The sequence below is a fragment of the Labrus bergylta genome, chromosome 1 (genome assembly GCF_963930695.1).
Source record: "Labrus bergylta chromosome 1, fLabBer1.1, whole genome shotgun sequence".
NCBI lineage: Eukaryota > Metazoa > Chordata > Actinopteri > Labriformes > Labridae > Labrus > Labrus bergylta.
In genome coordinates, this window is record NC_089195.1 from 5,467,240 (window position 1) to 5,611,418 (window position 144,179).

At 38.8% G+C, this 144,179-nt stretch overlaps 4 protein-coding genes and 2 long non-coding RNA genes across 14 annotated transcripts; 4 read left to right on the forward strand and 2 right to left on the reverse strand.

Moving 5' to 3' along the window:
* The first annotated feature begins 33,937 nt into the window (after positions 1 to 33,937).
* On the forward strand, positions 33,938 to 40,725 carry LOC110004456 (CD209 antigen-like protein E). Of its 2 annotated transcripts, XM_065948814.1 has the most exons (6): positions 33,938 to 34,046; positions 36,592 to 36,726; positions 36,825 to 36,950; positions 38,078 to 38,217; positions 38,296 to 38,405; positions 38,731 to 40,725. In XM_065948814.1, the coding sequence occupies exons 1-6, from the start codon at positions 33,971 to 33,973 to the stop codon at positions 38,960 to 38,962; spliced, it is 819 nt and encodes a 272-aa protein (XP_065804886.1). In that variant the 5' UTR covers positions 33,938 to 33,970; the 3' UTR covers positions 38,963 to 40,725. The 2 variants fall into 2 exon arrangements, with proteins under 2 accessions (XP_065804886.1, XP_065804926.1); XM_065948854.1 differs by lacking the exon at positions 36,825 to 36,950.
* A 2,088-nt stretch (positions 40,726 to 42,813) lies between these two features.
* Positions 42,814 to 85,885, reverse strand: LOC136177166 (SLAM family member 5-like). 3 transcript variants are annotated; one of them, XM_065948571.1, is made up of 6 exons: positions 85,513 to 85,885; positions 82,263 to 82,562; positions 81,219 to 81,515; positions 47,395 to 47,499; positions 46,210 to 46,271; positions 42,814 to 43,413 (listed from the first exon to the last, which is right to left on the reverse strand). In XM_065948571.1, the coding sequence occupies exons 1-6, from the start codon at positions 85,547 to 85,549 to the stop codon at positions 43,270 to 43,272; spliced, it is 945 nt and encodes a 314-aa protein (XP_065804643.1). In that variant the 5' UTR covers positions 85,550 to 85,885; the 3' UTR covers positions 42,814 to 43,269. The 3 variants fall into 3 exon arrangements, with proteins under 3 accessions (XP_065804643.1, XP_065804698.1, XP_065804619.1); XM_065948626.1 differs by lacking the exons at positions 81,219 to 81,515; positions 82,263 to 82,562; positions 85,513 to 85,885 and adding exons at positions 47,576 to 47,872; positions 50,907 to 51,206; positions 54,026 to 54,272; XM_065948547.1 differs by lacking the exons at positions 81,219 to 81,515; positions 82,263 to 82,562; positions 85,513 to 85,885 and adding exons at positions 47,576 to 47,872; positions 50,907 to 51,206; positions 54,039 to 54,266.
* Positions 59,011 to 60,040, forward strand: LOC136177669 (uncharacterized). Its single transcript, XR_010665425.1, has 3 exons — positions 59,011 to 59,392; positions 59,647 to 59,779; positions 59,904 to 60,040. It is a non-coding gene; the product is annotated as an uncharacterized lncRNA (long non-coding RNA).
* Positions 77,039 to 116,015, reverse strand: LOC136177184 (signaling lymphocytic activation molecule-like). Of its 3 annotated transcripts, XR_010664828.1 has the most exons (7): positions 115,802 to 116,015; positions 113,107 to 113,406; positions 109,730 to 110,026; positions 109,549 to 109,653; positions 108,523 to 108,584; positions 106,768 to 106,980; positions 104,336 to 106,197 (listed from the first exon to the last, which is right to left on the reverse strand). XR_010664828.1 is itself a non-coding variant. In XM_065948705.1 (6 exons), the coding sequence occupies exons 1-6, from the start codon at positions 115,836 to 115,838 to the stop codon at positions 77,594 to 77,596; spliced, it is 945 nt and encodes a 314-aa protein (XP_065804777.1). In that variant the 5' UTR covers positions 115,839 to 116,015; the 3' UTR covers positions 77,039 to 77,593. The 3 variants fall into 3 exon arrangements, 2 of the variants coding, with proteins under 2 accessions (XP_065804777.1, XP_065804809.1); XM_065948705.1 differs by lacking the exons at positions 104,336 to 106,197; positions 106,768 to 106,980; positions 108,523 to 108,584 and adding exons at positions 77,039 to 77,737; positions 78,847 to 78,908; XM_065948737.1 differs by lacking the exon at positions 104,336 to 106,197 and having other exon boundaries at positions 106,381 to 106,980.
* On the forward strand, positions 98,704 to 104,186 carry LOC136177217 (uncharacterized). 3 transcript variants are annotated; one of them, XR_010664859.1, is made up of 7 exons: positions 98,708 to 98,877; positions 99,077 to 99,376; positions 99,701 to 99,958; positions 100,055 to 100,187; positions 100,312 to 100,351; positions 103,449 to 103,572; positions 103,675 to 104,186. XR_010664859.1 is itself a non-coding variant. In XM_065948978.1 (5 exons), exons 1-4 carry the CDS (start codon positions 98,841 to 98,843, stop codon positions 100,174 to 100,176), a joined length of 717 nt encoding a protein of 238 aa, XP_065805050.1. In that variant the 5' UTR covers positions 98,708 to 98,840; the 3' UTR covers positions 100,177 to 100,187; positions 100,312 to 100,797. The 3 variants fall into 3 exon arrangements, 2 of the variants coding, with proteins under 2 accessions (XP_065805112.1, XP_065805050.1); XM_065948978.1 differs by lacking the exons at positions 103,449 to 103,572; positions 103,675 to 104,186 and having other exon boundaries at positions 100,312 to 100,797; XM_065949040.1 differs by lacking the exons at positions 100,312 to 100,351; positions 103,449 to 103,572; positions 103,675 to 104,186 and having other exon boundaries at positions 98,704 to 98,877; positions 99,701 to 99,800; positions 100,055 to 100,177.
* A 4,530-nt stretch (positions 116,016 to 120,545) lies between the features above and the next one.
* On the forward strand, positions 120,546 to 125,437 carry LOC110002751 (uncharacterized). Of its 2 annotated transcripts, XR_010664794.1 has the most exons (7): positions 120,546 to 120,859; positions 121,128 to 121,427; positions 121,798 to 122,055; positions 122,152 to 122,284; positions 122,409 to 122,448; positions 124,982 to 125,105; positions 125,208 to 125,437. It is a non-coding gene; the product is annotated as an uncharacterized lncRNA (long non-coding RNA). The 2 variants fall into 2 exon arrangements; XR_010664789.1 differs by lacking the exons at positions 124,982 to 125,105; positions 125,208 to 125,437 and having other exon boundaries at positions 120,555 to 120,859; positions 122,409 to 123,992.
* Positions 125,438 to 144,179: the final 18,742 nt, after the last annotated feature.

The window sequence follows — 144,179 nt, forward strand, 5'->3', positions numbered from 1 at the left end:
GACGTAGTTCTACTCGAAGTGAGGCCTCGTTTGTCATCGATGACGCGCTTCTCTGAAAATGACACGAGCCTCGATACATAGAAAAGCCCCTCGTACTCGACACATGCTTCAAAGCCTCGGTGTCAAACGTAACATCACTAACTACTAATAAAGGTACTATAATTATAAACCATGTTTGTCTGTCATTGTTATTTTTATGTTAACCTGCATTAAGAAAAGATGCAAATGCCACCTAAATATAGCACTACTCAAAACAAACCCGAGATAGTATTGTGTATGCTATATTAGGAGTTCATGGTTAACATTCAGGTGATTAAACAAACATAAAACAAATACATAAATAACATTAACTGGAATATTAGTGTGACCTAAGTGACAAATGGCCTGGTCGAGTCCACATTGTCACAGTCAGCGTAGCAGGGGAATGAGTTTCCGTGTGTCGGGTGATGATGTGTCCGAGGGAAAGCAGGTAGAGGGTGAAGCAGGTAGGGCCGAGGACTGATCCTTGGGGGACCCCACAGGTGACGGGGTGTGTGCGGGACTTGGTGTCTGCAATTTCAATGTATTGAGTCCTTGCAGATAGGTAGGACTGAAACCAGTTTAGTGTCTGAGAGTGCTGTGGAGTCGGTTCAGGAGGATGTTGTGGTCGATGAGATGCTGCAGTCAGATCGAGGAGGATGAGCAGGGATGGAGAACCGCCCTCAGCTACCATCAGCAGGTCAGTTGTGACCCTAACCAGGACTGTTTCGATGCTGTGGGAAGAGCGGAAGCCAGACGGGAATTTGTTGTAGACGTTACTAAGTTGTAAGTGGTCATGGAGCTGGGCAGCAACTGCTTTTTCCAGAACCTGTAAGGGGAACGGGAGTTTGGAAATCCCTTCAGACAGTAGGGAGGGATTAATGACTGTTGTGTTTGGTGGACTTATGGCGTGGATGTTTGATTTTACCAGGGCTGAGGGGAAGGGGTCCAGGGCACAGGTGGTGGGTTTCATTCTGCGGATGATGCTCTTGACTTCTTGCTGTAAAATACTGGCAATGCAGCAGAGGGGCTGGGAGATCATCGGCTGTGGGTTGACAGTAATACAAAGTGGAAGTAAAACTGAATAAACTTAAACTCTGCATGTATTCAAAGAGTTGGCAGTAATCACTTTATCTTTCACTGAAATAAAACAAAAAGTTTAAATAGCAGTGTACTATATATTTTCATAAAATGATCTATTTTTCTTATTCTCTGCACAGACAAATAGACATGTTTTCACCCGTGTTTAAAACAGGATTACAGAATTAACCTTGTGGTATGATTCAGTCATCCATGAAGTTGCTAATGATCAACAAAATGTCAGTATATGTAGTGGAAACTTTGAAAGTTATCTGGCTAACTGTGTGACTTCTTGGTGGAGTACATAAAGAATATTCAATTCAATATTTTCATTTTTTAAATCAGTTCAGCCCTGATGTTCTTCCAAGCAGATTGTGGGAAGTAAAACCACTCTAACTGTATCTAACACCACAGGAAGAGAAACTCTTCGGAACCAACAAAAATCATTTTGCAGTGTTGTTTTTGCTTCTTTTTCTAAAGAAAAAGTATTTGAGTTCTCCGATGCTGCCACTCAGTGGGGTGACTGCTGTGAGGTCAAGTGCGTACCCTCTGTACCCTTTTTATCATCTTTTTGACTCCATTAAGGACCGTATTTTATACATTTGATTAATATTATGCAGAACAGTTTAAACTAGCAAGAGACCCAAAATCATTTCCAAAAAACTTTACTAAGGAAATATTTCAATTAAGAAGAAGTGTAAAGTTTTAAACACAAAGGATTCCACTCGTCATAAAGAAGACTTTGTAAACTGTGGAGTCGCCTCTTGTTTGCCATTAGTGTTAGGACTTCAGCATTGTCTTCACTTTTGAAAGCAAGAAGTTTTGTCCACTTGTTATTCTATAAAATTGTCCTTAACACTGCATATTGTCTCCTGTGGCCACGTTTGGCCATTTCTCTCCATATCCTTTCACAAACAAAAGATAATTGCTAGTGTTTTGAAAAGTGTCACACCAAATACTAACACAACACTGTCCCTCCACTAACTCCATCACAGCTGTCCATGTTTTCATTGAGTGAGAGTGACTCCTTCCCTCAGCAATCCTGTCAGCACTGAACTGTAACAAGCACCACTCAAGAGTGACATCAGTTGCATGCACTCTGATTCAAGATTCAAGATTCAAAAAAACTTTATTGTCTATCACATTGTGACAGAAAATTACCTTTTGTTGAGGCTCAACATGAAAACATACAAACATTCACACTAACACTCACATTAGGTCATAAATAGCTAAAAGTACCCTAAATAGGTAAAAACACATATGCACAGCATTTAAAAAACATTTCTTATTTAGCCTTGTTTAAAAAGCGTATTGCAGTGGGAATAAAAGAGTTTCTGTAAGTTTTCTTTTTTGCCAGTGGTACTCTAAAACGACTGCCTGAGGGGAGCAGCTGAAACGAGTGGTGAAGGGGGTGTGAAGGGTCCTGAGTGATGCAGACTGCTTTCCTTTCCTGACCTGGCTGTGTTGACTGAGGTTGCATTTCAAAAGATCCGAGCTCAGACATGAAGGTGGCCCAAATCTGATTTGAAGTTGAATGTGCCTTGTGCTGTTCAAACTGTGACTGAAAAAATCAGATCCAACTCATATATGTGACAAAATGTATCATTGGGTCATTTTAAACTGCAGCGTGAATGCAGCATAAATAGTGGCCAGGTGAAGTCCTCGATGGCAGAAGAACTTTTATTCTGGACAATGTTCAGCTGTACAGTCTCTCCCACTCTCTCCTTTCTCTCTCACCATTATCTGTGCCCTCTCTTCCTGCTGCTGTGGGTATGTTTGAATCACTAGCCAGAAAACAGCATGCATTACCATTATGAGTTATTCAGGAGGTCAGGATGTCTTAGTTAGTTGTTGAAATAATACACTTTAAAAGTCTCAGTGTCTGATCAGATATGAATGATTTAGTCAGAGATTTCTTAGCGGTCAGATGAAACACACTGCTTGGTAAACAAACATTTCAAATCATTCCAATACAATGAAGGTAAAACACCGTCCACTGTGTGTAAGAGACTTTTTATATGAGCTGTCAAACTAAATAAGTGTGTTGCAAACATTTTGGTATGTGTGTGAGGTTTGTGCTTTGAATGCAGCTCTGAGTTCTACTTTATTTGTCCTCTCTCTGGAGCTGACATAAGCTAAGCCTCTCCCTTCCTCATACCTTCCTCTTTTGGTAAACAAAACCAGCTGTGCTATTTCCTATTAAGTAAGCCACTGCTCAGCTGCAGATTGCAATGTTGGTAAGTACAAACTCCATTATATTACTTTTGCTGTCTTTTTTAAAAACTGTGTTTTTGTGGTTTTGTGTTTGTTTTTTGTGTTGTATCAAAGCAGGTACAGATATTGGTTCTTTTGAGTGAACTGCTAATCTGCAGGATTGGCTGCAGCTTTCTGTGGGAAAAGTTCAGTGTTTAGTGAGTCATCTCCTGTGGAGTGACACATTGTGGGTTATTTTTTATTAGTTTTTGTTGTGATTGTAACAATCTTGGGTTGTGTTCACGAGTGGCTACAAGTTGTAGTTTGTTATTGTCTTATTTCTTTTCTTATAACAATCTGCACGGACTCTGTGTTTCCTTGTATGCAAACACTGGACTTTGACCACATTTGTGTTTGTTGTTAAACAAGTCTGACCTGCACACATGATAAGTGAAATATGACACGAAAGGCAGAAGCAGAACGTTGATCAAGATCAGGGCGAGCAGCGACATTCCTGATGGGTTCCAAATAAAGTCGCAGCAGCTTGTTGGGTTTGTTTACATCAGCACTCCAAGAACATCGTTGTTGTTACCCAGCATTCAAATCAGGGTTTCCATGGTAACAAATACACTTTTAATCCAATATTTTTAAAGTAAGTGGTCCCAAGTTACTTCATGGAAACCTTTCTATCTCTCTTTCTCTTTTTTAGTTCCCTAAAATATAAAAAAAACACTGAATTTATGTGAACCAAGAAAGTCTAGAGTCACAGAACTCTAAAAAGTGATTATTGTTATTGTTTATTATCCAAACTTGTACTTGTACCAATACAACTAATAATAAGAAGAAGAATGAGGTGCTGATTCCATTTAACATTAGATAATCACATTTTGGCCATTGTAAAAGGTTTCAAATGTGAAACTCTCATTGCCAATTACATTGTAGCTTCCCATTGAAACAGAAAATACATTAGCAGACTAGAAAAATATTTACTGGATTACAGCAGATATCTTATTTTTAATATACCAGTCCATGTAAAGTAGATCATTGGAGATACAACAAATTAAGTAAATACATGACGGGCTTATGTATTATTCAAGTCTACTGCTTTAGATGTAGAGAAGATAAAAGAGTGCATGTAATAGCTAACAGTCCTAAAGAACACTTACAGAGTACCTCAGTAATGAGTCCTGAAGTCTGGCAGAAAGTGACCAGTCAACATTACTTAATGCCCCCAACTCAGAGCAGGCAGGAACCAGGCCTGTGTGTGTGTGTGTGTGTGTGTGTGTGTGTGTGTGTGTGTGTGTGTGTGTGTGTGTGTGTGTGTTTGTACAGTAGTGTGCTTAATGATGAAAACTTGTGTTCAGAGATTTGCAGAACTGTGATTGAGAATGATATTTGATTGAGACCAATGGAGTTGTGCTTAAAGTTTAGATTTAGAGTCACGTTGTTGATACATGAACTTCAACTATCATAATTGTGAGCAAAATTCAACCGTGTGTTTTTGAAATGGGGAAAGCAAAACTTAGCATTTACTTTTGCTTTTATTTCCTGTTTTCATGTACTTCTACATTTAATCCTGTTTATAGTTTCAAATCTATTTCTTAGTCTTTTACAATGTTTTTATTTTTACGTCACTCCTGTGATTAATCCTCCAACAAAAACCTAAATTTAGCACAATGGAATAAGAAAACAGAACAACATGGTGAGAATACAATCCTGAAAGACAAGTGAGACAATCTTTAAAATGTTTTTCAAATGATGTTCTATTCTGCAGAGCTGAGCAATGCTATACATCACCACTAGATGGAGACACTGCTCTACTTTTCAAATAGTATTGAAGCTGCAGAAATGTTTACAGCCTTGTTAAAAAACGGATTAAATCAGCTGTCTCTCTCTCTCCTCTCTCTCAATTCAATTCAATTCAATTCAATTCAATTCAATTCAATTCAATTCAATAAGGCTTCATTAGCATGGAAAACACATGTTTACATTGCTAAAGATAAATTCAAAATAAAATACAAAATTAAGTACAATTAAAGAATAACAGGATCAAATATTAAACTAACAGAGCTGTGCAGGTTTAATTTTTTTTAGATACAAGATAAAAAATTTATTTAGCGTTTAAAATATTTACAGATTACTTCAGATAACTTACAGAAATATATAATAAAAATATTAAGACTTAAAGACACTGTATGTTTTAAAGACTAGAGGTGTATGTACAGTTATATACAGATCAAGATTAGTGCACATGATGGTGCACTGATGTTTTGTACACGGGGGTTTGGAGCTGTTGGACGCTCTCTTCCGGTCGCAGCAGCTCACATAACGTGCTGCAGTGTTTTCACGCTGATGTACCTCACCCAGCACCTCCACAAGTTTGTGGTTGTTGTCCATTGAGGTCAATTGTTTCTGTGTGTTTGTGATGAGAGGGGAGTGAGTCTCTCTGATGTTCTGGTACAGTGGACAGGTGGTTAAAAGGTGCAGACTCTGTCCTCTTTGGGGAGCCAGGTCTGTCTGTGGCGTCCTCTCTCCATGGTGAGGCTGTGTTCACTGAGTCTGTACATGGTCAAACATGTTTCTCTCTCTCTCTCCATTATCTGTGCCCTCTCATCCTGCTGCTGGGAGTACGTTTCCATCAAAAAACAGCATGCATTATCATTTGTAAAAGAACATTTCAAATCATTCCAATACAGTGAAAGTAAAACACCTTCCTTTGTGTGTGAGAGATTTTTTATATGAACTAAATAAGTTTGTTGCAAACATTTGGTGTGGTGTGTGGAGGAGGTTTGTGTTTTGAATGAAGCTCTGAGTTCTGCTTTATGCAGACTATTGTACAACTACACGTTCTCCTCCCTCTGGAAACTGCTTTCACCAGCCAAAAGCTTCCCCCTCCTACTTCCTCTTCTGGTAAACACATTTGTTTGGTTATTTCTATAGCTGCTTATTGTAATGCTGGTACAAACTACATTATATTACCTTTGCTGTCTTTTTTAAAACTTTGTTTTTGAGATTGTGTGTTTATTTGTTTATGCAAAGCTGGTAGGCCTACAGATATTGGTTCTTTTCAGTGATCTTTCTGTAGACTCCGTACCAGCGGGAGAAGTTCAGTGTTTAGTGAGTCATGTCCTGTCAAGTGACACATTGCAGGTTATTTTAGATTTTTGTTTGTTTTTGATATCCCTGATATCAAAGCTCAGTTTCCTGTACTAGTAAGGTCTTAGACTGCACTAGTTTATTAAGTTACTAACTTTTTATAAGTTCATGTTGCTTTTAAAAAGGAATCAGATAGTTAATCAAATGAAGTAATGCACTTTAAAACAACTGGATCTTGATACATCATTTTGTATTATATCCTTGTCTAATACAATTTAATCAGTAAACTAAGCGTGCATTCAAGATGAAATGAGCCCTAAAAATAAGATTTCATTATGTTCAGTGAAGGTTACAAATTGTACTACATGCAAATACCCACAAGATGGAGATATTCACCACCAGTCAAAAGTTTGGACACACAACAGTAACAGTATTGTCAATAATACAGTATATTACTGTAAGCTGTATCTATAGGACACACCTACTAATATACTGTTAGGGTTTTCTTTATTTTTTACTGTTTTCCACATTTTACGATAATAGTAAAATATGAAACATTTGATTTTTCGGAAAGAAATGCATACATACATACATCAACTGTTTCTACTCATATGTCAAACATTTAGGCATTAGCCTTTAGATCAAAATGTCTTTAAGATAATAACATGCATTTCAATCAGGTGTGTCCAAACATTTGACTGGTACTGTATACAAATGTCTGCTAGTAGCACTAGTTGTACTAGTACTACTATATTTAGACTCTTACTAGTACTACTAGTTGACATTTTGGATTGTACTAGTACTACTAATACTATTAGTACTATGAGTAGCACTAGTAGTGAAGTGGACAATTTGTACACTGTGTCCACTGTGTCCACAACAAAGTTCAATAATCAACATAACCAGGCTGCTTTTCTTTGGTGTGGATGACTTTGGCTCGGGTGTATTTGTAGCAGATAATCTAAATAGATGATGACACTTTGTCACACATAACATACACAGTTCACTGTTAATGAAATGTCCTCCTGTGGCTGGGTGGTGGCTGTGTTTTAGTGTTTTTAGCCCACATCTTCCCATTGCCCTCTATGATATGCTTTTGGAAGTGGAGCCATGCCCTCCATGCGTCTCTTAATATGGTGCATGACAAGGTTTGCCCAGCTCCTAGATGAAAAGCTGCCGTGCATTGGTCACACCTATGCATGTGAGCAGGGTGTGGTGCAGACAACGTTGGTGGCAACATCCAGCACATTGTACCAGAGCACCATGGGCCATGTTCCCCACTTATTTGTACCAGAGCACCATGGGCCATGTTCCCCACTTATACAAGTAGGTGCAAACAATCTGATCCACTGTGTCCACTTGTTTTGTTGTAGTACTGGATTACTTCCTGTTTCTTCTTCACACTGTTGTCATCCTGCTTTGTCATCATGCATGGTGTTCAGGAGGACAACAGCCTTTTCCTTCTTCAGCACATTGCTCACCATGGTCATGTTGCCATTTAATCAAAACATTGACCTACTGTATGTATCTCCCTCGTTTAGGATGGCAGGGGTTATGAATGGCTTGTTCTGGTGAAGGGTTCCCACAATAGATACTGTCGGCGTCGCATCAGAGTTGGGGGCGGGGCATCCTTTGGGGGAAAAGAAACCTTTCCCCCAGCCACCAATAATACAAATGCATGGATTTAAAACTCTGATGCTAGTGCGTACAAGCTGTGTGTGGGGGGGGGAGACATTAACTCTTTGCTATTGAAACGAGAAGTGAGCTGGATACACACACTAAACACTTTAGCCCCCGAGGACTTAAAGGAGAACTTTGACATCCGACCTTCTTTATAAAAACATCTAGTATGTTATAATCATTGGGATCTGATGATCCTGATTTGTATTGTATTTTTCCATTTCTCTGTTTTGTTTTTCTCTGTGTATATGAATACAGTATGGTGTTTCAATTTCCCCTCTTCCTTAATACATTTTGATATTTGAAGCGCTCTCAATGTTAGTATTATATGACAGTTATTCAGCATGAATCCTTTTTGAAATATTAACTATTAACATGCTTTTTTTCTGTTTGTGCACATACTATTATGTGTACAAATAATTATAATATGACCTTCATGTAAATAGCTGTATATGTTTTCTTTACGCAATTATGACAATGAAAACATTTTTTTATTATTGCCTGATTGGAAAACAATGAATTTCAGCTGTGTTGGGTCACACATGTGTCTATGTGTATTTAAGATGGCGACTCGCAAATTACACCTTCAAGCCTGATGAAGAGCATGTTTGCTCAAAACGACACCTCTAGGAATATCTAAGGACAGCTCATTCCTCTTTCAAAAGCTCAGTCAATGTTTGAAATTGCCAATTTGAGGATGTTGTGGGAGTAATGTTGAATGAAAACTGCTTCCACAGTCTCGTCAGATGGAGAACAACCTTATGATTCAATACTACTGAGTCATCAGTGACTTTCATAATGGCTTTAAAATAACCTTGATTGTAAATGTTGTGTTGGGCTGCTTGTTACAGCTTCTCTGTGGTGTGCTCTCACAGATAATATCATTAGCTGCGAGAGCATTTCATCACACCCTGCAGTATGAAAGCCAGAACTTTTTTAATATCACCATCTAAACTGGCAGGACCAGTAACACGTCTCTCTGTGGTTTCACTGTGATTCATCTCATTCATACTTTGGCTGTAGGGAACTAAACTAAAGATTTGGTGCTAAAGTTTTTACAACCACATCAGACTAGACCGTTTAGGTGACATGCAGATTTTAAATGTGAAATGCTGGAGTAATTGAAATCTACATCAACTTAAATCTCATGACCATAAACCCCTCTGATATTGACCCAGGCCTCTTTAAGAGGCTTGGACTTTAAGTCAAATAGAACAAACAGGAAGAAGACAAAGGCACAGTGTGTTCAAAATTCATACACCTGGCTCTCTAACCACCTTAAACTGAGGCCACATTTTTTATTTCATTCTTACATTACAATTCATTCATTCTTACTTTAGAAAAGGGAGGCCACTCTAACACACTCACACAGTGCAAAGAGAGAGGGTAGAAAATATTAGTCAGGGCAGGAGGAGCAGACAGATTAGAGGAGTGTGAGCAGAAACAAATACAACAGAGAGTCATTAACTACAGCTGCTGTTAAAATGGTCACAGTTCATTCTTCATAACCACAAATAGAAACACAACTAGTCTGCTCACTTTCTCCAACCTTCGCATTATGAATCTTATAGCAGCCACACTTTTTTGTTGTTGTTTTATTTGAACAACATAATGTAATGACAGATCATATTCAATTCAATATCATGATGCATCACAATGCACCCTCAATTTTATGCTTTTCTGCACATAGTCACTTTTTTATCAATGAAGACAAGCAGTCAGATAAATGTAAACTCCCATTTTTTTAGTAAGGAGGTGCTTTAGAAAATCAATGTCAAAATAAATACCTTCACATTGAAAAAAAGTTAATCGATTACAACCAACATCAGTGCAAGGGTTGGAAATGAATTTATTAATCTACCATCCACTCATTTCTGTGTACCAGCCACTTCCTTTAAACATAATGTAATGACAGATAATATTGTGACTGAGGCTTAGCATCAGCTAACAGGCTGTTTGTATAAAGGGAAATGTTTCATAACAATGAGTACGGTCTTCAACCTGCTCTTTTGTTATATTAAATAACACAGAGTAAGGTCTTTTACCTGCTTTTTGTCAAGTGTCTCGAGATATAATTTGTTATGAATTGGTGCTATACAAATAATGATCGATTGATTGATTCAACTATAAGGAAATACTAACATGCTCTTTGTCTCACTGATAAACAGAAACATGTTACTGTAAGAGTTTCCATTCTCCTTTGTCCTTAAAGGCTGCTTTAGCTGCAACTAAACCTTGACTAAGAGGTAAGATAAACAATGCAGAATATCAGCTTACTGTATATGAGGAACAAATAAGAACACCCTTTCATTCCTCACTCCATAGCACTGCTGAACAAAAATAGAGCAGATGCAGGCATCACCCCACCCCACTCATCTCCAGTCCTTATCTGACCCTGGCTGCACCTGGACTGTGAGCACTTTTATATTCTCATAGACAATCTCCTCACAGTACTTAAATATTTATGTCACTCCTGCCTGTGATTCTACACTGTGATTTTTAATGTAGCTTGTTTTCACATTCTGTCTTTTCTGTCTTAAATGTGAAGTGATGTGTTTGTGGTGCGAGGATCTCTGAACTCGAAATGCAAAACACATTTTCGTTCAAACGGAAAATAAAGTGTTATCTAATCTTATCTTATTTTCAATTTGTAAAAGTTGAGTTGTTTGAGTTGCTTCATGAGTTAGTTAAAGTTGCTTTGCCTGTGGCTTAGCTTCGTGTCATCATGTCTCTTGAATGGGAAGCCTTGCCTTTTTCAAAAGTTCACAAGGTGGAATAGCAGTAATAATGTGCTCTGAGTCTCCCTCGGACTGAGAGAAGAAGAGAAGGGCAGACAGGCAGGAAGCAGCAACCACAACTTACAGAAAGAACACAGGAAACTAAATCCCAAAGTCAACTCAATTGTTATTCAACCTTAGATAAAGTATATATGAAATGGCTGATTATCTCCACTCTGTTAGAGACCGGAAGCAGAGACTGATTGTGACCAAATATAGGCTCAGTGACCACAAACAGGGCGACTCAAACAAACATGGCTGCCCCATGAAGAACAACTCTGTGCTCACTGCTCATGAGGGGAAGACAGAGATGCGAGAGAGAGAGAGAGAGAGAGAGAGAGAGAGAGAGAGAGAGAGAGAGAGAGAGAGAGAGAGAGAGAGAGAGAGTGAACTGGTGATATATACATAACAAATGAGGCACAAAAAAACAAACAGACAAGGTCAGGACAACAACTCCAAAATACAGTAAAAAATAAAATAAAACAAATAAAACAAATAAAGACAGCAAAATACTAAGACATCAATAGACACACATCATACTACGATCAGAAAACTACAAAACTATATGAAATACCAAAGAAAGGATACAAGAAGTGAAAGAAGCGATAGAGAGAAAGAAAGAAGGGGAGGGAGGGAAGGTGCTTAGTAAAGGTTGATTTTTAACAATGTTGTGGTGTGAAAGTTTGTGTAATGATTATATTTTAGGGGTAATTGACTGCAGCTGGGGTTTCAGTCTGAATCACCGGTTGAGCTCATGTTCTGAAATCAACACCTGAAAGTAACATAACCTTCATGTTAAAAAGACAGACATTGTGTTCGTCCAATCAGCGACAATCCTTGTCCACCGCAGATACCTACCTTTTCCTTTAGTAGTTAATGTTGTGTTTTCTTATTTCTTGTTGTGTTTCAATGTTTGTTTTTAAGTCTAACAAGTTCAAGTTCATGTTAAAGATGCTTTATTGGCATGAATGGTAAGGACTGTATTGCCAAATCAAAAATTATTTAAACAATCAACAGTAATATAACATCTAAAACATTTAACAATTACATTATATCTTAATATCCATTTTTGATAAATACATACATACATATCAACTTCTGCTTAACAAAACCTTATTAGGACCTTGTGTGTCTCTGTTGCTGTTACCTGGCCCAGGAAGCTCTTCAGCTTCATACAGCGCGCAGATGAGGAGAAAGTGGACCTCTGTTTCTACTTGTTCTCATTTACATTTTTTACAGATTCTTTCTTCCCTATGTTTCCAATTTTTATGACGACCTGTTTCAATGTCTAATTTATGATTGCTGAGTATGCGTCTTTTTGGGGGGTTTCTAAAACTCAAAAGATATTTCACTAATGAATGCTCTCTTTACCTGAACCTGGTTTTGTTTTCCTTGTCAGTAATTTTAATGTGTGTCTTGGAGAGATGGTGGAGCTCTTTCTTTTTGAGTTGATAGCTTTCTTTGATATCTTTCAGGGGGTCAGTCTCTGGGCAGAGGCTGTTGCTCAGAAAGGCATGTGGTACGCTCTTTTGAACATGTGGACAGACAGAAGGAATTCCCCCCAGCTCTGCTCTGCATCTCAGTTTTGGGTAGTTTCTGTTGACCTTGAGGATGTGCTTACAGAACAGCAGATGACTTTTTTTTCAATTGAGGTTGTGTCCGGAGATGTCTGCCACTTATTCATTACAGAGCCCAACACTTCACATAATGATTGGTTGAATAATGTTATCAAATAACTTTAGCCAAATCTTAATTGAGAGATTGAGTTTATTCATAGATTTCCTTATGCTGCAGTAGGCTCTGTGTGCCTTATCTAATAATGCCTCAGTAGTTGTATCCTATTGTATATTGAAATGTGGTTCCTCTTGTAGTGAATCAGTATTTTGATTTCTGAGATCTGGCCTTTTTCTGGAATATCATGACGTTTTTTGTAGGTTGATGTCAAGTGTCCAGCTTTAACAGAAAGTTTCTAGCAGTGAGAGATTCTGCTGTAAGCCTTGTTCTGTTGGAAACAAAAGAACCAGATCATCTGCATACATGACAGATTTGTTTTCTTTGCCTTGAAGATCTAATCCATGGCTTGAGGATTGCTCTAAAGTTGTTGCCAGTTTATTAATAAAGATATTGAAGAGAGTAGTGGACAAGTTGAATCCCTGACGTACCCCTCTTCCTTGTTTACAGAATTCTGTTCTTTGGTTTCCTATTTGTATACAGCATTCAGAGTTTTTGGATGTGATTAAGTCATATCATTTGCCTCCAATTCCACACTCAGACAATCACAGTGAAATAACAGTCCGACAATATAACTCTAACAGAGTGTCTGACTACTTCTTCACTGTCTGCATTTGAAAAGATTCATATAATATTGTGTCATTGAGGGTTTAAACTAAAACTTTAAAGTACTGGGCAGGTATACGGACAGATGGAGAGACATGGAGGAGGACGTGGAGGACAGGTTGAGGAGCTCATCTGTTTTTTTCACAGCTATTGTTCTGCTGTTGAGTAATGTCTGTTGTTTAAATAAGGAACAACATTCATGAAGTAAGCACTCAAGTCCTCAACAGCAGATGGAGAGGGAATTCACACTCAAGAAAAACATGACTCATGCCTCACATTGGTGACGTGTTTTTCATGAACGGTGTTGTATCATTAAAGCAGTCGGGGTTAAGAAGTACGGTGGCCCTGAAGGTCAACTGTCTAAATATTTCACCTGCTGCAAATATATTTCACCTGCTATTTAGACAGTTGACCTTTATGGCCACCGCAAAGAAGTCAGCAGTTACTTTTTACTCTTGTCTATAGACAAGAGTAAAAACTATGAATATATTTAATTAAAATCTGGCATGTTGTAAGATGTCAAACCGCTGATTTAGTGCAAAGCAGGGGTGTCCAAAGTGCGGCCGGAGGGCCATTGGCGGCCCTTGAGGGGATTTTTTGCAGCCCGTGACTTTGAAAAAAGAATCAGAAGATTTTGGCCCGAGGCCTTGATTAAGATTGGCACATCATCTTATTTTTCTTTTTCATGTGAACAAGGGCTGAACAATATTCCTAAAATAGAAAATGTTCATGACAATGTGTGTAAAAAACAAAACCTGTGGCCCGCGAGCGATTCTAACACGACAATTTTGGCCCGCAAGAAAAAAAGTTTGGACACCACTGGTGTAAAGGGTTCTCATTATCAGGTGTAAAATGTGTTCATATCAAGGTATTACATGACTCTAAGGGCGCGGTCACACTGGCCATCTGTACCGTGCTGTACCCAAGCACGATTGCCCGCGCGGCCGCCCGCACATCGGAGAACAACACAGAGAACATGTCAACTACTTTGTGTCTTATATTGTGTCATGTTAGTCACATACAGACATGAAACTCTGGATTTCTCCATAATGAAGGCTGTCAGCGTTGTTTACCCGCGTGCTTGTGCTCGTGCATGAAGTGTACCGTGCTGAAGCACACCTCTCTGAAGTGTGCCAAAGCCAAAGAAGTGTACCGTGCCTGAGCACGATATGGAGCGGTCACACTGGTCAAACGAACTGGACTTTAGGGTTGAAGCGTGCTTTGGCACGGTACAGATGGCCAGTGTGACCATGCTCTTAATGATTCTGTTACGTGCAATAAAACGACTGTGGTGTGTGTGTGGTTTGTTTCTTTGGTGAGAGATATGCAAGAGGTCGTACCCGACATGATGTGTGGGAGTCATTTCCACTGTAAACTCATTTCTATGTGTTGTTTTATGCAGCTTCAGTCTCAGGCTCAGACTATTGAACCTATAGCTTTCCAGTTATTTTTGTCCCTTTGATAAACATTTGATTTGTACTTTGATCCAACTTATCTGTCGTTGGTAAGGCTAAAACTGAAGAAATGACAAATGCTGGATAGTAATTTCTTCCCTTTTCTTCTGCTAGTGGGCAATTGTGTGAGTCTGGAGATGTTAATTAATGAATACCCCCATCCATGTCACACACAGTTTAAAAGTATTCACTGCCAATTTAAATGTGAAAACAGGCAAGATAAGTGAATGCACTTGGACTGTGGCACCCCTCTTTTGATGATGTTCACTGGAAGCTATCTGTATTTGAAGCTATATCCTCTATCAGTTATGAGCTTTAGTGGCCGCTGTGGCTCAATTGAGTCAGTCATTTTTCACTCTGGAAGGTTGGGGGTTCGATCCCCAGCTCCTGCAGCTACATGTCTGATGTGTCCCTGGGCAAGACACTTAACCCCAAGTTACTCCTGCTGCTCTGTCAGCGGTGTATGAATGTGTATGAATGGTGTTAGTTACTTCTGATAGTCTCTTTACATAGCAGCCTCTGCCATCAGTGTGTGAATGAGAAGGTGTGATTGCTGTGTAAAAACGCTTTAAGTGGTCAGAAGACTCCAGAAGATCCCGACAAAGGCCGAGCTAAAATCAGAATTCAAAGGGAAAAAAATCACCGGAAGAGTGGAGAGTGAGAGCAGGGCATGACGAAAACAGAAGGAGGAACAGTTTGATACACACTCCTCTGTGTCTGCTTCACTGCGCCTCTTTTAAAAGGCCATTGTCGGAATCTTAACACAGAGAGCAGAGGAGAATTGTAAACGCTCGACCATGTAGAGACAGAAATGACATGCCGTCGGGTAAATAAGATTAATAACATGAGCAGGGCTCGACATTATAAGTGTCTCGCTGTCCCGGATGAATGAATGACAGAGTCCAGCTGACTGCACGTTCAGCTGACGGCTTCACTGCTCTCTCTCCCGCTCGCTGCTCTCCAGTTGTTCACTCGCACACAGATGTTAGCGCAGGTTTTCTCTACTAATAAACACGTTTGGTAAAACTGTTTTAAAACCATCAGATCCCGACAAAGGCCGAGCTAAAATCAGAATTCAAAGGAAAGAAAATCACCGGAAGAGTGGAGAGTGAGAGCAGGGCATGACGAAAACAGAAGGAGGAACAGTTTGATCCACAGTGACAGACAGCTGGAGGAGCTGGAACACGTTAAAGTTAAAGACTAGATCCTGGTAAAGATAAAAGTTATTCACAAAGCATCTTAGCCCTTAAGAGAGCTCCTAAAGTAAAGATCTAAGGATGAAGAGTTTCTCACAGAGAAGAAAGAAGGAGAGATTCCAGCTCTATCACAGCCTCACATTAATATCAGATTAACTAGACTCTTACAGTTACCAGGATGGTGAACAAACATGAAGAATACACAATATTTTTTTTATAATTAGAGCTCAATTAATGAAATAAAAGTTGTAATTTAATCTTGCATCAGTATTCTTCAAGATTAAATTGGTGGCTGTTATTTTTCCGAATCGAAAGTAATGTTCCTGGACCAGTGATCTTTGAAAACTAGTGGCCCGGAGGCTTTACATATGCCGTCACTCTTTCTAGGGACAAGACGCTCTACATTTCTTGGAGTAAGTGAGGGAGGCCTATCATTTATCCACTGCTTCATACATCTCCTGGCCAGGAGTAGGAGTTTGTTGCATATAGCATTAAATTGGATCTACTCAGGGACAGTGTTTTGGAGGGTAAGCTCAGTATGAAGAGACACAAAAGATTGTTCCGAAGAAATGTTAAATGTTTGTTGAAGTTGCTGAAAGGACAGCAGTGTGTTGTCCTCAACGAGCCTAATCCCTTTTGTGTGCCAAATATGAAAAACACTCTTTAAGTGTAACAGCAAAATCTACATTCTGAGTCAGCGGGATTAATGCAAATGATGGAATGTCTTTCTCCAAATATTGTTTCATATCTTGCCAGACTCTTATAGGATTAGCCTTAATTTATATATAATATCTTCGTTTGTCCGTTTACTTAGTAAAGAGAAGCGAGTAGGATACCATTCATCCATGCTTGTTTCTGAGTTTAAGTGAGACCGCAGCCAATCCCAAATTATGCGGGTATGGCAGGCCCAATTATAAGACCTCAAATTGGGAAAGGCTCCTTGTTCTCCAGGTAGTTGTAAAGTGTGAACGATTTAAGTGTCTGTCTGTTTCATCTTTGTCCTCCGCGTAATGACACACTCGCTCAATCTCGCTCGTCCGTCCGCTATGAGCTCTGTCTCCCTGTAAGGTTGTTCCGTTTTGTAGTTATTAAAAGAATAATCATCTAAAATTCCAAACTATAGGAAAACATCTAGTTATGCTGCTCTGTCCTGGATGATCAAACATCATTGGTTTGGGGGGGGGGGGGGGGGGGGGGGGGGTAAAGCGGTAATCACAAAGTGAAAGTCCTTCTTTTTCTGTGGACTAAAAATACATTTTGAACTGAACTTTCGTAGATCAAATTGCATATTTCGTTTGTTTGGGACTTTTAGTTCATTGTGAATTGATAAAGGGGTAAATTAAAGGGATATTTTTGTTAGGGTAGCAGTGTATTCAGCACAGAGCCTTTATCAGCGCTTTGTTTGTCTGAAGTTTGATTTCTGTTTGAGTGTGCTCCTTTTTTTCTGTTTTGAATTAGACCTATCCTAGAACCCACAATGCAACATAAACATTTACAAAAATGTGGACTACAAAACGATTATCGATTACATTTTTTATAATTATTATAATTATAATATAATCTATAATTATTATTTAATACTTTTGACTATCTAAAAACAGCAGGATGAGATGTGTTGTTAGAAACACTACCTACACTTGTACAGAACAAGCAAATATTGTTTTATTGAGCTTTATATATTGAAGACATTTTCTCATCCCCATCTCTCTTTCTCTTTGTTTAGTTGTGGTCACGCTACCATTTGCAGAGGGGGAAACTAAAGATGTGACAGTGAAGAGTGGTGACACATTGAAGCTGCTGACTGATCCCTCTCTTAAACTGCAAGGTGACTCCCTCATCCTGTGGTATATCCAGTTAATTGGACAGAAAAAGAATAAGACCATCGCCAACTATGAAAGTGGGACATTGAAGCTTCCTCACCCAGAGTGGTCCAAAGAAAAACTCCAGCTGGATGAGACATTGGGGTCTATTACTATTGGGCCGCTCAGCTTCAATGACAGCAATATTTTCCACGGAGATATCATTGACATAAACAGCACGGTGCACAGGTTCCACTATAACGTCACTGTCGTGGGTGAGTTTCTTTTTAAAGATGTTAAATAATGGCAAAGGTTTTTTTAAATAAATGAAACCTGTTAAAATGATCTTTGATGTTAGCTCCTGATTATGATTATTTAAGTTCTCAGTTTAGCACACAGCTGATGGTACTGATAGAACTAGTGTAACACGCTGAAAATGCTTTTTCATATTTATTTTTCTTCATTTTGTGATATCAGTGTGTCTGGTTAAAGATTAAGACTCTGGCCCTTTAAGAGAGGCGCAGGGAAGAAGACACAGAGATGTGTGTAGTGTGAAAACAAAGCTTGTGTAAAGCTGTGGACATTTTTCTTTTAATAAAAGTTTCAAATAAGTGAAGATGGACGAGTTCTGACGGGTTCATCTCAAGGGTGCAACACTAGCATTAGCACAACTAGTAAGCATCAACAAAACAAATCATGTAGAAAAGCAGAGGGTTCTTGGGAGAATTTGCAAAAGCACAAGTTTAAGCAGTGCATTCTTCTAAAGTTAGTGGAAGAATTAGTTGAAGATTGATAACAGCTCTCTGACTCTATAGCTTCATCATGTTGTTGTAGTATTGATTGAATCTATCTTTTTATCAAAATCTGTAAGAAGATTTTTCTGTGCAGTTAATTGCAATCCAAAGGATACTGGAAAAAAAGACATTAAGCAGATTTATTAACGTCAAATTCATGCTTTGTCTTCTACAAGACCAGACAAGAGAGACAAAGAACTGTTACATGCTTGTTTTATTTCATGAGGTTTGGATTGAGTCTTTTTGTTCTAATCTCATAATATCAGGGGAAGCTCACACAGTATTAAACTTCTCACTCTGATTTTAAGATTTTAAAAAGTGATAAAACTTGCAAACATGAGTCACCCAAAGGTTGAATTGTTTTGGTGAAAAGTATTTGTATTTTTTAGGACTTTGTTTGCAATAGACATGGACTGTTTAATTATCATATAGCGAGGTGCATGTGTGAACAGGCAACAGAGATTTCAGTGCAGCTTTCTCTGAATTTATTGAGACATTTTCAGGAGCACAAAAGGCTGAACTGTTTTTACTACCGCTCACACTAACCATCTCCCTTTGTCTTTTTTAAAGATGATCCAAACCCAGTGACTGAAAAACTCCCAGAAAGCAGGAGTGATCCCAACAACCAGAGGAGCCACATAGTTGTTGCTGTACCAACTGGCTTTGCACTGCTGATAGTTGTCGTCCTGATGGTCAAGATGAAGAAACAGAAAATAAAGAAAGGTCATTATTAACAGAGTTAGAACTACAGTTTGATCAGCTACTCCTCTGGGCCAGACTGTTAAAAAGATTCAATCTAGATAACAATTATCCAGATTAGGACATATTTTTTTGTAATCCAGCTAATCCAGCTCACTTTTATCCTGGTATTGCACTTTGACTAAACTTCATAAATATTAACCAGAGAGCTTCACCTGGTGAACTCATTTCTTGTTATCTCTTCTTCACAGGAACCACTCACGATGAGATGCTCTGACAGAAGTCCTTGACATTCCGCTTCAAGATATTCAACCTTAAGGAGAAAGAGACGAGAGAAGATCCAGGATGAATTTGACCAAAAAGATAAATCTGTCATCAAACTATTGCAGAGGAAACACACTGTAGCTGCATTTCACACATGTTGTTTTGTGCCTGAAAGGAAATCATCAGGTTTAATCAGGATATCCTCTATAAGGATCCTGCTGTCTGCTCTCTCAGAAAGAAAAAGGGAAACCGAGTAAATCAGCAGCATATAAAGGATCGGTGTCACAGCTGGAAAGTAGTCCAGCACAATATGGCCTCGGCAAGCTCCAACCAAAGGGACTCAAAGATTCCAGAGTTGAATTTGTTTGTAAAATGGTGTGTGTGGTCACCTTTGTATCATTGACCCTGAAGTTGCTGTTGTGTCTCTTCTCCTGTCTGACTATAATAATGATAATACTACTAAATAGAATAAGCCTTTATTTGGGGGCGCCAGTGGCCTAGTGGTTAGTGTGTGCGCCCCATGTTTAGCGGTTGTAGTCTTTGAAGCAGGTGGCCAGGGTTCAATGAAGTCCTTTTGCTCCTTTCCTGCGTGTCATTCCTTCACTCTCTCCCTGATTTCTGACTATCCACTGTTCTCTCAAATAGAAGTAAGGTGTAGGTATTTTTGTGTGAGTCACAGGCAGCACAAGATGATGAGCTTTCATCTCCGCTCTACTTCCTATCTAGAGCCGTGGCTAGACGGCTGAAGCAGGTGCAGTAAAGAGAAAGACTTTGGACCCTGAAGTGAAGTCTATATAAGGCAGTGGTTCCCAAACTTTTTTTGCCAGGCCCCCCCTTGAACATAAAAATGGCTTTGGGGCCCCCACAGATGTTACTGAATACATTTTGTGTGTGTGTGTGTGTGTGTGTGTGTGTGTGTGTATACAAAAAATGTCTTGACTCTCTGCAAGTAAACAGCTCCTTCTGAAAAACTTAATGAAAATCTTCTTTCAAGCTCTATTCTCCCAGTCCTGAAAGAATTTCAGTGACTTGTGTGTGCTTGTTTTGTACTACAGATCTTCTCCAGCCTGGGCTGCAGCTGTGAGACAGCCACTCTCAGTTCATTTTCAATGTCTAGCTTTGATCTGTATTTTGTCTTGATTGATGCAACTGCTGAAAAACCTATCTCACATAGGTAGGATGTGGCAAATGGGAGAAGTGTGGCCAGAGCTCTCCTGCCAAGCAGTGGGTACTCCTTTCCTACTCCAATCCAAAATGCAGACAATGTCTTGGTCTTGAACTGCAGCCGCAGTGTTGAGTCTGAGGTGACATCGATGAACTGTTCCTCCTCTGCAGTGCTGAAGTCATCAGCTGGGGTTGCACTGAAAGGGTCTCAGATCCAGTCATATTTTGCAGAATCTTGCAGCGGGAAATACCTTTGGAAGTGTGTTTGAAGGGCAGAGATGTGGCTTTTTACACATGGGATCACTGTGTTCTGCAGCTTGTTCCCCTCAATAATTGATTTCAGGCTTTCAAATGAGTCTATATTCCCATCTGTAACTCGCTGCTCCCACAGCTCCAGTTTTCTTGTGAAAGATGTAATTTTATCTGCCACCTGTGGGAGGTGTGTCTTGGTGCCCTGCATCTGCAGATTTAGTTCATTGAGTTTTTGAAATATGTCACTGAGATATGCAAGTTTCATGAGAAAGTTGTTGTTTTTAAACTTGTGGGCAAGTTCATTCCCCTCTTCCTCCAAGAAGATTCTGATCTCATCCTGCAGTTCAAACACCCTGGACAAAACCTTTCCACGTGACAGCCACCGGGACTCACTGTGGAACAATAAAGCAGTGTGACCAGAGCCCATCTCCTCGCACAGTGCAGAAAAAATTCGGGCTTTGACAGGCCTAGTCTTTATGAAGTTTACCGTGGTAATAATATCTGTCATCACATCGTTAAGCTCAGGACTCAGCTGTTTAGAAGCGAGCGCTTCTCTGTGGATCATGCAGTGCGTCCACTGCACGTCGGGGGAGACGCGCTTGATGAGCGCCTGCAGCCCTCCCCGTTTCCCTGCCATTGCCTGGGCCCCATCCGTGCAGATGCCCACACAGTCGTTCAGATCGGCCTCTTTCAAGTAAGTGTCGATGATATTAAACAGCTCAGCTGCAGTGGCTCTATTCATCACACGTTTACAGAAAAGCAAATCCTCCCTCAGATCATCAGCGTCGATGAATCTGACATAAGTTATTAATAAGCAGTCCTTGTTGCTGTCGGTCGCTTCATCCACCTGCAGGGCAAAACGGTTGTCCCGTATCTTGTCATTAAGCTGCTCCTCGATGTCTTTTGACATGTCATAAATACGTCTTGCAATAGTATTGTTTGACAGAGGGATAGTTTTTAATTTACTGGCTGTTGCTTCGTCAATCGTAGTAGAGACCATATCAACAGCGGCGGGCAGTATTAATTCCTCCGCGATGGTGTGTGGCTTTTTACACTTAGCAACTCGATATGTTACTTCATATGACGCCAGTTGAGCATTTGACGGCAAAACGGCTGCTTTGGTAAAGGTGCTCTGCTGTGCATGACAGCTGAGAAGTTTCTTTGTGAAGAACTCAACAGGCTTGTGTGTGTGTGCGGGACGGGTTGTTTCTAGATGGCGTTTTAACTTGTTTGGCTTCATGCTGTCAGATGCTCATACTTTGAAGCACAACACACACTGTGGTCTCTCTTCGTTACCCACCGTTGTACAGGTGAAGCCGAGGGCGAGATATGACTCGTCATACTTTCTTGTCTTTGATTTTGATGTGCTATCTGATGAAGACTCATTGTCAGCTTTACGTTTTGCTGGAGGTCCTCTCTCAATATTCGCCATGCTTTGCTAATTGCGCTAACTGTAGTTTGGAAATTGGAACTTTTCTTCTTCGTCTTTTCCCCCCAAACTTTTCGCGCCCCCCCCTGTCATTGCGCCGCCGCACCACTTGCATGGCCCACTTTGGGAACCACTGCACTAGGCTATGTCTCCCCTCCCCTCCCACATCCCTCCTCCCCTCTCTTCCCTCTTAGAGAGACAGCACAGCTCCTGTTTCCTCAGTCTGACGCCGGCTGTACGCGAGGGTAGACGATGCTCCTCAGCAGGATTTTTGGTGATTGGATCTCGGTGCTTATATGTAAGTAGCTTCTTTAACACTGGTATCAAGGGGATACAATGCTTCTTTTCTATTCAGCAGATTATTTAAAAAAGGGTGAAATGATTTTGTTCTCAGCGGCAGCGCGTATCCTCTGCCGAAATATCTCGAGTTTAACTTGTGTCAACCTCCCGATTTATGAGTGTTAAAAGTTGTAACCTGATTGTGAGGATCTGTTTTACGATAGGCTACTTACTGGGTGTCTCTCAAAACCCGGATTTTACCGAGCGGAAACATGTCTCCATAACCTGCACAGTGGATGATGACATATTTAGACATGTGCGTCCCGCTTGTGATTGTGATGTGGTTGTGGAGATAACACTACGAGGAGACTACAATAGCGGAAACTTGAGTCGGTTGGATAACCTCTTTGAAACCACAAGTGGATACTGGGTTCGTGATTGAGTGCTATACAGTTCATCATTGGGCACAGGAGGCATTGAGGGATCACTGTGACGTAGTAGGCGCATATGCTCGTTTCTCTCCTTTAGCATTTGAGGGACGCACTTGAATGTCTGCAGTGTGCCGTTTTCTGCTCATAGCCTCTGCCTGATTTAATCCCATATTATAATATCAGACTGTTATTATAGATATCATAATGCATTTTTTAGGTTACACAGAGGATTCATTGTTGTCATGGTGACTACAAAGTTTAAGCATTGTCGGGAAAATGCTTCAATCCTTAAAAAATAGGATACTGCCATGTTACCACGAACTCTCTGAAAACAGAAATATCTGTACTTATGGTCTAAAATGTAACTGTTAAACGTTTAAGACCAAGTGTGGGGGAAGTGGAGGAAAACACGTTATAGGCTAATTGTAAAGTTAGGCTGCATTCATTTACTGTTGTGAAAACAACAGGTTTGTAAAACCCTGGTGTAGGGTCTTTCTTTAAGGCAGTCTGCTTCAAAATTATTATTTATTATGACATTGCAAAATGTAGGCTACTCAATAAATAGTCCCATCTATAAAACACTCAGGATTTGGTAGCCTACTTTTGACAGGGCCCCAATAACTTGTTTTTGTCTTCCTAAATTGTGCTGTTTTGATGTCTCAGGGCAACTATAGGTATCCCCTATCATAAAACAAGGAGTAAGGTGTTTTACCTGCTCTTTGTTAAGGGTCTTGAGATAACATTTAATTTGACGCTATACAAGAATAAAGATTGACTGATTACAGATGATCTGATGTTGTAATGGTGGATTTTAGCAGAAAAAATGTAACGCGTTATAAAGAAATGATGTCAAACTTTTAAACCGAAGGATGTGACAGGTAGCCTTTATGAGTAACACATTTTTAAAAGGAAAGACACCAAAGTGAGATCCATTTCTTGTGTTACTTACCCCAACATCTCTCTCTCTCTCTCTCTCTCTCTCAGTCTTTGTCTTAGCCTCTGTTGGGGTCACTCTACCTGTCAAAGCGAGTGAGAAAAAGAACGTGAAAGCTGGAGAAAAAATCACTCTGCTTACCGGAGTCACTGATCTACGTGGTGACTATTCTGTTTGGTTGTATTTGATGAATGGCACCCAAAAAAACATACTCATCAAATGTGATGGAGAAGAAGTGGAGTGTGCGCTCTCTAAGATGTCTGAAGGAAAACTGGACAGAGAAAATGGCTCTTTGACATTTGGGCCGCTAAACGTGGCGGACAGCGGCGTTTACGGGATACAAACCATTGATGGAGACAACATCAATCATGAAAAAGACTATGAAGTCACTGTGTCTGGTGAGTGTTTTAACATGCCAAAATGTGTGTTCAGGTTTGTGTATGTGTGTGTGTGTGTGTGTGTTCTTCATGGGGGGAGGATGAATTCTTTATTATGTGTGACATAGGCCTACACTAAAAATATTAAAATATGAAGAGAAGAACAAATTGTTGTTGAGAGTTCACAACAATGTCATTTAAATTCACAAGCAAAAGACTCAAAAAAGACTTCAAAAAGACAACTGGAGAAGATCTTAAACACTTTGACACATGAACTACTGACAATTTTCAGACATTTTATGGTAACTCCTGATTTACCGATTCTATTTATCCTGAATCGTCTTTCAAGCATCAAACTCAAAACTGGAGGTTATCTGTAGGTTAAGTGGGCAGCATATCAAAGACGAGTATTCAATAATGGTGAGTGTTTCTGTGTTACTATCACATGTATAAGAAGTTTATGCAATACAATAACAACAGTAGAATACATCAAAAGGACAACTGAGTATAAAGCAGAGAAACTCAACATGAACATCATCAACACCTCTCGGTCTCACTCACCATGATTCTAACAGAATATTACCGGTTGCTTTCACACATCAGCTCATCCGGACTTCACAGGGCCTGATCCACAAAAGGACTTCTCAGCTTTTGCATCCTGCAAATGAGACAAAAAGGCACCGGAAAAAATCACAACGCAAAGGGTCAAATGCACTCCGAACTGTGCTACAGAGCAAAAAGCGTCCTGCTTTGGTACTGTCTGCGCTTATATAAATAAACCATTGTGGATTAATTTCGGCCAAGCTGGACCCTTTTTTTTTTTTTTTTAAGAAAAATTTTTTGATTTTTTTTTTAAAGAAAAAAAAAAGGCCCAATTTAAAAACACCTCCACTGACATCCACAAATATTCTTTTTAAGGAGGATTTTTTAAGGAGTGAAGACCATGTGACAGGTTGTCTGAAATGTTTGTGTGTCTTCACTGTTTTCTGGTTTTGGGAACTCACACCTAACCAGCTGAATTTCAGGTTCTCGCTGGTCTTCTCAGCCTCACAGCTGCTAAAAAATCTTGTTGTCTGTTTTTGTTTTTGTTTTACAGAGTCTAAGACATCCACTGGATCCCAAAACTCTGCTCACTACCAGAGGGCTCACCTGGCATCTATCTTAACTGCTGCTGCCTGCGTTGTGTTGCTCTTGTGAGCAGCTCAGTACGGAAAATCTCAGGGTCAGTACTTTAATGTATATAGGTAGTATATCATCAACACACATAATGTTACTGCAACAGAATCACCTAAATCCCAGGATCTGCTCGAGGAAGTGCCAAACATGAAGGAAGCTGTTGTAGTTTATTATCTGTGTTGAATCCACTTTGTTTTCCATATTGATTTTTTTTCACCACAGACAGATGTATCAAATGTTTTTCATACAGTCACTCACTTGTGCACAATAATGACAAGAGGACGAGATAGTTAATGAAATAATCAGACATGTGAATCAAAGTCAACAGACACATTCAAAAGGACATCTACATACATGATGATGTACCGACATGGTAAATAAAGAAATTAAAAATACCTAAATGAAAATAAAAAAGAGATCAAGTAATAGTATTTATAATAATAGTCAAATCCACTTTTAATACTTCTCCTCTGCCAGTGGGTTGTTCTAGTTAGTTTGAGCTCTTCAAAGTTCAAAATGGGAAATCGTGCTACAAACAAAATGTAAGAAAGTAATCAGCTCGGCAGAAAAAAAAAGCTTCGGGAGCAGTTGTGACCAAGCTAACAGTTAGTATACTTTGTGGTTTATAACTGTTGAATTAAACCTCTGATTAAATCCATGAAGCCCTTTATTTAAATCTGGTGCATGTGCACGCTGTCCAATAAAAAGTGAACCTGAAAAATAAAGACAACAGTAGAGAGAAGCCAGACAGAGGTAACAAGTTGACTTTATGTTGACTGCTGCATCCAACCTGTATTAATCAGACTTTAACAAACCCTAAACACAGTCAGCCTGGGTTTTATTTACATCTTAAACTACTGCTCCTTTGTTACCACAAGACATTAATCATGTTTTTATTTGTGTATGACAGGAAATGTGAGCCCGCCTTCCTGCCTATGCAACCACCCAGTGTGTGATCCTCAGCCATCGGAACATTATCTCCCCTTCCTTGTCCATGCTTTTATCTTCAGTCGTCTTGATTACTGCAACAGTGTCTTTACAGGTCTAAAACATCAGTCAGACAACTGCAGCTGATCCAGAACGCTGCTGCTAGAGTCCTCACCAAGACCAAGAAAAAGGATCACATCAGTCCAGTTCTGAGGTCTGGCTCCCAGTCTGTCAGAGAATAGACTTTAAAATCCTGTTGCTGGTTTATAAAGCGCTTAATGGTTTAGGGCCAAAATACATTAGTGACCTCCTGATTAATTACGAACCATCCAGACCGCTCAGGTCGTCTGGGACAGGTCTGCTCCCAAACTCCCAGAAAACTGCAGGTCTGCTGAAATCGAGGTTGAAGACTTACCTGTTCACAGCTGCCTTTCATTAAACAATTTTAATTAGATTTTAAATTTGAACTCTGCACTCTAACTTTTAACTCTTTTTATATTTTTACTTTATTTATTTCAATTAATTTCATTTGAATTATTTTTATTTGAACATATGTTCAGATTTAATAATTCCAGTGATGTTCTATTTTAATGTTTCTTTTCTTTCTTCTGTCATGATGCTTTTGATGTCTTGATGACTTTGAATTGCCTTGTTGTTGAAATGTGCTATATAAATAAACTTGCCTTGCCTTCCCATCAAAGAGCTAATTGAAAAAACTATTCGCTATGCACAACATGCACTCCATGACATTCCACTTTTAGAGATTGATTGTGTTTTGTGGACCTAATGAGGCCTTAAAGTCATTTCACTGTATTTCTCCTTGCTGTCATTTTCCAGTTGTGTTCTCATCTCCTTCCTGTTCCAAATTATGTTTTTTTGATTTAAAAATATGGACCAAAGTTTTGACTGTATGAATAATTGAAGAGATTTTAGGATGGTACTGCTGGCCCAGACAAACAAAGAAAGATTAACTTATTAAGAATGAGTTTGTGAAGAGTAAAAGGTTGTTTATTTGCTGTGGGTTGACGATATTTGGTACATCATGGTGCTACAAATGAATCAATAAATTATTCTTTTGGGGAAAGTGATATGTTGTTTTATTACTTTTATATGTTATATGTTTCTGTTCACAAAGGAATTGACTCTATAGGCATAAAGCTGACACCTTCTTCTTCTACTGCAGCTGAATCTGTGAATGATTCTGACTTTTTACAGAATGAAGGATTCAATAACAGAGATGTTTATGAGTTGTCAATTACATCACAGACGTATCTAAATACATTTGAAACAAATGCTGTCAGAAGAGATGATAGATGCCACATGATCACAGAGATAAACATGTGAGTTTAATGCTCATGTGGAGGCCTACCCACTGACATGCAAACAGCTGGACCTCTGCCACTGAAGGTACAGGGAGTGGGCCGTCCACAAAATAGATTTATTCATATTGACACATCACTTTCAACATTATTAAATGTCAATCTTCTATGTGACTGCATGGGGCAATAAAAACACAGGTACAGGGATAAACAGTGGAGTAATGAGGAAAAGTCACTGCAGTGAGTTTTGGCTCTGGCTACAGGGAAACCCCACGCAGCCAAGAAGAGAGGCAGACAGAAAACTGGGTTGTAGAGGCAGAACTCGTAGTAGGGATGGCAGGGGGAGTGGAAAAGTAAAACTGTGACATTCCCTAAACTACCTTCAATTAGAAATAGGCAATTAGGCAACTCTGGGGCAAAAAATGGATTCCCCACCACGTGTGTAACTGTGCTTGTCATGGTTCGGTGTGTAAAACAAGGGAGTAGGACCCAAGTGCAGAAGAACTAAAAATATTTATTTTAAACAAAAAGTCAAAAAACAAGACTTACTGCTCAACAACAAAAAACAAAAACAAAGGGAGCCACAAGGAATCACAGGAGCACGAGCAAAACTTACATCTGACAAGGACCAACACATGACAAACAACACTGATAACTTACAAAGAATGTAAAAAATATGTACAGACTAGAACATAGAGGGACTCGAGGATACAAAATAACACAGGAAACACTAATGACTAATCTAGAAAACACACAAGGGAAACACCAGGGAAGACTGAGAACTAAAAGATAAATAAATCTAAACAAAACTAAAACAGACCAAATCATGACAGTGCTGTCCAGTGTGTGTGCCTTTCCTGTCTCTGCATTCCCAACCGCTCTATATCACAGTAGGCAAAAGGAGGAGGGAGACCCGACAGAGAGCCGTTCTTTAACTGGACTCTCTCCAATCAGACTCCATGACAGGAAAACACACTCACAGCTGAATGAGTCACCCTTGATGTTGTTATTTTAGAGCTAGGGAGAGGGGCAAAATAAATGAATACATGAAAGAGTCAGATTAGATTACATAGCCCTGTAAAAACTCTTCAGAGACACATGCGAGATAAACATGTGAAGAAACATGAAACTACTGTTTGCACCATTTCTTCAACTAACCGTCACACAAATATAATGAATGAATAAAGCTCAGCTGTATACCAGGGAGCAGAGTTACAACTTGTTCTTTTCTTTTTAAAAGGTGCATGCTTAGACCAAATTGATAACATTCTAATAATAAATATAAGCCAGTTCAGTATCTGGGATTGTGAGGGTCTCAGCTATTTGACCGTCTTGAAGGTAAAGCCTGATCATTAAAAGTTTTCAACTTTCCTCTCACCACAATGCGTTGATTAGTTTTGAACCTTTCTAATGCACACAATGGGGCGCTGATCACTAACATCAAGTTCCAAGACACCAGAAACAGGGTATTTTTCAGGTCTGTTTGTTCTTATCAAATCAATTAAGCTCAATCTTCAAATTTGGAAGAGTAGGGTGAGAAATGAGTTGAATAAAATGAAGGTGTCAGTGCTTCTGGGAGACGGGCATTGCTGTCAGACAGAACAGGGCCTTGTTGTTCTTGTATGTAGTCCCTGTCCCTGTTTGTGGTGTTGTATGAGGATACTCAAATCTCTGAGAGAAAACTATGTTCTATCACCTGCTGCCACTGACACAGAGAGGAGACACAATGGTTGGCTCATGCCAAGCGATCGTCTTGTCACTAAAGACTACAAAACCCAGGCAGTTCAAACACAGTGGGACAGGAAGTGGTTTGCAAACCTCAGATGAAGTAGGGAAGCTGAGGCTGAATGTTATCGAAGGGCAAAAAGAAAATCATTTCCTGTCTCTCTTCAGCTGTCATACCAAAGCAAAAAATTGTGATTGAGAGAACTCAATAAACTCCATTGTGCCAGACTCATCTCCGAATAATTCTTTGAGTGTATCCAATAAACTCCAATAATTGTCCTGAGATGTGTTGTGTTACGTGTTGAGGGAAGCTCAAACTCTTCTTCTGGCCTGCATCTTGACTTCTCTGACCTGATTTAACCTCTTTAATTTGGATTATTTCAAACAAAAGCAGGTTTTAACAAATGAATGAAATTGAAATATTCCTACTTGTTTGCTTATACTTCTATAATGACATGCATATAAACCTGTATGCAGATACACAACATACAATTAACCCCATGCAGCCTTCCTGTTTAATAATGAGGACATGCAAGATTCCCTTTATCAGGTCAAAAGATGCATCCTTTAATCTGAATAAAGATATCTCTTTTTAATCTACCTATTTAATACTCTGTTTTTTTTCCAACATGTTTGTGGATTTTTGATGAACTTCAAGTTGCCAACTTCCCACCTCGCAGGGTTTACACATGTAAACCAGCCTTATGGCAAATTTTGCCACTTTTATGGGTACGTGAATCTCCCAGAGAGAAAACTGGATTATCCTGAATGTTGTCATATTGTTACAGGGGCGTGCAGAAAATCCTCAAATTCACAAAAGGGCCTTTGTTAAAATTCTACATACAACAGGAATGTCAAATATTGTGACAGCGTTAGGAAGATGCATTGCACTTACAAAACTGTAGCTCCCGAAAATATAACTCCTTCTTATTTAGGCTGCTTAAATACAATTAAAAAACTACATTTCAAGCCAGACCGAACTAACTAACTAGCACTGTTTAAGTATCTTTGCCAAGAAATATTTTTGCAAAAATGCAAAAAGAAGTTATGTTTCATTTAAGGGGAAAAAAAATGTTGTTCATCATGAGCAAGTTCAGAAAAAACAATATCAGTCTTACAATTGTCATTGGCGGGTTCTGGTCCCTAATAATACAGTAAAGTCTGTTCAGTAATAGTTATTGTTTTTATTAAGGAAGGTTGGTGCTCAAGTTTTCAATGCTGAAAGTCTGTCACATTAAAACCACAAATGTGTTACAACAGACCCCAAAGAGTCCAGCTTGTTTAATTCAAGAAGTAATAAATGGTCAGATGGTAATGCTGCTTCATGCTTTGTGAATTTCTCTCGAGGTTTTGATAAAGAAGACGAGAAAAAGAGCAGAGGTGGTGGCATCAGCCTGGTTAAGATCCTCCTCGGTGCTGGAGCGCTCCTGCTGGCCGTCAGATGTGTCAGCTGGCTGAGGAGCTACTCTCAGGTGACCGTCCACAACAGGATATCTTTGACACCTCCTAGTTATCGACATGAATATTTAATGTTGGATTATGTGTACTAGAATTTTGAGGGGCAACCTTTTGGACTTTTGTGTAATGAATAATCAAATACATGTGATTTGTAATGCTTAGGTGTGCAGAAACACACTGTTTGGATGTGCACTGTCAATATGTCATATTTCTGATGGGACTTTTTATATTTTCCATACTGGAAAAACAATCATTTTTTGTATTGAATGTGTATGACTGAATGTTTTGTAATTACTGGGTGCAAATCTTACGCTTTCTTTCAGATTTTGAAATAATGACGTTAGCATAGAATGACTGTACTACAGGAACAAATGTAACTTCTTTAACAATTATAACATCATATCATAAATAAATGGCAAGTTTATTGTGAAGGATGACTGTGAATTGACAGATTTAAAAAATAAATAAATAATTATGAATTACGTGATGTAACATTGATGAATTGCAATGAAAGGTAAAGGACTGTAACAGTGTAACATGTAACAGTGATAAACTAACAAACAATTAAGTGTAAGGCTGGTGCTGTATTGCAATCCAATGGAACTGTGGTAGTGGGGCTTGGCTTATGCTCAACTGCAGGGGAGTGGCTCATCAATGAATGTCGCACCTGTCTGGCCATGGGGCCGCCCTTTCGGCACTCCCACCTCCTCTCTCTCTGGCATTGACCTGCAGAACATGGCCGAGGCGTGCAGATGGCAGATTGGGCTATTTGCCTAGCCTGCAAGCGTCTTCCCGGGATGGATTCTGGGATCAAAAAGGTAGTTCTGGATCAGCTTGGCTTCTCCCCTGAGGTCTACTGTTGTTGGTTCCTTAGCACCAAACTGGGACCAGGTGGCGTCTTTTCACCCACGTCCAGCAGCTGAAGGACGTGGCGTCGAGGTGGCTGCAGCTGGGGGAGTCTGCTAATGAGGGGCAACTGTTGGAGAAGGTGGTCATGGATTTGATTTGAGCCAAACCAGTACCTGTGGACATGCAGGCAGCTGCCACTTTATCTGAGGATCACCTCGCCGTCTGCGTCTGAGAGCATGGTTGCTGGTATCCACCTATCCAATGCCGGCACCCGCAGGAGACAACGTCAGGACAGGAATGTTGAAGTTGTGGGCAGCCTGGGCACTTCCAGAGTGAGTGTCCACCAATGGAAGTTGACCAAGTGGTCCCCATTTCAGGAAAGACATAAGCGCTCCAGTAAGGGCCCAAGGGGTGGTACACCGGGGCCGGGCCATGGTGTATTCACCTCGGTGGTTTGCTGTGCGGGGTGGTACCCTAAGCCCCCACCTCCCTCCATCTTTCACAGTCCCAGCTGCTGATGTGTTCCCCCCTTCCCAGGATGCACAAACCTCATACAGCACCATAACAAGAGACACCCAGGTGTGACAGTTTTTTTCACAACCTTGCAGGCTGCCTGAACACAAAAGAAAGGTGGGATCTTCTGGATTGGCTGGGCACTGCTTGTTTTTTTCACTACACTGGATTTAACGAAGGGCTACTGGAAGATACAGCGGTACTGTAGTTCAGCTGAAAGCTGTTCAAGAGGGAGTCTAGTTATACAGTGGAGACTGGATGGTCACAGTGGATGTTGACTCTTTAGACATCCTGAAGGTAGTTAATCATAATCTGTCTGATAGAATCTGACTCCCCAAACTGGCTTTATAGGGAAACTGCCTAATTTGTATTAAATCAGTGGTTCTCAACTGGTCGAGCCTCAGGACCCACCAACTACTCCTTCATGAAAAATTGCGACCTAAAATGTCTTTTTTCTTTTGTCTGATTTTTCAATCAATCAAGATTTATTTCAAGAAAAATGATGCAGTTTGGACCTCAGAAGGTACAAAGAGTGATAGAACTAAGAAACTGAATGAAACAAACTTGTTAAAAAAAAGTGCTTCATAGACTTGTTCACAGCATTTCTCTTCCAAACACACACATTCGCGACCCACTGAAAACAGCTCCGCGACCCACCTTTGGGTCTCAACCCACCTGTTGAGAACTACTGTATTAAATAATACTGTCTTTCTTGTTCTAGGCAGATTATAAAGAAAATGTAGACTGCAGAGGGCTTGAATGAGACTGGATCTCATGAACTCTGGTCAACAAAATATTTTCTTTACAAAGATGTTGATATCCTAGAAGTTATAATATCCTGATCAGTGATTCATGTTTTTCGTAGATTGTGTCATCATGAAGGTTATTATACTAATTTTCAAATGTAACTGCAAACTAAAAAATCAACCAAAATCATAATTATGAAAATATGTAATTTCTTTCAGTCCACCAATGCATTTAGGAAACGGGCCACGGAGAACAACAGAAGAGGCCTCTTAGCTTCTGGAGGTTTTGTAACCAGCAGGGGGCAGCATTGAGTAAAAAACAACTTCTATCATTCCAAAAATCATTATGAAAAAAAACTTGAATAAAACAACTCAGAAAAAAATATATAATGCACAACACATTTATAAATAAATAGAAAAAGGAAAAATTTGACAATAAATTGAATTTTTATAACGGTACGGCTTTATTACTCTTACTGTATGTCCATATGTTATCTATTATTTTATTATTATATTTTATCATTATCTTTCATCAGAATGTATCCATCTGTAATCTATAAATATTATTTAATCACATAATTAACGTAATCTTCAACATATAAACGTTGTTTCAATATTTAAACAATAAAAGCAAGATGACACAAATCCAGTTTTAAAAGACAGCGTACAGACGGCTGAATATTTCATTAAAGAAGGTTTGAATGCTCGACAAATCAACTTTTAAAGTATAAGCGCATATAAAGAAGCAAATCACTTTTTGATTTGAAAAGGTGTGTTGAAATATCTGGTATGAAATTTGGTATACACTGAGAAAAATTAGATTTGTGAAGATTTTATCTACATTCTTACAAATATTAACACTGATTGTAATATAAGGAACAGAAACATCTGTGTTTCCCTCTTTTCGCCTCACCATCTATTTGTATGACTGCAGGTAGGCGAACATTAAGACAGATAGATAGTCAGATAGACTGAAGGACACCAGAGGTGACGGAGCATCTGTGATGGAGTCAGAAGAACAGATTTATATCAACATAGAGGAGCTGAAGGGAGACAAACGCTACAGACCAGAGGAAACTGGTAAGACAGTCAAATCAAAATATAATGTTATTTAGCGGGCTCCTATAGAGCTTGTGGCTTGAAGATTTGAAGCTATTTAAAGAAAAGAGAAAATCAATAAAAAGAACACTAGAGTCATTCAACTCAGTATATACATTCCTAAAAGGATATTTAACAAATCTGGAAACGTGAGTAGATGATACAGGTTTAGATGCAGCTAAAACACTCGACTGAATTTCTTTCAGAAGGTTGCCCAAAGTTTCTCTTAATTTTTTGTGAAAGCACACAATCTTTTCTACGGAAGCCATAAAAGGCACATTTGTTTACTAATTTTCAAAAGAAGTTTTGTGAGAAAAATCTTTTTATGTGCTCCATTTCTTTTTTCATGCACGATCTGGTCATCTATTTTACTTTTTTCTCAGTGTTCAAAGAAATCTGGATTAGATCAACAGGATCCAGATACAGACTTTAAACATCACCAAATACAAATAATCTTTTCTCTAAATGGGATAACTATATACTGTGTCCACAGAGGGCACCAAAGTCCACACAAAAAGAAAGGTGAACAGTTTAGTTGTTTTTACTCAAATATTTTATGTTTTTTATTAATATTTAGTGAAATATATCATATGGACAAAGTGTTTAACTGTTTGACCTTTGTTGAAATTCAAATGATTTACTTCAGTATTGGGCCCAGGGTTTCTTTTCTCACTTTCCTCTCAAGGCTTCCATAGTTTCCTGACAGAAAGCTGAATCAAGCAGTCACTTCATTTAGATATTTGACAACATTAATTGATAATTCATACATTTTAAAAAATTGAAGCAGAGAAACCAAGTTTCCCTCGACTTTTATCAAAGTTGTCTTTCACAGAAGAATATATTATAGTCTCATATGAAAGTGAAGTGAATTCAATCAGGTAAATTGGTTTACGTTTTTTCAAAAGGTTGCTCTCAGTGTGGTTTTAAATCATTTCTTTCTCATTTTACTAAAACTGTGAGGTGGGTCACTAACGCCAGCCACAACGAAAACACATAAAATTATTCAAGAAATAGTTTTTACTTCAAACTTCTTGGCTTAGATCTAAGAGTTTCATTAATTTAATATTTAAAGATAATGAGGTTTGGTTCTTCAATGATGAAATATAAAAGAAGTTGAATAATACATCAGTAAACCTTACGAGGTCACAATAAATCAAATGTTACTGAAAGAAGGTTTGTGTTCTTAAACTGAGCATCAGGAAATAGTCAACACCGCAATAAAATAGATTTTCTTATTTTCAGTTAAATATGAAAAGAACATTCCCATGCTTATGATGTCAATTTTTGCAACTTTCCTTTAGAAATAATAACCCGCATTACGTATTTTATCAAGGCAGAAAACAATCATCAGATTTGAGATGCCACACTAGCTTTCTATTTCTCTAAACGGGCCCCTTCCAAACATGTCCAGACAGGTCTGCGGTTCCTTCTGTGAAAAAAGAAGTGGTCAGAAATATCACGTTTTGGTAAAACCACAGTCTTTGTGTAGCCTCACGCATTGCCACAAATGATCCCTCAACATTTTGCTTTCATATTTTATTGTTCTTGTTTAAGAAGATGTTCTGTGCATTTCTCATATTTTTCAACATGCAAGATTTAATTTCAACTTCTCTAAATATAGATGCCACCAGGAATACACTGATCCTAGGTGATCCCAGCGAAATGTATTCAATTTTCAGGAGGAAAATGTAATACAAATTTTAAATCATTACAAAAAAAAACATTAGAAAGATGTATGATAAAGGTCTGTTCTTGAATCCCTAAGTCACAAAGTATATGAGGACGTAAAAATTAACCTTGAGGATATCTTATAAAATTGAATCAAAAAGCTGTCCTTTCAAACAGTATTCAATTAAAAGCAGCTGTGGGGATCTTTCATTTACTGCTGTCGTTAGGTTGATCCGAAGTTAGGTTGAGACTGCAAATCCAATATGGATGCGGCCGTCTCATTTTCTGCCTATGTAACAGACGGGTCAGGGTTCGTCCAGTAATATTTACAGTCTATGATTAAAACTAAACTTATCTGAAAATTGAACACTAGGAAATGAATCACCATGATAAGAAATGAATATGACAGAAACCTTGTGTATTGGATTTTATAGTTTGAAACATGTCCCATCTGTTAACATGGAGGAGGCAGTGAATATGACCTATACTCTATAGCTCTAAATGTTCTTGCTACACTTTTTGGGGAGCTGTCATATTATTAATCTTTTTCAAAAGTCTATTCTAATATTGAGAAAAACGTGTCCTTATTTTTCGTACACTAACTTTAAGTAGCTCACTTTAGACTTTATACCACATAAAAAAACATTGATTTATTCATCTGTAACTTCCTTATCCAACCTGAAACACATCTGAAACTAAAAAAAAAATGAAATGATCAACCCTTTCATTAAGATGTCCTTTTACGCACAAGCATTGAAATTCCATGACAGTAGTCATTTTAATTATTTTCTTTCTATTATGTCTATTATGCAAGACCTATGAACAGGAAGATGCCTAACTCATGTCTGTGCACCTGCAGGAACCAAGCCCGTGAGAACTGATGCTGTGGCTGGAAAACAAACTGAAACTTGGCCACTTTTTAAAGTTTCTACGGTTTGTCTGGGCCTGCTGTGTTTCCTCCTTCTGACCACGGCCATCGTAATCAGCATTCTCTGTGAGTTTTTTAAAAGACAAAAGCTGAAGTGGAGAGAAGAAAGAGGAAGAAGAAGGACAGATTGTCATTGTGTTCTGCTCTTTTTCCTCTCCACTTAGATAAAAAAGACTTTAATCAGCTGTCCAGAGACCTGGCCAATCACACAGCAGAGAATCACCGGCTCCTGGTCCAGTACCAGAACCTGACTGATGAAAGAGACAAGTTACAAACCAGTTTGACTGTTGGTGAGGATTAACCTGTGTATCAAATACAGAGAAAAATGTTTATTGGGTCCTTTTTTTTTTAGCGCCAAACAAACAACAAAATTTAACTTCATCTCTCACTTTTTCACAATTTTCAACCAAGCATGAATTTTTACATGCTGAGCTTAGCATGTTTCACAAATTCAAACTTAAATGAAACTGAGAACAAGTAAAGCCAGTCCTCTCAGTAAAGCACAGAATTAATTTAAACATTTTGTACGTTATTAGTATTTGAAAAGAGAACAGCAAACATTAATGTCAGAAAAGGTAAAAATGCATCCTATTGAGTTCATTGTAGTAGCATGGGGTTGTATGTAAGGTTGGTTGGTCTGTCCACCCACCATATTGACTGAAACATATTAATAAGTCAAATATTTATTGCCATAATCACTGATTGACTGTTCCACGGTGCACAGAGGATGATTTCTAATGATTTAATCAATCCCATGACATTTCCTCAAACATGAGGTTCTGATAACTGAATAAACGATGTGTTTATGACTAAGGTTAAGAGACCCATTAACTGCTCACATGGCATAATCATTAAGTGGAGCCATTATTTATTTCTCCCCTAATCACTGGTTATGACTACAATAAAGTTCTAATAGTTAAAATGAATGGCATTCCCATCTGCTTCGGCTTTCCTTTTAGCTCTTTAATCAGCTATATTTTTGGATGCTCTAACGACTAAACAGTGAACAAAATAACCATTTCACACTTGTAAATTTGTCTTGTCCCAGTGAACATGCTAGCAAGCTTCCACAAGCTCACCGCTAAAATAAGCCTGTCAAGGCCACTAGCATGGATGTGTACTCATTCTAACCACATTCTAACATGCTAACAGTACTGAACAAAGATGACCATCATGACCCGCTTATCATCTTCAGTGTGAGCTTGCCAGCATGTTGAAATAAGCATTTAGATTAAAGCATTTGGACAATGAAAGTTGTAAGTTGGTTCTTTAACTTGACAAAGAGTAATTTAGATAGCTTTTCTACAGCTTTATTCATTGACTTTATTTATAATTGACTGATTCTTAAAAAACGTATTTACAGCTGCATGTTTTCATTCCCTCACATATTCATAAGGTGATTTGTGTCTTTCCTCAGGTAAGTGCCCTGATGGATGGAGGAGATTTGGTTGCAGTTGTTACTTCTTTTCAACATCAGTTAGCACATGGTCTCGCAGTAAACAGATGTGTCAACTCCACGGAGCAGACCTGGTGATCATAAACAGCCAGAGCGAGATGGTGAGGATCTCTTTCCAGAATTGTGTATTGTTGTATTGGACTTTTGAAGTGTTCATTATTTTTTTTCCCCACTTTAAGATGTTTCTGAATAAGGTTAGAGCTCATTCAAAGTTTTGGATCGGTATGGATGGTACGTCATCCAGCTATAGTAACTGGAAGTGGGCTGATGGATCATCACTTAAAACTACGTAAGTGTTTCTATAGATTCAAAACTTTAAAAGTCTTATGATAATTCATGCAAATTCAGAACATAACACACCATCATATTCAAATGATAAAAGACATGCACAATGGTGTACACATAAAGATCTCCACTCATATTTAGCATTATTGATATCAGCGCTGTCTCTTGGTTTTTATCCTGGTGAAGTAAAACATTGCAGAAACAAGTAAACCATGATTTAATACATAAGAAGCAATATGATCAGATTCTTATATGATTCGAATCATGATGATAAAATTACTAACATTTTCTCTCTTCCTTCTCTTTGAATTTATACAACTTTGTTGTAGGTACTGGCAAGATGGACATCCTCAAATAAGCCACATGAGATATTCGCCTTCCAATCAAATTTGTGCAGCTTTTAACAGCTTTGCAGTTGGTTCGTTTGTGAGGAATATTAAGTCATGGACTAGTGAGTCCTGTAACCAATTCCTACGGTCAGTTTGTAAGAAGGAGGCTGACATGTCCCTAACGTCCTGGCAAACTCAAAAGACATTACAAAGAAAAGTTTCATTCTCATAAATTAATTCTGATCGAGTGCTGCTCATGATTAAGTGATGTTTCCCAATTAAAACTAAGACCATTCATTGTAAACGTGAAATATTAAACATGAATTAAATACACTTTAGGTGACAGGCTTATTCTTTAAATAATTGGTAAATAATATTAAACGTAGATGAATAATTTTTTATACAGCATCAACAGCAGTAGTCCTGTCAGGGGACTTTAATGGAATAAGACAAAATAAACAGTATAGAATAAATATATACAAATAATAACGGAAAATACAGTATGTACAATGGCTTACATTTATGTAGCAGAATTAAGTCTATATAGAAAATACATTTAGGCTGGATGCATATAGCTATACTTGACTTTTTCTTTTCCAAATGACTTTTTAAAGGTTAAAAAATCTTATTCCAGACGTGTTTAAACGGTTTCAGAACTAATCAGAAAACACATCACATGACTCTTCAACCTGGGGATGTGCATGCTGGAGTAAAGTAAATGGACTTGAGCTTGTAGAGCGCTATTCTAGTCTTCTTCAGGTCAAACCTATACACATTCACAGACAGCTGTCTGGATCGAACCCCGCACCTTCTGGATAAGAGAAGACCAACTCTACCACTGAGCCACAGCTGCCCAAAGATCTACCATTTACTGTATATAAAGTAAAGCCAAAACCATGTCTAAAAAACATTTATTTGATGTGTATTTTGATTGAAAAGTTTGACCCATGTTCCATCAGTTAACATGGAGGAGGCGGAGCTTATGACCTAAACCACAGCCAGTCAGCAAGAGGAGCTCTCAATATTTTTGCTTCCCTTTTAGGGAGCTGTCTTTTTATCCATTATATATTTTAAAACAGTCTCTCAACAGTATGGACAAACAAAACGTTGCTTCATGAAGGGCTGATAACTCCAGTGAACATGAAAACTGCCAAATTAAGCTTTTGAGCACCTACAGGCTGTAGCTTTGTGAAAGGGCTCATCGTTTGACAAACTAATGAAATTAATTATTTATCACTTCACTTCTACCGAAACCATAACAGACTATCTTGAAACAAACACAGTAAGCCTCTAAAGCACACAAAATCTGACTCATACATTGATGTAATTGTCATCAATTATAATAATAATATAATTATAATGTACAGTAGTTCACTTGATTAAGGGCATTTATTCTTTTCTCTTTATTATTCTATGTTCTGTTTCATTAAAATATTTTTTTGGCCTCCTCATCCTCACCGTGCTTGCGTTCTGATTCAGCCACCAGGGAGTGCAAAAGTCAAAAATGTAATGAGCCAGAGCCTTTACACTTTGTGCAATATCGTGTTTTTTTTCAGTCAAATTCAAGAGGAGACTCAGCTTTCTATGCAAAAGTAAAAGTGATTGTATTGATTGTTCTGAATCTTTAATAGAATATTGGAAATATATATGTATGGTACTTCTTTTTTCACCTTTGGTTTACTGTTGTTTTTTTGTTATGGATGTGAAACTGCGCATGCTTTGGGTTGCAAGAAACATGTTGGGAAAAATATTCAGATAATATGAAATAAAATATTCTGAATGAAAAAATCATCAACAAAAAAGGTCAAAACAAAATTGAGCTTGGATGAATGAAGATGGAGTATCAGTTAAACATACTCACATACGAACAGTGCTGCCTTTGTCTACTGTCTTCCTCTTCCTCTTTCCGTTAAAGGAAACCATTTTTTTTTTACAGCACCTTATCTTCAGCACCTGTCATGCTAACCTTATTAATAAATAACTGACATATAGTGAGCAGATGGCACCAACAGTATTTCTTTGTCTTGTCACACCTCACATGCAAAGTTATCTTACAATACAATACAAACTACAAAACTCTCTGGATGATAAAGGGTTTCAGTACAATTCTTATATTTCGAAACACTGGTCCTTCTTTTTCATTTTACACATCAATAGGTGTAAATGATTTAAAGGTACCATCCAGTAGATTTGTTAAGCTAGCAGCTGCAAAAATGACTGCAACAAAATCCTGGGGGGCAAATGTGCCTGTCAAGAATAAAGTCCACTCAAAGTGATTGTTTTTTGTCACAAACAGGCTCAGATTGTTATTCTTGTGTCCTTAATGAGACAGACCATTGATTGAAGGCATTTTTTTTTTTTTTTACAGCAGATACAGCATTAGGTCCATTGTTTTCTTCACCCCACACTAAACTCCACTGAGACTAATCATTTCATTATTCGTTTATTTAACACTGCTTCATATGTAAAATACAAAGTTGCCATGCATACAGGTGTCTAGCTGTGGTTAATTTGCAAACCCTGTCCCTGGCTAAGATTTTAGGATTAAAACAGAATCAAATACAGAAATATGATGATGTGATCCTAGACAAATGTTGACATTCTAAAGTCATTACAAATAAGTGACTAAAGTTGACCAAACAGTCAAAGAGGAAACAGTCAATGCTCACACACTTGCTTTAGTTTCAGCCAGTGTTTTACTTCTAAACAAAATGCAGCTCTGCTTTTTGGTGCTCTACAGTTTCCACCCTTTGGAGCCAGTGTTCTTATTACTTTGCAGAACACAGAAATGTTGGTCTACCGCATCCTTTACCTGTTACTTTCATTTTCTCTGAAACTTGAAATGGTGCTTTGTCAACGTCGTTGTTTTCCTGTACGTCATCCATTCAAGAAACTAGAGCTGGCCCCTCAGCAGGGCAGAAGAGGTTATAGGTGGGTACTGTTTAGTCTATTGTTGTGCTTGGGCTCTACACAGGACAGATGCTACTCTCTCTGTGCCACCAATAGAGCTCCACAGGAATGAGTCCTAAATCCGTAACGTAAGTTAGCATTTGAGCGCCAAGGGGTCTATCGTCTAAAACTCAACGGGGATTTTGAACGGGTTTGTGGTTAACGCCTGAAATAAGGTCTGTGGTTAACACAAGCTGAAGAGATGTTGGTGTTTTGTTAGACCACATAAACTATGTTAGGTAATACCCCCACTTGTGAAGTTGGATTTTTTTACGGTTCTTTAAAAAGGCGGTTGCTAACAAGTGGCTAAATGTGACTACAGTGGTTGTCGGGGACATTAAACGTCATCACGCCAGACACAAAACGCCTACACTTCAGAAATGTGCGTTTGCCACAGAGCCATGGCGATGCCACTTCCGGGTTGGCCTACAAAAATACGTCATTTGGTTTGTTCTCTATAAGGCTTCATGGTTTCGATAACAAAGCACTTATGGATTCTCTTAAACTGAGAGATCGTTGTTAGAACGGGAGCTGATAAATGTACACCTGTTAGTTCAGCTGAAACTAGTTACCACAAAAAATATTCACACATAATAATCCTTTAGGCTCTGTAACTGGCAAACTCAATTTGAGTGTCAGTGTCATGCAAAGTTCAACAGGCTGTGTAGTCCTCTAGGGGGTAGTGTCCACACAGAGTCCCTCAAAGTTTAGTTTCAACACCATGAAGCAGATCATTCACAGTGTTGTCTGGAGGCCTGTACTTTGAGGAGAGTTCAACATAGCCATGTTATGTTTTGGTTATCTCGCTTCACTATAACCCTAACGAAGGAGAGCACGCTAAACGTTCCCACAAAGCTTGTTTTCAACACGATCAGACAACCCAGAGTTTCTATGAGCACATCTCAAACAGCTTACGACCAATCACAAACACGGAAACACTGTCATATTTTTACAAACTCAGAGCAAACTTTGATACTAGAATATATTCATTTAAACACATAGTCCAGAAAAGTCAACACAGCTGCATTTCCCAAATGCAGGAAGAAGGAGTGATATTCTGTCCTCAATGTGTTGTGTGTGTTTGCACCAATCGACAGATAGCTAACAGACTTTTGGAGAAATCAAGGGCTGGAGTCAAGTCAAATGCTCTTTACTGTTGTCATCATTCTCTTTCGTTTTTAAAAGTAGATGCTATTAAAACAACATTTCATGTTCCACACAAACAAAGGCAGCTACAACGTTTTGGTGTACAAAAATCACATTCCAAAGAATAGGCCAATATTCGAGCATAACTTGTAAAAGAGTTACAAAAATATAAGCGGCTCACTGCAGCATAACAAACTGTACTGGTATAAATGCAACAAAGTTCTTCTAATCAGAAAGAAGAGTGTTAATCATTTCTGGCTTATTGATGTACTAATGGTGTTTGATCCTTACTGTGCACCAACAAGAATGTTTCTTCATAAGCCTTGTGGCACTAAAGACACTTTTCAGAAAATTGAGCACATATTGTGTAATGACCTTGAATACAAGTAGCTGCTTGATATTGAAACACTGATAGCGTCTTCTGTTTCTGGATCACTAAGCTGCTCATGCATGTGGGAAGTTTGTTGTTTGGTCATAAACATGATCATCTGTTTCAGGAGGAGACAGGGGATGCTGCACCAGCTTGTAGTACACCGATGTTAAGCTGAGGTGTTCATCGGGTTCTGATGAGTCTGGTAAATGTCTTCCCTGGAGGCACAAAAACAAAAGAAGTGAGCAAGGGCATGAAGAATTATAAGAAGATACTTTCTGCTGAAGCTCAGATGTCTGACCCGTCTTCAGCTGTTCCAGTTCCAGAGGCTAATTATAGACTTCATTTAAGAAGTCAACATTGCAAAAGTCTGATTATTATTTGCTTCAGTTCCTATTGGTATTGAACTATTCTAATTCAATCATAAATAATCTTCATTAAATTTGAGGGGGATGGAGACATTTCTTTTTACTACATTACCCCCCTATAGACTGGTGTGTAACAGTGACTTTTGAAGACTTTAGGTTAAGGAGAATTCTTGTAGAGTCTACACTACAAACTTCAAAATCAGGAAAAACTCTGTGAAGATACTGTATATTACCACCATTCTTTAAGATGTAACTGTACAAGAGTACATGGATTTCATGAAAAAGAAAACACCAATACTACCAATATTAATAATGCAATTAATGATGTATGTGTGTTCTGTCTTTTTGATGGTCAGACTATCTAAGCGATGCCATTACAATTCCTGGCAGCTCTCTTCTCGTCTTTTCCTGCCACGTACTTAACTCTTTATCTCACAACCTGCATTACCGTTTATATAATCACTGGCCCATTTCCTCTCATTCCCCGCCGGTTGTCTGGTTTGCACCCGCCCTATGTTTCCATCATTAGAGCTGAGAGCAGTCTGCTTAACTTCGCCTTCTGAACCACTCAGCCCAACAATCAAACTTTGTGTCCTTACGTGACTCTTTTGAAATGTTTTGCCTGTTTAATATTATGGTATTGGTCATTTCCTGTGTCATTAAGGAAATTGAGACGTTAGCGTTATTTTTAAACTGTCTGTCTTGACTTCTTGGTTCAGGCCTGTAAATCTATGAGCTACTCAGCCCAAAAATAATTTTCTTAATTTTCTGCTGCAAATTCAGAAAAGGAGCCACTTCCACAATACATTCAGGGGCGAATGACAAACAGCAAACATGCCACAAGTTGAGACAATGCAGAGTCTAAACACACAAAGAAGGAAACATTGGAACTCTGGCATACACAGGACCATTTCACTTCACACAGTGCCTCATGTGACCTCTTGTGTTACGACATTATGAAGTATTGCTGGTGCAAAAAATATCTGAATTGCCACACATCTGAGTCATAGTTGCATTAGAATAGCCTAACTAATCATGTCTGGCAGATATGTAGACATAGTTTGCATGCAGCCAGCTTCCACTGAAGAGGATAAAGATAAACACATTAAAGACAACACAACAAACTATTTGAGAAATTTCAGTCTGGTTTCCGCTCTGCCCACAGTAGAGAAACAGCTCTGGTCAGGGTCACAAATGACGTGCTGATGGCAGCTGACGCTGGTTCTCCATCTCTCCTCGTTCTCCTCATTCTGACAGCAGCATTTGACAGCATCGATCACGCCATCCTCCTCAACCGCCTTCACTCTGTCATCAGTCTTTCTGACTCAGCCCTAGACTGGTTCTGTTCATACCTCACTGGAAGAACCGAACATGTCTCCCTTGGAGACAAAAAATTCCGGACTCACCTTGTCACCTGCGGTGTCCCTCAAGGATCAGTCCTCGGCCCCACCCGGTTCAATATCTACGTGCTACCCCTTGGCAGCAGCCATCAGCCAACATGGAATTTCATTCCATTGTTATGCTGATGACACTCAAATATACCTAAAAACAAATCAAACCCCCTCTGCACCCCTGCCACCACCTGCCTGGAGGAGATAGAGTCGTGGATGAAGAACAACTTTCTCAAATTAAACAGCTCCAAAACAGAAGCGATTCTACTTGGCACCCCACACCAGATCAGGTCATCCCCCATAACCACCATCACCTTTTCTGGCCAAGTCATCCACCTCTCTCCAACCGTCACAAATCTCGGCTTCAAAATGGACCATAAACTGAACTTTGAAGCCCACATTAAACATCTGTGCAAAAACTCATTCTACCACCTCAGAAACATTGCCAAACTCCGTCCTACACTCTCCCTGTCAGATGCTGAGAAACTCGTCCACGCCTTTGTCTCCTCCAGGCTGGACTACTGCAACGCACTCCTCATCGGGATCCCTAGCAAGAGCCTCCAGAAGCTCCAACATGTCCAGAACAGCGCTGCTAGGGTCCTGCTGAGGGTGCGTAAATATGAACACATCACACCCATCCTTCAGACACTACACTGGCTCCCTATTTCATTCAGGATTCAATACAAAGTCACCCTTCTCACCTACCAGTGCACCCATGGAAATGCCCCCCTCTATCTCAAAGAACTCCTCACCCCACAATCCTCCACACGAAGCCTCTGCTCTGGAAACACCAACGTCCTCCATCCCCCCAGGACTAAACTCCACACCATGGGTTACCGGGCCTTCTGCTCCTCTGCTCCTCTGCTCCCAGTCTGTGGAACGCTCTCCCCAAGCAGCTGAGGGCTCCACAGGTTTAAAAGGTCCCTAAAAACCCACCTTTTTAACAAAGCCTTCTGCTTGTGCTTTTAGTTTCATTAGTTGCTTAGCTGATTAAATTTGTTTCTATTTCTTTCTTTTTTTTTCCTGTAACAATTTGAGATTTTTTTTGCAAAAATATAAAGTGTGTTACAAATTAAATGTATTATTATTATTATTATTATTAAAGACATGTTTGACATCACATGCAAAGTGAGTTATGCAGAAATGATATATTTACTTTGTGGGAGGTTGATTCAAACAGACATGTCAATGCTAACGTTGCTTTGCATCTTACCGTTTAACCGCCTTACCACCCAGAGTGTGTGTTTGTACTAACCTGGCTGCATCTGTCTGCGTTTATATAGACATATGAGTACACCACGTCAGAGTCTCTATTCACTGAACATACAGAGAAACAAACAGTTAGAGATGTGAGGTGACATTTGAATTTATTACAACAAAAACCGCTGAAGATTTGTAACAAATAACGGGAAAAATGTCATTAGAACAAAGAATAAAAGGACAGTTTGCTGATGTTTAAACACAAATCATGTCTTAATACAGACATCTTATCAACATCATCATTTGATCTTTTAGGAGTCAAGAAGAAACACATTCTTTTAGAGTTTTTAAAGAGCTTTACAGAAAAACACTTTGATAAATGAGCAGTCTAATGCTGTGTTCATCTCTTTGGTAGCACTGAACAGATCCCGACTTTTACAACTATTGCATGCATATTGTTGAGGAAAACTTCCTTGTTGAAATCTGTCATTTCTTCGATTACCCTTTTGAGCTCTGGGAGGAGAAACCATAGACTGTAAAAAGAAACATGCACCCAACTGCTGGCTGGAATCAATAAGACAGTTGAGCTCAATCAGAGCTCTTATAAACAGCAGGAGAGCTTTAAGCCCATTCTGCTTCAACCAGACATGTTCTCCTTTGCCTGTCAAGTTTGTCTAAAGTGAGTTATTCTTTTAGGTTTATCAGTTTGATGAATTCATTTATTTGAGCTAATTTTTAACCTAATTTTGTGTTTTCATTTATGTCCCCCCCCCCCGTGTTAAAAGATTACATCAACTGTGTTGAGTTTGATAATTTCACTTGTTAATTGGGAAGTTATTTTTGTTAGAATTTCTAGAGACATAGAACTGACTAGTTATGTACCTTGTTGTCTTTGTATAAACAAAAAAATCATCACCTTTGCTTTTGTGTAGAACCTGCTGTCACTACCTTTAATGTTGTTGACTCACAGACCTTAATTAGTGTCTCTAAGCTTCAGACCTCGTGATTTATTCTAAAGCTGCATGATGTTCTTTTTTAAAGGCTTCCACTTTGTTAGACGTTATTGTGGCCCTGCAGCCAATCAGAATCAAATATACACTCAGATAATGGTATGAGACCTCTAAAATAAAGTATACGTTTTGACAAGGTTACCAAAATATTTCGAAAAATCTGTAAAAATAGATGCATAAATTTAATTCCTACATGTTTTTAGGCAAAGATAATGAAAACGTATACCTGCCTTGTGTTTGTATGGTTGACTTCTTGTGTTTGAGGACAAACCATCTGATCAACAGGGCAACAAGTACAACAATCACGGCCAACACGATAGGAATTATGATCATATCTGTCAACACAAAACATTCATGATAAAAAAGTAGAACAGGTGACAGCTATTATGTGGGAGTTAAAATAAGTCTTACAGCGTCCAGTGTTGGGGTCACTCTTGCTGCCTGAGTTAAGTCCCACACAGATGTTCCTAACATCGACATGAAGAGTCTTATTTTCAGCAGGGTTGGCTGCCACACATCTATAAGATGAGTTGACATCATGTCTGTGTACAGTGAGAGGCAGTGAGAGAGCAGAGCTGCTCTGGTTGATTATTTCCTCGTCTTTGTACCACAGCAGAGTCGTCTCTTCAGTCTTTTTCACCAAACACAGAAAGGAGCAGCTCTCTGCGCTCACGTTCACAGCTTCCACTGCAGGAGCTGCTACAGACTCTGGAGAAGAAAGCAATGGAGAGTTAAATAAGAAAATATAATTAACATTTAGACTGATCACTCTACACTTCAATATACGATCATAGTTATATGAGTCAACAGAATAACATATTCTGGGGGATTTAATGCTATAACTTCATTAACTGTAGCCTACAATACAAGATGCTAAGAATCTACATCATTTGAAATGTAAGTCTTTGGTTTTGGCTTTTTAATTAAATGTATTATATTTCTGGTGGATTTTCCTGATTGTGTTCACTTGCCAATGTTCTCACTAAGTTAACAATCATTTTGCTCAAACTCTTCAGGATTTAAGGAGGTTCCTGATCGGAAGATTGTTTACATTTTTTGCCTTGAGCTCACCCGATGGGGGTGGGGGAGTGTTTACACCACCAAGACAGGAGTATCAATTGGCAGGAGGAGCTTCACTTAACAACCACTAATGGGGCTTTCACACTTGAAGAAACCCCCTTGTAGCCTAAATGTTTCCATATCAAGTCAGGTTGAACTGATGTGAGAACGCAGCAGGTAATTCTCAGCAAACTTGACCGCTGTGCTCAGCTTGACGCAGATACGCTTTCTCGCTGTGCAAAACCAAGACAATGAACGGTTCTGAGAGCGCTCACCACACCCTATTTGAGAGGCACTTGAGAGCCGGACACTAAGAAGTTCCCCTTTACTTATAATGCAACATCTTTTATGATTGTTAACTTGCCTCCCAGGTGCAACTGTTTCCTGATTAGTAATACTGAAACTCCCACGCTTCATTTAACCAAACAAATGTAGCTGCTACAACAGGTTTGGGTGATTTTCATGAACCTCTAAAACTGAAGATTGACATAATGTAAAGTGAACAACTCAAGTTTATGTTGAGTAATGTGTCCAAGAGATAACAAAACAAGAGTTCTATTGTGAGGCTGTTTAGATCTTTTACACTATGACGCTGTCCATCACTGTCCTCCTTATCCTCAACCTCTCGGACTTCTCCTAACACACCTCTACACACCTGTTTTGACTTCTTATCACTTCTTTGGTTGACTGACCGTCTCTGCTCACCTGTATTCACTTCTAAAATCAGCCTCAATGCAATTATAGTGGAACATTGACTATTTTCTCCCCTGTTATTTATGTTGCTTTATTGTTTTTTATTCTCCCTTTTGAGTTTTTAAAACTTAAATGTGGACCTGCCTGCTTTCTTACCTCACCTGTTATCAGTATTCCTGCCTGTACATTTTCTTATGTAGAGAAAATCCTTTCATGCAATGTTCTGCTTTTTACCATCTGCATTCGGGTCCTTTTGCTGTTAAAAGAACCTTCCAAGTCAGACACGAGTCTGTAGGAGGACATGAATGTTGATAATTCATGTGCTGAATGAACAATCCAAAAATTAGAAAATAAATATTTAAGTCATTTCCAATCAATATTTATCAATAATTGACGTTGTACTTGGCAAGAATTTGCAGTAGTGGTTTACCGTAAAAAAATAAAGTTTAGATGCCTAAATATATGATAATTAAAATATCTGGCTTAATGTTTAGTGGAGACCAGTCTGAAGACAATTTTTAACCATTTTGATGTCCAGCTGGCAACAAATGTGGGAGTAGATAAGCATAAGTAGTTTTAGCATAGCTAGCATTCTTTTGACTGAAGCTGTTCTTCTCCCCCGTGCAGAAAAAATGTTAATACCACCATGTATCTAGTGGTGATTTATTTGCATAGGCTACGTGTGTCCTTATTCACAAACATTTTGAGAATACTCTCAGAGAGCTTGCAACTAAGCCAAAAAGAAATCTGGGAAGGAGTCCTAGAAAAATAAGTAGCCTCCAAAATGTCTGAAATCAACACGCTTGTGCAGTAACTTCCAATAGTAAAATATGATGCTCACATGATAGAAGCACATCTCTAGTGAGAGCTACAACAAATATTATACCTGCATGATCCGATCTGTATCATTCAATGACTCATTGTCATTCAGTGTTTGGAGAACATCTCCACGTACTATGTCTTTCAGTCATTTTCTCCTCTGCTTGAGAAACTCTTTAGCATCTGAAAAGAACTCCTCACTCGTTTTCACTATGCTCTTCACGGTTAAGATGCATCATGTATAACTTTTATATTACCATGTTTAATATTAAGGGGAAATTCTTAAAAAATAATCATGATTCAAGACATTTGCTTAGACTTTCATCACCAGGAGCAACTCTTTGTACTGGGAAGCTTTATGAACACGGAACGCGAAAGCTAGATGTAAGGAGGGACCGTGTGAAAGGGCTGATGCAGGATGAGCTGACAAAATGAAATACTGGGTCAATAAGTCATTAAGGATTACATGGAGAGTTCAGCAAGTGGTGAAAAAACACCATGTGACTCTTAAAGTACAAAGCAGAGAGCTTCCAGAACCATCGTTTTATTTGAATTGTCCACATAAAATTCTTCTATAACATAAATATCCAGTCTGTCTATTTGGAGAGTCCACCAGCTATTTGGTCAGTAACAATCAGACCTACAGAGAGTTCATGCCTTCAAAGGTTTCTTAATGCAAACACTTGGTGAGATGACTTGACAGTCATGGCACACTCATGCTGCTAGTCTCAGTATTTTGTTCTTTACAGTTATGTTACACATTTCACTTTTAGACTTTATTGTCCCCAAGGGGAAATTCTTTTCCACAGCACCGTTACTGTCCAAACAGACAAGTCCCACCAAAAAACATTCATACACAGAAAACAGAGTACAACACAAACAGAGACAAAAAGTCAAGAGACAATCTAAAATGTATGTGCTATTATAATTCCTCAGACTCAGCTGCTTGGTGTCTGCACTGTTTATATGTTAACTTCACTGTTCAGTCAGCAGAAAATCCTTATCTTAAAATAGATTTAGACTTCAACAACCAGTAGATATCTGACTATACCCTTTACAATTCTGTTTTAAACCCTTGAGTTGACAGTGCTAGCCAACGGGGCTAGCATGCTAATAAATACATTTTACCACCAATAGACTGTTCTACACTGGAAAAGGAAATGTTACTTACCATATACACTGAGTTTATGACTTATTATGGAACTAAATCCTTTTTTAGGATCAATACCATAAACACCAGAGTCATTCCGCTTTAGTCCTCTGATTGTGAAAAGACCAGTTTTGTTGTTCCATGAAAGTCTGTCCTTGAAAGGTTCCTCTAATATATCTATTTGTTTGTCCTTCACTTCAGCAATGTTAGTTCTTTCAAATAAAAGAAGTCCATTCTCCAAAGGATCAGGAAAAGTGATGGATCCTCCCTTAATGCCTGACTGGTGACTCTTCAACTTTACATCAGCAGATGAGACGATCACTGTAAAGATATAGAGAGAGGTGCAACGGTTTTAGTGAGTGTATGGAGGGGATCCACTGACTATTACCTCATCAGAGTTCAACAATACCTTTCACAATCTTTAAAAAATGTTTTAGAAGAGGGAATCCATTTCTTCAATCATTTCTCCTGAAGGTAAGTAAGGATTAATTTACTCTCCACCTGAAACCATTTTGTTACAAACTGAATACATGCAAAAAAACATCTTAACTTTATTAAAAGCAGCATAATCTGTGAGTTAGACATTACAACAAACTAAAACTGTATTTGCTCGGTCAGTTGTCAGATAGAAAACATCTGAAAGACACAGCTTTATTGTCTCCTCTGAGGTAGTGTTTTAAAGTAGCTATAACCTGAATGTTTAAATATCAACACAGGACCACATGACCAAATATGTTTATTTAGGGAACCTATGAAGGATTATAATCACTGACACTCCACCTTTTTTCCACAGGTTAAAGTTCCCATGGGCTGGGTGAATACTTGATTGTGATAGACATCAAGGTGTCCAGTAATTCTGAGTAACGTACACATGGTAATTTGTTCCAATAAACTCTGTTTCATTGCCACAGTAAGTAGTTTGCTCTGGCAAAATGTATTTGCCTATACACAACAAGTAACCATAGCAACAAGGGAAAAGTCAAATAATCCATTGACAATATTATACATTGTTTTTTATATCATCTTGTTACGATGATGCGGGAATTTTCTGAAGTAAAGAGAAAATACAATTCAACAACTATTTTAAATTTAAATACTAAACTCTAAAAAGATAATAGCCTAGAGGAAGAGGTAGCAAGAAAGTAAGAAGAAACTCATGATAGAACTTCAGCCTGGTGTTAGGATTTTGAGTTGAAATGTGTTGAGTGTGAAAAAATAGCAATTTTTCAAAAAACCTCTCTGAGTTGCCCTTTTTCCGTATCTTTTTCAGTTCAAGATTTTTTTTCTTAAACCACTGAGAGATTGAGGGGACTTGATTAGACTTCCTGCCTGCATGTAAAGGATGTAAAAGATAAATTGTTTAGAGGTGAATAAGCTACACAACGAGGCACAAAAAGGGCAGATTTGATTTTTTATCATTAATATTTTGGCCATAGTCTCAAAATAGTTACGCCAGAGGTTTGATAACTTTGACCATGAAGAAGACATGTTATTTAAGTTGCATGGGGATGTTTGAAATCTGTCACACTTTCATTTCAGACAACCTGGCTTTAATAAAGAGAACCCTTTTCAGGACTGTATAGTACCTAGTCGAGCAAAGAGCGCTTGTGTGGGTCCTTAAAGCCCTTTGCCAACCCTCCTCTGTAAATGTCATGCCTCCCTGCATGAACCCCCATGAAGTAGTAGTAGATGTACAGATCTTTGAGATCAGTGACCTCTATCAAGGATTAAGCTCGAGTAGAAACTTCCCAAGGTTGTGTCAGATGCAAGATAGTTAGGAAAGAGGTAAACTGAATAAATTGCAAGACTGTGACTCAAGTCCAAATAATGGATCATCGGGGGATCCAAGCCAGCATGGTATGTTATGAATGTGTGCTGACCAGAAATATCACTGAATGAGTTGGAGCCAAACTGTCATTAAATTAACTTTTTTGCAAAAAGTGATTTACAAATCCTTTTTGTTACATTGAAATTTTTGGACAACATCCTCAATAGCTTTGAATAATTTGTTGGGCAAGAGATTTACAGAGAAACATGACAAAGTAATTTTGGTAGAATAATATCACTGCATTGATCCATCCAATAAGAACAATTCAAATCCTGAAAATAAGCTAAAATATTGCAAAATTAATTGAATAAAAAGGATGTTTTCGATAGGGTCAGATACATTTAATAATAGGTCATCAGCAAATACTGACAAGTTAAATTCCTTATAACAGGTGGAAGAGCTACATGCACAGCTCACCTCTGGGTAGAGGTTGTTCAGAATGAATATAATTTAATATACGTGATGAGGGACTTAAAAATGATTGCTACCTTTCTGGTTGATATGAAAACTTTGATGACTCAACCTGTAACATCAGGATTCAAAGAGTACACATAGCCTTTATTTAAAAGAAATATTGATAATGACTTGGGAGTAACAAAAATGATGGATAGCTAGTTTACATTTTTAAAATAGTTCAAATCTTTTCTTTTTAAATGTTTGACATGTTATTGACTTTGAATCTTACTATAATACCGTAAGCTTTGTAGCTAACAGCTAAAGTTTTTTACGAGCTTAGTTAATCGTCGATATTACTAGTAAGCATTGTCAGAGATAGATGCTGCCCTTCTGATGTATATTATCAGTAATTATTGGACAATGTGGAGGCCTGACTTTTGGTCATGTCAGCTCATCTCACATTACATACACATACAAATCACTACTTCAGGCTCATGTAAGCAGTTTAAATTGTATTTTTTCTGCTCGGTTTTGATGCCTGCCTTCATCACAGACATCAGTGTGTGTCGCTCTTCAAGACATGCAATCAGATTTATGATCATGGAAAAGGTGTACCTTAAGGCTCCCTTAGGTCTGTTTCTGTTTTATATTTTTATTAAGGATCATCCACAAATTTGTTTGTTCCAACTGTCAAATTGGACAAAAATAAATAAATAAATTGTCAATTGTTTTAAAGTGTATTTTACACATTATGTTGCTCTGTATCAATTCTGTATTACTTTCTTGATGTGTAAAACCGTTTGTAGGTGCATTAGATGAAATAATCCTCTCAGAAAATCAGAAAGGACTTTAGTTGAGTTTCTCATTGTCCAAGACGGGGGTAAACATCATCATCTTAAATACATGCATCACTTACTGTGCCAACTTACAGAAAAAGATGAAGATGATCGTCATCTGCAACTCCATTACAGTAACATGAAGACATACATCCTGTGATCAGTAAAAGCTGCTTTTATCTGACACACAAAGTCCCTCGGTCCTCCGGTTCCAGATTACCTGGACAAACAGGGAAGTTGCTGAACACAATATTAGTGAACAATAGTCGATTGAGAGCGAGAGAGAGCAAAGAGGAGCAAGTGAGAAGAGAGAGAGATTGAGAGTGTAAGAGAGAGAGAGAGGGACAGAGGGAGGGGCAATTAAAGAGACAGGGAATTCTAATTTCATGTTACAGCTTTATATTACACTAAGACTTCTGCAATATATAAACAAGACCAAATAGATTTTTTTCATTTCATTTTATTTGCTAATTCAACACTATATTGTTAAGTTTTTTCTTGTTTTTGCACCCGCTGATGACAAAGTGGTTTATCTACACTTTTATTGTCCGTTAGACAAATAAGTACATCAGTCTTAAACTGGGACTGTTTGAAAATGTATCAAAAACTACTCACAGTGGAATTAATGAAATATGCTAAGACCGGCCAGTGATGAATACAACATTAATATGAGCTAATATGCCGTTTACAGATAAATATATTTATGATTTTTCCTTTTGCGATCATACAAGAAAGACAACTTGCATATGGCACTATTAAAGAATACAAACTTTCATTAGACTTCTGCTTCTTTGTTTAAGCCTCAGTTTCCAGTTGACTGCATGTTTGAAGCATTACTGTCTGTGAAGACCCACAACACTCTTTCCACACTGCAGCAGGTCTTCTGTACCTGTGGTTCCCTGTGGCTGAAACCACATACATCTTTCTGTCACGCTACTTCAGAATAAATGCTTATATACAAGAGATGCTGTCCAGACACAACCAGAGGTGCCATCTAGTCAACCACAGCATGACACAAAAAAACATGTATAGCTCACTTTCAATTCTAAAACCGACCACAGAGAAGACTTCTTCTTTGTTTCTCACACTACATGCAGGCATATATAGATATATGTTTTAACATTTTGTTCCACTTGTGGGCTGTTAGTATTGAGAGGAGATGCCACAGACTATAGTTAGACTTATTGTGACAGGTGGTTTTTTGTTCCCACTTGCAGCACACAGGGGAACAGATAGCAATAGTAATATTTTTAATGTTAAATTGCAAGTTCAGGATTAATCAGGTAAAGAAAAGAGCATTACATTTCAATGTTAGGGCTTAAAGCCCGATCAGTCCAATGCAACAAATCACAGGGCTTTAAGAAGAATGCCTGGAAGGAATGCCTGGAGATAATATCCTAATATGGCACCCAAATTGTAATTGTGAGATTGAGATATCTCAGGGAAGCCTTTCAGAGAAATGCTTTAAATTTGGTACAAAAAATCACTTGAAGGCCTAATGAGATGTGAGTGTTGAAATGTCAAATCTCTTGGTCATTAAGACCTCACATCAGTTTCTTAACCCCTTCCATACCTGTTTACTCTTCTGTTGCGAGAAGGGTTTGTTGACTATCTCTGCAGAAAAACAAAGAGCTTCTCTTTGGTATTATGCTTTGAAATACATGGAAACCCATATTAAATAAAAATTGCACAAAGACAATTTATTAAATGTTGTGACGAAAACTTATTTTTGTTTTGAATTTCATTCTGACATGTTTCAAACAGTTGGGACAGTGGTAACAAAAGATTGGAAAAGTTGGGAAAGGGTAAAAAAAAAACAGCTGAAGGAACATTTTAGTTGATAAGGTAAACTTGGAAAGGTCAGTAGCGTGATTGTGTATAAAAAGAGCATTTTAGCAAGGCTTAGTCCCCCTGAAGAAGGATGGGGAGGGACTCTGTTAAGGGCTGTGGTGGCAAATAGTACATCATTTTAAGAATAGTGTTTTCTTTATCCTTAAATTGCATAAAATTGGTCAGCTAGGCTTCCCTAGCAAATAGCCCAAAGGGAACATGAGGGCTGCACTAGTCTGGATAAATACAGGAGCGCAGCACAGGCAAACTTAATACTCCAGGAACTTACATTTTTGTGTACTCACAATCCACAGAATTAGTTTGATAGGCTTCAAACCTGTGGTGCGCCAGTCCCTCGTCAGAATAATATGCAAGGCATGGAGTGTGAGAAACACTGAATGCTGACAGCATGAAAAACAGCGGACATATGTGGAGTAAACAGCCACTCTCTCTTCCACACCAGTAAGTGGCAAAGACAGTCTTCTCCTAACTCACTTTCTCTCGCATTTTCAATTCACACAAACGATCAATTCAAAATGATCAGTGACAATGGGGATGCACAGGTGCTCTTATGCTATCAACCCCCACCTCAAAGGTATATGGTCTTAAAGGCAATTATCCACAAGGTCACCTGACCCAGTGGGTCAGCCCCTGTACATATGGAATATGTTTTTAACTAGGAAAACCTCATTGAGATTAAGAATCTCATTGACAGGCAGAAGGATTTATGGTTTATAAAGTGGAACTAATGCTTAATGTTGAAGATGTTAAAGGGATACTTCACTCGTTGAATCATGAATCTGTATTGACATTGAATCATGTATGTAGTAGAAATGTGAAATACATTTTGAAGTTGGTGCCTTCTTGACCAAGAAAAGGCAGAAAGTGTCTTTTTGGCTCATGTGGATGAAAGACACCAAATCTCAGAATGCACAGCACCGCAGGCCACTCCCACTGAAGCTATGATGCTCTATTTACAGATATTTACGAAAACACATACGGCAGTTTCAATCTCAACTGATTCCGAGATTTCTTCCTGAAGGAATTGGCATCTTGGAAATTCCTGGCAGCAAACAGACTCTATGTCTGTGTTCATAGACAAACAGTGAGAACACCAACACCACCAGTCCGCCCCAGCTCGAGCCAGCCTGGGCTCCTCGTCCTCACCGTCGCCTACAGGCCGGTCTTCTGCTGCATCTGAAGCAGAAGACCGGCCTGTCTGCAGCAGCCACCTCATTGCTATATTGGGGCTCGTAGAGCTACTAGCAAAATTATGATTTTTGCGTCATCGGAAGCTCCAACAAATACAGATCTTTCCAGTCTCAGGAGGAAATGAGTGCGGGATGCACAACCATTCAAAAATACTACCAAGTTTCTAATGATACAAAGCTTCATGCAAATTATTGCTGGGCTGGGGACATTTCTAGATACAGGGTTCAAACTGATTGGGCTGCATTTAGAACAATATTTTTAATATTGAAGAAAATTAAGAACCTCAAGTGAACCAATTGGGGCCTGCTTTTCAAGACAGCTCAGGTATATTAAATGTCTACTGCAGCGTGAGCACAAATTAGATCTCTATTAGAGCTACAGAAAACTATGGAGTTTGATAAGTCTCAATATTCATGAATGCACACAAAAGGAACTTTTAATGCAATGTTTTATATAAATTACTATCCACAGAAATATTTGTCAATGCACACACAAATATTTATCATTGTATGTAAATGTCAAAAAAAATGTCTCCTTCCTATTCAGCCAATCAAAAATAATGTAGATTCAAGGGTATGGTTTAATGTAACCCCTGCAAAGTCAGCAAGTAGCTGTGTGATTCAAGTCATCTTTATGCTATTTTGTGATTGTCGTACTATAGATGGAAAAATGTTTATCGTTATGGAGCTATTATTGTGGAGAAACTATTTGAATATGTGTACACAGATCCACAAATGTGTAAAAAGATACACAAATGTGTAAACTAATCTGCAAATATGTAGACCAATTTCAAAATGTTTACTTATTTATTAATGGCAGTGAGTTTTTTTCAGCTGTAAATCCTGAAAATACACACAAATGATCACTTACAACTGAGGCGGGCCTCTCCATTGGCTGTCATTGTTGAAAGTTGATTATCTGCCTATTCCCTTTTTAAATTTTGTTCCCATAAAAAGTTACCTTCACGTGATTCGCGTGATGTCAATAAATATTGCTGACTGGGAACTGTAATATTGCTGTGAGAAAACCCCTGATTAAACAAGAGTTTGAATTATGCACACTGAAGATAAAAGTGATATGAATATTACTTTGACATCATAGAAAAAAACAAGTACACAAATAAGTTTTGTTCTTTGGTACATGCTCTGGCAGCAGGACCCTGAGTTATTTGAGAAGCTTCATTTAGAATTTAACCTCTTGTTTGTTAAGAAACAGGAAGCTACACTTTTTAAAGAAGAAGGTTAGCTTTTATCTTGTTCTTTGCTCGGTGGTGACATGAGCAGGTTTCACACACTCCTGAGTGCTGAACGGGTCTGACATCTGAAAACGACAATGAAGTTACACCTGGGGATCATCATCTTTTTATTAGGTAACTTTTTTTCTGCACATACCTGTAAATGTGATTTCACCTGATCATGTCTAATGAACTGTTATATTATATGTTTAGTAGATTTTAGAGGCCATAAATTGAGTTATCTATGTTACTGTATTTAACTTACACTGCACTGGTGTCCTTGTCTTTAAAAGGTGCAGTAAGATATTTATCTATTTCCTTAAAACTTTTAATTTATTATATTATTAAAATGTATCTAAAAAAGAACTAACTAACTCCTAACTAACACATTTATTTTTTACAGTGATCGTCTCATCTGCTGCTGTAAAGTTGAAGAGTCACCAGTCAGGCATTAAGGGAGGATCCATCACTTTTCCTGATCCTTTGGAGAATGGACTTCTTTTATTTGAAAGAAGTAACATTGCTGAAGTGAAGGACAAAAAAATAGATATATTGGAGGAACCTTACAAGGACAGACTTTTATGGAACAACAAAACTGGTCTTTTCACAATCAGAGGACTAAAGCGGAATGATTCTGGTGTTTATAGTATTGACCCTAAAAAAGGAAGTAGTTCCATAACAAGTCATAAACTCAGTGTATATGGTAAGTAACATATATTTACTCACTCCAGTCATTGGCATCCTAGCCCTTAGTGACCTCAGTAGTCCATATATTTTTACATTATTTGAGCGGATATATAGCATTGCCTGCCTAAATCACAAGAAATCAAGTTGATTGTTGTATTGCTACATCTGAAAGATGCCCAGAGGAATTCTAGAAATGTTCAGATTTGTGTCTCGACAACAGAAAATGCAGCTCTAGTTTGACGACCCTGTTGAGTCTGGGTAGATCAACATAAAAGCATAATGTACATTATTAAAAGAATAATGTCACTGCTGTTTGTGGCATAAGTCTGGTTTTATAACATCAACACCCTCCTGAAAACATTTACTTGTTATTTTCTTCTCCAGAGTCTGTAGCAGCTCCTGCAGTGGAAGCTGTGAACGTGAGCGCAGAGAGCTGCTCCTTGCTGTGTTTGGTGAAAAAGACTGAAGAGACGACTCTGCTGTGGTACAAAGACGAGGAAATAATCAACCAGAGCAGCTCTGCTCTCTCACTGCCTCTCACTGTACACAGACATGATGTCAACTCATCTTATAGATGTGTGGCAGCCAACCCTGCTGAAAATAAGACTCTTCATGTCGATGTAAGGAACATCTGCAGTCCAGGTGACACAACGACACAAGTAGAAACAGTGAATGTTCATCTTCTCAGTGAGACATGATGTTTATGTTACTGATGTTGGTGATATATGTTTCTGACAGGTGGCAGTAACACACAGTCCTGGTTGTTCCTGACTCCTGTGTTGGTGTTTTGGGTTGCTTTTGCTGTTTGCATCCTTTTGACAAACATGAAGAGAAAGCGAAAGAGAGAGACTGACGGCTGATCTACAATCATGTCAGTACACACACACACACATACACCGCTCTCAGACTTGCTTTATGCCTGATTTATCACAAAAATCACTAATTCTAAATATTTATCATTCACCTCTTTCTGTATTTGTGTCCGATCCTCACAGATGCAAACAGTCGTGAAATGTGAGGAAGCTCCAGACTGAGGTTTGTGTAGCTGCCATGACATCCTGCAGTGCTTTGTGAATGTGGCATCACCAGATGAGGAACAACAGATGCATAGACTGATCCAAAGTGGGAAATGGAATTGATAATGAAGATAGAGAGAGAGAGAGAGAGAGAGAGAGAGAGAGAGAGAGAGAGAGAGAGAGAGAGAGACAGAGAGAGAGAGAGAGAGAGAGAGAAAGCAATCAAGCTTTTTTTCATTGTTAGACCACTTCAGTTTAAAAGATTGAACTTTTTCCTACATCATAGGAAGAGAGGGAGAGGGTTTAGAGAAAGGCTCTTTTAGGAGGGGCATTGCTGTGTTTGCATCGATGGGTAAGTTATGAGATTTTATATTTGATCCTGAGAGAGACAGGAAGCCAGTGAGTGCAGGATAATGAGATGTCATTTGTTTCTTCACTCTCATCAGGATCTGGGCAGGGCTGTTCTGGAGTTTCTGTACACTCTTGCCAGGAATCCCGATGAGAAGTGCATCACAGTAGTCCAGCCTGGAGGAGACAAAGGAGTAGTCAGCGTCTTGGGGGATGAGTGAGGTGAGGAGTTTTTCAATGTTCTTGAGATGGAAGAATGATGTTTTAACAGATGTGTTTTATGTGTGGTTCAAACGTTAGATGAGGGTCCATTTTTACACCTAGGCTGGTGATGAGTGGTGAAAGATGGATGTCTTGACCAGAGAAGGAAAGCAGTTATGAGAGATGATTGAACTTTTTCCTACATCATACTGTACCTTAATTATTTTAATGTATCCTTTCCTTTATTCAACCATTCGCTCTTAATAGTTTTTATCCATTCCTAATCCGACTAATTAGCCTTCTTCTAATGTTGTAGTCTTCAATTCTCTGTTTCTTTTATATATTTATTTTACGATCTATCTTTTATCCATCCCTCTTTATCTTCATTTTGTTTTGAATTTATGTGATGTCGTCTTCTTCTTCTTCATTTTTATATGATGTTATATGATTCTTATTGTTGTGTTGACTTTTTCTCTTGTATTTACATTCTTTAACTGTGTGGCTTTTATAGCTTTAACTTTAACAACATGAGCTGCTGCATCAATCTGGAGACAAAACTGAACAGAGTCTGATAAACAAAAGATTTTATTTTATTTGCTGTTATTTGTTTTGTGCATTTTTCCTTTATTTGTTGTAGAAAATGTGATATTTACAATCCTGCAGGGAGGTGCATTATAGTTTTGCAGGTACAGACATCATTTATAGAATTATTAAAAAAAAAACAATAAGTAAATCTTTCAGGAAGCATGAACTCCAAAGAAAGTTTTTTCAATGGATTTAGCAATTGCACATGTTTTGATATTGATTGCAGGTAGTAAGGAGATAATAATACATTTTATAAGTCTGTTTCCTGTAGTCACAGTCAGTACACACTCTGCAATAACAAAACAAACAAACAGATGAAAAGTACTCTAACCAGAGACTCTGTCTGACAAACCGCATGAAACAAACAGATTTTTTTATATTTTATATAAATATGTGCAGTGTTGAGGAGTGGTTTCAGTATCCAATGACCCACAACATGTTTCTGATGGTGTCTTTTCACAGTGCAGTGAAACAGCGCTCTCTTGTGTCACCTTTCATCATTACATCTGCACCCACTGTTTTAGACCTTCTCTTGACGAATGTAATATTGATGTATGTACCAAAAAACAATATAAATAAAGTAAGAAAGCTCATCGTTGTGTTTATTTCAAGAAAGCTAAAATACTGCAATGCTGAGGTTCCTGAAAATACAATTAGAAAAACTTTATATCCTACAAAGGAGCTTTATTAAAAAAGTGCATATAAAGGATGTATTAGTCTTTATAAGGCATGAACCTGTTGTAGTCTTATTACTGATATGAATCATCTTTTTAATACTGATAAGTTGTCTATCAACAAGTTTGTTTTAATTGTTCATTCATATTTTACATTTAATACAAGTGTTTTATACTTTGAACAGTCATGAAGTCTGAACATTTACTGTTCAGATTGGTTATTTGTGTCTTTTAATGTCTAATGATATATTGTTGTATGTTTGGCTGCTCGTTGTTTGTGTGAAACTCTGTTCATTGTGCTGCTGTCTGTCTTGACCAGGACACTTTGGAAAAAGAGATTTTTAATCTCAATGAGTTTCTTTCCTGGTTAAATAAACGAATACGATTATTCATGTTAGTGAATGTTTTAGTCATGTTTATGACCGGTATATCAACTGTTTACATGTTTCTAATTTGATGTATAATTACAATAATACATGTGTAAAATATGTTTGTATTAACACTAACATAGACTTATTTATGTTTATAATCATCGTATAAGGTTTTATAATTGACTTATTCACAATTAATTAGCCTACTGCTTATTAAAAGGCTTTAAAACACAGGCAGACTTTATGAGCTCATGATCAAATGAATTCCCAAGACATGAAACAAACTGGGATTTTTTAAATGTGCACTGGAGTTTAGGTAGAGAAATGTGAAAGTTGGAGAAGTGTACAGATTCTGTGGTATGTTCATGACTCTATACACAAACTGTCCTCAGAGCAAAATGTGGTCCCAGTGTTTCAGTGAATCTGCACAGTGCACTTTTGATATAATAATAATAATACATTTGACTTATAACGCACTTTACGGATTTGAACAGAAATCTCAAAGTGCTAATTGGAATAAAACCAAAAAAACAACACGGGTAAGATCAGGCAGAGTTAAGGACCTGAGCATAAAACAAGGTATAAAAACAGTGGTTTTAGGGAGAGGGTTTAGAGAAAGGCTCTTTTAGGAGGGGCATTGCTGTGTTTGCATTGATGGGTAAGTTATGAGATTTTATATTTGATCCTGAGAGAGACAGGAAGCCAGTGAGTGCAGGATAATGAGATGTAATCTGTTTCTTCACTCTCATCAGGATCTGGGCAGGACTGTTCTGGAGTTTCTGTACACTCTTGCCAGAGATCCCGATAAGAAGTGCATCACAGTAGTCCAGCCTGGAGGAGACAAAGGAGTAGTCAGCGTCTTGGGGGATGAGTGAGGTGGGGAGTTTTTCAATGTTCTTGAGGTGGAAGAATAATGTTTTAACAGATGTGTTTTATGTGTGGTTCAAAGGTTAGATGAGGGTCCATTTTTACACCTAGGTTGGTGATGAGTGGTGAAAGATGGATGTCTTGACCAGAGAAGGAAAGCAGTTATGAGAGATGACTGAACTTGGTGAGGTGTGCCGACTAGGATGGCTTCAGTTTTTGAACTGTTTAATTGGAGGAAGTTTTGACTCATCCACGACTTTATGACATTTTCTATACTGGAAGATCTGCTTTTGGCATCTTTGCACCATCAGCTTGGAATTTGCTACAAGGCACTTTAAAAATCAAGGCACTGGTCTCTTATGGCCATTTTAGATCTTTAATTATTAACTCCTTTACTTCTGATTTTGTTTATCTATGATGTGTATATATATATATGTGTGTATGTATACAGTATATGCATATGCTTATGTGTGTATGTGTACATATATATGTATATGTATGTTTGTTATTTTTCATTGTTTATCCTGCTTGATGTCATTGTAAATGAGGGCTGTGCTCTCAATGATTTTCGAGTGTAAATAAATAAAGACATAATACATATACATGTTTTAGGTGGTGAGTGTGGATGAATGTGGTGAGGCTGAGTGGTTGGTGTGGGTTTTCATATAAAGTTGGGTGTCGTCAGTGTAAGGCAGTGTAGTCAGAGGGTGTGGTGATGAAGTAGGAGGCAGACTCACGATTCTGTGTTGAGGGTCCTGTAATGTTTGTAAAACCCCAAGATGAACCAGGCGGACAACGACCTAGCAATGTATAGGCTTTAATCCAGAGGCTGCCGGTTACATGCACAAACAGTGACTAACTAACTTTCACTGTGCTACATGACTGCTCTATATAAATGTGTCACCCATAGATGGCGTTGTTGCTTCACTTAAAGCTGTCATCATTGGTCTCTTTTTTTTTTCAAACAAAGAAACAAAACAATGCAAATTTTGCTATGCTGAACCTGCTCTTCAAACATGCTTAAAAATTTAAAACTTGCCTGACAACAGAACATTGCAAATCTGAAAATAAAACAGAATAGATCCAATCTGTCTGAAAACAGAAAAATCAAATTTTCTTTTTTGTAACTGTTCTACTTTTTTTAATTTAAACTGTAGAATAATTGAAATTAAGAAATTAACAAAAGTTGTCCATCTTGGTATTTCAATGTAATTGTCTCTCCACTCCACACATTTCAAGTAGCAATTGGCATTTCAAGTAGCAATTGTTTATTTGTAGTCCTTCAAGTATGTGGGAGGACGTCTGAGTCGTGTGGGGTATCTTGGTGTAGTTGTGGTTGTAGAGGCTTCACTGTATTCATGACCTTCATCATCAGGATCAACTGAGATATCCAGTAGCTGTGGTGGTATCTTTTTGAAGAATGAAGAATTCCTGATGATCCAGTGCCCATCTCTAGCCGCTGTAACCATGGAGCCTTTTGTATTGGTCACAGTATATGGCTTGTTGTTGTATGGTGTGGTGAGCTTATTTTTCTTGGGCTGACAATGAAGTACAGTGTCCCCTGGAGTAAGTGTGTGCGGTTTGGCATGACGATGAATGTCAGCATGAGATTTCATTTTGTCCTTAGCCTTGTTGTCCTTTGCTCTCACTTCAGAATCTGTACTGTTACTCGGTGTTTGAGTGAATGAAGGAATCTTCGTGAACATCTTGCGTTGGAATAACATTTCAGCGGGTGAGCTCTCTGTTGTGCTGTGAGGTGTGGATCGATACTCACGTCGGAAGATGTTCAGTTGTTGTTTCCAGTGCATTCCCTGTGTGTCCGCAACACGGATAGCTTTTCCCAGGGTCCGCATGAATCTATCAGCTGTGGCATTGGCTTGGGGCCAAAGCGGTGTGATGTTCGAATCCTAGATAGTCTGCGAACTGGGAGAACTGATCACTGTTGAATGGTGGTCCATTATCGGTTTTTACAACTCTGGGGATCCCAAACATTGAGAAGACCTTGTCTATGACGAAATGACTGTGTACTGCTGTTTCTGCTTTTCGATCAATGTCTGGAAACCATACCTTGGTTCTGAGTAGCGTTTTAGTTTTAACAATTCCCTGATGTCCTTCATGGGCTAACTGTAGCACTCTCTCTTGTAGGGAAGTGGGAATAACTATTCTAGTCCCCCACAGTACGATGTCTGAGTCATGTGATATTGATAGTTCACTGCTAACTTGTTTGAACTGCTTTAGTATGTCTGCATTTCGTGACTTGTCCATTTTGTTCCATGTGTTGTGTCTGATGCACTCACCGACCTCTTGAAGGATTGTGTCTTTAAGAGTCTCAGCTTTGATCTCGGCGAGTGTCATAGCTTTTGGTATCCCATAACTCACTGTAGGAGCTGCATTTAAGTTTATTGTATTTGCATTTTAATTTGTAACTAATTTTGTGTGCGCCCTCTATAGGCAGAGTGGCGCATCTATAAGGGGGAGTGCAGAGCGCACCTGGGAGGAAGAAGACGGGTCACAGCGCATACTGTCATTGACCACAGACTCAGCAGTCGCGTTTAATTATATGAATTACATGTTTTTAAGGTCATTGGAGACACCACACATACTTTTTGGTTTACTTTTATTTGCAATAAAACTATCAGCATCTTTAAGAATCAACTCTCACTGGATTTATTTTGCATCAAGTCTGCGCGTTTGATGAACTGTTCCTGTTTCTTCCAAAGTGGTAAAAACAAGAAAATATTGGAGAGGTTACAGGACAAACCTGATTTTTGAGTTTTTTGCTACTTCAATCGTCAATGACGTGCTGTGGATGGACACAGGAGGACTTCGAGGGCATTAAGCGGGGCAAAGACAGAGGAAACGCCAGCTTGACGCGTGGCAGAGAAAACAAAGAAACATGTTGGAGGAGGTACGTGCGCGAGAAGCAAGTTTAAAAGAATAATTTTTCGTTTGACAATATTTTTTTAAGTATATTGACACGAATTACACCGCTGATTTTTGTTTGAATGGACTGCATTCTTTGTTTTTGCAACTTTTTACGGCATGGCCAAACAATTGAGAGCGGTGGAGGCGCGGCCTCTTATGAATGAAATGCAGTGTCCTCCACAAGCTGCTCAAGTTTTGCCTTGCGAAAAACAGCTGAGGACAATGGAAGCTGTTTCCCCCCTCAGGTAGCTGAAACAGTTAGACACAATTTTTGTGTAGACAACTGTGTAAAGTCGTTGGCAACAGAACCTGAAGCAATGCAGCTGGGCACAGATCTCGCAACACTGTGCAGCCAAGGTGGGTTTCAGCTTACTCAGTGGGTTAGCAACAGCCGAGCAGTTTTAGCCTCCATTCCCAAAGAACAAAGGGCAAAGGAAGTAAGGACATTGGATCTGGACCAAGACAGTCTTCCTGTTGAAAGAGTTTTGGCAGGTTAATACTCAAGATGTTGTGTATGTCACCTTTGTTCAAGGAAAGTCCAGAGTTCTCCCTTTAAAGCACATCACAGTACCTCGTCTGGAGCTGGCTGCAGCAACACTTCTGCTGAAGGTGGACAAAGTGCTGAGGAGAGAACTACACCTTGAACTCAAACCCTCAGTCTTCTGGACAGACAGCCAAACAGTGCTCAAGTACATAGCAAACGACCATGCAAGATATAAGACATTTGTAGCCAACAGAGTTTATTTTATTCGTCAAAACACAGATCTTTCTCAGTGGAGACATGTCAGCAGCAAAGACAATCCTGCTGATGATGCTACAAGAGGATTGAGTGCAGTTAAGTTCATGCAGCAAAGCAGGTGGATTCATGCCCCAGAGTTCTTACAGGGGCCGGAGGAAAGTTGGCCAGTGGAGGGAGCATTGGGCTCCAAGAAAGTTTTACAGGATGACCCAGAGGACGATCCAGAGGTCAGGAAAAAACCCTCTGTTTTCACCACAGTGGTGAAAAGCACAACTCCCACAGACCATCTTGTTCATTTTTTCTCAGATTGGTTGAGATTATTAAAAGCAGTGGCATGGTATCTGAAACTGAAGAAAGCTTTGATGTTGACAGTCAAAAAGAAAATGGAACTCACCTCAGGTCACGACTACCTGTGCATCCAGCCAAAAGGTGGGCATTCACCTTGGCACTTTCAGGACCGCACTTGGTGGACAGCTTCTCACAGTGGAAGATCTCTCCCAGGCTGAAAGATCAGTTATTTCCTATGTTCAGAGACAATCATTCCCACTTGAAATGGAAGCATTGCAAAAATTCCAAGGAAAAGTGAAAAGGAACAGCAAGATCTGTAAGCTTGACCCTGTACTGGATGAAGAGATCATTAGGGTAGGTGGCAGACTTCACAGATCTGCAATGCCTGAAGAAACTGAACACCCCTGTATGTTGCCCAAAGATGCCCACATCTCAATTCTCATATTAAGACAAATCCACAACGGCACAGTGGGAGAAATCATATGCTTTCACAACTCCGCAAAAAATACTGGGTTATTAATGGAAACTCAGTAGCAAGGAAAGTAATCTCTGATTGTGTTGTTTGTCGACGTGTCAAAGGCAAAACAGGGGAGCAGAAGATGGCGGATCTGCCAAAAGAAAGAATCTCACCTGATCTTCCCCCCTTCACCAATGTAGGTTTAGACTATTTTGGCCCTATTGAAGTGAAACGAGGAAGAGGGACCATCTAAAGGTACGGAGTTCTGTTCACATGTATGTCTTGTAGAGCGGTACACCTGGAGGTGGCCTTTACATTAGACACAGACTCATGCATCCATGCCTTGAGAATGTTTATTTGCAAGAGAGGTCAGGTTAAACACATCAGATCGGATAATGGAACAAACCTGGTGGGTGCTCAGGCAGAGCTCAAAAAGGCCTTGAGTTCCCTTAATGACAAGAAAATCAGGGATGCTCTACTTCCTGATGGAATTCAGTGGAGTTTCAATCCACCAGTAGCATCACATCATGGCGGGGTCTGGGAAAGACTAATAAGATCTGTCCGCCAGGTGCTAATCTCCACCCTCCATCAGCAAACCATAGATGATGAAAGTCTTCAAACTGTCTTATGTGAGGTGGAGTCCATTCTCAACAGCCGCCCCCTTTCAACAGTTTCCTCTGAACCTTATGACTTACAACCACTGAGTCCAAATCGCATCCTCCTACTCAAAACACAGCCTATGCTACCCCCTGGAACCTTCCTGAGATCTGACCTGTACTCAAGGCGCCGCTGGAAACAGGTCCAGTATATGGCCAACCTTTTCTGGCACCGATGGACGAAGGAATATCTTCTGCTGCTTCAGGAGAGGCAGAAGTGGACTACAGTAAGAAAGAACTTTAATGTTGGAGACATTGTCCTGGTGGTTGACCCCACTGCCCCTCGGGGCTCATGGCCACTGGGCAGAGTCCTGGAGACCAGACCTGATGGAAAAGGTCAGGTCCGTTCAGTGAGGCTAAAGACTAAGACCTCTGTCCTTGAAAGGCCCATCTCTAAGCTGTGCTGCATCTTGGAGTGTGCAGAGTGACTCCCTTCAATTAAAGTAACACGTAGAAAGGGATGTAATCTATACTTTATTCATTTAAGCACATTCATTAATTATTGTAAATATATGGCTCCTTTTGTAGTTAATGTTTTAATTGATTCTGAGCGAACAATTGAGATCTGGTGTGTAGGAGCCGCATTTAAGTTTATTGTATTTGCATTTTAATTTTTAACTAATTTTGTGTGCGCCCTCTATAGGCAGAGTGGCGCGTCTATAAGGGGGAGTGCAGAGCGCACCTGGGAGGAAGACGGGTCACGGCGCATACTGTCATTGACCGCAGACTCAGCAGTCGCGTTTAATTATATGAATTACATGTTTTTTAGGTCATTGGAGACACCACACATACTTTTTGGTTTACTTTTATTTGCAATAAAACTATCAGCATCTTTAAGAATCAACTCTCACTGGATTTATTTTGGATCAAGTCTGCATGTTTGATGAACTGTTCCCGTTTCTTCCAAAGTGGTAAAAACAAGAAAATATTGAAGAGGTTACAGGACAAACCTGATTTTTGAGTTTTTTGCTACTTCACTCACGATGAAGTTAACATACTCCTCTTGCCACTTTCGTTGCACGTGCGTTGTCACCTGTGTCAAAACGGATGGGGTGACGGGACATGTAGTCAGCAGGGTTGTCAGCTACTTTTCTGTACCTTGAAGTCGTACGGCTGAAGTCTTAGTCCCCATCTCTCAATTCTGGCAGGAGGTTTTGATCTTGGGTTGTTCCATATAATCTCTAGTGCTTTGTGGTCAGTTACTAGAGTTACAGGATGACCATAAATGTGCAGATGGAAGTGTTCCCAACTCCACACAATGGCCAGAACTTCTTTCTCTGTCTGTGAATATCTCCTCTCCACATCGCTGAGAGATCGACTAGCATACACTATTATATGCTTTACTGCTTTTTCATCCTTTTGACTGAGAATTGCACCCAGTCTGACAGGGCTAGCATACACAACTAACTCAGTCTCTTTGCTTGGGTCAAAGTATGACATAACTGTGTCACTTGTTAGACCGTCCTTTAGTGCTTGAAATGCAGCTTGCTGTTCTGGACCCCATTCCCAGGGCATGTCCTTTCTGGTTATCTTGCGAAGTGGCTCAGAGATAGAGGCAAAGTCTTTTATAAACCTGGAGCAATAATTGGCCATGCCCAGCAGGCACTTGACTTCACTGACAGTCTGTGGTTCTGCAGCGTGTTGAACTGCAGCGACCTTCTTGGCGTCAGCTGAAACACCTTGTGCTGAGAAAACAAAACCGAAGAATTCAAGCCTGGATTTGTTGAACTCACATTTTTCACGGTTAAAGTATGAGACCGCTTTCTTTGAGTCTGTGGAACAGCGCTCTTAGGTTGTCGTCATGTTCCTTCTGAGAAGCGCCGTAGACTATGATGTCATCACTGAGGTTCTTGACGCCAGAGAGACCTTGTAGTGTTTGACATATGGTGTTTTGAAACACCTCAGCAGCAGAAGATATGCCAAAACTAAGCCTTTTGTAGCACCTCAATCGAAGGTGAGTCGTGAATGTAGTTATGTACCTACTGTCTGGATGCATCTCTAGTTGGTGATATCCAGCTCTCAGGTCCAGTTTAGAGAACACCGTAGCTCCATTTAACTCATGTATCACATCGTCCATGGTGGGAGTGATGTGACGTTCTTTTTCTATGGCTGTATTAGCTTGCCGCATGTCAAAGCAGATCCTTACTTTGTTTGGAGATTTAGGCTTAGGAGCCACGACAATGGGCAAGACCCATGGTGTCGGGCCAGTGACCTCTTCAATGATACCATCTGCCTCTAGCTTCCGAAGCTCATCCTCAACCTTCTGGCGGATATGAAATGGCACTCGTCGATGAGGTTGACATGTGGGTTTGATGTCAGGATTTATATGTAGTTTCACCTGAAAATCTTTCCAATACCATGTAACAGTTCTGGATTGTTTTCCACCAGCTCATCAGCAACTGTGCTATGCTGTGGTGTGGATGATACTGCAGTGACTATTTTAATCAGACCAAGTGCTTTCGATGTTTTATAACTAAGTACATTAAAACAGTCACCTTTAATGACATAGAATGTGCACCTTGTTTTTTTCTGTCCCTTTTCCACACTGCACATGAATGCACCACTGACAGGCAAAGGAACATAGGAGCGGAAGGGGTAAATCTTGGTTGCACTGTGATTGAGCTGTGGGCCTGGCATTAGTGTCTCAAAACTCACTTCACTAATACAATTAGCTGAGGCTCCTGAATCGATTAGCACTTGCACATCATGGTCATTCAGCTTGATTCTGTGGCAAGTCCGATGTATTGTCATCACTAACTGTGAACACATACTTATCATCACTGCTTGAGGAGTCATGTTGTGTTTCATTATCTGGTGCAGCTTTTGTTATGTGGTGGACTTTCCTGGAGTGTTGTTTAACAGTGTATTGAGGCTATCTTTTGGTACTGTCTTTGGACGTTGAGCTGCATTGTTTAGCAAAATGGTTTAATTTTCCACAGGCTCTACATTCTTTGTTTTTAGCAGGACACTCACCATCATGAGGATATTTGCCTCCACAGTTCCTGCAGTGGTTGTTGTGAGTGAGACACTGTTTTTCAGGCCACTTTCTATTGTTTGGATAGTGCTTATCCATGGGTTTCCTGTTAACTGCATTCACAGAAGGCGTAGCTGCTGTTTGTTTTTCCATGCCACTCGCTTGCATTTCCGACAGTTCAAGTGTCCTTGCATGATCAAGGAGCTGATCTAAAGTCATATTTGGTTCCCTAAGTGCTTTCCTCCGCAGCCTGGATGACGTACAGCACTGTATTATTTAAGTTTTTATCTCTACCGTAGTATCTGCAAACTCACAATTCTTAGCCAGCATCTTCAGTCAAGTGTGATAACTGTCCAGACATTCTCCTGGTTCTTGCATGGCTTTTCTAAACATATAGACTTGGTACTGTGCATTCTTCTTGGGAGAGAAATAGCCAGTTAGCTTCTCCTGCATGTCTGCATATTTATCATCCTGTGCTGCTAACATGTCATATATGTCATGCACACGTTCTTGTTGTGCCCTGAAAAAGGGTAAAATGAATAAATGGACTCAAGACACGATGCTTCCTCTGTCAGCGTCATGCAGAATGATTTAATTTATCTTTTTCAAAATGATCCACATAGTCACAATGGTGCTTTCTTTTAACATTTCTTTTCACAGGCAAATATGAAACATAACAGGTAAGTACAATAAAATAAAATTATCAACTGTGTTGAAAATACAAACAAAAATATCCTATCTATCTATCACTTAATATTTCTTTCTTTAATTTCTCATTCTTCTGTTGAACAATTTCTTCCTAACAAAAAGATATATATGTGCTCACTGACACGATTAAACATGAATATTCTCAACCATGACTATTCTTTTGAACACTTTCAGATTCTTAATAATCTTAATATGCACACACGTCCAGAGATGCACACGCTCTCATGCCAACACTGACCTCGTGTGGTGACATGTGCACGACATACAACACGGAGCTAACCTAGCTTAGTGCCTCACTGAACTTTCATCAAATGTAAATACAACGTTTTAAACATCAACCTTTCTGAGCTGAGAGCTCCCCCTTCCGGCCTCGGCAGGCATAACTAATCAATCACATGCATTATCTCTTGATAGACATTACAGGTAGATGACAGATTCATAAATCTTGGCATATCTGTCTATTTCAAAGGTTTTTAACAAAAAAATAATTTTTAAAGTGTTTTAACTCCTTCAGACTGAATCTGTTTAAACACTGATATCTTTTACAAATTATTAAACTTAAATGAACTTCTACAATTGTTTTATGACATTTTTTACAAGAATTCACTGTTTTATGTCACTAAAATCATATTTATTTCTCCATGAATTTATTTATAACTTATAACTCAAATAAATTACACCTATCACATTCTCCTGCGATATGCAACAGCAATGCTTTAACTCTCGCATCTCCAGCAATGTTCATAGCAGTCACATAATTCTCAAACCTTTGTACCCATTTGCTCCACCATGGTCCAATAGATGCAGGATCCGTTTCTGTGTCGAAAGGTGGTAGAGTCGCGTGTGCTGCGGCAGCCATGCTTGCTAGTTTTTATCCACGTTGTACAGTCACGTTGTTCTGCGTTAGCTTCGTGGTCGCTATTAACTTGGTATCCATCTGTCCAGTTTACTTTTCTTTCACTGAAAGAAAAGACTCTTTGTGTCTTTTCCTTTACTCCTCGTCGCCAATGTAATGTTTGTAAAACCCCAAGATGAATGTTGAAATGTGTGTCTATGTGTGGTGCTGTAGCAGCGGGTGTAATGGCTCTTAAAAGAGCCGTTGGTTTAAAGGTCCCATATTATGCTTTTTCTGGTTTTATATGCTCTTAAGTGTGTTTTCCAAGTGTCCTGTGCATGTTTAGGCACATCTATTTGCAAAAATTCAAAGTCCGCGGAAACGCAGCTTCTCCTACGTCCTCCTGTTAGCTGTAGCATTAGCTGCATGTAACGCTCGGTTCTAGCCCCCCTCGATAAAAATTTGTCAGTCCAACGTCATTGTCAGTGTGAGATCACTGATCTAAGTCCATTGGCTCATTGTGGCAAGCCCTGCAGCTCATGTTGAAATTTCCGAGACGCGTGCTGAGCAACTGACCAATAACGACAGAGCGGATCGGCAGACCAATCAGAGCAGACTTGGCCCACGCGGGGTCTAACAGTGGGGGCTCAGCAGAGCGTAGCTGACGGACTCAGAGCGGAGAGGGAGCAAGGAGGAGCAGTACATGAAAACAAACACTTTTTTCGGACTTTAGCTATTGTGAACGTACAAAAGTAGGTACATAGATTAAATATACGAACCCCAAAAAGGGCAGAATATGGGCTCTTTAAGGTAATAAAAGGGTATGGACAGGTGATAAGGGTAGACAGGGATGGACTGGGTCTGTAGGACAAGAAGAACACAAAAAAAGGTTATTTCATCCACAGCAAAATTTCCAGGATTTCTCAAATTATAAAATCCTGAGCTGTAACGTCATTGGGAAGATAACTGTGACATGTAATGAAAACAACTTCCTAAAGGACCTGTATTCAGTCACATTTAGCATGTAAACTACATGAATGTTACCAAAATAGGGAATGAACTACTAAACTGGTCAACAAGATCAAATCAAAGCCACATCTCAAATAGAAGCCAGTGAAAATACAGCTCCCACTGGCTGTCATGTTAGGAGCATGCCAACTAAGCTATGCTGATTTAAACCAAAGTCTATTATGTAGTAGCCTAACGTTGGGATATATAGAAGCCGTAGGTTACTAATCTGGAGAAAAATGTCAGAATCATCGATGTAATTTACTGACATTACCAGTTATTCAATAGTCCTCCCATACTGACCATAGACAAAATACCTCCCCAGTCTTCATGTTAGAGGGAGGCCTGACAAAAGTTAGGATTTATTAAATGGCCCTTTGTATACAAAAGCTAAAAAAAGCTAAAACAGAAATGGGCTGACAGGTGTTACGGTGCAAAGAGTGACCGCGTTAACTGGAGACTTTCAGCCGAACGCGTCTGTTGGTGTCCTGCTCACAATGGACGCTGAAACAGATAGAGCCTCTTTTGTTAAATCATTCATTTACAGACGTATCTAAAGAGTGCATTTTGAGGCATTTGCGTGGACACCTTTTGTATTGATCAGCTGCGGTTACCGCGAAGAGCACGGCCGCATTAGGCTGTAAGCCATCAGATGACATGGTCACTGGTCAAACCGTAACACCGCCAGTTAACACGATCACTGTTTACACAGAAACAGGTCCAAATACTGATCTATCTAGTACTGGGGGATATACTGCCCAAGTTTATCAGGTTTAATTTGAGAAAACGTTAATGTAGAGATAGTCTTTAAACTAGCTGGGCAGCTAAATGCTATTGCTAAATGCATTTTCATTACGTTACTATTTCAATTTCCTCTCAAAATTAATAATCTTGGCTCTCTACCACCAAACGACATGTATTTAGCATGAAAAACAGTCATAGGCAACCTCAAATATTTCAAACTTGGGTAAATAATAAGTTAAGAATAAATATTAATCCCGGGTAATAACTCTTACCCGACAGGAAGGAGGTTTGGAACACACTGAAACGCTTCTCTTTTGTCCGCAATGGATGTTGGCATTGAGTAAATTATCGCCCCCTGCAGGCGTGTACATTTGATGCTGAAGACAGGCAATGCGTGACACTGACACGCATCCTCTAGTGGACCAACGTGTCTATTACACGCTTTGGCATGATACCGGGTTGCTTCAGCACCTGTCATGCTAACCCTATTAATAAATAACTGACATATAGTGAGCAGATGGCACCAACAGTATTTTTTTGTCTTGTCACACCTCACATGCAAAGTTATCTTACAATACAATACAAACTACAAAACTCTCTGGATGATAAAGGGTTTCAGTACAATTCTTATATTTCGAAACACTGGTCCTTCTTTTTCATTTTACACATTAATAGGTGTAAATGATTTAAAGGTACCATCCAGTAGATTTGTTAAGCTAGCAGCTGCAAAAATGACTGCAACAAAATCCTGGGGGGCAAATGTGCCTGTCAAGAATAAAGTCCACTCAAAGTGATTGTTTTTTGTCACAAACAGGCTCAGATTGTTATTCTTGTGTCCTTAATGAGACAGACCATTGATTGAAGGCATTTTTTTTTTACAGCAGATACAGCATTAGGTCCATTGTTTTCTTCACCCCACACTAAACTCCACTGAGACTAATCATTTCATTATTCGTTTATTTAACACTGCTTCATGTGTAAAATACAAAGTTGCCATGCATACAGGTGTCTAGCTTTGGTTAATTTGCAAATCCTGTCCCTGGCTAAGATTTTAGGATTAAAACAGAATCAAATACAGAAATATGATGATGTGATCCTAGACAAATGTTGACATTCTAAAGTCATTACAAATAAGTGACTAAAGTTGACCAAACAGTCAAAGAGGAAACAGTCAATGCTCACACACTTGCTTTAGTTTCAGCCAGTGTTTTACTTCTAAACAAAATGCAGCTCTGCTTTTTGGTGCTCTACAGTTTCCACCCTTTGTAGCCAGTATTCTTATTACTTTGCAGAACACAGAAATGTTGGTCTACCGCATCCTTTACCTGTTACTTTCATTTTCTCTGAAACTTGAAATGGTGCTTTGTCAACGTCGTTGTTTTCCTGTACATCATCCATTCAAGAAACTAGAGCTGGTCCCTCAGCAGGGCAGAAGAGGTTATAGGTGGGTACTGTTTAGTCAACGGGGATTTTGAATGGGTTTGTGGTTAGACACCTGAAATAAGGTCTGTGGTTAACACAAGCTGAAGAGATGTTGGCATTTTGTTAGACCACATAAACTATGCTAGGTAATACCCCCACTTGTGAATTTTGAATTTTTTACGCGTCTTTAAAAAGGCGGTTGCTATCAAGTGGCTAAATGTGACTACAGTGGTTGTCGGGGACATTAAACATCATCACGCCGGACACAAACGGCGGGAACTCTCTCACTAGTCTGAGATGTCTCCTGTAGGATTAATCTTTGGGTTAAGGCCGATATTAGGTTAATAAATACATTTATTAAGCTACGCGGATTAGTTTATCGGACATCGTCTGAAACATAACGGTAATGACGTCACAATCATCCGACCGTGGTGTAGTTTGCTTGTAGCATAACGTTAGCCTTTTACTTCTTTCAGCTGCATTAACGTTTCAAACATCATAAAAATGGTGTTCATTTGTGAAGATTATCCTGCTGAAAAAAACGCCTACGCTTCAGAAACGTGCATTTGCCACAGAGCCATGGCGATGCTACTTCCGGGTTGGCCTACAAAAATACGTCATTTGGTTTGTTCTCTATAAGGCTTCATGGTTTTGATAACAAAGCTCTTATGGATTCTCTTAAACTGAGAGATCGTTGTTAGAACGGGAGCTGATAAATGTACACCTGTTAGTTCAGCTGAAACTAGTTACCACAAAAAATATTCACACATAATAATCCTTTAGGCTCTGTAACTGGCAAACTCAATTTGAGTGTCAGTGTCATGCAAAGTTCAACAGGCTGTGTAGTCCTCTAGGGGGTAGTGTCCACACAGAGTCCCTCAAAGTTTAGTTTCAACACCATGAAGCAGATCATTCACAGTGTTGTCTGGAGGCCTGTACTTTGAGGAGAGTTCAACATAGCCATGTTATGTTTTGGTTATCTCGCTTCACTATAACCCTAACGAAGGAGAGTACGCTAAACGTTCCCACAAAGCTTGTTTTCAACACGATCAGACAACCCAGAGTTTCTATGAGCACATCTCAAACAGCTTATGACCAATCACAAACATGGAAATACTGTCGTATTTTTACAAACTCAGAGCAAACTTTGATACTAGAATATATTCATTTAAACACATAGTGCAGAAAAGTCAACACAGCTGTATTTCCCAAATGAAGTTAGAAGGAGTGATATTCTGTCCTCAATGTGTTGTGTGTGTTTGCACCAATCGACAGATAGCTAACAGACTTTTGGAGAAATCAAGGGCTGGAGTCAAGTCAAATGCTCTTTACTGTTGTCATCATTCTCTTTCGTTTTTAAAAGTAGATGCTATTAAAACAACATTTCATGTTCCACACAAACAAAGGCAGCTACAACGTTTTGGTGTACAAAAATCACATTCCAAAGAATAGGCCAATATTCAAACATAACTTGTAAAAGAGTTACAAAAATATAAGCGGCTCACTGCAGCATAACAAACTGTACTGGTATAAATGCAACAAAGTTCTTCTAATCAGAAAGAAGAGTGTTAATCATTTCTGGCTTATTGATGTACTAATGGTGTTTGATCCTTACTGTGCACCAACAAGAATGTTTCTTCATAAGCCTTGTGGCACTAAAGACACTTTGAGATGTTTGGACGATTTTTTAACACTTTTAATTCAAAGCAATATGAAAACATTGAAATGTTAACGAAAAATAAATTGCAAAAAGAGACAGCATAGAAATCAGAATATTGAGCACATACTGTGTAATTACCTTGAATACAAGTAGCTGCTTGATATTGAAACACTGATAGCGTCTTCTGTTTCTGGATCACTAAGCTGCTCATGCATGTGGGAAGTTTGTTGTTTGGTCATAAACATGATCATCTGTTTCAGGAGGAGACAGGGGATGCTGCACCAGCTTGTAGTACACCGATCTTAAGCCGGGGTGTTCATCGGGTTCTGTTGAGTCTGGTAAATTTCTTCCCTGGAGGCACAAAAACAAAAGAAGTGAGCAAGGGCATGAAGAATTATAAGAAGATACTTTCTGCTGAAGCTCAGATGTCTGACCCGTCTTCAGCTGTTCCAGTTCCAGAGGCTCAATTATAGACTTTTTTTAAGAAGTCAACATAGCAAAAGTCTGATTATTATTTGCTTCAGTTCCTATTGGTATTGAACTATTCTAATTCAATCATAAATAATCTTCATTAAATTTGAGGGGGATGGAGACATTTCTTTTTACTACATTACCCCCCTATAGACTGGTGTGTAACAGTGAGTAGGGTCATTTTGTCACAGACTTTCTATATATCCTAACTTTTTTTTTCGGACCAGTGGAGACGACCCTTGCTGGACCTTTGAAGACTTTAGGTTAAGAAGAATTCTTGCAGAGTCTACACTACAAACTTCAAAATCAGGAAAAACTCTGTGAAGATACTGTATATTACCACCATTCTTTAAGCTGTAACTGTACAAGAGTACATGGATTTCATGAAAAAGAAAACACCAATACTACCAATATTAATAATGCAATTAATGATGTATGTGTGTTCTGTCTTTTTGATGGTCAGACTATCTAAGCGATGCCATTACAATTCCTGGCAGCTCTCTTCTCGTCTTTTCCTGCCACGTACTTAATTCTTTATCTCACAACCTGCATTACCGTTTATATAATCACTGGCCCATTTCCTCTCATCCCCCACCGGTTTGTCTGGTTTGCACACGCCCTATGTTTCCATCATTAGAGCTGAGAGCAGTCTGCTTAACTTCGCCTTCTGAACCACTCAGCCCAACAATCAAACTTTGTGTCCTTACGTGACTCTTTTGAAATGTTTTGCCTGTTTAATATTATGGTATTGGTCATTTCCTGTGTCATTAATGAAATTGAGAAGTTAGCGTGCATGCAGCCAGCATCCACTTAAGAGGATAAAGATAAACACATTAAAGAAATGTCTGACATCACATGCAAAGTGAATTATGCAGATATGATATATTTACTTTGTGGGAGGTTGATTCAAACAGACATGTCAATGCTAACGTTGCTTTGCATCTTACCATTTAACTGTCTTACCACCCAGAGTGTGTGTTTGTACTAACCTGGCTGCATCTGTCTGCGTTTATATGGACATCTGAGTACACCACGTCAGAGTCTCTATTCACTGAACATACAGAGAAACAAACAGTTAGAGATGTGAGGTGACATTTGAATTTATTATAACAAAAACCGCTGAAGATTTGTAACAAATAACGGGAAAAATGTCATTAGAACAAAGAATAAAAGAACAGTTTGCTGATGTTTAAACACAAATCATGTCTTAATACAGACATCTTATCAACATCATCATTTGATCTTTTAGGAGTCAAGAAGAAACACATTCTTTTAGAGTTTTTAAAGAGCTTTACAGAAAAACACTTTGATAAATGAGCAGTCTAATGCTGTGTTCATCTCTTTGGTGAACAGATCCCGACTTTTACAACTATTGCATGCATATTGTTGAGGAAAACTTCCTTGTTGAAATCTGTCATTTCTTCGATTACCCTTTTGAGCTCTGGGAGGAGAAACCATAGACTGTAAAAAGAAACATGCACCCAACTGCTGGCTGGAATCAGTAAGACAGTTGAGCTCAATCAGAGCTCTTATAAACAGCAGGAGAGCTTTAAGCTCATTCTGCTTCAACCAGACATGTTCTCCTTTGCCTGTTAAGTTCGTCTAAAGTGAGTTATTCTTTTAGGTTTATCAGTTTGATGAATTCATTTATTTGAGCTAATTTTTAACCTAATTTTGTGTTTTCATTTATGTCCCCCCCCCCCGTGTTAAAAGATTACATCAACTGTGTTGAGTTTGATAATTTCACTTGTTAATTGGGAAGTTATTTTTGTTAGAATTTCTAGAGACATAGAACTGACTAGTTATGTACCTTGTTGTCTTTGTATAAACAAAAAAATCATCACCTTTGCTTTTGTGTAGAACCTGCTGTCACTACCTTTAATGTTGTTGCCTCACAGACCTTAATTAGTGTCTCTAAGCTTCAGACCTCGTGGTTTATTCTAAAGCTGCATGATGTTTGATTTAACTTCTCCACTTCAGGGAATACTTAAATTCTAAAGTAGTGTTAATATATTTTATCAACATGTTTAACACACATGGCATCAAAAAAAAATTACAAGTGAATCAAAGTTTGTTGGCCACAAAAAACATTTTCGAAACATATTTTTCAAGTCAATCCGCTGTTACTTCCTATGTGCTTATATTTGGAGAACATCCTGTTGGATTCTAGGGAGGCAGGAAACGCCTAGCAGCTGCCTCTGTTTACTTTAAGAAAAGTGTTGGTTGTATGTTTACACAATCATACCTTAAAGTTTAACTGACAGGATCACGTAGAGCCCATGTGAAATATCTATCTTTTGAAACTACACGAGGTATGAGAGCTTTATATGAACAGCTGTTTGCTCTGTTGTGTCCACATCTTTATCTTTTCATCTTTTCATCAGGTTTTTAAGCAGAACTCCAGCTGCCATGTGTTGGTAGAAGGAAAATGTAGAGTCCACTCTCAGCAGCAAAAAGAAAATGTTTTTTATATTACCGTCTCTGTTCACAGTTATTATACCATCATGTCTACTTTTACTTCAGTGTCTTGCGAATACTCCTCAGCTTCATCCTATATGTTCAGGATTATAGGCTGAGAGCCTAACCAGACCAGAAGTGTTATTCAATGTGCCTCAATCCAACCCCTACAAATGCATGTGTCCTCGTAATGAAGGAAATGGTATTGGGTAATTAGCGAAAGAGGAGTGCTGCTGTGAGCAACTTTTTTTAATTTTTTTTTAGCTTATCTATAAATTCAAATTACGTGGTTAAAATTTCTAATTTTTTTCATTCTAGTTTAGCATTTTCAGACAGAAATACAATTCTGTTGGTGTGGACACAGTCTACTGTGTTACTGTCACCTTTTCATCATCGAAAAAGTGTGAAAGACTGAAAACGTTGTATCCTGTTGGCTTCCTATGTGCAGTTCCCCTCAGGTTCTTTTTAACAGGTTCACCTTAAAACGATAGAAGAAATGTTGAAGTCTTCCTCTTATTAAAAGGCGTCCACTTTGTTAGAACATTATTGTCGCCCTGCAGCCAATCAGAATCAAATATACACTCAGATAATGTTATGAGATCTCTAAAATAAAGGATACGTTTTGACAAGGTTACCAAAATATTTCGAAAAATCTGTAAAAATAGATGCATACATTTAATTCCTACATGTTTTTAGACAAAGATAATGAAAACGTATACCTGCCTTGTGTTTGTATGGTTTACTTCTTGTGTTTGAGGACAAACCATCTGATGAACAGGGCAACAAGTATAACAATCACGGCCAACACGATAGGAGTTGTGATCATATCTGTCAACACAAAACATTCATGATAAAAAAGTAGAACAGGTGACAGCTATTATGTGGGAGTTAAAATAAGTCTTACAGCGTCCAGTGTTGGGTTCACTCTTGCTGCCTGAGTTAAGTTCCACACAGATGTTCCTAACATCGACATGAAGAGTCTTATTTTCAGCAGGGTTGGCTGCCACACATCTATAAGATGATGTGACATCATGTCTGTGTACAGTGAGAGGCAGTGAGAGAGCAGAGCTACTCTGGTTGATTATTTCCTCGTCTTTGTACCACAGCAGAGTCATCTCTTCAGTCTTATTCACCAAACACAGAAAGGAGCAGCTCTCTGCGCTCACGTTCACAGCTTCCACTGCAGGAGCTGCTACAGACTCTGGAAAAGAAAGCAATGGAGAGTTAAATAAGAAAATATAATTAACATTTAGACTGAGCACTCTACACTTCAATATACGATCATAGTTATATGACTCAACAGAATAACATATTCTGGGGGATTTAATGCTATAACTTCATTAACTGTAGCCTACAATACAAGATGCTAAGAATCTACATCATTTGAAATGTAAGTCTTTGGTTTTGGCTTTTTAATTAAATGTATTATATTTCTGGTGGATTTTCCTGATTGTGTTCACTTGCCAATGTTCTCACTAAGTTAACAATCATTTTGCTCGAACTCTTCAGGATTTAAGGAGGTTCCTGATCGGAAGATTGTTTACATTTCTTGCCTTGAGCTCACCCGATGGGGGTGGGGGAGTGTTTACACCACCAAGACAGGAGTATCAATTGGCAGGAAGAGCTTCACTTAACAACCACTAATGGGGCTTTCACACTTGAAGAAACCCCCTTGTAGCCTAAATGTTTCCATATGAAGTCAGGTTGAACTGATGTGAGAACGCAGCAGGTAATTCTCAGCAAACTTGACCGCTGTGCTCAGCTTGACGCAGATATGCTTTCTCGCTGTGCAATCCCAAGACAATTTCTGACTATACCCTCTAAAATTCTGATTTAAAGGAGTTTTAAACCCTTCAGTTCACAGTGCTAGCCAACGGGGCTAGGATGCTAATAAATACATTTTACCACCAATAGACTGTTCTACGCTGGAAAAGGAAATGTTACTTACCATATACAGTGAGTTTATGACTTATTATGGAACTACTTCCTTTTTTAGGGTCAATACTATAAACACCAGAGTCATTCCGCTTTAGTCCTCTGATTGTGAAAAGACCAGTTTTGTTGTTCCATAAAAGTCTGTCCTTGTAAGTTTCCTCCAATATATCTATTTTTTTGTCCTTCACTTCAGCAATGTTAGTTCTATCAAATAAAAGAAGTCCATTCTCCAAAGGATCAGGAAAAGTGATGGATCCTCCCTTAATGCCTGACTGGTGACTCTTCAACTTTACATCAGCAGATGAGACGATCACTGTAAAGATATAGAGAGAGGTGCAACAGTTTTAGTGAGTGTATGGAGGGGATCCACTGACTATTACCTTATCAGAGTTCAACAATACCTTTCACAATCTTTAAAAAAATGTTTTAGAAGAGGGAATCCATTTCTTCAGTCATTTCTCCTGAAGGTAAGTAAGGATTCATTCACTTGATTGTGATAGACATCAAGGTGTCCAGTAATTCTGAGTAACGTACACATGGTAATTTGTTCCAATGAAACTCTGTTTCATTGCCACAGTAAGTAGTTTGCTCTGGCAAAATGTATTTGCCTATACACAACAAGTAACCATAGCAACAAGGGAAAAGTCAAATAATCCATTGACAATATTATACATTGTTTTTTAAATCATCTTGTTACGATGATGTGGGAATTTTCTGAAGTAAAGAGAAAATACAATTCAACAACAATTTTAAATTTAAATACTAAACTCTAAAAAGATAATAGCCTAGAGGAAGAGGAAGCAAGAAAGTAAGAAGAAACTCATGATAGAACTTCAGCCTGGTGTTAGGATTTTGAGTTGAAATGTGTTGAGTGTGAAAAAATAGCAATTTTTCAAAAAACCTCTCTGAGTTGCCCTTTTTCCTTATCTTTTTCAGTTTAAGATTTTTTTTCTTAAACCACTGAGAGATTGAGGGGACTTGATTAGACTTCCTGCCTGCATGTAAAGGATGTAAAAGATAAATTGTTTAGAGGTGAATAAGCTACACAACGAGGCACCAAAAGGGCAGATTTGAATTTTTATCATTAATATTTTGGCCATAGTCTCAAAAATAGTTACGCCAGAGGTTTGATAACTTTGACCATGAAGAAGACATGTTATTTAAGTTGCATGGGGATGTTTGAAATCTGTCACACTTTCATTTCAGACAACCTGGCTTTAATAAAGAGAACCCTTTTCAGGACTGTATAGTACCTTAAAGCCCTTTGCCAACCCTCCTCTGTAAATGTCATGCCTCCCTGCATGAACCCCCATGAAGTAGTAGTAGATGAACAGATCTTTGAGATCAGTGACCTCTATCAAGGATTAAGCTCGAGTAGAAACTTCCCAAGGTTGTTTCAGATGCAAGATAGTTAGGAAAGCGGTAAACTGCACAGTTTGAGACCAGAAAATAACAGAACAGTATCTAAAATGGGGGAATAGATGGTTCTTCATTAAATGGTTTATAAGAAGAGGCTGAAATTTGAGGTGGTACCTAAATTTGTACCAGTATTAAAAGGGTGGATGTCGCTTGAAGGTCTAGAGCCAGAGGGGTTGAGCGAGCATAAATTGCAAGACTGTGACTCAAGTCCAAATCATGGATAAATCACGGCCTTTATTTTAAAAAATCTTGATAATGACTTGGGAATAACAAAAATGATGGATAGCTAGTTTACATTTTTAAAATAGTTAAAATCTTTTCTTTTTAAATGTTTGACATGTTATTAACTTTGAATCTTACTATAATACCGTAAGCTTTGTAGCTAACAGCTAAAGTTTTTTATAAGCTTAGTTAATCGTCTATTTTTCTAGTAAGCATTGTCAGAGATAGATGCTGCCCTTCTGATGTATATTATCAGTAATTATTGGACAATGTGGAGGCCAGACTTCTGGTCATTGTAATGAACTGTGGCTTAAGAATCAGGCTGTGTTAACTTGTCACTGTGTAGCTTTATTCTGAACTCACACACTGCACGTAACAACAATGCACTCTATCAGGTACGGTGGCTGAGGAGGATCACACCGTGCAAATTCGCACTTCACAATAGCGCTTCTAGCGCTATAACATTACATTACAGTCACTTCAGCTCATCTCACATTACATGCACATACAAATCACTACTTCAGGCTCCTGCAGGCAGGAAACATGACAAATTTTTTTTACACAAATCACTTTTTTAATAAGAGGACATGGACATGGTTGGTTAGATAGCTAGCCTAGTTCTTAAATATAGTGTCTCATTATATTTAGTGTTTGCCTACCTTGTGCAATATTAGTGATACTTGAATCTTTTAAGCATACTGTAAGCTTTCTGTCTCTTAGCTAGGCCAAAAGTCTCTGATAACTAGAGATACTGTTTTTGAAAAAGCTTAAACTATAGTAAGTAATCTTTGTCCAGTGATGGTGGTCTAAGCTGTACTTTTAGGTGTCAATTATTAAGTGAAAAACGATAGACAGTCTGGATTGTAGAGGACTTGTTGCCTCCACAGCGTCAGTTTTATGGCAAACGTTTTGAACTTCCTTTAATTTATAAAAGGTCTGTTTGGACAGCTTGCCTTGCAACAGACTGTTTGGTGTAAACTGTTTAAATTTACATGATTACAGTTGGATGGAAAACCCCTGATATCACCAATGAAGCCCCGCTTGTTAAGCTTTCCAAACCGAGCAGAGCTGCCAAAACTCTGATCTCCTATACAGCTCACTTACTGTCTTCAGATTCAGACTAAACATGGAGTAGCAGTGGTCGGTTTTTATTTTTAATTTGAGGTTGTCTTTAATCTTTATATCATGTAAGCAGTTTAAATTGTATTTTTTCTGCTCGGGTTTGACGCATGCCTTCATCACAGACACCAGTGTGTGTCGCTCTTCAAGACATGCAATCAGATTTATGATCATGGAAAAGGTGTACCTTAAGGCTCCCTTAGGTCTGTTACTGTTATATATTTTTATTAAGGATCATCCACAAATTTGTTCCAACTGTCAAATTGGACAAAAATAAATAAATAAATAGTAAAAAAATTACAGTGTATTTTACACATGTTGTTGCTCTGCATCACTTCTGTATTACTTTCTTGATGTGTAAAACCGTTTGTAGGTGCATTAGATGAAATAATCCTCTTGTACAAACAGAAATCAGAAAGGTGTTTAGTTGAGTTTCTCATTGTCCAAGACGGGGGTAAACATCATCATCTTAAATACATGCATCACTTACTGTGTTAACTTACATAAAAAGATGAAGATGATCGTCATCTGCAACTCCATTACAGTAACTGTTCCGCCCTCATTAAAGAGTCCCCTTCCTCAACTAGGCAGACAGATAACTCCTTCCACATCCCGTAGTCAATAAATGTTGATTTATTTGTGTGCCACCGTTATTCATTGACAGAATGCAAAATGGAGTAAAACTGTAATAAAGTAAAAAGAAACAATCAGTTATGATACACGATCAATAAACATATCTGTGTAGTATAACATGCTTGTTAATGTCAATCAAATTAACAGTATGTGACTGAAAATATATCTGACCGAAAACTATCACCTAGCGAACAAGGTATACTGCAGAACACAAAAATCATGGTCTAACATAGGCATCTGCGTAAAATGAAAGCATGGTCGTGAAAAGAAACATCTTAATCACACTTTACTCACAGACAATGATTATATGATTCCTTCCTCGTCCAGGATGGATTTAGATCCTTCATAAGGCAAGTGTCCACAACATGCTCTTATCAATGAATGAGAAACCCAAAATGGCCTCCTACAGAGAGCCATGAGGTCCAAAAAACTCAACAACAAATGTAGCACCCCCTAGTGGCTGCAAGGTGACCTACAGCTCCTTACTTAGGCCAGAACACTCCCCGCCTGGTATCTAAAAAGATGCCACCACAACTGTACAATGCACACTAACACAAACCAACTACAATGTCTCTGGGGAGAGGAGTAGAACAGTCTCTGAGACAGGGTGTAGAAAGGTCTTGAATGAACCATCGTTTGCTGTCTTGATTTCGACCTTCCTCACCTTGCCGTCTGCGCTGGGGAATGTCTTGACCACAATACCAAGGGGCCAACAGTTTCGTTTTACCTGCTTGTCTTTGAGTATTACAATGTCTCCAGCTTGAAGATTATGTATTTCCTTTTGCCATTTTCTCCGTTTTTGCAGAGAGGGTAGGTACTCTGTCCTCCAGCGATGCCAAAAGGTGTTGGCCAGACCTTGGACTTGCCTCCACTGCTTGCCATAGAGATTGTCGCCATCAAACTCTCCTTTTGGGGGAGGAAGTGCACTGATCTTTTGAGTCAGGAGTGTTGCCGGTGTCAGGATAAGTGGGTTGTCTGGATCAGTGGATACAGGGACCAAAGGGCGAGCATTCACTATAGCCGATACTTCTGCCATGAATGTAGTCAAGACTTCATAGGTAAGCTTTGACGGGCCAAGTTTTAACAGCATGGAGTCCAGGATGCGTGGTGGATTGAAGACCCATTTACATCCGCTGTCGCTTAAATATTCCTGTGTTTCTTTGTTGGTGACTACTGTTTCTATCTGCAGCTTTTTGCAAGCACCAACAAAATTTCCTCCACAGTCAAATCGTATCTGCTTGGCTGGTCCTCTGATGGAGAAGAACCGTCGCAGAGCATTTATGAAGCTCGAGGAGTCCATAGACTCTATGACTTCAATATGTATGGCTCTTGTGCTCATACATGTAAAAAGCACTGCCCACCATTTGTTGCTGGCCACTCCTCCTCTAGTCCGCCGTGCCACGACCATCCAAGGTCCAAAGACATCCAGACCAACAAAGGAGAAAGGTGGGTTGGTACTGAGTCGGTCAACAGGTAGATCGGACATTTTCTGAGTCTCTACAACCCCTCTAAGTCTTCTGCATGTAACGCAATGATGCAGAATGCTACTGACACGGCGTTTCCCTCCAATAATCCACAGACCAGCAGCTCTTAAGGCACCCTCAGTGATATGACGCCCTTGATGGTGGACCTGTCCATGATAGTGTTGGATTAATAGAGTTGTGATGTGGTTCTGTCCAGGGAGAATCAGAGGACAAATCTCATCTTCACCAAGGCTAGCATTAGAAAGGCGTCCGCCAATCCTGAGAAGGCCAGGACTGTCGATATAAGGACACAGGTTGTACAGTGGGCTTTGTTTTCGAATATCCATTCCTTTCTTAACACATTCCAGTTCTTCTGTAAAAGCGATTTGTTGCAGACTACCAACGATGATGGTCTTCGCTTTGTCCAAATCTTCCTTTGGACAGGGCCCTTCATGAATGTGCCATCCTTTACAGTTGCTGTCTTTCTTGAAGGAACTGGCAACATGCTGAAGCCTTGCAATTGCACGAGTGAGTGATCGCCAGCTGGAGAATCTCTCAAAGCGCTTGATGTCCAGACCATCTGTGGCAGCCTTGGTGGTAAGACATGTAATCTGTGGGCGGATGTCAACATCAGAGCTAGGTTCAACCAAGTCAAAGGACGGAGGGAAAGTTTCCAGTTCAGTTCCTTTCAACAGGAATGCAGGTCCTGACAACCATGTTGTTTGTAGCAGAGTGCCTGCTGCAACCGCCCTTGAGCCATGATCAGCCGGGTTCTGGTTAGTTGGGACATATTTCCATTGCTCTGGACTGGTGGTTCTCCTTATGCGTTGTACTCTGTTATGTACATACACATAAAATCATCTCGTCTCATTGTGGATGTAACCCAAAACCACTCTACTGTCAGAGTAGAATGTAATGGCATTGAATTTGACGTCCAGCTCATCCACCACTGCTTCTGCTATTTCTACTGCTAAAACAGCAGCACACAGCTCAAGCCTTGGGATGGTTAACTCAGGACGTGGAGCCAGTTTGGCCTTGCCAAACACAAAGCCAACCTCTGTCTTCCCCTTTGCATTGGTTGCTCGTAAGTAGGCTACGACAGCGACTGCAGTTATGGAGGCATCACAGAAAACACATAGCTCTTTGCTTTGAGCTTGGCTTAGGGATATGGTGGTGTACTGCCGAGGGATTTTTATCTGTTCGATCTCCTTCAGTGAGTCCCTCCACAGTTTCCAGTCTTGAAATTTATCTTCTGAAAGAGGGGTGTCCCAGTCACATGGTTCTGTAGTCAGCTCCCTCAGTAGAAACCTTCCCTGAATACTGACAGGAGAAGCAAATCCCAGCGGATCGAACAAACTGTTGATGGTCGACAGAACCCCATGTTTTGTGTAGGGCTTCTCTTCCGTCGACACTTGAAAGGTAAACACATCTCCTGCAACATCCCAGCTAACTCCGTGACTTCTTTGCATAGGAGGTGGGTCTGTATTGAGATCCAGGTCTTTCAGCCCCTTCGCCAGATCTTCTTGAGGAAAAGCCTTCATCACATCTACCCTGTTGGAAGATATTTTATGAAGACGAAGATTGGAGAGAGCCAACATTTCTTGAGTGTCTCGAAGAAGGGTGATGGCTTCTTGCTCACTGGGAAGGGACACCAGTCCGTCATCCACATCAAAGTTCCGCTCGACGAACTGTCTTGCCCGCGCTCCGTATTCTCTCTCTCTATGGCAGCTCTTCTGAGCCCGTATGTGGCAACTGATGGAGATGGGCTGTTACCGAAGATGTGAACCCGCATTCTGTACTCCACTACCTCACCATCCAGGTCGTTGTTGCGGTACCAGAGGAAGCGAAGAAAGTTGCGATGATCCTGACAAACCACAAAGCAATGAAACATCTGCTCTATGTCAGTCGTGACGGCGACCTGCTCCTTCCTGAATCGCAGTAATACCCCAAGCAGACTGTTGTTCATGTTAGGGCCAGTGAGGAGGACATCATTAAGGGACATGCCACAATGTTGGGCACTGGAGTCAAATACCACCCTTATTTGACCAGGTTTCTGTGGATGGTATATTCCAAAGTGAGGTAGGTACCAGCACTCTTCTTCTGGTTGTAAGGGTGGAGCAACTTCTGCGTGTCCGTTCTTAAAGATCTTATTCATGAATTGAATTTAATGTTCCTTCCTCTCTGTATGTTTCCTCAATGTGCGGGTCAGTGAAGTGAGGCGATTCCTTGCCTGTTCGCGATTGTTAGGAAGGCGTTGTCGTGGACTCCGAAAAGGAAGTGGAGTGACCCAGCTCTTGGATTCATCCTGATGGCATTCACTATCCATAATTCTCAGAAAGGCAAGATCCTCCATAGAAGGCGCAGTCTTGTCATCATCCTTTGTGGAGCAGAATACAGACTCTCCCACAACACCCATTAAGTTTGTCAGAGGGGCCCCATTTTCTTCCTGGGTGATAAAGGAATTCTCAGACTGGTGGTTGTGACTGAACCCCTCCTTGACTCTGATTTTGTTTGGGCAAGGACTCATCAGGCTTGGGCGTCCATTCTCAAGAATATTTGTTCTGAAGGTGTCCACAGATGAAGGTTTGTGCGCACCATCAAGGCAGACCTCTCCTACTATCACCCAACCAAGAGCTAACCGTTGTGCAAAGGGAGCTAAGAGAGGCCCATTTCGTTGTTCGTGAACCTTGTGCACCTGAATTATATCCCTTCCTAAGAGAAGCAAAATATTGGCCTTGGGGTCAAGAGGGGGTATCTCAGTAGCTAGGGACTTCAGGTGAGAATGGTACCTAGCAGCTCCTGGAGTGGGGATTTCAGCCCTATTATCAGGTAGCTGGTCACACTCGATGAGTGTGGGGAGGGTAAGACTGGTCCTTTCATCTGCAGATTCTACAATGAAACCCCTTGCTCTCCGGCCTGCAGTCTCTGACACACCTGCACACGTTCTGAGTGTGTAAGGGGAGGTGTCATCAACTATGTCAAACATCTTAAAAAAGGCTGATCTGGCCAAAGACCTGTTGCTTTGGTCGTCTAGAATGGCATATACCTTGGTTTTCCTCTCTGGTTGACCCTTTGGGTATACGTAAACTAGGCAGATTTTGGAACAAGACTTCCCTATTGTGCTGCCTCCACAGACCTCTGTGCAGGTTGACGTAGTGATTAGAGAAGAGTGAGCTTCCTCTGCCTCCCCGCCATGCTGTTCAGAGGGGTTAAGCTGTGGTTTAGTTGACCAGGGTGCTGGGCCGGCGTGAAGAGCTGCAATGTGCTTCTCACTGCTGCACTCAGAACACTGTATAACTGCTTTGCAGTCCCTTGCTTGGTGCGAAATTGAGGAACAGCAACGAAAACATATCCCGTTTTCTCTAAGGAAGGTTTTTCGTTCCTCCAGGGACTTCACTCTGAAGACTCTGCACCTCTGCAGGGGGTGGGGCTTCTTATGAATAGGACATTCCTTCTTAAGGTTGTCTAATCCGTTGGCTTCAGCTTTCTCTTGAGTATTCTTCACTTCTGTTCTGTGTACAACTACAGGTGTTCTTAAAGATTTCAGAGGGAATCTCTCTCCCTGGAATCTCTCTCCCTTATGTGGTGGGATGCTTGAGTTTGCGGTGACGAAACTTGGGTCGTTCCTCATCCTAGCCTCTTCACGAATGAAGCTAGAGAAGACGGAAAACGGTGGGAAGGTTATGTGGTTTTGTTGTTTGTACCTTGTCCCATGTACCATCCATTTTTCCTGAAGGCTGAATGGTAGTTTCTCCACGATACGGTGAATGCCACGTGCTGTATCTAGGTAGGACAGTGCTGGTAAGTAACCCTCCTCTTTGGCTGCTTCCACTTCAAGGAGCAGGTCACCTAACTCTCTCAGGTGTTGTGAGTCTCTTTGAGAGACCTTGGGAAAATATTCAAGCTTGTTAAAGAGCGCAGTCTCCATTGCCTCCGCAGATCCATAACACTCCTCTAACCTCTCCCAGACCATACTAAGGGCTGCAGCAGGGTGTCTGATGTGAACTGACCTCACCCTCCTCACATGTTCAGCAGACTCCGGTCCAAGCCACTTAACAAGCAGGTCTAGTTCTTCACTCGGTTTCAAGTCCAGATCTTCTATTGCATTGGCGAATGTGGACTTCCATGCCCAATAATTCTCCGGTCTATCGTTGAATTTCGTGAGTCCGGCTGTAAGAAGGTCACGGCGAGCTAAAAACTTAGCTAGATCTGTCACATTGGAACGTGGCTCAGCAGGCTCATTAGCTGCTCCTGTGCGTAGCTGGTCGTTATCTTCTGTATTGTCTCTGGGTGGCCATGAGCTTTTAACCACTAATCCAGCCAATGGCGTGCTCCCTTCACCTTCCCTTTTAGGCTCGAAACTAACTTGTGGACATCTCTTTGTAGAGGTTGCTTTGATAGGAGATGGGGCGTATAGAGATGAGTTCTGCCCCACATGTTGGTTATACATAGGTATGTGATGTGAGGGAAAGTCACTATGTTGCTTGTGATTAGCCTCTTCTGGGCGAGCCAAGTCAACTTCAGCATTAGAATGTGGACTGTATTGGGGTGCTAATAGCTGATTAGCGTTCATGAAGGCATACTGGTGTTCAACGTACCTTTCAGTCCTCTCAGCTGATCGATATGAAAGGCCTTTATCAGTGTGATAAATTTGAGACAGCTCCTCTATTTCTGGCATTTCCACAGCAGCTTCGAATATTGTAGCTATTTATAGTTGTAGTTATTCATTGACAGAATGCAAAATGGAGTGAAAATATATCTGACCGAAAACTATCACCTAGCAAACAAGGAATACTGCAGAACACAAAAATCATGGTCTAACATAGCCATCTGCGTAAAATGAAAGCATGGTCGTGAAAAGAAACATCTTAATCACACTTTACTCACAGACAATGATTATACGATTCCTTCCTAGTCCAGGATGGATTTAGATCCTTCATAAGGCACGTGTCCACAACATGCTCTTATCAATGAATGAGAAACCCAAAATGGCCTCCTACAGAGAGCCATGAGGTCCAAAAAACTCAACAACAAATGTAGCACCCCCTAGTGGCTGCAAGGTGACCTACAGCTCCTTACTTAGGCCAGAACAGTAACATGAAGACATACATCCTGTGATCAGTAAAAGCTGCTTTTATCTGACACACAAAGTCCCTCGGTCCTCCGGTTCCAGATTACCTGGACAAACAGGGAAGTTGCTTAACACAATATTAGTGAACAATAGTCGATTGAGAGCGGGAGAGAGCAAAGAGGAGCAAGTGAGAAGAGAGAGAGATTGAGAGTGTAAGAGAGAGAGGGACAGAGGGAGGGGCAATTAAAGAGACAGGGAATTCTAATTTCATGTTACAGCTTTATATTACATTAAAACTTATGCAATATATAAACAAGAACAAATAGATTTTTTTCATTTCATTTTATTTGCTAATTCAACACTCTATTGTTAAGTTTTTTCTTGTTTTTGCACCCGCTGATGACAAAGTAGTTTATCTACACTTTTATTGTCCGTTAGACAAATAAGTACATCAGTCTTAAACTGGGACTGTTTGAAAATGTATCAAAAACGCCTCACAGTGGAATTAATGAAATATGCTAAGACCGGCCAGTGATGAATACAACATTAATATGAGCTAATATGCCATTTACAGATAAATATATTTATGATTTTTCCTTTTGCAATCATACAAGAAAGACAACTTGCATATAGCACTATTAAGGAATACAACACTCTTTAAACACTGCAGCAGGTTTTCTGTGCCTGTGGTTCCCTGTGACTGAAACCACATACATCTTTCTGTCACACTACTTCAGAATAAATGCTTATATACAAGAGATGCTGTCCAGATACAAACAGAGGAGACATCTAGTCAACCACAGCATGACACAAAAAAACATGTATAGCTCACTTTCAATTCTAAAACCGACCACAGAGAAGACTTCTTCTTTGTTTCTCACACTACATGCAGGCATATATAGATATATGTTTTAACATTTTGTTCCACTTGTGGGCTGTTAGTATTGAGAGGAGATGCCACAGACTATAGTTAGACTTATTGTGACAGGTGGTTTTTTGTTCCCACTTGCAGCACACAGGGGAACAGATAGCGATAGTAATATTTTTAATGTTAAATTGCAAGTTCAGGATTAATCAGGTAAAGAAAAGAGCATTATATTTCAATGTTAGGGCTTGTAGCCTGATCAGTCCAATGCAACAAATCACAGAAAAAAAACAGTATTGTGGAGGAGCGTTAAGGAGACTATAATTACAAGTTTATACAGAAAAAATATGAAAGCAGAAGCTTTGTGGGAAGCATGCAGTTGTTTCCTTTCTTTATCACTGGGCCCTGCTTAACAAACTTTTTTTTTAGTTTGTGCTGACAGTGACACAAAGACTCACAGTATGGAGCAAAAGCAGACTCAGAGGGAATGTTATAACTCAGTCCTTTAATCCAGGCAGGGTTCGTTACATGCAATAGTAAACAAAATGCAGAGGGCTAGGCAAGGCAAGGTCAAAACGGCAGCGATGGTCATACACGAGAATCAAGAATAATATAATGCTGGGAGGAGGGTACACTGAGAACGCAACAAACTGGCAACAGGAGGGAGAACACACAGGGATTAAATACACAGACAATCAGGGACCAACAAGACACAGGTGAGGGTAATCAGGGCGGAGCTGACACACAAGACGGGGACAAGAGGGGCAGGATCTGAAAGACAGAGACAAGAGTGAATAACAAAACACAACAAAACCCAGGAAATAATATTAAAAATTGCAAAACACAAAACAAAACCTAATGCAGACTGAAACCCTTGTCAGACAGGTTATACAAAAAAACACAACTCAGGCTTGTTTGTTAAAGTTTGATTCCCTTTTTTACTGTGAAGGTAACTATCTAACTTAAAGCATGTTTCTCGTTTAATGGTATTATAAAAAGAACTCAATGACAAGCCTTTACAAAGTCATTAACTAGAAATATTGAAATGTACTACCAACAGTTTGTGCTTATGAAAAAGTAATAAAAATGCATTGCCAAGATGTAGGCCATATCGACCATTATGAGCCTAAATCAAATACTGATCATTAAAAAACAGGAAATGGGAAAATGTATTCGATTTAAATTCATAGTTCTGATTGGCTTGGACCTGTTTACTCAAATGTTCTACCTTTTTGAAGATAAACTTTATACCAGTTTGCTGTGATGCTGAACCTGTCCTGTCTTACAAAATTCAAAGTCAGGTATAGAGCCCTTCACTCTACATATGGGTTGTATCACATTTATGTTTACTTGTCGTGCAGCTGGGATTTTTTAGAAACAGGATGTAATCGGACCTAGATAAGATAGATAAGAATGATAAGGGGGATTTCCAACAAAAATAGAGGTTTGAGTTTCCCTCAAAGCTGTGAAGGTTTAACAAAGTAGATTATAGGTTAAGTGATCTCGTTCTGAGTGCATGTGTGTAATTTCTCTTTCAGGAACCATCTGTTACAGTTAGTACCCTCGTCCCCACTGCTGATGGAAAGATTGCTATATCATCCATTGTTGCTCAAACAAATATATAAAACATATAAATATGCTTGATAACAACTGTAGGATTTTTAGGGCAAATAAAACACCAACAATTGTACTTAAAGAGATAGTTTGTGAAACATACTAATGGCATTTAAGCTGGAAGATCAGGTGGGTGGTTTGGCATTGGCAGGTCTTTGCTTGTTGAATGACTAGTTGTGACAGTTCAATCAGGAGAGACTTGATTGAGAATGAACAATTATTTATTTAACAATAAATGTGCAACAATTTAGATTTGAATGTGCAAAGTCTTTGGGGGATTAGAGTCCATCGTGACCACTTCATGTACTTGGAAGGGTAATGAGGTCGACAGCAGGATAGGATACCCCCCTATGGAGTCTAGACACGGGTGGTGGTGAAGAGGATCGAGGCTATGATGAACCTGGAACTGGACTCTGCTGAGCTGGAATGGAGGTGACTGGGGCGGAGGTGGGTTGCAGCGGTTGCCCTGAAATGACAGAATAACTGTGGAAGAGAGAGAACTGTTTTAGCATTTTGCCGCAGCAGGATGATTGGTTGAGAGAGGTTGTGCCCGAATCTGGTTGGTTAAATACTTAAAGAATAAACACCCATAATGAGCTGATCACCAGAGCAGGTAGACAGAGGAAGTAGTTCAGGTTGAAGTGAAAGGATGAATGAACTTGTGAAAGAATATAACCAGTCTTCCTGTCTGAACTGACGCTGAGCTCCATATGTGGAGGTTCACCTGCATTACCAACATTGGACAGGTAAAACCCTCTTTTTACCTTTTAGACAGGCCAAACAAATGTCTGTCATAAATCCTTGTGTGTGTTCATAGGTTGGGCAAATTTGGGGGTCAGATTGAAATTACACGTCATTAAGTGATGAATGTGAAGCACAAGGTAATTGTGGGTGCTGTAAAACCAAAACACTGCACGTTTAAACCCTGTCAGATTTGGATATACAGGAAAGCTCATTATATTTCTGTTTTTAGTGAAATAACTGATGTAAAATAAGATTAGTCGAGTGTTTAATGCTTTTACACACAGTATGATCTTATGAAAGTAACCTAATATTTTCATCACTTCAGAAGTCTTTCAGAATGTTTTATGAGAGCCACAGAGGAAAGAAGAGATGACTGATGTGATGTCCTTCAGAACAGGTTATGATCTCCCCTGTGGGCAGTGTTTTTGTAAAAATATGGCACAGTACAGATCAAAGGTACAACTGATCTCCTCATATCACAGGAATGCCTGGAGGTAATATAATATGGCACACAAGTTGTACTTCTGAGACTGAGATATCTCAGGGAAGCCTTTTAGAGAAATTCTTTAAATCTGGTACAAAAAAAATCACTTGTGCAACCCACTGCAGCAGGCCTCTAAAGGTTGTGATGCTTGAAGAACAGTTTTCTCTTGCCAAAGTGTTATGGTTCTCTCACAGACCCAATACACATTTATCCTGTCCATCCTCAATGGGCATCTGCAGACTACACCCAACACAGTTAAGGGCTTTTGACACAGTTAACCCCCTGCGACTGATGATGAGGAAGTGACTGTTGGTTAGAGCATCTGCACACATTAGCTGTGTAGCCTCTTTTCTTTAATCGAATGGTGTGCTTGCGTTTTCAAAACACGTTGAACAACCGCTTCCCTTCTTGGGGTTAGGACAGACAATTTATGTTCCTATGACTCATGAACACCTCGCCCGAGTAATACTGCAGGAACTTACATTTTTGTGTACTCACAATCCACGGATTTAGTTTGATAGGCTTCAAACCTGTGGTGCGTCAGTCCCTCGTCAGAATAATATGCAAGGCATGGAGTGTGAGAAACACTGAATGCTGACAGCATGAAAAACAGCGGGCATATGTGGAGTAAACAGCCACTCTCTCTTCCACACCAGTAAGTGGCAAAGACAGTCTTCTCCTAACTCACTTTCTCTCACATTTTCAATTCACACAAATGATCAATTTAAAATGATCAGTGACAATGGGGATGCACAGGTGCTCTTATGCTATCAACCCCCACCTCAAAGGTATATGGTCTTAAAGGCAATTATCCACAAGGTCACCTGACCCAGTGGGTCAGCCCCTGTATATGGAATATGTTTTTAACTAGGAAAACCTCATTGAGATTAAGAATCTCATTGACAGGCAGAAGGATTTATGGTTTATAAAGTGGAACTAATGCTTAATGTTGAAGATGTTAAAGGGATATTTCACTCGTTGAAACATGAATCTGTATTGACATTGAATCATGGATGTAGTAGAAATGTGAAATACATTTTGAAGTTGGTGCCTTCTTGACCAAGAAAAGGCAGAAAGTGTCTTTTTGGCTCATGTGGATGAAAGACAAAAACTCCTAGAACTTCTGAGATTTCTTCCTGAAGGAATTGGCATCTTGGAAATTCCTGGCAGCAAACAGACTCTATGTCTGTGTTCATAGACAAACAGTGAGAGCATCGACACCACCAGTCCGCCCCAGCTCGAGCCAGCCTGGGCTCCTCGTCCTCACCGTCGCCTACAGGCCGGTCTTCTGCTGCATCTGAAGCAGAAGACCGGCCTGTCTGCAGCCACCTCATTGCTATATTGGGGCTCGTAGAGCTAGTAGCAAAATGACGATTTTTGCGTCATTGGAAGCTCCAACAAATACAGATCTTTCCAGTCTCAGGAGGAAATGAGTGCGGGATGCACAACCATTCAAAAATACTACAAAGTTTGTAATGATACAAAGCTTAATGCAAATGGGTGAAGTATCCCTTTAAGGCAAACATTAGTTTTGTGTCAGATATTTTATGGTCAGGGCAGACAACACACCTTTAGACACAGAGGCTGCAGTCTACAGTAAACGACTGAACAGGATTCCTTTCTCACACGTCTCACAAAGAGTTTGCTTGCACACTTCAAACTTTAGGTGAGTCAATTTGTTTGAGTTTCAGCCATAAGAGCTGCCTTGCATCAATAATATGATGTTTAAGATGAATGAAGACGGTGTAAGAAAGGTCAGCCACAGTGGTGACAGAATGTGTTATTTTAAGATACAACAGTACAGTATACAGACAGCACTCATATATTAGCAGATTATTGCTGGGCTGGGGACATTTCTAGATACAGGGTTCAAACTGATTGGGCTGCATTTAGAACAATATTTTTAATATTGTAAAGAAAATTAAGAACCTCAAGTGAACCAATTGGGGCCTGCTTTTCAAGACAGCTCAGGTATATTAAATGTCTACTGCAGCGTGAGCACAAATTAGATCTCTATTAGAGCTACAGAAAACTATGGAGTTTAATAAGTCTCAATATTCATGAATGCACACAAAAGGAACTTTTAATGCAATGTTTTATATAAATGACTACCCACAGAAATATTTGTCAATGCACACACAAATATTTATCATTGTATATAAATGTCAAAAAAAAAGTCTCCTTCCTATTCAGCCAATCAAAAATAATGTAGATTCAAGGGTATGGTTTAATGTAACCCCCGCAAAGTCAGCAAGTAGCTGTGTGATTCAAGTCATCTTTATGCTATTTTGTGATTGTCGTACTATAGATGGAAAAATGTTTATCGTTATGGAGCTATTATTGTGGAGAAACTATTTGAATATGTGTACACAGATCCACAAATGTGTAAACTAATCTGCAAATATGTAGACCAATTTCAAAATGTTTACTTATTTATTAATGGCAGTGAGTTTTTTCAGCTGTAAATCCTGAAAATACACACAAATGATCACTTACAACTGAGGCGGGCCTCTCCATTGGCTGTCATTGTTGAAAGTTGATTATCTGCCTATTCCTTTTTAAATTTTGTTCCCATAAAAAGTTACCTTCACGTGATTCGCGTGATGTCAATAAATATTGCTGACTGGGAACTGTAATATTGCTGTGAGAAAACCCCTGATTAAACAAGAGTTTGAATTATGCACACTGAAGATAAAAGTGATATGAATATTACTTTGACATCATAGAAAAAAACAAGGACACAAATAAGTTTTGTTCTTTGGTACATGCTCTGGCAGCAGGACCCTGAGTTATTTGAGAAGCTTCATTTAGAATTTAACCTCTTGTTTGTTTTGAAACAGGAAGCTACACTTTTTAAAGAAGAAGGTTAGCTTTTATTTTGGTCTTTGCTCGGTGGTGACATGAGCAGGTTTCACACACTCCTGAGTGCTGAACGGGTCTGACATCTGAAAACGACAATGAAGTTACACATGAGGATCATCATCTTTTTATTAGGTAACTTTTTTTCTGCACATACCTGTAAATGTGATTTCACCTGATCATGTCTAATGAACTGTTATATTATATGTTTAGTAGATTTTAGAGGCCATAAATTGAGTTATCTATGTTACTGTATTTAACTTACACTGCACTGGTGTCCTTGTCTCTAAAAAAGAACTAACTAACTCCTAACTAACACATTTATTTTTTACAGTGATCGTCTCATCTGCTGCTGTAAAGTTGAAGAGTCACCAGTCAGGCATTAAGGGAGGATCCATCACTTTTCCTGATCCTTTGGAGAATGGACTTTTTATATTTCAAGGAAGTAGCATTGCTGAAGTGAAGGACAAAAAAATAGATATATTGGAGGAAACTTTCAATGACAGACTTTTATGGAACAACAAAACTGGTCTTTTCACAATCAGAGGACTAAAGCGGAATGACTCTGGTGTTTATGGTATTGACCCTAAAAAAGGACTTAGTTCCATAACATGTCATAAACTCAGTGTATATGGTAAGTAACATATATTTACTCACTCCAGTCATTGGCAGCCTAGCCCTATTTGTGACCTCAGTACCTAAATCACAAGAAATCAAGTTGATTGTTGTATTGCTACATCTGAAAGATGCCCAGAGGAATTCTAGAAATGTTCAGATTTGTGTCTCGACAACAGAAAATGCAGCTCTAGTTTGAAGACCGTGATGAGTCTGGGTAGATCAACATAAAAGCATAATGTACATTATTAAAAGAATAATGTCACTGCTGTTTGTGGCATAACTCTGGTTTTATAACATCAACACCCTCCTGAAAACATTTACTTGTTATTTTCTTCTCCAGAGTCTGTAGCAGCTCCTGCAGTGGAAGCTGTGAACGTGAGCGCAGAGAGCTGCTCCTTTCTGTGTTTGGTGAATAAGACTGAAGAGACGACTCTGCTGTGGTACAAAGACGAGGAAATAATCAACCAGAGCAGCTCTGCTCTCTCACTGCCTCTCACTGTACACAGACATGATGTCACATCATCTTATAGATGTGTGGCAGCCAACCCTGCTGAAAATAACACTCTTCATGTCGATGTAAGGAACATCTGCAGTCCAGGTGACACAACGACACAAGTAGCAACAGTGAATGTTCATCTTCTCAGTGAGACATGATGTTTATGTTACTGATGTTGGTGATATATGTTTCTGACAGGTGGCAGTAACACACAGTCCTGGTTGTTCCTGACTCCTGTGTTGGTGTTTTGGGTTACTTTTGCTGTTTGCATCCTTTTGACAAACATGAAGAGAAAGCGAAAGAGAGAGACTGACGGCTGATCTACAATCATGTCAGTACACACACACACACATACATCGCTCTCAGACTTGCTTTATTCCTGATTTATCACAAAAATCACTAATTCTAAATATTTATCATTCACCTCTTTCTGTATTTGTGTCCGATCCTCACAGATGCAAACAGTCGTGAAATGTGAGGAAGCTCCAGACTGAGGTTTGTGTAGCTGCCATGACATCCTGCAGTGCTTTGTGAATGTGGCATCACCAGATGAGGAACAACAGATGCATAGACTGATCCAAAGTGGGAAATGGAATTGATAATGAACGCGACACGACATGTGATAGTGTTTGACTTGAAAAGTAAACACTTGAGACTGGGAATATTGAAAACATGAAAAAAAGTAAAACACTTCTCCAGATTGATTTCACCAGTAATAATAATAATAATTAAAAAAATATATAAACATATTAAAGTCAAAGAAGGGGAAGAGAGTTGAAAACTGGAAAAAATTGCTCCTGATCCTTCCCACACAAATCAGACTGCAATTGCCTTGAATACTGTATGTTCACTTAAAGCTCTTGTTTTGTGCCTGACAGGCTCAGAAGTCAGAGAGAGAGAGAGAGAGAGGGAGAGAGAGAGAGAGAGAGAGAGAGACAGAGAGAGAGAAAGAGAGAGACAGAGAGAGAGACGGACAGAGAGAGAGACAGACAGAGAGAGAGAGAGAGAGAGAGAGAGAGAGAGACAGAGAGAGAGAAAGAGAGAGAGACAGACAGAGAGAGAGAGAGAGAGAGAGAGAGAGAGAGACAGAGAGAGAGAAAGAGAGAGACAGAGAGAGAGAGAGAGAGAGAAAGAGAGACAGACAGAGAGAGAGAGTCAGAGTTAGAAAGCAATCAAGCTTTTTGTCATTGCTAGACCACTTCAATTTGAAAGACTTAACTTTTTCCTACATCATACTGTACCTTAATTATTTTAATGTATCCTTTCCTTTATTCAACCATTCGCTCTTAATAGTTTTTATCCATTCCTAATCCGACTAATTAGCCTTCTTCTTATGTTGTAGTCTTCAATTCTCTGTTTCTTTTATATATTTATTTTACGATCTATCTTTTATCCATCCCTCTTTATCTTCATTTTGTTTTGAATTTATGTGATGTCGTCTTCTTCTTCATTTTTATATGATGTTTTATGATTCTTAGTTGTGTTGACTTTTTCTCTTGTATTTATATTCTTTAACTGTGTGGCTTTTATAGCTTTAACTTTAACAACATGAGCTGCTGCATCAATCTGGAGACAAAACTGAACAAAGTCTGATAAACAAAAGATTTTATTTTATTTGCTGTTATTTGTTTTGTGCATTTTTCCTTTATTTGTTGTAGAAAATGTGATATTTACAATCCTGCAGGGAGGTGCATTATAGTTTTGCAGGTACAGACATCATTTATAGAATTATTTAAAAAAAAAAACAATAAGTAAATCTTTCAGGAAGCATGAACTCCAAAGAAAGTTTTTTCAATGGATTTAGCAATTGCACATGTTTTGATATTGATTGCAGGTAGTAAGGAGATAATAATACATTTTATAAGTCTGTTTCCTGTAGTCACAGTCAGTACACACTCTGCAATAACAAAACAAACAAACAGATGAAAAGTACTCTAACCAGAGACTCTGTCTGACAAACCACATGAAACAAACAGATTTTTTTATATTTTATATAAATATGTGCAGTGTTGAGGAGTGGTTTCAGTATCCAATGACCCACAACATGTTTCTGATGGTGTCTTTTCACAGTGCAGTGAAACAGCGCTCTCTTGTGTCACCTTTCATCATTACATCTGCACCCACTGTTTTAGACCTTCTCTTGACGAATGTAATATTGATGTATGTACCAAAAAACAATATAAATAAAGTAAGAAAGCTCATCGTTGTGTTTATTTCAAGAAAGCTAAAATACTGCAATGCTGAGGTTCCTGAAAATACAATTTGATAAACTTTATATCCTACAAAGGAGCTTTATTAAAAAAAAGTGCATATAAAGGATGTATTAGTCTTTATAAGGCATGAACCTGTTGTAGTCTTATTACTGATATGAATCATCTTTTTAATACTGATAAGTTGTCTATCAACAAGTTTGTTTTAATTGTTCATTCATATTTTACAATTAATACAAGTGTTTTATACTTTGAACAGTCATGAAGTCTGAACATTTGCTGTTCAGATTGGTTATTTTTGTCTTTTAATGTCTAATGATATATTTTGGTATGTTTGGCTGCTCGTTGTTTGTGTGAAACTCTGTTCATTGTGCTGCTGTCTGTCTTGACCAGGACACTTTGGAAAAAGAGATTTTTAATCTCAATGAGTTTCTTTCCTGGTTAAATAAACGAATACGATTATTCATGTTAGTGAATGTTTTAGTCATGTTTATGACCGGTATATCAACTGTTTACATGTTTCTAATTTGATGTATAATTACAATAATACATGTGTAAAATATGTTTGTATTAACACTAACATAGACTTATTTATGTTTATAAGCATCGTATAAGGTTTTATAATTGACTTATTAACAATTAATTAGCCTACTGCTTATTAAAAGGCTTTAAAACACAGGCAGGCTTTATGAGCTCATGATCAAATGGATTCCCAAGACATGAAACAAACTGGGATTTTTTAAATGTGCACTGGAGTTTAGGTAGAGAAATGTGAAAGTTGGAGAAATGTACAGATTCTGTGGTATGTTCATGACTCTATACACAAACTGTCCTCAGAGGAAAATGTGGTCCCTGGAACAGTTTGAAGATAAAATGCTACGAGAGAAGTTATGGTGGGGGGCCCACAACAGTGAAATTGCAACTCTCCTGGTAACTTTTTCACTCCAAACAGTGTTCAGGGACCCATTTTTTTCTTTGAGTAAAGTATTCAGTTTACAAAATATAACAAAGAATTGTTTAACTTCTCCAACTTTCAAATTTCAATACCCAATCTGCACAGTGCACCTTTGATATAATAATAATAATACATTTGACTTATAACGCACTTTATGGATTTTAACAGAAATCTCAAAGTGCTAACTGGAATAAAACCAAAAAAAACAACACGGGTAAAATCAGGCAGAGTTAAGGACCTGAGCGTAAAACAAGGTTTAAAAACAGTGGTTTTAGGGAGAGGGTTTAGAGAAAGGCTCTTTTTGGAGGGGCATTGCTGTATTTGCATTGATGGGTAAGTTATGAGATTTTATATTTGATCCTGAGAGAGACAGGAAGCCAGTGAGTGCAGGATAATGAGATGTAATCTGTTTCTTCACTCTCATCAGGATCTGGGCAGGGCTGTTCTGGAGTTTCTGTACACTCTTGCCAGGGATCCCGATGAGAAGTGCATCACAGTAGTCCAGCCTGGAGGAGACAAAGGAGTAGTCAGCGTCTTGGGGGATGAGTGAGGTGAGGAGTTTTTCAATGTTCTTGAGATGGAAGAATGATGTTTTAACAGATGTGTTTTATGTGTGGTTCAAACGTTAGATGAGGGTAAATTTTTACACCTAGGTTGGTGATGAGTGGTGAAAGATGGATGTCTTGACCAGAGAAGGAAAGCAGTTATGAGAGATGACTGAACTTGGTGAGGTGTGCCGACTAGGATGGCTTCAGTTTTTGAACTGTTTAATTGGAGGAAGCTTTGACTCATCTTTATGACATTTTCTATACTGGAAGATCTGCTTTTGGCATCTTTGCACCATCAGCTTGGAATTTGCTACAAGGCACTTTAAAAATCAAGGCACTGGTCTCTTATGGCCATTTTAGATCTTTAATTATTAACTCCTTTACTTCTGATTGCACATGTTTTAATTGAATTTGTTTTTAATACTTTTTATTATCTGTTTGTTGGTTTTTAAATGATTTTGTTTATCTATGATGTGTATATATATATATATGTGTTTATGTATACAGTATATGCATATGCTTATGTGTGTATGTTTTTTTCATTGCTTATCTTGCTCGACGTCATTGTAAATGAGGGCTGTGCTCTCAATGATTTTCGAGTGTAAATAAATAAAGACATAATACATATACATGTTTTAGGTGGTGAGTGTGGATGAATGTGGTGAGGCTGAGTGGTTGGTGTGGGTTTTCATATAAAGTTGGGTGTCGTCAGTGTAAGGCAGTGAAGTCAGAGGGTGTGGTGATGAAGTAGGAAGCAGACTCATGATTCTGTGTTGAGGGTCCCATCAGTGGACATTTATTTACAAGTGCAACCAGGAAAGATGAATTCTGAACTGAAAACTATAAACATAAGAAACTGAGGAAAAAACATAAACTCATCACAGCATAAGTCCTGGTGTTTGTTCCTGACCTGTTTTCCCCCTGCTATGGTCCCCTAGACCATAGCATAATGGGTTTTTGCTTAGATTCCTGGAATGGGATCTTTGGTTAACAAAGATTTAAGATGTGTTTTTGCAACCAACCTTAAAAAACATCAGTAAATACCCCCTGAAAGATCTAATAAAGAGGTCGCTCACAAGTGACGATTATCAATACGTCATTATTAGATGTCAGTGTCATGCGCCCGTTTGTAGTTCTTATCGCCGGCCGTTTATTTTAATGATTGCATTTTCTGGTATTAATCTAATCCGTTAGGATTTATCATTCCAGAACCAGAGCAGCCGAAAAAAGAGCCGCGAACCAAACCTCCACTTCCTTCCGGTTCGTTGTTGATAGCGTCCATAGCAACCACCATAGCAACAGTAGAAAACGTAACAGTTCAACGTTTTCTATCGAGACCTGAAAGAATCTTCGTAGAAACGAACAAACTAAAGATCATAAACATAAACCGAACAGAGATTATGAAGATACAATGTAAATTTGTCGCCAGAAAGGTTATCAAAATGACACTTAAGCCTCAAACTATCTTAAAATATTGCATTTCCGCCGAAAATAGAAGGGATGTCCGCCATGTTCTTTTTTTCGCCAGGGGAAAACTGGGCAGTCACGTGACCTGAGGTATGCCTATACAAAAGAATAGAAAAAGGAAACGTAGACATGTCACAATTTTAGAGCCCTTATTGTGAAACTACTACGTTTTGCGCTGTGGACCAACGTAGGTATTACACATTTTGACATGAGACTGGGTTGGCAAAACATATGGCATGCCTCACTTGTAGGATTTTGGCAGTAGCAATCATGTTTGCTGCAGCATCAGTTACAAGGCATCTGACTTTATGCTTAATGCCCCACTCCTCCATGAGGTTGGTTTTCAGCTGAGCAATGTTCTCTGCAGTGTGGCTATTGGGAAATTTCTCCACTCCCACTTGCGATGAAATGGCACGCCAAGGCAAGGTAGGCGTCCATATTGATGGATGTCCACATGTCAGACGTGAGACTGACAGCCACCACCTTCTGCACCTGGGCCTTGTCCTTGGTCTCCTCGTACTTAGCAGCCACCATGGCCTTCAAAGCCTGAAGAAGAGAAGAAGTATATAATTGTCCAATAGTTAAGTTGTCATCTGCCACACACACACACACACACACACACACACACACACACACACACACACACACACACACACACACACACACACACACACACACACACACACACACACACACACACAGTCCTTAATGACTATGTTGACCAAAGCATCAACCAACACCTGCTTTCTGGAACCTAGGACAAAACAAAAATGAAGATGAAAAAAACATATTTTAAAGGTTTATAAATCATCTGGTCATCATTAACAAACACTTAATAAAGTGTATGGAATGTAATAATGTGTGCATCAATAAACTGTCAACATAACATAAATTACAGCATTACAAATCATTCGCAAACATTATTTATTATCATTTCATTGTTTGTTAACAGTAAATAACTATTAACTAATGGTTAATTAACTATCTATTTACCCTTATTTACCCTTTATAGATGATGGTTATTATAAAGTGTTACCATGGTGCTTTGTCAAAGTCGTTGTTTTCCTGTACGTCATCCATTCAAGAAACTAGAGCTGGTCCCTCAGGAGGGCAGAAGAGGTTATATGTGGGTACTGTTTAGTCCATAGTTGTGCTTGGGCTCTACACACGGCAGACGCTATATTTTTACAAACTCAGAGCAAACTTTGATACTAGAATATATTTAATTAAATGTAGTCCAGAAAATGCAGGAAGAAGGAGTGGTATTCTGTCCTCAATGTGTTGTGTGTGTTTGCACCAATTGACTGATAGCTAACAGACTTTTGGAGAAATCAAGGGCTGGAGTCAAGCCAAATGCTCTTTACTGTTGTCATCATTCTCTTTCGTTTTTAAAAGTAGATGCTATTAAAACAACATTTCATGTTCCACACAAACAAAGGCAGCTACAACGTTTTGGTGTACAAAAATCACATTCCAAAGAATAGGCCAATATTCAAACATAACTTGTAAAAGAGTTACAAAAATATAAGCGGCTCACTGCAGCATAACAAACTGTACTGGTATAAATGCAACAAAGTTCTTCTAATCAGAAAGAAGAGAGTTAATCATTTCTGGCTTATTGATGTACTAATGGTGTTTGATCCTTACTGTGCACCAACAAGAATGTTTCTTCATAAGCCTTGTGGCACTAAAGACACTTTTCAGAAAATTGAGCACATATTGTGTAATGACCTTGAATACAAGTAGCTGCTTGATATTGAAACACTGATAGCGTCTTCTGTTTCTGGATCACTAAGCTGCTCATGCATGTGGGAAGTTTGTTGTTTGGTCATAAACATGATCATCTGTTTCAGGAGGAGACAGGGGATGCTGCACCAGCTTGTAGTACACCGATGTTAAGCCGGGGTGTTCATCGGGTTCTGATGAGTCTGGTAAATTTCTTCCCTGGAGGCACAAAAACAAAAGAAGTGAGCAAGGGCATGAAGAATTAGAAAAAGATACTTTCTGCTGAAGCTCAGATGTCTGACCCGTCTTCAGCTGTTCCAGTTCCAGAGGCTCAATTATAGACTTCATTTATTTAGTCAACATTGCAAAAGTCTGATTATTATTTGCTTCAGTTCCTATTGGTATTGAACTATTCTAATTCAATCATAAATAATCTTCATTAAATTTGATAAACACATTAAAGACAACACAACAAACTATTTGAGAAATTTCAGTCTGGTTTCCGCTCTGCCCACAGTAGAGAAACAGCTCTGGTCAGGGTCACAAATGACGTGCTGATGGCAGCTGACGCTGGTTCTCCATCTCTCCTCGTTCTCCTCAATCTGACAGCAGCATTTGACAGCATCGATCACGCCATCCTCCTCAACCGCCTTCACTCTGTCATCGGTCTTTCTGACTCAGCCCTAGACTGGTTCTGTTCATACCTCACTGGAAGAACCGAACATGTCTCCCTTGGAGACAAAAAATTCCGGACTCACCTTGTCACCTGCGGTGTCCCTCAAGGATCAGTCCTCGGCCCCACCCGGTTCAATATCTACGTGCTACCCCTTGGCAGCAGCCATCAGCCAACATGGAATTTCATTCCATTGTTATGCTGATGACACTCAAATATACCTAAAAACAAATCAAACCCCCTCTGCACCCCTGCCACCACCTGCCTGGAGGAGATAGAGTCGTGGATGAAGAACAACTTTCTCAAATTAAACAGCTCCAAAACAGAAGCGATTCTACTTGGCACCCCACACCAGATCAGGTCATCCCCCATAACCACCATCACCTTTTCTGGCCAAGAGCTTCCAGAAGCTCCAACATGTCCAGAACAGCGCTGCTAGGGTCCTGCTGAGGGTGCGTAAATATGAACACATCACACCCATCCTTCAGTCACTACACTGGCTCCCTATTTCATTCAGGATTCAATACAAAGTCACCCTTCTCACCTACCAGTGCACCCATAGAAATGCCCCCCTCTATCTCAAACAACTCCTCACCCCACAATCCTCCACACGAAGTCTCTGCTCTGGAAACACCAACGCCCTCCATTCCCCCCGGACTAAACTCCACACCATGGGTGACCGGGCCTTCTGCTCCTCTGCTCCTCTGCTCCTAGTCTGTGGAACGCTCTCCCCGAGCAGCTGAGGGCTCCACAGGTTTAAAAGGTCCCTAAAAACCCACCTTTTTAACAAAGCCTTCTGCTTGTGCTTTTAGTTTCGTTAGTTGCTTAGCTGATTAAATTTGTTTCTATTTCTTTTATTTTTTTCCTGTAACAATTTAATTTTTTTTTTTCAAAAATATAAAGTGTGTTACAAATTAAATGTATTATTATTATTAAAGACATGTTTGACATCACATGCAAAGTGAATTATGCAGATATGATATATTTACTTTGTGGGAGGTTGATTCAAACAGACATGTCAATGCTAACGTTGCTTTGCATCTTACCATTTAACCGCCTTACCACCCAGAGTGTGTGTTTGTACTAACCTGGCTGCATCTGTCTGCGTTTATATAGACATATGAGTACACCACGTCAGAGTATCTATTCACTGAACATACAGAGAAACAAACAGTTAGAGATGTGAGGTGACATTTGAATTTATTAAAACAAAAACCGCTGAAGATTTGCAACAAATAACGGGAAAAATGTCATTAGAACAAAGAATAAAAGAACAGTTTGCTGATGTTTAAACACAAATCATGTCTTAATACAGACATCTTATCAACATCATCATTTGATCTTTTAGGAGTCAAGAAGAAACACATTCTTTTAGAGTTTTTAAAGAGCTTTACAGAAAAACACTTTGATAAATGAGCAGTCTAATGCTGTGTTCATCTCTTTGGTAGCACTGAACAGATCCCGACTTTTACAACTATTGCATGCATATTGTTGAGGAAAACTTCCCTGCTTCAACAAGACATGTTCTCCTTTGCCTGTCAAGTTCGTCTAAAGTGAGTTATTCTTTTAGGTTTATCAGTTTGATGAATTCATTTATTTGAGCTAATTTTTAACCTAATTTTGTGTTTTCATTTATGTCCCCCCCCCCCGTGTTAAAAGATTACATCAACTGTTTTGAGTTTGATAATTTCACTTGTTAATTGGGAAGTTATTTTTGTTAGAATTTCTAGAGACATAGAACTGACTAGTTATGTACCTTGTTGTCTTTGTATAAACAAAAAAATCATCACCTTTGCTTTTGTGTAGAACCTGCTGTCACTACCTTTAATGTTGTTGACTCACAGACCTTAATTAGTGTCTCTAAGCTTCAGACCTCGTGGTTTATTCTAAAGCTGCATGATGTTCTTTTTTAAAGGCTTCCACTTTGTTAGACGTTATTGTGGCCCTGCAGCCAATCAGAATCAAATATACACTCAGATAATGGTATGAGACCTCTAAAATAAAGTATACGTTTTGACAAGGTTACCAAAATATTTCGAAAAATCTGTAAAAATAGATGCATACATTTAATTCCTACATGTTTTTAGACAAAGATAATGAAAACGTATACCTGCCTTGTGTTTCTATGGTTGACTTCTTGTGTTTGAGGACAAACCATCTGATGAACAGGGCAACAAGTATAACAATCACGGCCAACACGATAGAAATTATGATCATATCTGTCAACACAAAACATTCATGATAAAAAAGTAGAACAGGTGACAGCTATTATGTGGGAGTTAAAATAAGTCTTACAGTGTCCAGTGTTGGGGTCACTCTTGCTGCCTGAGTTAAGTTCCACGCAGATGTTCCTAACATCGACATGAAGAGTCTTATTTTCAGCAGGGTTGGCTGCCACACATCTATAAGATGAGTTGACATCATGTCTGTGTACAGTGAGAGGCAGTGAGAGAGCAGAGCTGCTCTGGTTGATTATTTCCTCGTCTTTGTACCACAGCAGAGTCGTCTCTTCAGTCTTATTCACCAAACACAGCAAGGAGCAGCTCTCTGCGCTCACGTTCAGAATCTTCACTGCAGGAGCTGCTACAGACTCTGGAGAAGAAAAAAAAGAATAAGAAAATATAATTAACATTTAGACTGAGCACTCTACACTTCAATATACGATCATAGTTATATGAGTCAACAGAATAACATATTCTGGGGGATTTAATGCTATAACTTCATTAACTGTAGCCTACAATACAAGATGCTAAGAATCTACATCATTTGAAATGTAAGTCTTTGGTTTTGGCTTTTTAATCAAATGTATTATATTTCTGGTGGATTTTCCTGATTGTGTTCACTTGCCAATGTTCTCAAGTTAACAATCATTTTGCTCGAACTCTTCAGGATTTAAGGAGGTTCCTGATCGGAAAATTGTTTACATTTCTTGCCTTGAGCTCACCCGATGGGGGTGGGGGAGTGTTTACACCACCAAGACAGGAGTATCAATTGGCAGGAAGAGCTTCACTTAACAACCACTAATGGGGATTTCACACTTGAAGAAACCCCCTTGTAGCCTAAATGTTTCCATATGAAGTCAGGTTGAACTGATGTGAGAACGCAGCAGGTAATTCTCAGCAAACTTGACCGCTGTGCTCAGCTTGACGCAGATATGCTTTCTCGCTGTGCAAAACCACGACAATGAACGGTTCTGAGAGCGCTCACCACACCCTATTTGAGAGGCACTTGAGAGCCGGACACTAAGAAGTTCCCCTTTACTTATAATGCAACATCTTTCATGATTGTTAACTTGCCTCCCAGGTGCAACTGTTTCCTGATTAGTAATATTGAAACTCTCACGCTTCATTTAACCAAACAAATGTAGCTGCTACAACAGGTTTGGGTGATTTTCATGAACCTCTAAAACTGAAGATTGACATAATGTAAAGTGAACAACTCAAGTTTATGTTGAGTAATGTGTCCAAGAGATAACAAAACAAGAGTTCTATTGTGAGGCTGTTTAGATCTTTTACACTATGACGCTGTCCATCACTGTCCTCCTTATCCTCAACCTCTCGAACTTCTCCTAACACACCTCTACACACCTGTTTTGACTTCTTATCACTTCTTTGGTTGACTGACCGTCTCTGCTCACCTGTATTCACTTCTAAAATCAGCCTCAATGCAATTATAGTGGAACATTGACTATTTTCTCCCCTGTTATTTATGTTGCTTTATTGTTTTTTATTCTTCCCTTTGAGTTTTTAAAACTTAAATGTGGACCTGCCTGCTTTCTTACCTCACCTGTTATTAGTATTCCTGCCTGTACATTTTCTTATGTAGAGAAAATCCTTTCATGCAATGTTCTGCTTTTTACCATCTGCATTCGGGTCCTTTTGCTGTTAAAAGAACCTTCCAAGTCAGACACGAGTCTGTAGGAGGACATGAATGTTGATAATTCATGTGCTGAATGAACAATCCACTGTTACACACCAGTCTATGGGGGGTAATGTAGTAAAAAGAAAAAGTCATTTCCAATCAATATTTATCAATAATTGATGTTGTACATGGCAAGAATTTGCAGTAGTGGTTTACCGTAAAAAAAAGTTTAGATGCCTAAATATATGATAATTAAAATATCTGGCTTAATGTTTAGTGGAGACCAGTCTGAAGACAATTTTTAACCATTTTGATGTCCAGCTGGCAACAAATGTGGGAGTAGATAAGCATAAGTAGTTTTAGCATAGCTAGCATACTTCTTTTGACTGAAGCTGTTCTTCTACCCCGTGCAGAAAAAATGTTAAGACCACCATGTATCTAGTGGTGATTTATTTGCATAGGCTACGCGTGTCCTTATTCACAAACATTTTGAGAATACTCTCAGAGAGCTTGCAACTAAGCCAAAAAGAAATCTGGGAAGGAGTCCTAGAAAAATAAGTTGCCTACAAAATGTTTGAAAACAACACGCTTGTGCAGTAACTTCCAATAGTAAAATATGATGCTCACATGATAGAAGCACATCTCTAGTGAGAGCTACAACAAATATTATACCTGCATGATCCGATCTGTATCATTCAATGACTCATTGTCATTCAGTGTTTCGAGAACATCTCCACGTATGTCTTTCAGTCATTTTCTCCTCTGCTTGAGAAACTCTTTAGCATCTGAAAAGAACTCCTCACTCATTTTCACTATGCTCTTCACGGTTAAGATGCATCATGTATAACTTTTACATTACCATTTTTAATATTAAGGGGAAATTCTTAAAAAATAATCTAGATTCAAGACATTTGCTTAGACTTTCATCACCAGGAGCAACTCTTGGTACTGGGAAGCTTTATGAACACAGTCCATTAAGTCTAAGTGCAGCTTGAGGTCAAACATTCCAGAGTGAAAGCTAGATGTAAGGAGGGTCCGTGTGAAAGGGCTGATGCAGGATGAGCTGACAAAATGAAATACTGGGTCAATAAGTCATTAAGGATTACATGGAGAGTTCAGCAAGTGGTGAAAAAACACCATGTGACTCTCAAAGTACAAAGCAGAGAGCTTCCAGAACCATCGTTTTATTTGAATTGTCCACATAAAATTCTTCTATAACATAAATATCCAGTCTCTCTATTTGGAAAGTCCACCAGCTATTTGGTCAGTAACAATCAGACCTACAGAGAGTTCATGCCTTCAAAGGTTTCTTAATGCAAACACTTGGTGAGATGACTTGACAGTCATGGCACACTCATGCTGCTAGTCTCAGTATTTTGTTCTTTACAGTTATGTTACACATTTTACTTTTAGACTTTATTGTCCCCAAGGGGAAATTCTTTTCCACAGCACCGTTACTGTCCAAACAGACAAGTCCCACCAAAAAACATTCATACACAGAAAACAGAGTACAACACAAACAGAGACAAAAAGTCAAGAGACAATCTAAAATGTATGTGCTATTATAATTCCCAAGACTCAGCTGCTTGGTGTCTGCACTGTTTATATGTTAACTTCACTGTTCAGTCAGCAGAAAATCCTTATCTTAAAATAGATTTAGACTTCAACAACCAGTAGATATCTGACTATACCCTTTACAATTCTGTTTTAAACCCTTGAGTTGACAGTGCTAGCCAATGGGGCTAGCATGCTAATAAATACATTTTACCACCAATAGACTGTTCTACACTGGAAAAGTAAATGTTACTTACCATATACAGTGAGTTTATGTCTTATTATGGAACTACTTCCTTTTTTAGGGTCAATACTATAAACACCAGAGTCATTCCGCTTTAGTCCTCTGATTTTGAAAAGACCAGTTTTGTTGTTCCATAAAAGTCTGTCCTTGAAAGGTTCCTCAAATATATCTATTTTTTTGTCCTTCACTTCAGCAATGCTACTTCCTTGAAATATAAAAAGTCCATTCTCCAAAGGATCAGGAAAAGTGATGAATCCTCCCTTAATGCCTAACTGGTGACTCTTCAACTTAACAGCAGCAGATGAGACGATCACTGTAAAGATATAGAGAGAGGTGCAACAGTTTTAGTGAGTGTATGGAGGGGATCCACTGACTATTACCTCATCAGAGTTCAACAATACCTTTCACAATCTTTAAAAAAATGTTTTAGAAGAGGGAATCCATTTCTTCAATCATTTCTCCTGAAGGTAAATAAGGATTAATTTACTCTCCACCTGAAACCATTTTGTTACAAACTGAATAAATGCAAAAAAACATCTTAACTTTATTAAAAGCAGCATAATCTGTGAGTTAGGCATTACAACAAACTAAAACTGTATTTGCTCGGTCAGTTGTCAGATAGAAAACATCTGAAAGACACAGCTTTATTGTCTCCTCTGAGGGAGTGTTTTAAAGTAGCTATAACCTGAATGTTTAAATATCAACACAGGACCACATGACCAAATATGTGAAAAGAGTCGCTTTTAGGGAACCCATGAAGAATTATAATCACTGACACTCCACCTTTTTTCCACAGGTTAAAGTTCCCATGGGCTGGGTGAATATTTGATTGTGATAGACATCAAGGTGTCCAGTAATTCTGAATAACGTACACATGGTAATTTGTTCCAATAAACTCTGTTTCATTGCCACCGTAAGTAGTTTGCTCTGGCAAAATGTATTTGCCTATACACAACAAGTAACCATAGCAACAAGGGAAAAGTCAAATAATCCATTGACAATATTATACTTTGTTTTTTATATCATCTTGCTACGATGATGCGGGAATTTTCTGAAGTAAAGAGAAAATACAATTCAACAACAATTTTAAATTTAAACTTGTATATACTTTTATTATACTAAACTCTAAAAAGATAATAGCCTAGAGGAAGAGGAAGCAAGAAAGTAAGAAGAAAATCATAAACTTCAGCCTGGTGTTAGGATTTTGAGTTGAAATGTGTTGAGTGTGAAAAAATAGCAATTTTTCAAAAAACCTCTCTGAGTTGCCCTTTTTCCGTATCTTTTTCAGTTTAAGATTTTTTTTCTTAAACCACTGAGAGATTGAGGGGACTTGATTAGACTTCCTGCCTGCATGTAAAGGATGTAAAAGATAAATTGTTTAGAGGTGAATAAGCTACACAACAAGGCACAAAAAGGGCAGATTTGATTTTTTATCATTAATATTTTGGCCATAGTCTCAAAATAGTTACGCCAGAGGTTTGATAACTTTGACCATGAAGAAGACATGTTATTTAAGTTGCATGGGGATGTTTGAAATCTGTCACACTTTCATTTCAGACAACCTGGCTTTAATAAAGAGAACCCTTTTCAGGACTGTATAGTACCTAGTCGAGCAAAGAGCGCTTGTGTGGGTCCTTAAAGCCCTTTGCCAACCCTCCTCTGTAAATGTCATGCCTCCCTGCATGAACCCCCATGAAGTAGTAGTAGATGTACAGATCTTTGAGATCAGTGACCTCTATCAAGGATTAAGCTTGAGTAGAAACTTCCCAAGGTTGTGTCAGATGCAAGATAGTTAGGAAAGAGGTAAACTGCACAGTGTCTATATTTATAACAGCATTAAAAGGGTGGACGTCACTTGAAGGTCTAGAGCCAGAGGGGTTGAGCGAGCATAAATTGCAAGACTGGGACTCAAGTCCAAATCATGGATAAATCACAGCCTTTATTTTAAAACATCTTGATAATGACTTGGGAATAACAAAAATGATGGATAGCTAGTTTACATTTTTAAAATAGTTAAAATCTTTTCTTTTTAAATGTTTGACATGTTATTAACTTTGAATCTTACTATAATACCGTAAGCTTTGTAGCTAACAGCTAAAGTTTTTTACAAGCTTAGTTAATCGTCTATTTTTCTAGTAAGCATTGTCAGAGATAGATGCTGCCCTTCTGATGTATATTATCAGTAATTATTGGACAATGTGGAGGCCAGACTTTTGGTCATGTCAGCTCATGTCACATTACATACACATACAAATCACTACTTCGGGATCATGTAAGCAGTTTAAATTGTATTTTTTCTGCTCGGGTTTGACGCCTGCCTTCATCACAGACATCAGTGTGTGTCGCTCTTCAAGACATGCAATCAGATTTATGATCATGGAAAAGGTGTACCTTAAGGCTCCCGTAGGTCTGTTACTGTTTTATATTTTTATTAAGGATCATCCACAAATTTGTTCCAACTGTCAAATTAGACAAAAATAAATAAATAAATTGTCAATTGTTTTACAGTGTATTTTATACATGTTGTTGCTCTGCATCAATTCTGTATTACTTTCTTGATGTGTAAAACCGTTTGTAGGTGCATTAGATGAAATAATCCTCTCGTACAAACAGAAATCAGAAAGGTGTTTAGTTGAGTTTCTCATTGTCCAAGACGGGGGTAAACATCATCATCTTAAATACATGCATCACTTACTGTGCCAACTTACAGAAAAAGATGAAGATGATCGTCATCTGCAACTCCATTACAGTAACATGAAGACATACATCCTGTGATCAGTAAAAGCTGCTTTTATCTGACACACAAAGTCCCTCGGTCCTCCGGTTCCAGATTACCTGGACAAACAGAGAAGTTGCTGAACACAATATTAGTGAATAATAGTCGATTGAGAGCGAGAGAGAGCAAAGAGGAGCAAGTGAGAAGAGAGAGAGAGATTGAGAGTGTGTGAGAGAGAGAGGGACAGAGGGAGGGGCAATTAAAGAGACAGGGAATTGTAATTTCATGTTACAGCTTTATATTACACTAAGACTTCTGCAATATATAAACAAGACCAAATAGATTTTTTTCATTTCATTTTATTTGCTAATTCAACACTATATTGTTAATTTTTTTCTTGTTTTTGCACCCGCTGATGACAAAGTGGTTTATCTACACTTTTATTGTCCGTTAGACAAATAAGTACATCAGTCTTAAACTGGGACTGTTTGAAAATGTATCAAAAACTCCTCACAGTGGAATTAATGAAATATGCTAAGACCGGCCAGTGATGAATACAACATTAATATGAGCTAATATGCCGTTTACAGATAAATATATTTATGATCCTATACAGCTCACTGTCTTGATTCAGACTAAACATGGAGTAGCAGTGGTCAGTTTTTATTTTTATTTTAAGGTTGTCTTTAATCTTTATATCATGTAAGCAGTTTAAATTGTATTTTTTCTGCTCGGGTTTGACGCCTGCCTTCATCACAGACATCAGTGTGTGTCGCTCTTCAAGACATGCAATCAGATTTATGATCATGGAAAAGGTGTACCTTAAGGCTCCCTTAGGTCTGTTACTGTTATATATTTTTATTAAGGATCATCCACAAATTTGTTCCAACTGTCAATTTCAACTTTATGCAGATGATAGAGTATTTCCACTTCAAATCAAATACATACAACCAGAGATGACCAAAGTGCTGAACAGTAAAATAGGATGAAGAAACATACACATTCGACCTTTGGGACCACAGGAAACTAAGAGGTGGAATGGTGGGCGATCTTAAGGCACTGAAATGCTTAGGGGGCTAAAAAGTGTGGCTTCAGTCTGGTCTTAAAAATGTCTAAAGAAGGGGAACACTTAATTACTAAGAGGTAAGTAAGAATAAATCTGTTTTTAATTACAGTATAGGACAGCTTTTGCAGCTCAATGCAACTTAAAAATGTTAAGTTGATGTATAATGTCACCAATTTCTTACACAGATCATAAATCATTTATAGTAAAGTAAAAAAATGAGTTTGCAGTAAAAACTTTTACTTGTACAGTAAAAACTAAACAAGTAAAATGTACTTGTTACTGTAACATACAAAAGAGAGTTAGTATCACTTAAGGTTTTTGATGTAATGAGTTTCAACTATTTTATTGAGTTGTTTGGGTTTTACAGTGTACTTTACACATGATTTTGTGTAAAAACTACTCACAGTGGAATTAATGAAATATGCTAAGACTGGCCAGGGATGAATACAACATTAATATGAACTAATATGCCGTTTACAGATAAATATATTTATGATTTTTCCTTTTGCAATCATACAAGAAAGACAACTTGCATATAGCACTATTAAAGAATACAAACTTTTATTAGACTTCTGCTTCTTTGTTTAAGCCTCAGTTTCCAGTTGACTGCATGTTTGAAGCATTACTGTCTGTGAAGACCTACAACACTCTTTCCACACTGCAGCAGGTTTTCTGTACCTGTGGTTCCCTTTGACTGAAACCACATACATCTTTCTGTCACGCTACTTCAGAATAAATGCTTATATACAAGAGATGCTTTCCAGATACAAACAGAGGAGACATCTAGTCAACCACAGCATGACACAAAAAAACATGTATAGCTCACTTTCAATTCTAAAACCGACCACAAAGAAGACTTCTTCTTTGTTTCTCACACTACATGCAGGCATATATAGATATATGTTTTAACATTTTGTTCCACTTGTGGGCTGTTAGTATTGAGAGGAGATGCCACAGACTATAATTAGACTTATTGTGACAGGTGGTTTTTTGTTCCCACTTGCAGCACACAGGGGAACAGATAGCGATAGTAATATCTTTAATGTTAAATTGCAAGTTCAGGATTAATCAGGTAATGAAAAGAGCATTACATTTCAATGTTAGGGCTTAAAGCCCGATCAGTCCAATGCAACAAATCACAGGGCTTTAAGGAGAATGCCTGGAAGGAATGCCTGGAGATAATATCCTAATATGGCACCCAAATTGTAATTGTGAGATTGAGATATCTCAGGGAAGCCTTTTAGAGAAATGCTTTAAATTTGGTACAAAAAATCACTTGAAGGCCTAATGAGATGTGAGTGTTGAAATGTCAAATCTCTTGGTCATTAAGACCTCACATCAGTTTCTTAACCCCTTCCATACCTGTTTACTCTTCTGTTGCGAGAAGGGTTTGTTGACTATCTCTGCAGAAAAACAAAGAGCTTCTCTTTGGTATTATGCTTTGAAATACGTGGAAACCCATATTAAATAAAAATTGCACAAAGACAATTTATTAAATGTTGTGACGGAAACTTATTTTTGTTTTGAATTTCATTCTGACATGTTTCAAACAGTTGGGACAGTGGTAACAAAAAAACAGCTGATGGAACATTTTAGTTGATAAGGTAAACTTGGAAAGGTCAGTAGCGTGATTGTGTATAAAAAGAGCATCTTAGCGAGGCTTAGTCCTCCTGAAGAAGGATGGGGAGGGACTCTGTTAAGGGCTGTGCTGGCAAATAGTACATCATTTTAAGAATAGTGTTTTCTTTATCCTTAAATTGCATAAAATTGGTCAGCTAGGCTTCCCGAGCAAAGAGCCCAAAGGGAACATGAGGGCTGCACTAGTCTGGTTAAATACAGGAGCGCAGCACAGGCAAACTTAATACTCCAGGAACTTACATTTTTGTGTACTCACAATCCACAGAATTAGTTGGCTAGGTTTCAAACCTGTGGTGCGTCAGTCCCTTGTCAGAATAATATGCAAGGCATGGAGTGTGAGAAACACTGAATGCTGACAGCATGAAAAACAGCGGGCATATGTGGAGTAAACAGCCACTCTCTCTTCCACACCAGTAAGTGGCAAAGACAGTCTTCTCCTAACTCACTTTCTCTCACATTTTCAATTCACACAAACGATCAATTCAAAATGATCAGTGACAATGGGGATGCACAGGTGCTCTTATGCTATCAACCCCCACCTCAAAGGTATATGGTCTTAAAGGCAATTATCCACAAGGTCACCTGACCCAGTGGGTCAGCCCCTGTACATATGGAATATGTTTTTAACTAGGAAAACCTCATTGAGATTAAGAATCTCATTGACAGGCAGAAGGATTTATGGTTTATAAAGTTATGCTTAATGTTGAAGATGTTAAAGGGATACTTCACTCGTTGAAACATGAATCTGTATTGACATTGAATCATGGATGTAGTAGAAATGTGAAATACATTTTGAAGTTGGTGCCTTCTTGACCAAGAAAAGGCAGAAAGTGTCTTTTTGGCTCATGTGGATGAAAGACACCAAATATCAGAATTCACAGCACCGCAGGCCACTCCCACTGAAGCTATGATGCTCTATTTACAGATATTTACTAAAACACATACGGCAGTTTCAATCTCAATTGATTCCGAGATTTCTTCCTGAAGGAATTGGCATCTTGGAAATTCCTGGTAGAAAACAGACTCTATGTCTGTGTCCAGAGGCAAACAGTGAGAGCACCGACACCACCAGTCCGCCCCAGCTCGAGCCTTCTGGTCTTCTGCTGCGGCTGCCGAGGTAGAAGACCGGCCTGTCGGCAGCAGCCACCTCATTGCTATATTGGGGCTCGTAGAGCTACTAGTAAAATTATGATTTTTGCGTCATCGGAAGCTCCAACAAATACAGATCTTTCCAGTCTCAGGAGGAAATGAGTGCGGGATGCACAACCATTCAAAAATACTACCAAGTTTCTAATGATACAAGCTTAATGCAAATTATTGCTGGGCTGGGGACATTTCTAGATACAGGGTTCAAACTGATTGGGCTGCATTTAGAACAATATTTTTAATATTGTAAAGAAAATTAAGAACCTCAAGTGAACCAATTGGGGCCTGCTTTTCAAGACAGCTCAGGTATATTAAATGTCTACTGCAGCGTGAGCACAAATTAGATCTCTATTAGAGCTACAGAAAACTATGGAGTTTGATAAGTCTCAATATTCATGAATGCACACAGAAGGAACTTTTAATGCAATGTTTTATATAAATGACTATCCACAGAAATATTTGTCAATGCACACACAAATATTTATCATTGTATGTAAATGTCAAAAAAAATGTCTCCTTCCTATTCAGCCAATCAAAAATAATGTAGATTCAAGGGTATGGTTTAATGTAACCCCTGCAAAGTCAGCAAGTAGCTGTGTGATTCAAGTCATCTTTATGCTATTTTGTGATTGTCGTACTATAGATGGAAAAATGTTTATCGTTATGGAGTTATTATTGTGGAGAAACTATTTGAATATGTGTACACAGATCCACAAATGTGTAAAAAGATCCACAAATGTGTAAACTAATCTGCAAATATGTAGACCAATTTCAAAATGTTTACTTATTTATTAATGGCAGTGAGTTTTTTCAGCTGTAAATCCTGAAAATTGTAACTGTAATATTGCTGTGAGAAAACCCCTGATTAAACAAGAGTTTGAATTATGCACACTGAAGATAAAAGTGATATGAATATTACTTTGACATCATAGAAAAAAACAAGGACACAAATAAGTTTTGTTCTTTGGTACATGCTCTGGCAGCAGGACCCTGAGTTATTTGAGAAGCTTCATTTAGAATTTAACCTCTTGTTTGTTTTGAAGCAGGAAGCTACACTTTTTAAAGAAGAAGGTTAGCTTTTATTTTGGTCTTTGCTCGGTGGTGACATGAGCAGGTTTCACACACTCCTGAGTGCTGAACGGGTCTGACATCTGAAAACGACAATGAAGTTACACCTGAGGATCATCATCTTTTTATTAGGTAACTTTTTTTCTGCACATACCTGTAAATGTGATTTCACCTGATCATGTCTAATGAACTGTTATATTTTATGTTTAATAGATTTTAGAGGCCATAAATTGAGTTATCTATGTTACTGTATTTAACTTACACTGCACTGGTGTCCTTGTCTTTAAAAGATGCAGTAAGATATTTATCTATTTCATTAAAACTTTTAATTTATTATATTATTGAAATGTATCTAAAAAAGAACTAACTAACTCCTAACTAACACATTTATTTTTTACAGTGATCGTCTCATCTGCTGATGTAAAGTTGAAGAGTCACCAGTCAGGCATTAAGGGAGGATCCATCACTTTTCCTGATCCTTTGGAGAATGGACTTCTTTTATTTGAAAGAACTAACATTGCTGAAGTGAAGGACAAACAAATAGATATATTGGAGGAAACTTACAAGGACAGACTTTTATGGAACAACAAAACTGGTCTTTTCACAATCAGAGGACTAAAGCGGAATGACTCTGGTGTTTATAGTATTTACCCTAAAAAAGGAATTAGTTCCAAAAGAAGTCATAAACTCACTGTATATGGTAAGTAACATATATTTACTCACTCCAGTCATTGGCATCCTAGCCCTATTTGTGACCTCAGTAGTCCATATATTTTTACATTATTTGAGCGGATATATAGCATTGCCTGCCTAAATCACAAGAAATCAAATTGATTGTTGTATTGCTACATCTGAAAGATGCCCAGAGGAATTCTAGAAATGTTCAGATTTGTGTCTCGACAACAGAAAATGCAGCTCTAGTTTGAAGACCGTGATGAGTCTGGGTAGATCAACATAAAAGCATAATGTACATTATTAAAAGAATAATGTCACTGCTGTTTGTGGCATAACTCTGGTTTTATAACATCAACACCCTCCTGAAAACGTTTACTTGTTATTTTCTTCTCCAGAGTCTGTAGCAGCTCCTGCAGTGGAAGCTGTGAACGTGAGCGCAGAGAGCTGCTCCTTTCTGTGTTTGGTGAATAAGACTGAAGAGACGACTCTGCTGTGGTACAAAGACGAGGAAATAATCAACCAGAGCAGCTCTGCTCTCTCACTGCCTCTCACTGTACACAGACATGATCACACATCATCTTATAGATGTGTGGCAGCCAACCCTGCTGAAAATAAGACTCTTCATGTCGATGTTAGGAACATCTGCAGTCCAGGTGACACAACGACACAAGTAGCAACAGTGAATGTTCATCTTCTCAGTGAGACATGATGTTTATGTTACTGATGTTGGTGATATATGTTTCTGACAGGTGGCAGTAACACACAGTCCTGGTTGTTCCTGACTCCTGTGTTGGTGTTTTGGGTTGCTTTTGCTGTTTGCATCCTTTTGACAAACATGAAGAGAAAGCGAAAGAGAGAGACTGACGGCTGATCTACAATCATGTCAGTACACACACACACACATACATCGCTCTCAGACTTGCTTTATTCCTGATTTATCACAAAAATCACTAATTCTAAATATTTATCATTCACCTCTTTCTGTATTTGTGTCCGATCCTCACAGATGCAAACAGTCGTGAAATGTGAGGAAGCTCCAGACTGAGGTTTGTGTAGCTGCCATGACATCCTGCAGTGCTTTGTGAATGTGGCATCACCAGATGAGGAACAACAGATGCATAGACTGATCCAAAGTTTGAAATGGAATTGATAATGAACGCGACACGACATGTGATAGTGTTTGACTTGAAAAGTTAACACTTGAGACTGGGAATATTGAAAACATGAAAAAAAGTAAAACACTTCTCCAGATTGATTTCACCAGTAATAATAATAATAATAATAATAAAATCCACATATTAAAGTCAAAGAAGGGGAAGAGAGTTGAAAACTGGAAAAAATTGCTCCTGATCCTTCCCACACAAATCAGACTGCAATTGCCTTGAATACTGTATGTTCACTTAAAGCTCTTGTTTTGTGCCTGACAGGCTCAGAAGTCAGAGAGAGAGAGAGAGAGAGAGAGAGAGAGAGAGAGAGAGAGAGAGACAGAGAGAGAGAGACAGAGAGAGAGAGAGAGACAGACAGACAGAGAGAGAGACAGAGAGAGAGAGTCAGAGTTAGTAAGCAATCAAGCTTTTTGTCATTGTTAGACCACTTCAATTTGAAAGACTTAACTTTTTCCTACATCATAACTTAATTATTTTAATGTATCCTTTCCTTTATTCAACCATTCGCTCTTAATAGTTTTTATCCATTCCTAATCCGGCTAATTAGCCTTCTTCTTATGTTGTAGTCTTCAATTCTCTGTTTCTTTTATATATTTATTTTATGATCTATCTTTTATCCATCCCTCTTTATCTTCTTTTTTTTATGTGATGTCATCTTCTTCTTCTTCATTTTTATATGATGTTATATGATTCTTAGTTGTGTTGACTTTTTCTCTTGTATTTACATTCTTTAACTGTGTGGCTTTTATAGCTTTAACTTTAACAACATGAGCTGCTGCATCAATCTGGAGACAAAACTGAACAGAGTCTGATAAACAAAAGATTTTATTTTATTTGCTGTTATTTGTTTTGTGCATTTTTCCTTTATTTGTTGTAGAAAATGTGATATTTACAATCCTGCAGGGAGGTGCATTATAGTTTTGCAGGTACAGACATCATTTATAGAATTATTTAAAAAAAAAACAATAAGTAAATCTTTCAGGAAACATGAACTCCAAAGAAAGTTTTTTCAATGGATTTAGCAATTGCACATGTTTTGATATTGATTGCAGGTAGTAAGGAGATAATAATACATTTTATAAGTCTGTTTCCTGTAGTCACAGTCAGTACACACTCTGCAATAACAAAACAAACAAACAGATGAAAAGTACTCTAACCAGAGACTCTGTCTGACAAACCACATGAAACAAACAGATTTTTTTATATTTTATATAAATATGTGCAGTGTTGAGGAGTGGTTTCAGTATCCAATGACCCACAACATGTTTCTGATGGTGTCTTTTCACAGTGCAGTGAAACAGCGCTCTCTTGTGTCACCTTTCATCATTACATGTGCACCCACTGTTTTAGACCTTCTCTTGTCTTGACGAATGTAATATTGATGTATGTACCAAAAAACAATATAAATAAAGTAAGAAAGCTCATCGTTGTGTTTTCATTCATATTTTACAATTAATACAAGTGTTTTATACTTTGAACACTCATGAAGTCTGAACATTTACTGTTCAGATTGGTTATTTTTGTCTTCTAATGTCTAATGATATATTTTGGTATGTTTAGCTGCTCGTTGTTTGTGTGAAACTCTGTTCATTGTGCTGCTGTCTGTCTTGACCAGGACACTTTGGAAAAAGAGATTTTTAATCTCAATGAGTTTCTTTCCTGGTTAAATAAACGAATACGATTATTCATGTTAGTGAATGTTTTAGTCATGTTTATGACCGGTATATCAACTGTTTACATGTTTCTAATTTGATGTATAATTACAATAATACATGTGTAAAATATGTTTGTATTAACACTAACATAGACTTATTTATGTTTATAAGCATCGAATAAGGTTTTATAATTGACTTATTAACAATTAATTAGCCTACTGCTTATTAAAAGGCTTTAAAACACAGGCAGACTTTATGAGCTCATGATCAAATGGATTCCCAAGACATGAAACAAACTGGGATTTTTTAAATGTGCACTGGAGTTTAGGTAGAGAAATGTAAAAGTTGGAGAAGTGTACAGATTCTGTGGTATGTTCATGACTCTATACACAAACTGTCCTCAGAGCAAAATGTGGTCCCAGTGTTTCAGTGAATCTGCACAGTGCACCTTTGATATAATAATAATAATACATTTGACTTATAACGCACTTTACGGATTTGAACAGAAATCTCAAAGTGCTAATTGGAATAAAACCAAAAAAACGGTAAAATCAGGCAGAGTTAAGGACCTGAGCGTAAAACAAGGTATAAAAACAGTGGTTTTAGGGAGAGGGTTTAGAGAAAGGCTCTTTTAGGAGGGGCATTGCTGTGTTTGCATTGATGGGTAAGTTATGAGATTTTATATTTGATCCTGAGAGAGACAGGAAGCCAGTGAGTGCAGGATAATGAGATGTAATCTGTTTCTTCACTCTCATCAGGATCTGGGCAGGGCTGTTCTGGAGTTTCTGTACACTCTTGCCAGGGATCCCGATGAGAAGTGCATCACAGTAGTCCAGCCTGGAGGAGACAAAGGAGTAGTCAGCGTCTTGGGGGATGAGTGAGGTGAGGAGTTTTTCAATGTTCTTGAGATGGAAGAATGATGTTTTATCAGATGTGTTTTATGTGTGGTTCAAACGTTAGATGAGGGTCCATTTTTACACCTAGGTTGGTGATGAGTGGTGAAAGATGGATGTCTTGACCAGAGAAGGAAAGCAGTTATGAGAGATGACTGAACTTGGTGAGGTGTGCCGACTAGGATGGCTTCAGTTTTTGAACTGTTTAATTGGAGGAAGCTTTGACTCATCTTTATGACATTTTCTATACTGGAAGATCTGCTTTTGGCATCTTTGCACCATCAGCTTGGAATTTGCTACAAGGCACTTTAAAAATCAAGGCACTGGTCTCTTATGGCCATTTTAGATCTTTAATTATTAACTCCTTTACTTCTGATTTTGTTTATCTATGATGTGTATATATATATATACGTATATGTGTGTATGTATACAGTATATGCATATGCTTATGTGTGTATGTGTACGTATATATGTATATGTATGTTTGTTATTTTTCATTGCTTATCCTGCTTGATGTCATTGTAAATGAGGGCTGTGCTCTCAATGATTTTCGAGTGTAAATAAATAAAGACATAATACATATACATGTTTTAGGTGGTGAGTGTGGATGAATGTGGTGAGGCTGAGTGGTTGGTGTGGGTTTTCATAGAAAGTTGGGTGTCGTCAGTGTAAGGCAGTGTAGTCAGAGGGTGTGGTGATGAAGTAGGAAGCAGACTCATGATTCTGTGTTGAGGGTCCCATCAGTGGACATTTATTTACAAGTGCAACCAGGAAAGATGAATTTTGAACTGAAAACTATAAACATAAGAAACTGAGGAAAAAACATAAACTCATCACAGCATAAGTCCTGGTGTCTGTTCCTGACCTGTTTTTCCCCCACAGCACAAACGACTCTCCTTTATAGAGCCAAACCTCCCCAATTACCCAATTACCAGCACCTGGCTCTTGAAGGCATCACAACATGTGCAATTTTCCCATACAGATACTGTTAGCAGCTTCCCCTTCAGACATGGTATCGTCTTTGACGGCACTGCTAACGTCACAGAAAGCTTAAAGACAGGGAAACATGGGGCGGCCTCCCTTTCTGCGTGATTCCCGCGACAGGTAAGTTCGTTTGTAGACACAGGAAATTACTTGACTTACAATAACTGTAAAACCACGAAATGAAACTACTAATAGTGATGGCAAAATGAGGCTGTGTGAAGCATTGAGGCTTTCCAGCCAATTGTATCGCAAATAGATTCATTACTCGAGGCCTCATTAAACAGTGTGTAGTGACACTGTTACAGCAGGCTGAGTGTCCTTGATGACCATGTTGACCACAGCATCATCCAACACCTGCTTTCTGGAACCTAGGACAAAACAAAAATGTATTTTAGTCAACATGTATTTCGGTATGATTGTGATGAAGCAAAGCAAATTACAGGGGAAAAAGTACAAACCTTGTCTGGTTCCTGGCCTATTATCAGGCTGTACATTCTCATGGACAGCTCGATAATGCCTTAGCATTGATGAGCATTGACTGTTGCCTACTGTGAGGTCAAGTGCGTACCCTCTGTACCCTTTTTATCATCTTTTTGTCTCCATTAAGGACCGTATTTTATACATTTGATTAATATTATGCAGAACACTTTAAACTAGCAAGAGACCCAAAATCATTTCCAAAAAACTTTACTAAGGAAATATTTCAATTAAGAAGAAGTGTAAAGTTTTAAACACAAAGGATTCCACTCGTCATAAAGAAGACTTTGTAAACTGTGGAGTCGCCTCTTGCTTGCCATTAGTGTTAGGACTTCAGCATTGTCTTCACTTTTGAAAGCAAGAAGTTTTGTCCACTTGTTATTCTATAAAATTGTCCTTAACACTGCATATTGTCTCCTGTGGCCACGTTTGGCCATTTCTCTCCATATCCTTTCACAAACAAAAGATAATTGCTAGTGTTTTGAAAAGTGTCACACCAAATACTAACACAACACTGTCCCTCCACTAACTCCATCACAGCTGTCCATGTTTTCATTGAGTGAGAGTGACTCCTTCCCTCAGCAATCCTGTCAGCACTGAACTGTAACAAGCACCACTCAAGAGTGACATCAGTTGCATGCACTCTGATTCAAGATTCAAGATTCAAAAAAACTTTAACTGTCTATCACATTGTGACAGAAAATTACCTTTTGTTGAGGCTCAACATGAAAACATACAAACATTCACACTAACACTCACATTAGGTCATAAATAGCTAAAAGTACCCTAAATAGGTAAAAACACATATGCACAGCATTTAAAAAACATTTCTTATTTAGCCTTGTTTAAAAAGCGTATTGCAGTGGGAATAAAAGAGTTTCTGCAAGTTTTCTTTTTTGCCAGTGGTACTCTAAAACGACTGCCTGAGGGGAGCAGCTGAAACGAGTGGTGAAGGGGGTGTGAAGGGTCCTGAGTGATGCAGACTGCTTTCCTTTCCTGACCTGGCTGTGTTGACTGAGGTTGCATTTCAAAAGATCCGAGCTCAGACATGAAGGTGGCCCAAATCTGATTTGAAGTTGAATGTGCCTTGTGCTGTTCAAACTGTGACTGAAAAAATCTGATCCAACTCATATATGTGACAAAATGTATCATTGGGTCATTTTAAACTGCAGCGTGAATGCAGCATAAATAGTGGCCAGGTGAAGTCCTCGATGGCAGAAGAACTTTTATTCTGGACAATGTTCAGCTGTACAGTCTCTCCCACTCTCTCCTTTCTCTCTCACCATTATCTGTGCCCTCTCTTCCTGCTGCTGTGGGTATGTTTGAATCACTAGCCAGAAAACAGCATGCATTACCATTATGAGTTATTCAGGAGGTCAGGATGTCTTAGTTAGTTGTTGAAACAATACACTTTAAAAGTCTCAGTGTCTGATCAGATATGAATGATTTAGTCAGAGATTTCTTAGCAGTCAGATGAAACACACTGCTTGGTAAACAAACATTTCAAATCATTCCAATACAATGAAGGTAAAACACCGTCCACTGTGTGTAAGAGACTTTTTATATGAGCTGTCAAACTAAATAAGTGTGTTGCAAACATTTTGGTATGTGTGTGAGGTTTGTGCTTTGAATGCAGCTCTGAGTTCTACTTTATTTCTCCTCTCTCTGGAGCTTTCATAAGCTAAGCCTCTCCCTTCCTCATACCTTCCTCTTTTGGTAAACAAAACCAGCTGTGCTATTTCCTATTAAGTAAGCCACTGCTCAGCTGCAGATTGCAATGCTGGTAAGTACAAACTCCATTATATTACTTTTGCTGTCTTTTTTAAAAACTGTGTTTTTGTGGTTTTGTGTTTGTTTTTTGTGTTGTGTCAAAGCAGGTACAGATATTGGTTCTTTTGAGTGAACTGCTAATCTGCAGGATTGGCTGCAGCTTTCTGTGGGAAAAGTTCAGTGTTTAGTGAGTCATCTCCTGTGGAGTGACACATTGTGGGTTATTTTTTATTAGTTTTTGTTGTGATTGTAACAATCTTGGGTTGTGTTCACGAGTGGCTACAAGTTGTAGTTTGTTATTGTCTTATTTCTTTTCTTATAACAATCTGCACGGACTCTGTGTTTCCTTGTATGCAAACACTGGACTTTGACCACATTTGTGTTTGTTGTTAAACAAGTCTGACCTGCACACATGATAAGTGAAATATGACACGAAAGGCAGAAGCAGAACGTTGATCGAGATCAGGACGAGCAGCGACATTCCTGATGGGTTCCAAATAAAGTCGCAGCAGCTTGTTGGGTTTGTTTACATCAGCACTCCAAGAAGATCGCTGTTGTTACCCAGCATTCAAATCAGGGTTTCCATGGTAACAAATACACTTTTAATCCAATATTTTTAAAGTAAGTGGTCCCAAGTTACTTCATGGAAACCTTTCTATCTCTCTTTCTCTTTTTTAGTTCCCTAAAATATCAAAAACACTGAATTTATGTGAACCAAGAAAGTCTAGAGTCACAGAACTCTAAAAAGTGATTATTGTTATTGTTTATTATCCAAACTTGTACTTGTACCAATACAACTAATAATAAGAAGAAGAATGAGGTGCTGATTCCATTTAACATTAGATAATCACATTTTGGCCATTGTAAAAGGTTTCAAATGTGCAACTCTCATTGCCAATTACATTGTAGCTTCCCATTGAAACAGAAAATACATTAGCAGACTAGAAAAATATTTACTGGATTACAGCAGATATCTTATTTTTAATATACCAGTCCATGTAAAGTAGATCATTGGAGATACAACAAATTAAGTAAATACATGACGGGCTTATGTATTATTCAATTCTACTGCTTTAGATGTAGAGAAGATAAAAGAGTGCATGTAATAGCTAACAGTCCTAAAGAACACTTACAGAGTACCTCAGTAATGAGTCCTGAAGTCTGGCAGTAAGTGACCAGTCAACATTACTTAATGCCCCCCACTCAGAGCAGGCAGGAACCAGGCCTGTGTGTGTGTGTGTGTGTGTGTGTGTGTGTGTGTGTGTGTGTGTGTGTGTGTTTGTACAGTAGTGTGCTTAATGATGAAAACTTGTGTTCAGAGATTTGCAGAACTGTGATTGAGAATGATATTTGATTGAGACCAATGGAGTTGTGCTTAAAGTTTAGCGCTTTAGAGTCACGTTGTTGATACATGAACTTCAACCATCATAATTGTGAGCAAAATTCAACCGTGTGTTTTTGAAATGGGGAAAGCAAAACTTAGCATTTACTTTTGCTTTTATTTCCTTTTTTCATGTACTTCTACATTTAATCCTGTTTATAGTTTCAAATCTATTTCTTAGTCTTTTACAATGTTTTTATTTTTACGTCACTCCTGTGATTAATCCTCTGACAAAAACCTAAATTTAGCACAATGGAATAAGAAAACAGAACAACATGGTGAGAATACAATCCTGAAAGACAAGTGAGACAATCTTTAAAATGTTTTTCAAATGATGTTCTATTCTGCAGAGATGAGCAATGCTATACATCACCACTAAATGGAGACACTGCTCTACTTTTCAAATAGTATTGAAGCTGCAGAAATGTTTACAGCCTTGTTAAAAAACGGATTAGCTCAGCTGTCTCTCTCTCTCCTCTCTCTCAATTCAATTCAATTCAATTCAATAGGGCTTCATTAGCATGGAAAACACATGTTTACATTGCTAAAGATAAAGTCAAAATAAAATACAAAATTAAGTACAATTAAAGAATAACAGGATCAAATATTAAACTAACAGAGCTGTGCAGGTTTAATATTTTTTAGATACAAGATAAAAAATTTATTTAGCGTTTAAAATATTTACAGATTACTTCAGATAACTTACAGAAATATATAATAAAAATATTAAGACTTAAAGACACTGTATGTTTTAAAGACTAGAGGTGTATGTACAGTTATATACAGATCAAGATTAGTGCACATGATGGTGCACTGATGTTTTGTACACGGGGGTTTGGAGCTGTTGGACGCTCTCTTCCGGTCGCAGCAGCTCACATAACGTGCTGCAGTGTTTTCACGCTGATGTACCTCACCCAGCACCTCCACAAGTTTGTGGTTGTTGTCCATTGAGGTCAATTGTTTCTGTGTGTTTGTGATGAGAGGGGAGTGAGTCTCTCTGATGTTCTGGTACAGTGGACAGGTGGTTAAAAGGTGCAGACTCTGTCCTCTTTGGGGAGCCAGGTCTGTCTGTGGCGTCCTCTCTCCATGGTGAGGCTGTGTTCACTGAGTCTGTACATGGTCAAACATGTTTCTCTCTCTCTCTCCATTATCTGTGCCCTCTCATCCTGCTGCTGGGAGTACGTTTCCATCACACTAAGTGCATGGACGAGGATGGTTCACTAGCCAAAAAACAGCATGCATTATCATTTGTAAAAGAACATTTCAAATCATTCCAATACAGTGAAAGTAAAACACCTTCCTTTGTGTGTGAGAGATTTTTTATATGAACTCAATAAGTTTGTTGCAAACATTTGGTGTGGTGTGTGGAGGAGGTTTGTGTTTTGAATGAAGCTCTGAGTTCTGCTTTATGCAGACTATTGTACAACTACACGTTCTCCTCCCTCTGGAAACTGCTTTCACCAGCCAAAAGCTTCTCCCTCCTCCTTCCTCTTTTGGGAAACACATTTGTTTGGTTATTTCTATAGCTGCTTATTGTAATGCTGGTACAAACTACATTATATTACCTTTGCTGTCTTTTTTAAAACTTTGTTTTTGAGATTGTGTGTTTATTTGTTTATGCAAAGCTGGTAGGCCTACAGATATTGGTTCTTTTCAGTGATCTTTCTGTAGACTCCGTACCAGCAGGAGAAGTTCAGTGTTTAGTGAGTCATGTCCTGTCAAGTGACACATTGCAGGTTATTTTAGATTTTTGTTTGTTTTTGATATCTGATATCAAAGCTCAGTTTCCTGTACTAGTAAGGTCTTAGACTGCACTAGTTTATTAAGTTACTAACTTTTTATAAGTTCATGTTGCTTTTAAAAAGGAATCAGATATTTAATCAAATGAAGTAATGCACTTTAAAACAACTGGATCTTGATACATCATTTTGTATTATATCCTTGTCTAATACAATTTAATCAGTAAACTAAGCGTGCATTCAAGATGAAATGAGCCCTAAAAATAAGATTTCATTATGTTCAGTGAAGGTTACAAATTGTACTACATGCAAATACCCACAAGATGGAGATATTCACCACCAGTCAAAAGTTTGGACACACAACAGTAACAGTATTGTCAATAATACAGTATATTACTGTAAGCTGTATCTATAGGACACACCTACTAATATACCGTTAGGGTTTTCCTTATTTTTACTGTTCTCCACATTTTACGATAATAGTAAAATATGAAACATTTGATTTTTCAGAAAGAAATGCATACATACATACATCAACTGTTTCTACTCATATGTCAAACATTTAGGCATTAGCCTTTAGATCAAAATGTCTTTAAGATAATAACATGCATTTCAATCAGGTGTGTCCAAACATTTGACTGGTACTGTATACAAATGTCTGCTAGTAGCACTAGTTGTACTAGTACTACTATATTTAGGCTCTTACTAGTACTACAAGTTGACATTTTGGATCGTACTAGTACTACTAATACTATTAGTACTATTAGTACTATGAGTAGCACTAGTAGTGAAGTGGACAATTTGTACACTGTGTCCACTGTGTCCACAACAAAGTTCAATCATCAACATAACCAGGCTGCTTTTCTTTGGTGTGGATGACTTTGGCTCGGGTGTATTTGTAGCAGATAATCTAAATAGATGATGACACTTTGTCACACATAACATACACAGTTCACTGTTAATGAAATGTCCTCCTGTGGCTGGGTGGTGGCTGTGTTTTAGTGTTTTTAGCTCACATCTTCCCATTGCCCTCTATGATATGCTTTTGGAAGTGGAGACATGCTCTCCATGCGTCTCTTAATATGGTGCATGACAAGGTTTGCCCAGCTCCTAGATGAAAAGCTGCCGTGCATTGGTCACACCTATGCATGTGAGCAGGGTGTGGTGCAGACAACGTTGGTGGCAACATCCATCACATTGTACCAGAGCACCATGGGCCATGTTCCCCACTTATTTGTACCAGAGCACCATGGGCCATGTTCTCCGCTTATTTGTACCAGAGCACCATGGGCCATGTTCCCCACTTATTTGTACCAGAGCACCATGGGCCATGTTCTCCGCTTATTTGTACCAGAGCACCATGGGCCATGTTCCCCACTTATTTGTACCAGAGCACCATGGGCCATGTTCTCCGCTTATTTGTACCAGAGCACCATGGGCCATGTTCTCCGCTTATTTGTACCAGAGCACCATGGGCCATGTTCCCCACTTATACAAGTAGGTGCAAACAATCTGATCCATTGTGTCCACTTGTTTTGTTGTAGTACTGGATTACTTCCTGTTTCTTCTTCACACTGTTGTCATCCTGCTTTGTCATCATGCATGGTGTTCAGGAGGACAACAGCCTTTTCCTTCTTCAGCACATTGCTCACCATGGTCATGTTGCCATTTAATCAAAACACTGACCTACTGTATGTATCTCCCTCGTTTAGGATGGCAGGGGTTATGAATGGCTTGTTCTGGTGAAGGGTTCCCACAATAGATACTGTCGCCGTCGCATCAGAGTTGGGGGCAAAAAAATGTGTTGCAAAGAAAGCTTATTTTGCAAAACGTGGGATGTATTCCACTTGCCTTTTAACTATTAATCCAACATTCGTGGTAACCCTGACATTAACTCTTTGCTATTGAAACGAGAAGTGAGCTGGATACACACACTAAACACTTTAGCCCCCGACGGCTTAAAGGAGAACTTTGACATCCGACCTTCTTTATAAAAACATCTAGTATGTTATAATCAGTGGGATCTGATGATCCTGATTTGTATTGTATTTTTCCATTTCTCTGTTTTGTTTTTCTCTGTGTATATGAATACAGTATGGTGTTTCAATTTCCCCTCTTCCTTAATACATTTTGATATTTGAAGCGCTCTCAATGTTAATATTATATGACAACTATTCAGCATGAATCCTTTTGGAAATACTAACTATTAACATGCTTTTTTTCTGTTAGTGCACATACTATTATGTGTACAGACAAATAATTACAAGTTCATGTAAATGTCTGTATATGTTTTTTGCTAATTATATTCCTATAGATCGGGATACATTTTTCCACTGGTGTTTGTCAGGTCTTTATATGTATGCATGTTGATATGTATTGAAATATATTGTTTTCTGGCGCTGCATATACAATGGATATCTGAATTCTACACAGAATATTTTCTATACTGAATTAGCTTCACGCAATTATGACAATGAAAACATTTTTTTATTATTACCTGATTGGAAAACAATGAATTTCAGCTGTGTTGGGTCACATGTGTGTCTATGTGTATTTAAGATGGCGACTCGCAAATTACACCTTCAAGCCTGATGAAGTCACTTAATAAATCCTTCTTACCTCTCGGGATATCTAATGGTTTTTATAGTGTTTATGAATTTGAGTTTTGGGGTTTATTAATGCGAATGTTTAAATACATTTTTTTATAAATCAAGTTCCTTAAAGTCATTTCAAACTGTATTTTGAATTTTTTTTTTTATCCATTCAACTTATAGTTAGTTTTTTATAAATTAAATCTTTGACCTACAAGATCACGAACAGACATGATCTCCTTCTGCAAGTCTACAATTTCAACCTTTCTCTTGCTTTTTATCGTTTTCTTTTCATGTCAATTTGAGAATGTTGTGGGTGTAATGTTGAATGAAAACTGCTTACACAGTCGAGTCAGATGGAGAACAACCTCATGATTCAATACTACTGAGTCATCAGTGACTTTCATAATGGCTTTAAAATAACCTTGATTGTAAATGTTGTGTTGGGCTGCTTGTTACTCCCCTCATCCCGTAGCCAAAAGAAGTAGGAAGTAAAAATATCAGCAAAGTTTAAAAGGATTTATTGAAAAAACGAAAGACAAATACACAACTCAAAATCAAGCTTCTTCTACAAAACAAAAGAAGCCAATCTTATCTTAAACAAAAGTCAAAAACTAACAAGGCAAATACAACTAAGAATAATCAAAACACATTCATTCCACAGACGGATCACACTGAAGTTTCTCGCCGTCAAAGACAAGCACACGCGCAGCTGAACGACAAATAACTGCACATCAGCTCACTGTGAGACACAGACAACAGACCTTAATAGAATTGACTTTAAAATATTCTACAGAACTTTTACAGCAGTGTTATTGAAAGAATCCTAACCAGCTGGCTGACAGTCTGGTTTGGTAATATCACTGTGCAGGAGAAAACAATCCTTAAACAAAGTTGTTTGCCGTGCAAGTAGGCTGTCAGCCTGCCAGGAAATATTTATCGTGCTCCTGTCACGTGCCCTCAGCATTACCAGGAACCCCACGGGTCATCCTGCTTCCAGTCATTTTGTTCCTTTTCCCTCAGGCAGAGGGTGTCGCTCTATTTAATGCACTTCATCCCGTCATGCAAATAGTTTCTTCCATTCACTGTGCGCAGCCTGAGCAAGCTTGTATGATTTACCTGTATGTTTCTCATGTGGCCTTTCTCCGAGTCCCTACAGACTGAGCTACTGCCGCCCTGTAAATCACACTTCCTGGCACAGATACAAAACCACCATGAATGAAAGGCGCGTAAGCAGCCTCAACATCTGACTCACAAACACCAGAAAGAAGAGCCTCACACACGGGAAAGAGAGAGAATAAAGGAGAAGAGGAATGACATGTTTGTAGAAATACAGTACAGACAGAGGGTTATTAAGTACAGCAGCTATTAAAAGGGTCACAGTTCATTTTTCATAACCAGCAAGAGAAACACAACAGCTGTGTCTGGGACTGTCACTTTCTCTAACCTTTGCGTTATGAATCTTTTCGGCAACCACACGTTTTTTTTTTTCATTTGAATCCTATAAAAGGTTGCATTATATTGAAGGAAAAAAAACAGCACTTCAGTTTCCTTTCTCTTTGTGATATATTTTATGATGTGAAAAAAATAAAGGAATTAATCAGGGCTGTGCATCTTCACTGGTTTAAGGATTTGATTTGGTTTGATTATTATTCAATTCGATTCAGTCTCACGATGCATCACAATGCATCCTCAATTTGATACTTTTCTGCACATAGTCACTTTTTCATCAATGAAGACAAGCAGTCACGTATTGCCTTTTCTGTCTTAAATGTGAAGAGATGTGGTTGGTGTGCGAGGATCTCTGAGATTGAACTGCAAAACACATTTTCGTTCAAACGGAAAATAAAGTGTTATCTAATCTTATCTTATTTTCAATTTGTAAGTACATTAATTAGATCTCCAAAGGCAACAGACTCAAGAGATATGAAACACATCGCCTGCAGTCTATTAGTCCAGCTTAAAGACCGTGGAGCAGGCAGTGTTTGAAATTAAGACGTCTGTGTTGCACTTCAAACAAAGGACATTTTGAAAATATCATCAGCATGTACTGTAGAGCGTCTCAGGCTGGCAGAGCTTTGACTGTGTCTCTAGTGCCATGGATGTGTTCATGTTTCTGAGACATGTTAAGATGACACATCATGAAAATGACAGTCGTCACCTGCTCATCTAGTTTTTGAGAGCTGCATGAGTGTCACACTGCAGCAGTCTTGGAACCCCCCCCCCAAAAAAAACAAAAACTGCTTGTTATTTCATTTTGTGAATGATAAGAGGTCGGTGGTATGACTCAGAGGAGTTTATTCTTGTAAAAGTTGAGTTGTTTGAGTTGCTTCATGAGTTAGTTAAAGTTGCTTTGCCTGTGGCTTAGCTCCGTGTCATCATGTCTCTTGAATGGGAAGCCTTGCCTTTTTCAAAAGTTCACAAGGTGGAATAGCAGTAATAATGTGCTCTGAGTCTCCCTCGGACTGAGAGAAGAAGAGAAGGGCAGACAGGCAGGAAGCAGCAACCACAACTTACAGAAAGAACACAGGAAACTAAATCCCAAAGTCAACTCAATTGTTATTCAACCTTAGATAAAGTATATATGAAATGGCTGATCATCTCCACTCTGTTAGAGACCGGAAGCAGAGACTGATTGTGACCAAATATAGTCTCAGTGACCACAAACAGGGCGACTCAAACAAACATGGCTGCCCCATGAAGAACAACTCTGTGCTCACTGCTCATGAGGGGAAGACAGAGATGCACTTTCTCCAGAGGAGCTGCACTTCAGCCACAGCCTGAGACACACACACACACACACACACACACACACACACACACACACACACACTTCTATAGTCATCAAAATGTCAGACTCATTACATTGTGTCATTATCCTCTGCCTTATTAACGGTACTATAATATCATTAACCAGCCTATATACTTTAAGTAGAATTAAACAACAACATGTCATTGTTTTGTACATCCACTGGTATAGGAACAACACTTTTCGCCTTTTCATGCCAATACAGCAACTTGAACTTGAACTTGAGAGAGAGAGAGAGAGAGAGAGAGAGAGAGAGAGAGAGAGAGAGAGAGAGAGACAGAGAGAGAGAGAGAGAGAGAGAGAGAGAGACATGATAGGGGTAATTTACGGTGGCCCTGAAGTGTAAAGCACAACAACAAATCAGAAAAACAACGACAAAACACAGATGAAAAAAGAAAACACAACAACATTAACTTCTAACGGGAAAGGTAGGTATACCTCGACAATAATCATTGCTGATTGGACGAATGCAAAGTCCGTTTTTTTACAGTAACAGGGAAGATATGCTTCATACCAGGCAGAGAAAAGGTTAACGAAGGAAGAGGAGCAGGATGATCAAAAGTATCATGATGTATTGCCCAAATTGTGGTAATCAAATTATTTTCTGATAGTAGAGACTAAGTCTGAATCACCTGTTGAGCTCATGTTTTGAAATCAACACCCGAAAGTAACATAACCTTCATGTTAAAAAGACAGACATTGTGTTCGTCCAATCAGCAACAATCCTTGTCCACCGCAGATACCTACCTTTTCCTTTAGTAGTTAATGTTGTTTTCTCTTATTTCTTGTTGTGTTTTGTGATTTGTCGTCGTGCTTTGCATTTCAGGGCCAACCTAATAATGTCCGTGTTGGGTGTAATTGCCCTTCAGGTTCCCCTACCTTTGTCTGTCTCTGAGTTTTTAAGCCTTTCATCGTCTCGCTCTGAGAATTGTCTCTCTCAGCAGTTTTCCTCACAGTGAAGCTGGCTGTTTGCCAGTGATAATAAGGCTGAATATTTACATACAAAAGTACTGTCCTGTTGCAGCTTACTTTATTTCAATCTGTTGATGGAACTAGTTTTTTAAAATGTTTTTCCAGTTCATGTTCTTGAAGTTGTTGCTAGTTTATTAATAAAGATATTGAAGAGAGTAGTGGACAAGTTGAATCCCTGACGTACCCCTCTTCCTTGTTTACAGAATTCTGTTCTTTGGTTTCCTATTTGTATACAGCATTCAGAGTTTTTGGATGTGATTAAGTCATATCATTTGCCTCCAATTCCACACTCAGACAATCACAGTGAAATAACAGTCCGACAATATAACTCTAACAGAGTGTCTGACTACTTCTTCAGTGTCTGCATTTGAAAAGATTCATAGAATATTGTGTCATTGAGGGTTTAAACTAAAACTTTAAAGTACTGGGCAGGTATACGGACAGATGGAGAGACATGGAGGAGGACGTGGAGGACAGGTTGAGGAGCTCATCTGTTTTTTTCACAGCTATTGTTCTGCTGTTGAGTAATGTCTGTTGTTCAAATAAGGAACAACATTCATGAAGTAAGCACTCAAGTCCTCAACAGCAGATGGAGAGGGAATTCACACTCAAGAAAAACATGACTCATGCCTCACATTGGTGACGTGTTTTTCATGAACGGTGTTGTATCATTAAAGCAGTCGGGGTTAAGAAGTATGGTGGCCCTGAAGGTCAACTGTCTAAATATTTCACCTGCTGCAAATATATTTCACCTGCTATTTAGACAGTTGACCTTCATGGCCACCGCAAAGAAGTCAGCAGTTACTTTTTACTCTTGTCTATGTAAAAACTATAAATATATTTAAGTAAAATCTGGCATGTTGTAAGATGTCAAACAGCTGATTAAGTGTAAAGGGTTCTTATTATCAGGATGTCAAATGTGTTCATATCAAGGTATTACGTGACTATTAATGATTCTGTTACGTGCAATAAAACGACTGTGGTGTGTGTGTGGTTTGTTTCTTTGGTGAGAGATATGCAAGAGGTCGTACCCGACATGATGTGTGGGAGTCATTTCCACTGTAAACTCATTTCTATGTGTTGTTTTATGCAGCTTCAGTCTCAGGCTCAGACTATTGAACCTATAGCTTTCCAGTTATTTTTGTCCCTTTGATAAACATTTGATTTGTACTTTGATCCAACTTATCTGTCGTTGGTAAGGCTAAAACTGAAGAAATGACAAATGCTGGATAGTAATTTCTTCCCTTTTCTTCTGCTAGTGGGCAATTGTGTGAGTCTGGAGATGTTAATTAATGAATACCCCCATCCATGTCACACACAGTTTAAAAGTATTCACTGCCAATTTAAATGTGAAAACAGGCAAGATAAGTGAATGCACTTGGACTATGGCACCCCTCTTTTAATGATGTTCACTGGAAGCTATCTGTATTTGAAGCTATATCCTCTATCAGTTATGAGCTTTAGTGGCCGCTGTGGCTCAATTCAGTCGGTCATTTTTCACTCTGGAAGGTTGGGGGTTCGATCCCCAGCTCCTGCAGCTACATGTCTGATGTGTCCCTGGGCAAGACACTTAACCCCAAGTTACTCCTGCTGCTCTGTCAGCGGTGTATGAATGTGTATGAATGGTGTTAGTTACTTCTGATGGTCTCTTTACATAGCAGCCTCTGCCATCAGTGTGTGAATGAGAAGGTGTGATTGCTGTGTAAAAACGCTTTAAGTGGTCAGAAGACTACAGTGCTATACAAGCTCAAGTTCATTTACCATTTACCAGTAGCCTTGATAACGTTAATATGATGACAAGTGACAAGTTTTCCTCAGACGTTTGGACAAAGAGGCCGTAAGATGTTTGTCTGAGTTACTGAAGGTCACTCTGTTGGAGGAATCAGTTTGTAGTTGATGAGGAACAAATGGCTTAAAGATTTAAACCAGTCCATACTTTACTCACTCCTCTGAATTACATTCTGGGAGATTACTTACCAAACAATGAGCTACATCACTCTACAAAGAGTACACTGTGAGGCAGTGAGTTTTGGCTCTGGCTACAGGGAAACCCCACGCAGCCAAGAAGAGAGGCAGACAGAAAACTGTTTCCCTCGACACCCCTCTCTTCGAAGATGTCTGTGTGTAAGGGAGGGAGGATCTGTGTGTGAGGGAGGGAGGATCTGTGTGTGAGGGAGGGAGGATCTGTGTGTGAGGGAGGGAGGAAGGGAGGAAGGGCAGCAGTCGGTGTAAATGAAGAAGTGCAACACTCACTCACTCACTGTCTGTCACAGTGATAAGACTCTCTTTCTCTAAACTGCTGCAGAGCTTTACACACCATGTTCTCCAGGGTTACACTGATGTTCACATTTGCTGTCTGTGAGTACAAACAACTTTTTTTCATGCATTTAATGTAAATCGTAAGCAGCTTGTCATATTTGAAAGGGTTCTCATCAGCAAGGTTTTATGATTTAGTTCAGACATATTAAGGTGATAGATGACTTTTAATGATTCTGTGAGCTGCCGGTTCAAAACACCTCCCTCCAAACTTTGGAGGTTAGATAAAAAGAACAGATCTGCAAGTTTAAACACTCACCTAGACTTTAAGGTATCTCTCCATCTTACCTGCTGCTTCTGCTTCATGATTACTTTTTTGTTTAAAATAACTTTATTTTTCATAATCTTCATTTTATCTAAATCAAATCTGACAGCTTGTCAGTCTTAAACACATTCTTGGTAAAGCAGGCTTTTAGGAGTTCGACTGGGCTCGACATTATAAGTGTCTCGCTGTCCCGGATGAATGAATGACAGAGTCCAGCTGACTGCACGTTCAGCTGACGGCTTCACTGCTCTCTCTCCCGCTCGCTGCTCTCCAGTTGTTCACTCGCACACAGATGTTAGCGCAGGTTTTCTCTACTAATAAACACGTTTGGTAAAACTGTTTCAAAACCATCAGATCCCGACAAAGGCCGAGCTAAAATCAGAATTCAAAGGAAAAAAAATCACCGGAATATCTCGAGTTTAACTTGTGTCAACCTCCCGATTTATGAGTGTTAAAAGTTGTAACCTGATTGTGAGGATTTATTTTACGATAGGCTACTTACAGGGTGTCTCTCAAAACCCGGATTTTACCGAGTGGAAACATGTCTCCATAACCTGCACAGTGGATGATGACATATTTAGACATGTGCGTCCCGCTTGTGATTGTGATGTGGTTGTGGAGATAACACTACGAGGAGACTACAATAGCGGAAACTTGAGTCGGTTGGATAACCTCTTTGAAACCACAAGTGGATACTGGGTTCGTGATTGAGTGCTATACAGTTCATCATTGGGCACAGGAGGCATTGAGGGATCACTGTGACGTAGTAGGCGCGTATGCTCGTTTCTCTCCTTTAGCATTTGAGGGACGCACTTGAATGTCTGCAGTGTGCCGTTTTCTGCTCATAGCCTCTGCCTGATTCAATCCCATATTATAATATCAGACTGTTATTATAGATATCATAATGTATTTTTTAGGTTACACAGAGGATTCATTGTTGTCATAGTGACTACAAAGTTTAAGCATTGTAGGGAAAATGCTTCAAACCTTAAAAAAAAGGGTACTGCCATGTTACCACGAACTCTCTGAAAACAGAAATATCTGTACTTATGGTCTAAAATGTAACTGTTAAACGTTTAAGGCCAAGTGTGGGGGAAGTGGAGGAAAACACGTTATAGGCTAATTGTAAAGTTAGGCTGCATTCATTTACTGTTGTGAAAACAACAGGTTTGTAAAACCCTGGTGTAGGGTCTTTCTTTAAGGCAGTCTGCTTCAAAATTATTATTTATTATGACATTGCAAAATGTAGGCTACTCAATAAATAGTCCCATCTATAAAACACTCAGGATTTGGTAGCCTACTTTTGACAGGGCCCCAATAACTTGTTTTTGTCTTCCTAAATTGTGCTGTTTTGATGTCTCAGGGCAACTATAGGTATCCCCTATCATAAAACAAGGAGTAAGGTGTTTTACCTGCTCTTTGTTAAGGGTCTTGAGATAACATTTAATTTGACGCTATACAAGAATAAAGATTGACTGATTACAGATGATCTGATGTTGTAATGGTGGATTTTAGCAGAAAAAATGTAACGCGTTATAAAGAAATGATGTCAAACTTTTAAACCGAAGGATGTAACAGGTAGCCTTTATGAGTAACACATTTTTAAAAGGAAAGACACCAAAGTGAGATCCATTTCTTGTGTTACTTACCCCAACATCTCTCTCTCTCTCTCTCCCTCTCTCTCTCTCTCTCTCTCTCTCTCTCTCTCTCTCTCTCTCAGTCTTTGTCTTAGCCGTCAAAGCGAGTGAGAAAAAGAACGTGAAAGCTGGAGAAAAAATCACTCTGCTGACCGGATTCACTGATCTACGTGGTGAATATTCTGTTTGGTTGTATTTGAAGAATGGCACCCAAAAAGACACACTCATCAAATGTGATGGAGAAGAAGTGGAGTGTGCGCTCTCTAAGATGTCTGAAGGAAAACTGGACAGAGAAAATGGCTCTTTGACATTTGGGCCGCTAAACGTGGCGGACAGCGACGTTTACGTGATACAAACCACTAATGGAGACAACAAGTTTCTTGAAAAAGACTATGAAGTCACTGTGTCTGGTGAGTGTTTTAACATGCCAAAATGTGTGTTCAGGTTTGTGTATGTGTGTGTGTGTGTGTGTGTGTTCTTCATGGGGGGAGGATGAATTCTTTATTATGTGTGACATAGGCCTACACTAAAAATATTAAAATATGAAGAGAAGAACAAATTGTTGTTGAGAGTTCACAACAATGTCATTTAAATTCACAAGCAAAAGACTCAAAAAAGACTTCAAAAAGACAACTGGAGAAGATCTTAAACACTTTGACACATGAACTACTGACAATTTTCAGACATTTTATGGTAACTCCTGATTTACCGATTCTATTTATCCTGAATCGTCTTTCAAGCATCAAACTCAAAACTGGAGGTTATCTGTAGGTTAAGTGGGCAGCATATCAAAGACGAGTATTCAATAATGGTGAGTGTTTCTGTGTTACTATCACATGTATAAGAAGTTTATGCAATACAATAACAACAGTAGAATACATCAAAAGGACAACTGAGTATAAAGCAGAGAAACTCAACATGAACATCATCAACACCTCTCGGTCTCACTCACCATGATTCTAACAGAATATTACCGGTTGCTTTCACACATCAGCTCATCCGGACTTCACAGGGCCTGATCCACAAAAGGACTTCTCAGCTTTTGCATCCTGCAAATGAGACAAAAAGGCACCGGAAAAAATCACAACGCAAAGGGTCAAATGCACTCCGAACTGTGCTACAGAGCAAAAAGCGTCCTGCTTTGGTACTGTCTGCGCTTATATAAATAAACCATTATGGATTAATTTCGGCCAAGCTGGACCCTTTTTTTTTTTTAAGAAAAAATTTTTGATTTTTTTTTTAAAGAAAAAAAAAAGGCCCAATTTAAAAACACCTCCACTGACATCCACAAATATTCAGAGTGACAATTCTGGGATTTCTTAAGGAGTGAAGACCATGTGACAGGTTGTCTGAAATGTTTGTGTGTCTTCACTGTTTTCTGGTTTTGGGAACTCACACCTAACCAGCTGAATTTCAGGTTCTCGCTGGTCTTCTCAGCCTCACAGCTGCTAAAAAATCTTGTTGTCTCTTTTTGTTTTTGTTTTACAGAGTCTAAGACATCCACTGGATCCCAAAACTCTGCTCACTACCAGAGGGCTCACCTGGCATCTATCTTAACTGCTGCTGCCTGCGTTGTGTTGCTCTTGTGAGCAGCTCAGTACGGAAAATCTCAGGGTCAGTACTTTAATGTATATAGGTAGTATATCATCAACACACATAATGTTACTGCAACAGAATCACCTAAATCCCAGGATCTGCTCGAGGAAGTGCCAAACATGAAGGAAGCTGTTGTAGTTTATTATCTGTGTTGAATCCACTTTGTTTTCCATATTGATTTTTTTTCACCACAGACAGATGTATCAAATGTTTTTCATACAGTCACTCACTTGTGCACAATAATGACAACAGGAGGAGATAGTTAATGAAATAATCAGACATGTGAATCAAAGTCAACAGACGACACACATTCAAAAGGACATCTACGTACATGATGATGTACCGACATAGTAAATAAAGAAATTAAAAATACCTAAATGAAAATAAAAAAGAGATCAAGTAATAGTATTTATAATAATAGTCAAATGCACTTTTAATACTTCTCCTCTGCCAGTGGGTTGTTCTAGTTAGTTTGAGCTCTTCAAAGTTCAAAATGGGAAATCGTGCTACAAACAAAATGTAAGAA

Bases quoted from the DNA above. Each gene is read 5' to 3' on its own strand.
- LOC110004456 (XM_065948814.1), top strand. From the start codon at position 33,971: ATGGAGTCAGAAGAACAGATTTATATCAACATAGAGGAGCTGAAGGGA. The intron at 36,727-36,824 runs GTGAGTTTTTTA...CTCTCCACTTAG, and splicing joins CATCGTAATCAGCATTCTCT to ATAAAAAAGACTTTAATCAG. The intron at 38,218-38,295 runs GTGAGGATCTCT...CCCCACTTTAAG, and splicing joins TAAACAGCCAGAGCGAGATG to ATGTTTCTGAATAAGGTTAG.
- LOC136177166 (XM_065948571.1), bottom strand. From the start codon at position 85,549: ATGGAGTTGCAGATGACGATCATCTTCATCTTTTTAT. The intron at 81,516-82,262 runs GTAAGTAACATT...TTTCTTTTCCAG, and splicing joins TCATAAACTCACTGTATATG to AGTCTGTAGCAGCTCCTGCA. The intron at 46,272-47,394 runs GCAGGTATACGT...CTGTATGTTCAG, and splicing joins GTCAACCATACAAACACAAG to TGAATAGAGACTCTGACGTG.
- LOC136177184 (XM_065948705.1), bottom strand. From the start codon at position 115,838: ATGGAGTTGCAGATGACGATCATCTTCATCTTTTTCT. The intron at 113,407-115,801 runs GTAAGTTGGCAC...ATATCTTTACAG, and splicing joins GATCATCTTCATCTTTTTCT to TGATCGTCTCATCTGCTGCT. The intron at 78,909-109,548 runs GCAGGTATACGT...CTGTATGTTCAG, and splicing joins GTCAACCATAGAAACACAAG to TGAATAGAGACTCTGACGTG.
- LOC136177217 (XM_065948978.1), top strand. From the start codon at position 98,841: ATGAAGTTACACATGAGGATCATCATCTTTTTATTAG. The intron at 98,878-99,076 runs GTAACTTTTTTT...TATTTTTTACAG, and splicing joins GATCATCATCTTTTTATTAG to TGATCGTCTCATCTGCTGCT. The intron at 99,377-99,700 runs GTAAGTAACATA...TTTCTTCTCCAG, and splicing joins TCATAAACTCAGTGTATATG to AGTCTGTAGCAGCTCCTGCA.